The sequence below is a fragment of the Pseudophryne corroboree genome, chromosome 9, assembly GCF_028390025.1.
Source record: "Pseudophryne corroboree isolate aPseCor3 chromosome 9, aPseCor3.hap2, whole genome shotgun sequence".
Classification (NCBI taxonomy): Eukaryota; Metazoa; Chordata; class Amphibia; order Anura; family Myobatrachidae; genus Pseudophryne; species Pseudophryne corroboree.
In genome coordinates this window covers 352,474,042-352,618,220 of record NC_086452.1, presented here as the reverse complement: position 1 = coordinate 352,618,220, position 144,179 = coordinate 352,474,042, and the positions used below count along the sequence as shown (strand labels likewise).

General features: G+C 47.7%; 1 protein-coding gene across 2 annotated transcripts; it reads left to right on the top strand.

Annotated features, from left to right (window-relative positions):
• Window positions 1–23,060: 23,060 nt before the first annotated feature.
• STIMATE (STIM activating enhancer) lies at window positions 23,061–138,373 on the top strand. Of its 2 annotated transcripts, XR_010186916.1 has the most exons (9): window positions 23,061–23,391; window positions 46,372–46,420; window positions 60,220–60,315; window positions 62,638–62,759; window positions 84,047–84,159; window positions 102,230–102,313; window positions 115,222–115,371; window positions 129,382–130,309; window positions 137,231–138,373. XR_010186916.1 is itself a non-coding variant. In XM_063940677.1 (8 exons), the coding sequence occupies exons 1-8, from the start codon at window positions 23,244–23,246 to the stop codon at window positions 129,496–129,498; spliced, it is 879 nt and encodes a 292-aa protein (XP_063796747.1). In that variant the 5' UTR covers window positions 23,061–23,243; the 3' UTR covers window positions 129,499–131,405. The 2 variants fall into 2 exon arrangements, 1 of the variants encoding a protein (XP_063796747.1); XM_063940677.1 differs by lacking the exon at window positions 137,231–138,373 and having other exon boundaries at window positions 129,382–131,405.
• The last annotated feature ends 5,806 nt before the right edge of the window (window positions 138,374–144,179 follow it).

Genomic DNA, 144,179 nt, shown 5'->3' with positions numbered 1-144,179 from the left:
CACACAGCGGCATGTAATGAGTCAGTTTGACTCATTGCATGCTTTGGGCCGCTGGACAGTGGCGGACCCCAGTGCAAGGCACTGTCTGCACTGGCGGTAGTTCCGCCACTGGATGGAGCTGTGTTTCATGTGTTCTGGCAGCCCTGCAATGTGACATAACGTGAACTAGGGCACTACTATGGTTCATAAAATATACTAGGGAACTGCCATGGGCCCTCATTCCGAGTTGTTCGCTCGCTAGCCGCTTTTCGCAGCAATGCACACGCTAAGCCGCCGCCCTCTGGGAGTGAATCTTAGCTTAGCAGAATTGCGAACGAAAGATTCGCAATCACACTCCGATCACCAGAACGAAGAAAAAACCTTGTAATGCCGTGAGGAAAATACTAAACTTCTTAGCAAATTTACTTGGCGCAGCCGCAGTGCAAACATTGCGCATGCGCAGTTAGCGGAAAATCGCACCGATGCGAAGGAAAATAACGAGCGAACAACTCGGAATGAGGGCCATGGTTCAGAAAATTAACTAGGGCACTACCATGGAGCTTAACATTAACCAAGGCACTATTATGGGACATAACACTAACTAAGGAACTATGGGCCTAATTCAGTAAGGATTGTTAAACATCCTAGTGATATTTGGTGGACCCCCTTCCTTCAAAGTAAAGCATTCATTACCTTCAACCCAGAAATAAAGACACGGAGACTTGGATTTTGGCAGAAAAATTGCTAGCTATTTATTTGACCCTAACCAATAGCAAACCTGTAATAGAAAATTTTATTAAGATGCCGATCCAGCCGGCATATGGTGGCAGCAAAAAGAACGGCTCTATTAACCTAAATTAACCGTAAAATACTAAAAATTCGAAACCATCCTAATTTTACTACAACTATCAAAAACTGGTAATAGGTGACAACTCAACCCCCACAGTGGCTACCCACCCTGATGGGTGCCCTGCCGCTGCCTTCCCGGACGGGTGGTCAAGCGGCCAATCAGTCGATGGAGGTGAGTGCACCTAAACCACACCAAACTGTAAAACACTACAGCTTACCATACAAATACAAACTGCCGTTCTTTTCCGCCAATAAATAGCCAACGATAAAACCAGCCAACAATTAAACGCCAAGGCACCACGTGCCAGAATTTCTGACCACAGGGGCGGGAGGGTGGGAAGGCAAATCACCACAAGAGAGAGCTAAAATGGCCTCACCTTCCCTATATATAATAAACCCTCCCCTTCCAAAAAAGGGCTGTACTTTCCTCACAGCTAGGTCCACCCCTCACCAGATGTTTAACTCTTTCCTTTCCTATGCAGTCAATTCTCTCTCCTAAACATCCTAGTGATATTTGGTGGACCCCCTTCCTTCAAAGTAAAGCATTCATTACCTTCAACCCAGAAATAAAGACACGGAGACTTGGATTTTGGCAGAAAAATTGCTAGCTATTTATTTGACCCTAACCAATAGCAAACCTGTAATAGAAAATTTTATTAAGATGCCGATCCAGCCGGCATATGGTGGCAGCAAAAAGAACGGCTCTATTAACCTAAATTAACCGTAAAATACTAAAAATTCGAAACCATCCTAATTTTACTACAACTATCAAAAACCGGTAATAGGTGACAACTCAACCCCCACAGTGACTACCCACCCTGATGGGTGCCCTGCCGCTGCCTTCCCGGACGGGTGGTCAAGCGGCCACTAAGTCGATGGAGGTGAGTGCACCTAAACCACACCAAACTGTAAAACACTACAGCTTACCATACAAATACAAACTGCCGTTCTTTTCCGCCAACAGCGAAAGACTCATCCCCAAAGTCTTCGCACCGCCACCATAACCTACCCTAACTCCTGCAAAACGAAACCCAGATCCTCCAGGAAAAACATCATCCCCTCATTGGATAGATGTACCCCATCAGGCCGAAAAAGGTGACTGTCTCTAAACCGAATCCTAGGGTGGCGAACTACCTTGCCTCCGTGGGACAGTACCCACTTCGCCACCGCCCCATTCACCTTTTTCCGGGCCTCATCAATCTGGCGACCATCCGCCACACCCCTCCAACTCAACCTTGGCACCATCAAGGAGAAAACCAATACGCAATTGGTCCATGCTGCGGCCACACTTGCCAGATCCTGTATCATGGCCCACCGCAGATCCAAGGATGTCCTCTTCCCCAGGTCGTTGCCACCTAGATGGACAACCAAGACCCTAGGGACTCCATGCTTGCTGGCCTGACTAACTAGCCTACTCTTCAGCTCGCTCCACCTCATCCCTCGCCAGCCAAGCCATCTAACACCCTGCGCTCCAGGCACCGTCTGAGCCCCCTCCGAGGCCACAAACTTGGCTGCCCAGTATACATAAGAGTGGCAGACCACCCAAATAGCCAAATTGTCTTCAAACCAACCTGAAGAGGGGGGGAAAAAAAAGGGGGGTAAAATTGATTACTAAAAGCTTCATTAATTGCTTTCACCTGAAGGATCTGCCAAAAAGAAAAACTTTATTTCTCGCTATTGCAGCAGTCACGGCCTAGCCGATCTGCACCATGCTTCTTGCCAATTTGAAGCAAACAGAGACACACAATGGGGAAGTTCAAAATAAAGTCAAACGAAATTAAAACAGGGGTGGGGGGGGGGTGGGGGGGTATAAAATGGGAAACACATGTAATAACTCAGCTGGAGGTGAAAGCGTAAAGACCTGCTGAGGGACTCTGATTAGAACAGATTAGCCGAATTGTAGATTAGAATTCAGTCCGTCAAGTCAGGCAAAAAATCGCAAAATAACTCCAGACCCCCGCTGCCGGATCATGCCAGCAACGGCGAGTAGCTAATCCCTGAGTAGGATAAAAAAGGGGGAAACCAACAAACGCACAATACCATAACGCACAGAACTGTAACAACATGATATAAAATGCAAATAACAAAACACCACGCGCAATCCGACCTCTCATGCAACGGGGCGAATATATCGTCTGTAACTTGACGACTTCCATCGCCCCACCGCCTGGATTTCAGTTCTGGACAAATCCGCCGCCGCAGCCGACGTCGCAGCGCCTATTCGAAAGGAATGGGTACCGAACGCAGCGGGTGGGAGGCCCAAGCTCGCCAAACAACGACTCAGCATCCAACGAAATTGGTATTTCGTTACCGGCAGCCCGTCATAATGCAATAGCCATGACCCCCTCCCAACGGGTCGCACCGCCACATATTGCACTGCCAGACCTACTGGGCAAACGCTCTCCTCATGCGCCGGAACCAAAGTGACCCAACGACCTCTCCCCACTTGGTCCGTCTTAGAGCGCCGCAATCTGCATAGCAAGGACCTCTCACCCACCACCACGTCTCCGACCAGCATGCGCGAATCTGTTCTCTTGGAAGGCGCTACCAACTCCGAAACCCTAAAGGCCCCGTGGTAAGCCATTGAGAACGCCAAACTGAACAAAAGCGTCTCAAACCTGGACGACGCGACTCGCCCAACCGCCGCAATGACGGCCGGCAACAAAGCCGCATCGATGGGCCGCCTCCTATCAGGTGGCGTCGGCGCGACTCGCGCCCATCCTTTCATCGCCTTCCGCAGAACATCGCTTTTTGTCACATCGGGGACGCCCCGCAGTTTGCTGAAAAACGAGACCCCAGCCAAGTACCGGGATACCACCGCTCGGGACCTACCCGAAACATACAGCTGCCAAATAAAAGAAAGCATCAGCCGATGCCTGCTCTTACCTTGTTGCTGACGTCCTTGGACAAACTCCTCCCACTCGCTCCAAGCTTGTCCGTAAGCCTTGAGCGTGGCTGGCGCGACTGACCGCAACGCTAGACCATCCAGTCCGACCCGATCACCTGCCAAACATAACCGGGACAATGAAAACCTTGCTCGTCGGCCTCGGGTGCCAACAACCAAAACCTGTGCCACTGTCGCCGCGACAAAGCGTCGGCAATTCCATTCTCCAAACCGGGCACATGCTGCGCGCGGAACCACAGGTTCCTACGCAAGCATGTCAAAAGCAATTGTCCCAGCACCCGCAGAACCACCAACGACTTTGCCCTCTGGTTATTAATCGCATGCACCACGCCCAAATTATCGCATCTAAACAAAATGCTGCGATTAGCCAGCCGATCGCCCCAGACCTCCAACGCCACCATAATGGGAAAAAGCTCCAGAAGCACCAGGTCCTTTGTTAGACCCTCGCCATGCCATTTCGCCGGCCAGGATGCCGCGCACCAAGATCCCTCCAGAAAGCAACCGAATCCAGAGGCACCCGCTGCGTCGGTGAACAGCTGCAACCGCTCGCTGTCCACCGCTGGCGCCTGCCATATACACACCCCGTTGAAATCCTCCAGGAACGAGGCCCATATGGTCAAATCCCTTTTTATTTCGGAGGACAAACGCACAAAATGGTGTGGTCTGGCACACCCCGCCGTCGCCCTTACTAGCTTCCGGCAGAAAACCCTGCCCATCGGTATTACCCGACAAGCAAAGTTCAACATGCCCAGCAAGGACTGCGCCTGCCGCAGCGTAACTTTACGCGACCCTTCGAACCGGCAAATGGCGTCGCGGAGCTTCGAAACCTTGTCCCGGGGCAGTCAACACTCTCCCGCCACCGTGTCAATTTCAATCCCCAAAAATGACAGGCAGGAGGCCGGACCCTCTGTTTTGTCCACGGCCACGGGAACACCGAAGTGGTAAAACAGAGCTCGGATGCTAAAAAGCAAGTCGCCGCAGCGTGGAGAATTAGCCGGACCCGCACACAGAAAGTCATCGAGGTAATGGGCAACCCCGTGACCCCCTGACGAAGACTCCACGCACCAATGAAGAAACGTGCTAAAACGCTCGAAAAATGAGCATGAAACGGAACATCCCATCGGCAAACATTTGTCGATGAAATACTCCGCCCCAATCCTGAAACCCATAAATCGGAATGAGTCCGGATGCAACGGCAATAACCTAAACGCTGACTCAACATCAATCTTAGCCATGAGGGCCCCAGTCCCGTAGCTGCGGACCATCTCTAACGCCTCGTCGAATGACTGATACACCACCGAGCAATGAGCCGGCGGTATTGCGTCATTGACCGACGCCCCCGATGGGTAAGAAAGATGCTGAATGAGCCGGAAAGTGCCTGGAGTCTTCTTAGGGACCACCCCGACCGGAGAGAAGACCAAGTCATCCACCGGGGGTGACATAAACGGTCCCTCCATCCTGCCCAACCTGACCTCTTTATCCACTTTCTCCCGTAGCACTACCGGCAAGGCTCGGGCAGATTGGAGGTTCCTCCGTGCCCGCACGGACACCTCGCTCGCAACAGGCAAGCGAAAACTAAACTTAAAACCGGAAAACAAAAAATTCGCATCCTCCCTATTCGGATACAAGTCCAACCACCGGCCCATAGTCTCCAATTTAATTGGTGTTGGAGCTCTGCAGAGCGGTCCCGCTCGCGGCCTGTCTGGGGTAAGCTTGCTTACCCCGCGCCCCCTGCCGACCGCCTTTGAAGCAGGAGGAGGCTGGGTGGGATCCGCCACACTGCAGGCAGGAGTGTCGAAAACGACACTGCTTGCCGAAGGAACATGTCCCGCTGTTAAACGCGAAACACTTTCCTCTTGTGGCGGCTCGCCCTCCTGCACGGACGGCCGATCCACCTGCCTTGGCCAATCCGCCGTCCACGCCGGACCCCTGGGCTGACGACCCTGCGCGGCGCCCGTCCGCCCCCGGTTTCCGGGGTTCCTCCGCCTGCTGCGAGGCCCGGGTTACTTTGAGCCAGACCTCCACATCCTTGAACCCGAAGTCCATGACCCTCAAACCATCCTGCTTTTCCTGAAATTCCTGATCATACCGACGCCACTCAGAGCCCGAGAATGTGCGCTGCATGTCGTGTACGAGATGCAGATACCGGATTACATTCATGTGCTCCTCCGGCCTGTCCTCCAAGTAGCACGCCGCAAATACCCAGAAACCGGCCAGCCAATTATCGAAGGACCGGAATGCCTCAGCCCCGATGCCCTTCTTCGCGGCCGCCGCCTTATAATCCTTCTTCATGGCCTTTGTCAATACAAACACATCCACGAAGTCACCCCTACGAATCTTCTTGCGGCAGCTATCCAGCAGCCCTCGCATTATGGCGGTGTAGTCGCAGCGAACGACCCCGGGCAAATCGCGGCGCTTCTTGGCCCTACGAGCTTCCTCGCTAAGCCGCTTGCGCCGCTTCCGCCTCTTCTGCTGACTTGCTGCCCGCTTGGCAAATTTCGCCGCCCTCTTCTTCGCCCTAGTAGTACTACTTACTTCGGACGCCTGCGACGACAGAGAAGATGAAGAGGAGGAAGAAGAAGAGCTGCGAGAACTCGAGCTCGTGGGGGAACCCGATACCGACTGCACCACCTCACCTGATGCCGTCGACCGCTCCGACCTGGAATCCTCTGGTGCGTCCACCTCGACGTCCTGCTCCCTGGAGCCTGCCATCTCAACTTCCTCGTGGTCTCCTATAAAAGATAAAGAAGAGGGGGACCTGGCCCGCACACGCGGCGCATGCCGCACCCTACGTGGGGGGGGGGGCGCTGCGGCCGCACGTCCTAGCCCATCCTGTCCCGGACCTAACTCCAATTCCGCGGCGGCCGCTCCAAGCTCCCGGCAGGCGCGAGCCACCCGTTGCGCCGCTGAGGCCCTCCGCCTGCCGGATCCGCCTGCCTCCGCAGACACGCCGGAATTTGCCGCCGCCCTCGGGGAGGCTACCGCAGCTAGCTGCCCCAACGCCTCCACCACCGTGGCCAGGGCCGACGCCAGCGCCCCGGAAGTGTCCCGACCGCCGTGTAACCCGGCAATGGACCCCGAAGGACCTCTGGCCTGGGCGCGATCCCGCGCCCGTCGCCCGCCGGTCGCGACCCGGGCACCCGACGCCCCAGCGGGAAAGCGGGGGCACCCCAGTCGGAGCCCCCACTCTCCCCTTCTGCATCCTATTCCTCCCCTTGTGGATAAGAACTATTCCCCGATCCCGGGGAGGACTCGCAGCCATGCTGCGCAGCACGTGCCGCGGCCCTGCGGCCACTAACCCATTCCCTTTCCCCCCTCCCCCCCCCCCGAAAGCCGCTGCGTCCCGGCTCCGGAGGAGTGTTTAGGGGAGACAGGGAAGACCGCGGTGCAGCTGCGCCCGGTCGCGCGCGCACTGCACCGCCCGCGTTGGGCACGCGCGCATCCCGTGCGTGCGCCCCGTCACTGCTCCCCGCCGTGTCCTCCATCTCCTGCCGTGCACTGCCCTGCCTCTGGCCTCCTCGAGCCCTACTAGGCTGCTCCCCCCTGCTCCTCACCCCCCCTGGCTCCTGCCGTACTCCGGCAGCCGGGGAGTTATATCAGGGGACAGAGACCCTGGCGGCGCCGCTGCGCGCACTCGTGCGCGGCTCGCGCCGCCTGTGGCGAGCGTGGGCACGTGCCCACCTCGTGCGCGCGACCCACCGCTTCCCGCCACGGAGCTCCCGGCCGCCGCATCCGACACCGCGGCCGCGCGAGGCTCAGAGACAGGCCCCGCGCGGCGACTATCCGAACCCCTTCCAGCCCTCCTCCCCTGCCCAGCACTTCCACTCGTCCGAGGCAATGAGGAGGAGGTAAAGGCCGGGCCCGACTGCACCGCCCGGCGCCCTCCGCGGCGCGCATGCGCGCGCCCGCGGGCGCCCAACGCTGCCTCTGCATCTGCTGCTCCAGGAGGCGAGGGCCGCTGCCCGACGACCTCTGGGCGGCCTACACGTACCTCCGCCCCCCCCCCCCCGCCGCCCGCGCCCGGCCGGCAACGCCGGCCCGGCCCACAGCGGCGAGGCCGACCTGGTCCGCCGCGCATTGCTCCTGCCCGCGCTCGTGGAGGCCCCGGGGGACGGAGCCCCGTCCCCCAGGCCACCCACCCCTTCCCCTGGCCCAGCTCCACCGCCAGAAAAGCGGTACCGAGCTGGAGGCCCAGCGGAACGCTGAGGGCGGGCAGACATAATCCTATGCAGAGAGATGTAACAGGCAAAGGGGGACACAGTGGCTGTGTAATAACTTGCACAATTTATGTGGGCAAAACAATTTCTGCACTGCAGCACTCACCCACAAGGCAAATCACCAACAGAGAGAGCTAAAATGGCCTCACCTTCCCTATATATATTAAACCCTCCCCTTCAAAAAGGGCTGTACTTTCCTCACAGCTAGGTCCACCCCTCACCAGATGTTTAACTCTTTCCTTTCCTATGCAGTCAATTCTCTCTCCTAAATTGCAAAATCGCAAATAGGGCAATTATCGGCAGACTACGCATGCGCTGTGAACACATTGCACGTGACCAAAGTGTGATCACTTTGCAATCGCAGGCAAAGATGAAATTCGACAGCAAAGTGATTGACAGGAAGTGACCATTTGTGGGAGGCAACATAGTGTATGTGGGGAGTGGTTTGGAAAACGTAGGCGTGTCATGGCCATTTTTGGGGCATCTGGCGTCAACTTTAATCGCTACAATGAAAAACATGGCGCCCTGTGCGACCGCAGTTGCATTATTCTGAGTAGGTATGGGCCAACTGCAACTGACAATGGTGCTGAATTTCTGTGTAAGTGTGTATGCATTGCAGTTATGCGACTGCATATGCAAATTTGGGAATGCAGTGGTGGGTGTCCTTTTCCTTTCTGGACGGCTATTCACATGCATTTTCTAGCAGAAGCAGGATTCAGAAAATCACAATTTCTGTCTAAATAGCGATCCAAGCTGAATGAGGTCCTATGATCATAAGAGGTGATCTGGTCTTTTGAGAGCACAGCCACACTATCCAAGAAAACACTTTTTCATACAGTATATTTAATTGGCTACATGTATTGCACACGGTTTTCGTGTGTTCCAAATGCCTCCCTATCCGTGCCCCATGATAGCCTCCCAACAGCCACTATTTAGTTGGCACAGTCCTAACTACCAAGATGAGGACTAAAGTTTTCCCTGATTCAGGACCATTTGAGGCGTATGTCCAGCGTCATTCAGCTGCATGGTGACCGTTGATTGCCAAGCCAGGTATTGAAAGGAAGGGGTGTAACTGTATATATGGGGAAAGGATGGGGTGTATATTTGGGGACAGGATGGGGTGCATATTTGGGGAAAGTATGGGGTATATATATGGGGAAAAATAAGAATTTACTCACCGGTAATTCTATTTCTCGTAGTCCGTAGTGGATGCTGGGGACTCCGTAAGGACCATGGGGAATAGACGGGCTCCGCAGGAGACTGGGCACTCTATAAGAAAGATTTGGTACTATCTGGTGTGCACTGGCTCCTCCCTCTATGCCCCTCCTCCAGACCTCAGTTAGGATACTGTGCCCGGAAGAGCTGACACAATAAGGAAGGATTTTGAATCCCGGGTAAGACTCATACCAGCCACACCAATCACACCGTATAACTCGTGATATTATACCCAGTTAACAGTATGAAATATAACTGAGCCTCTCAACAGATGGCTCAACAATAACCCTTTAGTTAGGCAATAACTATATACAAGTATTGCAGACAATCCGCACTTGGGATGGGCGCTCAGCATCCACTACGGACTACGAGAAATAGAATTACCGGTGAGTAAATTCTTATTTTCTCTGACGTCCTAGTGGATGCTGGGGACTCCGTAAGGACCATGGGGATTATACCAAAGCTCCCAAACGGGCGGGAGAGTGCGGATGACTCTGCAGCACCGAATGAGAGAACTCAAGGTCCTCCTCAGCCAGGGTATCAAATTTGTAGAATTTAGCAAACGTGTTTGCCCCTGACCAAGTTGCAGCTCGGCAAAGTTGTAAAGCCGAGACCCCTCGGGCAGCCGCCCAAGATGAGCCCACCTTCCTCGTGGAATGGGCTTTCACTGATTTAGGATGCGGCAATCCAGCCGCAGAATGCGCCAGCTGAATTGTGCTACAAATCCAGCAAGCAATAGTCTGCTTAGAAGCAGGAGCACCTATTTTGTTGGGTGCATACAGGATAAAAAGCGAGTCAGTTTTCCTGACTCCAGCCGTCCTGGAAACATAAATTTTCAAGGCCCTGACTACGTCCAGTAACTTGGAATCCTCCAAGTCCCTAGTAGCCGCAGGCACCACAATAGGTTGGTTCAAGTGAAAAGCTGATACCACCTTAGGGAGAAACTGGGGACGAGTCCTCAATTCTGCCCTATCCATATGGAAAATCAGATAAGGGCTTTTACATGACAAAGCCGCCAATTCTGACACACGCCTGGCCGAAGCCAAGGCCAATAACATGACCACTTTCCACGTGAGATATTTCAGATCCACAGTTTTAAGTGGTTCACACCAATGTGATTTTAGGAAACTCAACACCACATTGAGATCCCAAGGTGCCACAGGAGGCACAAAAGGGGGCTGAATATGAAGCACTCCCTTTACAAAAGTCTGAACTTCAGGCAGAAGAAAATCGACAGAGCCGAAATCTGGACCTTAATGGAACCCAATTTTAGGCCCATAGTCACTCCCGACTGTAGGAAGTGCAGAAAACGACCCAGCTGAAATTCCTCTGTAGGGGCCTTCCTGGCCTCACACCACGCAACATATTTTCGCCAAATGCGGTGATAATGGTTTGCGGTTACTTCTTTCCTGGCTTTTATCAGCGTAGGAATGACTTCCTCCGGAATGCCCTTTTCCTTTAGGATCCGGAATTCAACCGCCATGCCGTCAAACGCAGCCGCGGTAAGTCTTGGAACAGACAGGGCCCCTGCTGTAGCAGATCCTGTCTGAGCGGTAGAGGCCATGGGTCCTCTGATAACATTTCTTGAAGTTCTGGGTACCAAGCTCTTCTTGGCCAATCCGGAACCACGAGTATCGTTCTTACTCCTCGCCTTCTTATTATTCTCAGTACCTTTGGTATGAGAGGCAGAGGAGGGAACACATAAACCGACTGGTACACCCACGGTGTCACTAGAGCGTCCACAGCTATCGCCTGAGGGTCCCTTGACCTGGCGCAATATCTCTTTAGCTGTTTGTTGAGGCGGGACGCCATCATGTCCACCTGTGGCCTTTCCCAACGGTTTATCAACAGCAGGAAGACTTCTGGATGAAGTCCCCACTATCCCGGGTGTAGGTCGTGTCTGCTGAGGAAGTCTGCTTCCCAGTTGTCCACTCCCGGAATGAACACTGCTGACAGTGCTAGTACGTGATTTTCCGCCCATCGGAGAATCCTTGTGACTTCTGCCATCGCCATCCTGCTTCTTGTGCCGCCCTGTCGGTTTACATGGGCGACTGCCGTGATGTTGTCTGATTGGATCAGAACCGGCTGGTTTTGAAGCAGGGGCCTTGCCTGACTTAGGGCAATGTAAATGGCCCTCAGTTCCAGAATATTTATGTGTAGGGACGACTCCTGACTTGACCAAAGTCCCTGGAAATTTCTTCCCTGTGCGACTGCGCCCCAGCCTCGAAGGCTGGCATCCGTGGTCACCAGGACCCAGTCCTGTATGCCGAATCTGCGGCCCTCTAGAAGATGAGCACTCTGCAGCCACCACAGTAGAGACACCCTGGACCTTGGAGACAGGGTTATCAGTTGATGCATCTGAAGATGCGATCCCGACCACTTGTCCAAGAGGTCCCACTGGAAGGTCCTTGCATGGAACCTGCAGAATGGAATTGCTTCGTATGAAGCCACCATTTTTCCCAGGACTCGTGTGCAGTGATGCACCGATACCCGTTTTGGTTTTAGGAGGTCTCTGACTAGAGATGACAGCTCCTTGGCTTTCTCCTGCGGGAGAAACACTTTTTTTCTGTTCTGTGTCCAGAATCATCCCAAGGAACAGTAAGCGTGTGGAAGGAACCAGTTGTGACTTTGGAATGTTTAGAATCCAGCCATGCTGTTGTAGCACTTCCCGAGATAGTGCTACTCCGACCAGTAACTGCTCCCTGGACCTCGCCTTTATTAGGAGATCGTCCAAGTACGGGATAATTAAAACTCCCTTTTTTCGAAGGAGTATCATCATTTCTGCCATTACCTTGGTAAACACCCTCGGTGCCGTGGACAGTCCAAACGGTAGTGTCTGGAATTGGTAATGGCAATCCTGTACCACAAATCTGAGGTACTCCTGGTGAGGAAGGTAAATTGGGACATGCAGGTAAGCATCCTTGATGTCCAGGGATACCATGTAATCCCCCTCGTCCAGGCTTGCAATAACCGCCCTGAGCGATTCCATCTTGAACTTGAATCTTTTTATGTATGTGTTCAAGGATTTCAAATTTAAAATGGGTCTTACCGAACCGTCCGGTTTCGGTACCACAAACAGTGTGGAATAGTAACCCCGTCCTTGTTGAAGTAGGGGTACCTTGACTATCACCTGCTGGGAATACAGCTTGTGAATTGCCTCTAGTACAGCCTCCCTGCCCGAGGGAGTTGTCGGTAAGGCCGATTTGAGGAAACGGCGGGGGGGAGGCGCCTCGAATTCCAGCTTGTACCCCTGAGATACTACTTGAAGGATCCAGGGATCCACCCGTGAGCGAACCCACTGATCGCTGAAATTTTTAAGGCGGCCCCCCACCGTACCTGGCTCCGCCTGTGGAGCCCCACCGTCATGCGGCGGATTTGGAAGAAGCGGGGGAGGACTTTTGCTCCTGGGAACCTGCTGTGTGTTGCAGCTTTTTTCCCCTTCCTCTGCCTCTAGACAGAAAGGACCCGCCTTTTCCCCGCCTGTTTTTCTGGGGTCGAAAGGACTGTACCTGATAATACGGCGCTTTCTTAGGCTGTGAGGGGACATGGGGCAAAAATGCTGACTTCCCAGCTGTTGCTGTGGAAACAAGGTCTGAGAGACCATCCCCGAATAACTCCTCACCCTTATAAGGCAAAACTTCCATGTGCCTTTTAGAATCTGCATCCCCTGTCCACTGCCGAGTCCATAAGCCTCTCCTAGCAGAAATGGACAATGCACTTATTCTAGATGTCAGCCGGCAGATCTCCCTCTGTGCATCTCTCATGTACAAGACTGAGTCTTTTATATGCTCTACGGTTAGCAATATAGTGTCCCTGTCTAGGGTGTCAATATTTTCCGACAGGGAATCTGACCAAGCAGCAGCAGCACTGCACATCCACGCTGAAGCAATAGCTGGTCTCAGTATAACACCAGTGTGTGTATATATAGACTTTAGGATAGCCTCCTGCTTTCTATCAGCAGGTTCCTTTAGGGCGGCCGTATCCGGAGACGGTAGTGCCACCTTTTTAGACAAACGTGTGAGCGCTTTATCCACCCTAGGGGGAGTTTCCCAACGTGACCTATCCTCTGGCGAGAAAGGGAACGCCATTAGTAATTTTTTTGAAATCACCAATTTTTTATCGGGGAAAGCCCACGCTTCTTCACACACTTCATTTAATTCTTCAGATGGGGGAAAAACTATTGGTAGTTTTTTCTCCCCAAACATAATACCCTTTTTTGAGGTACCTGGGTTTATATCAGAAATGTGTAATACCTCTTTCATTGCCTCAATCATGCAACGAATGGCCCTAGTGGACATTAAATTTGACTCATCGTCGTCGACACTGGTATCAGTATCCGTGTCGACATCTGTGTCTGCCATCTGAGGTAGTGGGCGTTTCAGAGCCCCTGATGGCCTTTGAATTGTCTGGGCAGGCACGAGCTGAGAAGCCGGCTGTCCCGCATTTGGCATGTCGTCAAATTTTTTATGTAAGGAGTCGACACTTGCACGTAATTCCTTCCATAAGTCCATCCACTCAGGTGTCTGCCCCGCAGGGAGTGACATCACATTTATAGGCATCTGCTCTGCCTCCACATAAGCCTCCTCATCAAACATGTCGACACAGCCGTACCGACACACCGCACACACACAGGGAATGCTCTTAAAGGAGACAGGACCCCACAAAAGCCCTTTGGGGAGACAGAGAGAGAGTATGCCAGCACACACCAGAGCGCTATATAATGCAGGGACTAACTGTATTATGTCCCCTTATAGCTGCTATAAGTTATACTGCGCCTAAATTTAGTGGCCCCCCTCTCTTTTTTACCCTTTCTGTAGTGTAGACTGCAGGGGAGAGTCAGGGAGCTTCCTTCCAGCGGAACTGTGAGGGAGAAATGGCGCCAGTGTGCTGAGGGAGATGGCTCCGCCCCTTTTTCGGCCGACTTTTCTCCCGCTTTTTTCTGTATTCTGGCAGGGGTAATTACCACATATATAGCCTCTGGGGCTATATATTGTGGTTATTTTGCCAGCCAAGGTGTTTTTATTGCTGCTCAGGGCGCCCCCCCCCCAGCGCCCTGCACCCTCAGTGACCGGAGTGTGAAGTGTGTATGAGGAGCAATGGCGCACAGCTGCAGTGCTGTGCGCTACCTTGGTGAAGACTGAAGTCTTCTGCCGCCGATTTTCCGGACCATCTTCTTGCTTCTGGCTCTGTAAGGGGGACGGCGGCGCGGCTCCGGGAACGAACACCAAGGACGGGTCCTGCGGTCGATCCCTCTGGAGCTAATGGTGTCCAGTAGCCTAAGAAGCCCAAGCTAGCTGCAAGCAGGTAGGTTCGCTTCTTCTCCCCTTAGTCCCTCGTTGCAGTGAGCCTGTTGCCAGCAGGTCTCACTGTAAAATAAAAAACCTAACATATACTTTCTTTCTAGGAGCTCAGGAGAGCCCCTAGTGTGCATCCAGCTCGGCCGGGCACAGAAATCTAACTGAGGTCTGGAGGAGGGGCATAGAGGGAGGAGCCAGTGCACACCAGATAGTACCTAATCTTTCTTATAGAGTGCCCAGTCTCCTGCGGAGCCCGTCTATTCCCCATGGTCCTTACGGAGTCCCCAGCATTCACTAGGACGTCAGAGAAAATGGGGTGCATATTTGGGGAAAGGATGGGGTGTATATTTGGGGAAAGGATGGGGTGTATATTTGGGGAAAGGATGGGATGTATGTTTGGGGAAAGGATGGGGTGCATACTTGGGGAAAGGATGGGGTGTACATTTGGGGAAAGGATTAGATGCACATTTGGGGAAAGGAAGGGGTGCATATTTGGGGAAAGGATGGGGTGTATATTTGGGGAAAGGATGGGGTGCATATTTGGGGAAAGGAAGGGGTGTATATTTGGGGAATGGAAGGGGTGTATATTTGGGGAATGGAAGGGGTGTATATTTGGGGAAAGGATGGGGTGCATATTTGGGGAAAGCATGGGGTGCATATTTGGGGAAAGCATGGGGTTATATATGGGGAAAGGATGGGGTGCATATTTGGGGAAAGGAAAGAGTGCATATATGGGGAAAGGATGGGGTGCATATTTGGGGAAAGGATGGGGTGTATATTTGGGGAATGGAAGGGGTGTATATTTGGGGACATGATGGGGTGCATATTTGGGGAAATCATGGGGTGCATATTTGGTGAAAGCATGGGGTATATATATGGGGAAAGGATGGGGTGCATATTTGGGGAAAGGAAAGAGTGCATATATGGGGAAAGGATGGGGTGCATATTTGGGGAAAGGATGGGGTGTATATTTGGGGAACGGAAGGGGTGTATATTTTGGGGAAAGGAAGTGGTGTATATTTGGGGAAAGGATGGGGTGTATATTTGGGGAACGGAAGGGGTGTATATTTGGGTAAAGGAAGTGGTGTATATTTGGGGAAAGGATGGGGTGTATATTTGGGGAAAGGATGGGGTGTATATTTGGGGAACGGAAGGGGTGTATATTTGGGTAAAGGAAGTGGTGTATATTTGGGGAAAGGATGGGGTGTATATTTGGGTAAAGGAAGTGGTGTATATTTGGGGAAAGGAAGTGGTGTATATTTGGGGAAAGGATGGGGTGTATATTTGGTAGAGATGAGCGGGTTCGGTTTCTCTGAATCCGAACCCGCCAGAACTTCATGTTTTTTTTCACGGGTCCGAGCGACTCGGATCTTCCCGCCTTGCTCGGTTAACCCGAGCGCGCCCGAACGTCATCATGACGCTGTCGGATTCTCGCGAGGCTCGGATTCTATCGCGAGACTCGGATTCTATATAAGGAGCCGCGCGTCGCCGCCATTTTCACACGTGCATTGAGATTGATAGGGAGAGGACGTGGCTGGCGTCCTCTCCGTTTAGACACTTGATTTACTAATTTTGGGGAGCATTAGGAGTACTCAGTAGTGTACAGTGCAGAGTTTTGCTGATAGTGACCAGTGACCACCACTTTTATTTATAATCCGTTCTCTGCCTGAAAAAAGCGATACACAGCACACAGTGACTCAGTCACATACCATATCTGTGTGCACTGCTCAGGCTCAGGCCAGTGTGCTGCATCATCTATTATCTATATATAATATTATATATCTGTCTGACTGCTCAGCTCACACAGCTTATAATTGTGGGGGAGACTGGGGAGCACTACTGCAGTGCCAGTTATAGGTTATAGCAGGAGCCAGGAGTACATAATATATTATATAGTGAGTGACCACCAGACACACAGTGCAGTTTATTTAATATATCCGTTCTCTGCCTGAAAAAAGCGATACACACAGTGACTCAGTCAGTCACATACCATATCTGTGTGCACTGCTCAGGCTCAGGCCAGTGTGCTGCATCATCTATATATATTATATATCTGTCTGACTGCTCAGCTCACACAGCTTATAATTGTGGGGGAGACTGGGGAGCACTACTGCAGTGCCAGTTATAGGTTATAGCAGGAGCCAGGAGTACATAATATTATATTAAAATTAAACAGTGCACACTTTTGCTGCAGGAGTGCCACTGCCAGTGTGACTAGTGACCAGTGACCTGACCACCAGTATATAATATTAGTAGTATACTATCTCTTTATCAACCAGTCTATATTAGCAGCAGACACAGTACAGTGCGGTAGTTCACGGCTGTGGCTACCTCTGTGTCGGCACTCGGCAGCCCGTCCATAATTGTATATACCACCTAACCGTGGTTTTTTTTTCTTTCTTTATACATACATACTAGTTACGAGTATACTATCTCTTTATCAACCAGTCTATATATTAGCAGCAGACACAGTACAGTGCGGTAGTTCACGGCTGTGGCTACCTCTGTGTCGGCACTCGGCAGCCCGTCCATAATTGTATATACCACCTAACCGTGGTTTTTTTTTCTTTCTTTATACATACATACTAGTTACGAGTATACTATCTCTTTATCAACCAGTCTATATATTAGCAGCAGACACAGTACAGTGCGGTAGTTCACGGCTGTGGCTACCTCTGTGTCGGCACTCGGCAGCCCGTCCATAATTGTATATACCACCTAACCGTGGTTTTTTTTTCTTTCTTTATACATACATACTAGTTACGAGTATACTATCTCTTTATCAACCAGTCTATATATTAGCAGCAGACACAGTACAGTGCGGTAGTTCACGGCTGTGGCTACCTCTGTGTCGGCACTCGGCAGCCCGTCCATAATTGTATATACCACCTAACCGTGGTTTTTTTTTCTTTCTTTATACATACATACTAGTTACGAGTATACTATCTCTTTATCAACCAGTCTATATATTAGCAGCAGACACAGTACAGTGCGGTAGTTCACGGCTGTGGCTACCTCTGTGTCGGCACTCGGCAGCCCGTCCATAATTGTATATACCACCTAACCGTGGTTTTTTTTTCTTTCTTTATACATACATACTAGTTACGAGTATACTATCTCTTTATCAACCAGTCTATATATTAGCAGCAGACACAGTACAGTGCGGTAGTTCACGGCTGTGGCTACCTCTGTGTCGGCACTCGGCAGCCCATCCATAATTGTATATACCACCTAACCGTGTTTTTTTTTTCTTTCTTTATACATACATACTAGTTACGAGTATACTATCTCTTTATCAACCAGTCTATATATTAGCAGCAGACACAGTACAGTGCGGTAGTTCACGGCTGTGGCTACCTCTGTGTCGGCACTCGGCAGCCCGTCCATAATTGTATATACCACCTAACCGTGGTTTTTTTTTCTTTCTTTATACATACATACTAGTTACGAGTATACTATCTCTTTATCAACCAGTCTATATATTAGCAGCAGACACAGTACAGTGCGGTAGTTCACGGCTGTGGCTACCTCTGTGTCGGCACTCGGCAGCCCGTCCATAATTGTATACTAGTATCCAATCCATCCATCTCCATTGTTTACCTGAGGTGCCTTTTAGTTGTGCCTATTAAAATATGGAGAACAAAAATGTTGAGGTTCCAAAATTAGGGAAAGATCAAGATCCACTTCCACCTCGTGCTGAAGCTGCTGCCACTAGTCATGGCCGAGACGATGAAATGCCAGCAACGTCGTCTGCCAAGGCCGATGCCCAATGGCATAGTACAGAGCATGTCAAAACCAAAACACCAAATATCAGTAAAAAAAGGACTCCAAAACCTAAAATAAAATTGTCGGAGGAGAAGCGTAAACTTGCCAATATGCCATTTACCACACGGAGTGGCAAGGAACGGCTGAGGCCCTGGCCTATGTTCATGGCTAGTGGTTCAGCTTCACATGAGGATGGAAGCACTCAGTCTCTCGCTAGAAAACTGAAAAGACTCAAGCTGGCAAAAGCACCGCAAAGAACTGTGCGTTCTTTGAAATCCCAAATCCACAAGGAGAGTCCAATTGTGTCGGTTGCGATGCCTGACCTTCCCAACACTGGACGTGAAGAGCATGCGCCTTCCACCATTTGCACGCCCCCTGCAAGTGCTGGAAGGAGCACCCGCAGTCCAGTTCCTGATAGTCAGATTGAAGATGTCAGTGTTGAAGTACACCAGGATGAGGAGGATATGGGTGTTGCTGGCGCTGGGGAGGAAATTGACCAGGAGGATTCTGATGGTGAGGTGGTTTGTTTAAGTCAGGCATCCGGGGAGACACCTGTTGTCCGTGGGAGGAATATGGCCGTTGACATGCCAGGTGAAAATACCAAAAAAATCAGCTCTTCGGTGTGGAGGTATTTCACCAGAAATGCGGACAACAGGTGTCAAGCCGTGTGTTCCCTTTGTCAAGCTGTAATAAGTAGGGGTAAGGACGTTAACCACCTCGGAACATCCTCCCTTATACGTCACCTGCAGCGCATTCATAATAAGTCAGTGACAAGTTCAAAAACTTTGGGTGACAGCGGAAGCAGTCCACTGACCAGTAAATCCCTTCCTCTTGTAACCAAGCTCACGCAAACCACCCCACCAACTCCCTCAGTGTCAATTTCCTCCTTCCCCAGGAATGCCAATAGTCCTGCAGGCCATGTCACTGGCAAGTCTGACGAGTCCTCTCCTGCCTGGGATTCCTCCGATGCATCCTTGCGTGTAACGCCTACTGCTGCTGGCGCTGCTGTTGTTGCCGCTGGGAGTCGATGGTCATCCCAGAGGGGAAGTCGTAAGCCCACTTGTACTACTTCCAGTAAGCAATTGACTGTTCAACAGTCCTTTGCGAGGAAGATGAAATATCACAGCAGTCATCCTACTGCAAAGCGGATAACTGAGTCCTTGACAACTATGTTGGTGTTAGACGTGCGTCCGGTATCCGCCGTTAGTTCACAGGGAACTAGACAATTTAATGAGGCAGTGTGCCCCCGTTACCAAATACCATCTAGGTTCCACTTCTCTAGGCAGGCGATACCGAGAATGTACACGGACGTCAGAAAAAGACTCACCAGTCTCCTAAAAAATGCAGTTGTACCCAATGTCCACTTAACCACGGACATGTGGACAAGTGGAGCAGGGCAGGGTCAGGACTATATGACTGTGACAGCCCACTGGGTAGATGTATGGACTCCCGCCGCAAGAACAGCAGCGGCGGCACCAGTAGCAGCATCTCGCAAACGCCAACTCTTTCCTAGGCAGGCTACGCTTTGTATCACCGCTTTCCAGAATACGCACACAGCTGAAAACCTCTTACGGCAACTGAGGAAGATCATCGCGGAATGGCTTACCCCAATTGGACTCTCCTGTGGATTTGTGGCATCGGACAACGCCAGCAATATTGTGTGTGCATTAAATATGGGCAAATTCCAGCACGTCCCATGTTTTGCACATACCTTGAATTTGGTGGTGCAGAATTTTTTAAAAAACGACAGGGGCGTGCAAGAGATGCTGTCGGTGGCCAGAAAAATTGCGGGACACTTTCGGCGTACAGGCACCACGTACAGAAGACTGGAGCACCACCAAAAACTACTGAACCTGCCCTGCCATCATCTGAAGCAAGAAGTGGTAACGAGGTGGAATTCAACCCTCTATATGCTTCAGAGGTTGGAGGAGCAGCAAAAGGCCATTCAAGCCTATACAATTGAGCACGATATAGGAGATGGAATGCACCTGTCTCAAGTGCAGTGGAGAATGATTTCAACGTTGTGCAAGGTTCTGATGCCCTTTGAACTTGCCACACGTGAAGTCAGTTCAGACACTGCCAGCCTGAGTCAGGTCATTCCCCTCATCAGGCTTTTGCAGAAGAAGCTGGAGGCATTGAAGAAGGAGCTAAAAGGGAGCGATTCCGCTAGGCATGTGGGACTTGTGGATGCAGCCCTTAATTCGCTTAACAAGGATTCACGGGTGGTCAATCTGTTGAAATAAGAGCACTACATTTTGGCCACCGTGCTCGATCCTAGATTTAAAGCCTACCTTGGATCTCTCTTTCCGGCAGACACAGGTCTGCTGGGGTTGAAAGACCTGCTGGTGACAAAATTGTCAAGTCAAGCGGAACGCGACCTGTCAACATCTCCTCCTTCACATTCTCCCGCAACTGGGGGTGCGAGGAAAAGGCTCAGAATTCCGAGCCCACCCGCTGGCGGTGATGCAGGGCAGTCTGGAGCGACTGCTGATGCTGACATCTGGTCCGGACTGAAGGACCTGACAACGATTACGGACATGTCGTCTACTGTCACTGCATATGATTCTCTCAACATTGATAGAATGGTGGAGGATTATATGAGTGACCGCATCCAAGTAGGCACGTCACACAGTCCGTACTTATACTGGCAGGAAAAAGAGGCAATTTGGAGGCCCTTGCACAAACTGGCTTTATTCTACCTAAGTTGCCCTCCCACAAGTGTGTACTCCGAAAGAGTGTTTAGTGCCGCCGCTCACCTTGTCAGCAATCGGCGTACGAGGTTACATCCAGAAAATGTGGAGAAGATGATGTTCATTAAAATGAATTATAATCAATTCCTCCGCGGAGACACTGACCAGCAGCAATTGCCTCCACAAAGTACACAGGGAGCTGAGATGGTGGATTCCAGTGGGGACGAATTGATAATCTGTGAGGAGGGGGATGTACACGGTGATATATCGGAGGGTGAAGATGAGGTGGACATCTTGCCTCTGTAGAGCCAGTTTGTGCAAGGAGAGATTAATTGCTTCTTTTTTGGGGGGGGTCCAAACCAACCCGTCATATCAGTCACAGTCGTGTGGCAGACCCTGTCACTGAAATGATGGGTTGGTTAAAGTGTGCATGTCCTGTTTTGTTTATACAACATAAGGGTGGGTGGGAGGGCCCAAGGACAATTCCATCTTGCACCTCTTTTTTCTTTTCTTTTTCTTTGCATCATGTGCTGATTGGGGAGGGTTTTTTTGGAAGGGACATCCTGCGTGACACTGCAGTGCCACTCCTAGATGGGCCCGGTGTTTGTGTCGGCCACTAGGGTCGCTAATCTTACTCACACAGTCAGCTACCTCATTGCGCCTCTTTTTTTCTTTGCGTCATGTGCTGTTTGGGGAGGGTTTTTTGGAAGGGACATCCTGCGTGACACTGCAGTGCCACTCCTAGATGGGCCCGGTGTTTGTGTCGGCCACTAGGGTCGCTAATCTTACTCACACAGCTACCTCATTGCGCCTCTTTTTTTCTTTGCGTCATGTGCTGTTTGGGGAGGGTTTTTTGGAAGGGACATCCTGCGTGACACTGCAGTGCCACTCCTAGATGGGCCCGGTGTTTGTGTCGGCCACTAGGGTCGCTAATCTTACTCACACAGCTACCTCATTGCGCCTCTTTTTTTCTTTGCGTCATGTGCTGTTTGGGGAGGGTTTTTTGGAAGGGCCATCCTGCGTGACACTGCAGTGCCACTCCTAGATGGGCCCGGTGTTTGTGTCGGCCACTAGGGTCGCTAATCTTACTCACACAGCTACCTCATTGCGCCTCTTTTTTTCTTTGCGTCATGTGCTGTTTGGGGAGGGTTTTTTGGAAGGGCCATCCTGCGTGACACTGCAGTGCCACTCCTAGATGGGCCCGGTGTTTGTGTCGGCCACTAGGGTCGCTAATCTTACTCACACAGCTACCTCATTGCGCCTCTTTTTTTCTTTGCGTCATGTGCTGTTTGGGGAGGGTTTTTTGGAAGGGACATCCTGCGTGACACTGCAGTGCCACTCCTAGATGGGCCCGGTGTTTGTGTCGGCCACTAGGGTCGCTTATCTTACTCACACAGCGACCTCGGTGCAAATTTTAGGACTAAAAATAATATTGTGAGGTGTGAGGTATTCAGAATAGACTGAAAATGAGTGTAAATTATGGTTTTTGAGGTTAATAATACTTTGGGATCAAAATGACCCCCAAATTCTATGATTTAAGCTGTTTTTTAGTGTTTTTTGAAAAAAACACCCGAATCCAAAACACACCCGAATCCGACAAAAAAAATTCGGTGAGGTTTTGCCAAAACGCGTTCGAACCCAAAACACGGCCGCGGAACCGAACCCAAAACCAAAACACAAAACCCGAAAAATTTCAGGCGCTCATCTCTAAATTATTTGGGGAACGGAAGGGGTGTATATTTGGGTAAAGGAAGTGGTGTATATTTGGGGCAAGGATGGGGTGTATATTTGGGGAAAGGAAGGAGTGTATTTATGGGGTGCATATTTGGGGAAAGGAAGGGGTGTATATTTGGGGAAAGGAAGGGGTGTATATATGGGGAAATGATAGGGTGCATAGCTGGGGAAAGGAATTAGTGTATCTTCGGGGAAAGGAAAGGGGTGTATCTTTGGGGAACGGAAGGGGTGTATATACGGTGAAAGGAAGGAGGTTTTTAGAAGACGTATTAGACAAATATGGTAATTAGACTGTGAATCAATGGGCTCGCAGGGGTTAATACAACGGAGCATTCAGTGACTGCAGAAACAAACACTGTCACTGCCTGAGCCGCAGCTCCTCCCTCTGCACAGTCTGGGCGTGACATTGCAGAGAGACTCCGCCCCCTTACGTGCCGCTCTGACAGAAGCACCGCCCCCGGACACTCTGACCCCTTCCCCACCGCCCGACGCCTTCCTCTGAGACGCAGATATGACACGTTCCCTCTCGGCTACCGTCCTGTGGTTGCCGCGGTGACCAGCTGGGGCTGGCGCCGGGCCCGGTAACGGAGCCATGTCCCCTCTTACCGGGAATAAGAGCCTGACCTCAGGCACCGACCCCACCAGCTCAGGCCCAGGCTGTCGCAATGGGGCCCTTATGGGCAGTTTTGGCATCTTCTTGCAGGGACTGCTGGCGGTGATGGCCTTCAGCATCCTTATGTGTGAGTATACCAGGACCTTCCTTATGGTATAGCCCTTTCTGTGCACTGTATGTGCGGTGTACGGAGACGTACCGTTGGACAGTAATTAGGGATATATGTACGTGAAGCAGGGAGTGTGTATACACATGATCACTGCTCCCCTCTGCTGTGGTGTGTGTATTGTGTAGATGGCTGTGAGTGTGTATACACATGATCACTGCTCCCATCTCCTGTGGTGTGTGTATTGTGTAGATGGCTGTGAGTGTGTATACACATGATCACTGCTCCCATCTCCTGTGGTGTGTGTATTGTGTAGATGGCTGTGAGTGTGTATACACATGATCACTGCTCCCCTCTGCTGTGTATTGTGTAGATGGCTGTGAGTGTGTATACACATGATCACTGCTCCCCTCTGCTGTGTATTGTGTAGATGGCTGTGAGTGTGTATACACATGATCACTGCTCCCCTCTCCTGTGGTGTGTGTATTGTGTAGACGGCTGTGCAGGTCGCTGCCCTCAGGCACTGTTGCAGGCATGGCTTTTCTTACATTTATTAACATTTATATAACGCCGCCATATTCCGTAGCACTCTACAACAGGGAGTGAAATAAGACTTGGTAATAACAAAGGGAAAGGAGGCTCCTGCTAACAGTCTATCGGGCCTATTTATCACCATCCACATCCAGGATGCGGATGACAGGTGATAAAGTCCCCCAAACTCACACTGCGATAATTGATTATCAATTTTCTCTATCGTCCTAAGTGGATGCTGGGGTTCCTGAAAGGACCATGGGGAATAGCGGCTCCGCAGGAGACAGGGCACAAAAGTAAAGCTTTTACAGGTCAGGTGGTGTGTACTGGCTCCTCCCCCTATGACCCTCCTCCAGACTCCAGTTAGATTTTTGTGCCCGGCCGAGAAGGGTGCAATTCTAGGTGGCTCTCATAAAGAGCTGCTTAGAGAGTTTAGCTTAGGTTTTTTATTTTACAGTGATTCCTGCTGGCAACAGGATCACTGCAACGAGGGACAGAGGGGAGAAGAAGTGAACTCACCTGCGTGCAGGATGGATTGGCTTCTTGGCTACTGGACATGAAGCTCCAGAGGGACGATCACAGGTACAGCCTGGATGGTCACCGGAGCCACGCCGCCGGCCCCCTCACAGATGCTGAAGCAAGAAGAGGTCCAGAATCGGCGGCTGAAGACTCCTGCAGTCTTCTTAAGGTAGCGCACAGCACTGCAGCTGTGCGCCATTTTCCTCTCAGCACACTTCACACGCTGTCACTGAGGGTGCAGGGCGCTGGGAGGGGGGCGCCCTGGGAGGCAAATGAAAACCTTTAAAAAGGCTAAAAATACCTCACATATAGCCCCAGAGGCTATATGGAGATATTTACCCCTGCCTAAATGTACTAAATAGCGGAAGACGAGCCCGCCGAAAAAGGGGCGGGGCCTATCTCCTCAGCACACGGCGCCATTTTCTGTCACAGCTCCGCTGGTCAGGAAGGCTCCCAGGTCTCTCCCCTGCACTGCACTACAGAAACAGGGTATAACAGAGAGGGGGGGCAAAATAAATGGCAATATATTAATATAAAAGCAGCTATAAGGGAGCACTTAATCATAAGGCTATCCCTGTCATATATAGCGTTTTTTGGTGTGTGCTGGCAGACTCTCCCTCTGTCTCCCCAAAGGGCTAGTGGGTCCTGTCTTCGTATAGAGCATTCCCTGTGTGTCTGCTGTGTGTCGGTACGTGTGTGTCGACATGTATGAGGACGTTATTGGTGTGGAGGCGGAGCAATTGCCAAATATGAGGATGTCACCTCCTAGGGGGTCGACACCAGAATGGATGCCTTTATTTGTGGAATTACGGGATAGCGTCAACTCGCTTAAGCAGTCGTTTGCCGACATGAGGCGGCCGGACACTCAATTAGTGCCTGTCCAGGCGCCTCAAACACCGTCAGGGGCTGTAAAACGCCCCTTGCCTCAGTCGGTCGACACAGACCCAGACACAGGCACTGATTCCGGTGGTGAAGGTGACGAATCAACCGTATTTTCCAGTAGGACCACACGTTATATGATTTTGGCAATAAAGGAGATGTTACATTTAGCTGATACTACAGGTACCACTAAACAGGGTATTATGTGGGGTGTGAAAAAACTACCAGTAGTTTTTACCGAATCAGAAGAATTAAATGACGTGTGTGATGAAGCGTGGGGTGCCCCGATAAAAAACTACTAATTTCAAAGAAGTTATTGGCTTTATACCCTTTCCCGCCAGAGGTTAGGGAGCGCTGGGAAACACCTCCTAGGGTGGACAAAGCGCTAACACGCTTATCAAAACAAGTGGCGTTACCCTCTCCTGAGACGGCCGCACTTAAAGATCCATCAGATAGGAGGATGGAAAATATCCAAAAAGGTATATACACACATGCAGGTGTTATACTACGACCAGCTATTGCGACTGCCTGGATGTGCAGTGCTGGGGTAGTTTGGTCAGAGTCCCTGATCGAAAATATTGATACCCTGGACAGGGACAATATTTTACTGTCGTTAGAACAAATAAAGGATGCATTTCTTTATATGCGTGATGCACAGAGAGATATCTGCACACTGGCATCACGGGTAAGTGCTATGTCCATTTCGGCCAGAAGAGCTTTATGGACACGACAGTGGACAGGCGATGCGTAGAGGAGTTATTTGGGGTCGGTCTATCGGATTTGGTGGCCACGGCTACGGCCGGGAAATCCACCTTTCTACCTCAAGTCACTCCCCAACAGAAAAAGGCACCGACCTTTCAACCGCAGCCCTTTCGTTCCTTTAAAAATAAGAGAGCAAAGGGCTATTCATATCTGCCACGAGGCAGAGGACGAGGGAAGAGACAGCAACAGGCAGCTCCTTCCCAGGAACAGAAGCCCTCCCCGGCTTCTACAAAAGCCTCAGCATGACGCTGGGGCCTCGCAAGCGGACTCGGGGGCGGTAGGCGGTCGTCTCAAGAATTAACAGCGCGCAGTGGGCTCACTCGCAGGTAAATCCCTGGATCCTGCAGATAATATCTCAGGGGTACAGGTTGAAATTAGAGACAGAGCCACCTCGCCGTTTCCTGAAGTCTGCTTTACCAACGTCCTCCTCAGAAAGGGAGACGGTTTTGGAAGCCATTCACAAGCTGTATTCTCAGCAGGTGATAGTCAAGGTACCTCTTCTACAACAAGGGAAGGGGTATTATTCCACTCTTTTTGTGGTACCGAAGCCGGATGGCTCGGTAAGGCCTATTCTAAATCTGAAGTCCTTGAACCTGTACATAAAGAAGTTCAAGTTCAAGATGGAGTCACTCAGAGCAGTGATAGCGAACCTGGAAGAAGGGGACTTTATGGTATCCTTGGACATCAAGGATGCGTATCTCCACGTTCCAATTACCCCTCACACCAGGGGTACCTCAGGTTCGTTGTACAAAACTGTCACTATCAGTTTCAGACGCTGCCGTTTGGTTTGTCCACGGCACCTCGGGTCTTTACAAAGGTAATGGCCGAGATAATATTTCTTCTTCGAAGAAAAGGCGTATTAATTATCCCATACTTGGACGATCTCCTAATAAGGGCAAGGTCCAGAGAACAGCTAGAGATGGGTTTAGCACTATCTCAAGAGGTGCTAAAGCAGCACGGATGGATTCTGAATATTCCAAAATCCCAATTAATGCCGACAACTCGTCTGCTGTTCCTGGGGATGATTCTGGACACAGTTCAGAAAAAGGTTTTTCTTCCCGAAGAAAAAGCCAAGGAGTTATCTGACCTGGTCAGGAACCTCCTAAAACCAAGAAAGGTGTCTGTACATCAATGCACAAGAGTCCTGGGAAAAAATGGTAGCTTCTTACGAAGCAATCCCTTTCGGCAGATTCCATGCAAAGGGATCTGTTGGACAAATGGTCAGGGTCGCATCTTCAGATGCACCTGCGGATAACCCTGTCGCCGAGGACAAGGGTATCCCTTCTGTGGTGGTTGCAGGAGGCTCATCTATTGGAGGGCCGCAGATTCGGCATGCAGGATTGGATCCTGGTGACCACGGATGCCAGCCTGAGAGGCTGGGGAGCAGTCACACAGGGAAGAAATTTCCAGGGAGTGTGGTCGAGCCTGAAAAAGTCTCTTCACATAAGCATTCTGGAACTAAGAGCAATCTACAATGCTCTAAGCCAGGCGGAACCTCTGCTTCAAGGAAGACCGGTGTTGATCCAGTCGGACAACATCACGGCAGTCGCCCATGTAAACAGACAGGGCGGCACAAGAAGCAGGAGGGCAATGGCAGAAGCTGCCAGGATCCTTCGCTGGGCGGAGAATCACGTGATAGCACTGTCAGCAGTATTCATCCCGGGCGTGGACAACTGGGAAGCAGACTTCCTCAGCAGACACGACCTTCACCCGGGAGAGTGGGGACTTCATCCAGAAGTTTTCCACATGCTATTAAACCGTTGGGTAAAACCAATGGTGGACATGATGGCGTCTCGCCTCAACAAAACACTGGACAGGTATTGCGCCAGGTCAAGAGATCCGCAGGCAATAGCTGTGGACGCGCTGGTAACACCTTGGGTGTACCAGTCGGTATATGTGTTTCCTCCTCTGCCTCTCATACCAAAGGTATTGAGGATTATACGGCAAAGAGGAGTAAGACTAGTGGCTCCGGATTGGCCAAGAAGGACTTGGTACCCGGAACTTCAAGAGATGGTCACGGACGATCCGTGGCCTCTACTTCTGAGAAGGGACCTGCTTCAGCAGGGTCCTTGTCTTTTTCAAGACTTACCGCGGCTGCGTTTGACGGCATGGCGTTTGAATGCCAGATCCTAAAAGGAAAAGGCATTCCAGAAGAAGTCATTCCTACCTTGATAAAGGCAAGGAAGGAAGTCACCGCGAAGCATTATCGCCGGATTTGGCGAAAATATGTTGCGTGGTGCGAGTAGCGGAGTGCTCCGATGGAGGAATTTCAACTGGGTCGTTTTCCTACATTTCCTGCAAGCAGGATTGTCTATGGGTCTCAAATTGGGATCTATTAAGGTTCAAATTTCGGCCCTATCAATATTCTTCCAAAAAGAATTGGCCTCAGTCCCTGAGGTCCAGATTTTTATCAAAGGAGTACTGCATATACAGCCTCCTGTGGTGCCTAAGGTGGCACCGTGGGATCTAAATGTAGTTTTAGATTTCCTCAAATCCAATTGGTTTGAACCACTAAAGAATGTGGATTTGAAATATCTCACATGGAAAGTGACTATGTTACTGGCCCTGGCTTCGGCCGGGAGAGTATCTGAACTGGCGGCTTTTGTTTTATAAAAGCCCTTATTTAAATTTTCCATTCGACATAGGGCAGAGCTGCGGACGCGTCCGCATTTTCTCCCTAAGGTGGTATCAGCGTTTCACCTGAACCAGCCTATTGTAGTGCCTGCGGCTACAGACGACTTGAAGGACTCCAAGTTGTTGGACGTTGTCAGAGCCTTAAAAATATACATTTAAAGGACGGCTGGAGTCAGAAAATCTGACTCGCTGTTTATACTGTATGCACCCAACAAGTTGGGTGCACCTGCTTCTAAGCAGTCGATTGCTCGTTGGATTTGTAACAAAATTCAACTTGTACATTCTGTGGCAGGCCTGCCACAGCCTAAATCTGTTAAGGCCCATTCCGCAAGGAAGGTGGGCTCATCTTGGGCGGCTGCCCGAGGGGTCTCGGCATTACAACTCTGCCGAGCAGCTACGTGGTCAGGGGAGAACACGTTTGTAAATTTTTACAAATTTGATACCCTGGAAAAGGAGGACCTGGAGTTCTCTCATTCGGTGCTGCAGAGTCATCCGCACTCTCCCGCCCGTTTGGGAGCTTTGGTATAATCCCCATGGTCCTTTCAGGAACCCCAGCATCCACTTAGGACGATAGAGAAAATAAGAATTTACTTACCGATAATTCTATTTCTCGGAGTCCGTAGTGGATGCTGGGCGCCCATCCCAAGTGCGGATTATCTGCAATACTTGTACATAGTTATTGTTAACTAATTCGGGTTATTGTTTAGGAAGCCATCTTTCAGAGGCTCCTCTGTTATCATACTGTTAACTGGGTTTAGATCACAAGTTGTACGGTGTGATTGGTGTGGCTGGTATGAGTCTTACCCGGGATTCAAAATCCTCCCTTATTGTGTACGCTCGTCCGGGCACAGTACCTAACTGGAGTCTGGAGGAGGGTCATAGGGGGAGGAGCCAGTACACACCACCTGACCTGTAAAAGCTTTACTTTTGTGCCCTGTCTCCTGCGGAGCCGCTATTCCCCATGGTCCTTTCAGGAACCCCAGCATCCACTACGGACTCCGAGAAATAGAATTATCGGTAAGTAAATTCTTATTATCGCTTATGTATCAATTATCGCTTACAGGGACAGAGCTTGCGGTCAAGCTCTGTCCCTGCGATGACACTTCGCAGCATAATCGGGGTATTTTTCGTAAAAAATACCACAATGTCCTGCTGCGCATGTGCCGCCGACATCGCTGCTGCTGCCACCCGTCGACGAACCCCCTCCACCCCGGTCGCGACTACCCCTGCGCGATGTGGACCCCCCTCCCCCAGCAGATCAATATACTTACAAGTCCATGGAGTTGATCAGCGCTGGATCCTGTGTGCTGCTGTGAAGTGCGCAGCCGCTTTGCAGCGTCACTTTACTGCGCCAGGGTCACATTGCAGCACATGGGGGACGGGGGGCCCGGCAGCGCTCACCGGCCCAGCGGACACCGACTCCCTGGACAGGTGAGTATGGTTTTTGTTTTAACTTTTTTCCTTTTTACACTTTGATCAGCTTGTGTGTCCATCAGACACACATAGCTGATCACTGGAGCCCAGTCCCGCTCAGCTTTCTCTGCCTCCCTATCGCAGTGCTGCCCTGTGATCTCGCCAGCCTGAGCTGGCGAGATTATCACAGGGCACACTGTGGTATTTTTTTCATTTTTTTTTTTTTTTTTTTCTATTTTTATTTTTTTATTTTTTTTTAGTAAATTTGTCCACATCACATTTCCCATTATAAGTGGGGAATTCGATGTGGATTAAAGGGTTTGGAGCAGTTTTTCATGCCCTTTTATACATTCAGGTGATACTAAAATAATGTTAATAAATAGACCTCTATAACCTTTGTTTAGCCTGCTTCTGTAGTTGAAATCTTGTTTTCATTGTAGCGGAACCGATTACTATTGATATAATATATTGACCCTTTTAAATAGTTCTATTCTGCTGTGACATTTTGTGGTGTTCACATTATGTAACTTATACGTGCCAGTGGGGAATGCAGGGGATGCTTAAAACAAAGCAATTACCAGGCAGACACTGTAGTGTAGCAGTTTGGAGGTCCCTGATCTTGAGCGCTTACAATCTAGTGATTACTCTTCTGTGTATATGTGCCCAAGCTTGGAATTGAATATATCGAGATGTTAAAGCACAATGAGATATAAGGTAACAGTGTTTATGTGTGGGTCAGATTCAATTAGACTTGATACTTACCTCACAAGGAAAAGTGCTATAGCCTCTGACTCTTACGCCTGAACCTATTAAATTACACACCATTTAAATCTGTGGCTAACCCGTGTTAACCCATAGATTTCGGGATACATGGCCAGACCTGTGGGTTAATGTGTTTGCAGCAGCTGCAATAAGGTCAGAAAGCCCGGATGGCGGTCATTAGGTCGACCATATTTGGTCGACATGCATTATGTTTACATGATCACTAGGCCGACATGGTCATTAGGTCGACATGGAAAAAGGTGGACTACAATTGGGAATGGTAACTGTGCCCGAAGCATGCGAAGGGTTACAGCGCACTAATTGGGGTTCCCCGTCACTTTTAGAAGAAAACAACACCAGAAAAAGTAAAAAAATAAATAAAATAAATCACGTCGCCCCAATGTATGTCGACCTAACTCATGTCGACCTAATGAACCACACCCAGAAAGCCCTACTTACTGTGGTATTCTGTTCAAGCCTTCTGAGGCACAGAAATCCGCTTTGAGTGCTGGCTTCGTAGCAGAATTCTCTTTAACAAGATTGCCAAAAGATTGATTCCTGCTTAAGGTGCCTGTTTTAGTATGATAGGTGTTATTGCTTTAGCTTTACAGTTATGACTGCTTTGTGCTAGCAGTAAGGGTGTAGTCCTGCAAACTGAGCTACGTTGCAACTTTCTCCCGTAAATTCAGTTCTTGTAAAAACAGCTGCTACTTGCTTGTTAGAAAGGGATCTGTGCAGAGCTGTTGTTACAGCTGAATGGAAACTGAAGTTTCCATGAGATCTCATTATTTTGTGTCATTTCATTCATTTAGATTTTTGTTCCCATTGTGACCTGTCCTGTGTTTTGCAGTTAACCACTATGGGGTTGATTCAATTCTTTGACAGTTGAATTGCGCCGGGAATTAGCTCCCGGTGCTAGTCAACACAGCGCCAAGTGACACTTAATTCTTCTCTCACCCCTGGGGGTTGCGAGAGGAAAGCTGATGAAAGTGCTGCCGTGTGGCCGGCATGAGGCTGATTCTGTCGGTTGTCAGCGACGCGGCGGGGAGTTAAGTCGGAGACTGCCCGTTCTCCTGACAAATCAACCTGTTAAATCCGAGAGGACGGGCATTCACCGACTTAACTTGAGCTGAATTGAATAGCGACGGGAGCTAATTCCCAGCGCTGTTCAACTGTCGTAGAATTGAATCGACCCCTAAGGGGCATACAGACTGTGTGATATCGCACAATGACATCATGCCGCGGCCGGCCGGAGCGTGCGGCTTTGGACGATGAATCTAAGTGGTCTATTCAATTGATGTCAGATCCGACAGTTAAGTATTAAATTTGAGGCCAAATTCGACAGTTTTCGGCCGTTTCTGACAATGTCAATCCGACTTTTTTTTAAAGTCGGATTGACATTGCGAAAACGGACCAAAAACCTGTCTGATTTGGCTGCAAAGCCGACAAAACGTGTGGATCCACGACTAATCCGCCGATCCACCTGTTTTCCGACAAGTCTGAAAAACGGCAGCCCCATTGAATAGGTCGAATCATGATTCGACCTAAAAAAAAAGTCAAACTGCCATCTTTCCAACTAGACGGCAGTTCCGACCAGAATTGAATAGACCCCTGAATTGTCGTTAACAACCCGCAGGGCCGCTTGCACACTAGTTGATATTGTAAACTAGTGTTCACTCTAGAATCCGGGCAGGGTGCTGGACCTAGAGGGGCGTGCCGTAAAGGGGGCGTGGCCATGCAAAATAGGGGCGGGGTCATTGCGGGTAAGAAAAGTGAGCGGTTCAGCCCGCAGGCGTAAAAAAGGGGGCTTGGGCGGCCGGTGGCGTCACTTTTGGGGTCTCTCTCAGCTTGAATGGAAGCCACGCGCATGCGCGTGGCATCTTTACACGCTGTGAGGGCAGGAAGCGGGCGGAAGTTTTAGCAGGGCGCCGCAGAAAGGGCAGGGTGTGTTTTGTCCTTAAATAATTGGGCAGGGCGCGGTGCCCTGCTAAAACTGCCTAGGCTGAACACTAGTAAACGATGTCGCTAAGGAAGGGTCAAAATGAGCGATGTTTATTTGCTATGTTGACTAGTGTGTACGGGCCTTTAAGGTCCATACACACTTGCCGATAACATGAGCCTCATTTTCCCCCTCCCTGAGCGACGTCGCTCAGTTTATCGGCAAGTGTGTATGCCGCCAGCAACGACCGATGTGTGGCCCTGTGGGTCGGCAACGATCGTCGCGGTCGGTAGGGCATGCATGCAGGATCTGGACTGTCGTCCACGACCTGCATGCAGGGCTGGCGGAGGCATGACTTCACTGAGCGATATGAGCGGTCATATCGCTCAGTGTGTACAGTCGGCCGCCGACCAGCCGGCCCGGGAGGGGGAAATTTTAGACGACGTCGTCTAATGTGTATGGGCCTTTACAGTTGGAGACAATATAGGGCAAGTACAGGGTAAATAAACAGAGAGCTACATCAGCAGATGACACTGACATAAGTATCAGGGTGGCAGAAAACCGCGGGATTTGGTGCAGTCGAAGATAGTTAAAGTAAGAAGAGGATAAGCACATGAGGGAAGAGGACCCTGCTCATGAGAGCTTACATCAGGCATTCCCAACCACGGTCCTCAAGGCACGCCAACAGTGCAGGTTTTAGTGATATCCAGGCTGCAGCACAGATGGTTAAACCAAAATAACTGAGCTACTAATTGTCACCTGTGCTGAAGCCTGGATATCACTAAAACCTGCACTGTTGGTGTGCCTTGAGGACCGTGGTTGGGAATGCCTGGCTTACATTCTAAAGTAGTGTTCTTGAGGTCTCTGAATTATTGAAAACGTTGGAAGTTAGCTCTTTTACCTGGTTCTTTACTAGGTAATATTATCTTTATAACCCAGCTATCTGGCTCACTGCTCCATTTTCGGACTGTCGCTTGGTATGGCTAAACATATTAGTTGGCCATAATCATTTTAAATATGAATCTTGCGCATATATTTTCACTTTAAAGAAATCTGTGTGATTATGTAAGCTTATAATGAAAGATTCTCTTATGAGATGTTTTCTTGCTTCCTTATGATATTTTGGACTTTTCCCGATATTTTATAATCCTGTATACAGTATGCACTGTATAGGCAAATTTATAAGTCTTCTGTATTAGCGATCTTTACAAATCCAATTTTCTCTGGCTAGGTCCACAGGATTATCCACAGGATAACATTGGGATATGGTTGAGCGACAGCGGAAATGGCACCAACACAGTCACGAGCTTTCTGGCATCCCAGGATGCATCAGGGCTTCACCATATAATCCCGCTCACTGACTCGGTCAAATCAGTTTTTTGCTTGGTGCGGCAGGAAGCCGGACCATGGTCACAGGGCTGCTGAGAATAAAGCAGCCTGAAGCTTTTATTATGTTATTTTTATAGACTTGCTATGTTTTTTTTGAGCGACTTTTCTTAACAGCGTCTTAAACGCATACTGGAAAGAGTCGCTCCAACAACTCCTCACCGGGTCGCAACAACGCTTACCTTCGTGGTACAGTGCTGTCTCGACAGGCGTCTGTGTCGGATGTTCTAGCAGGTCCAGCAGCCATAACCAGGCTGTGGCCGGAGCATGGGGGGAAGGTAAGTCTATGGATTTCCTCTTACTAGGGGGGTCCGGACACAGCTACACTGTATTGGTGGAGACTACAAACAGTGTGTTGATGCGCCGAACATCTCGAGTGCGACAGCGCTACGCTCTAGGGATCATAGGCGCCAGGACTAGGTAGAGGCCGCGATCCTTAGAGTTTAAGTCAACAGGGGGATTCAGACGATTTCCTGGCCACCCCTCCTCCGAGTTCATGACCAGTTTCCGCGCGTCTCCCGTCCATGAACTGAATGACCTCACTTCCGTCTCAGACGCTACCACGAGGGTACTCGGTCGCAGCTTAGACGCTGCGGTTGTGTACACTAGAGATCCCACCTAGACCGAGTCGCAGGCCTTAGCGTCTGCATACACGTGGAAGTCGCTGAGTGACTGTGTCCGTCAGTGAGTGACTGTGTCCTTCATCAGTTATCAGGAGCGGTAGTGTACATCAGTAGCGTCTGAATCCACTCAGCGTCTTACGAGCGCATTTGCTTGGATATGGAAGTGTGGTCAGTCTCCCTGTATCCCGCTCTACGGAGGAAGGGTATACAGTACTAAAAATTCTCTCTACTTGTTAGTATGAATTGTTAATTTTTAGTACATATTGCATATGAGATCTGTTTATTACTGTGTTTCTGCATGTTATATTTGAAAAAGAACCAGTTAAAACAGAAGTACAATTTTCCTACTTACTTGTAAGTTGTATTCTTGTATGACAATGTCTAATGCCTTAACATGTGACTGACTGCTAGTGTGTGTGCTGACTTTTCTGTGTCGTCAGTCCTGTTCTGACCTTCAAATCAGGTGCACGGTTGTGGTCAGATTGATCTCACTTCTATATATCCATATATAGGTGATTTTCAGTCACAAATTGTGTCGTCATTAACAGATTATTACCATGTCGGTGAGCGGCAAAAGTGACGAGGAAAATTTATCAGGCACTCCTACATCCCTAACATTCTTATCCTGTAAGACAGGGATATTTGGTATGGACCAGTTGGTCACGTATGAGGGGTTGTGTGCGAACTGTTTTGCTTTTCAGCAAAGAAAAAAACAGGATTTGGTTCAACAACCAACAGAGCCACCATGGAATATGTTCGCAAAGACTTTGTCTTCAATAGCGGACAGGTTAACTCCGGTAGCACTACCTCAAGGGTTAGGTTACACTATTAACCCATACATGCAGCTCCCTTCCTACGGCTTGGTTCCAGTAGCCTCTACAAGCAACCAAGGGATAGGTAAGACTAAGACAGATGCGTCTATGTGGCAGACTACACAAGATGATACAACAGATGATGATACAGTATATTCAAATACTCCGTATGATGATCAGTCGCAGAGTTTTAGTTCAGAGGATGTAGCTGAACTTATTGATGCTGTGAATGCTGTTCTCTCTTTGGAAGAGCCAGCCAAGACAGTGTCATAGTCTAAAGCACCTGTATTTAAACGAACAAAGACAGTTAAAACTGAATTCCCAGCGTCAGATGAGCTGATGGAAATGATGGAAGAGTCTTGGGCAACGCCCAGTAAAAGGTATAAGATTCCGAAAAGATGGAATTCTTATTATCCATTTCCAGCTGTGGATTGTTCGAAAAGAGAAGTTCCTCCAAAAGTAGATGCACATGTACTGCGACTTGTGCATAAATCTGCTTTACCACTGTCATCTACCTCACTAAATGATGTCACAGACAGAAGGGTAGATAGTTTCTTGAAAAATTTATTTTCTCGAGTAAGAGCAGTGGTAAGACCTGCTATGGCTTCGGCATGGGTAGCAAAGGAAATGGGCGAATGGATAGAGGAACTAGAGAATGGCCTCTCTTCTCCTAATAGGGAGCAAGAGGATCTTTTAAGCCGTTTAAGACAATCTGCCCAATACTTCGAAGAAGCAGCAATTGATATGGGTACAGTTGCTTCTAAAGCTTCAGCCTTGACAATAGCCGCTCGTAGAGCAGTTTGGCTACGTACCTGGAAAGCAGATGCGGAGTCCAAGAAAGAATTGGAAGCATTGCCTTTCATTGGTAATATATTGTTTGGGAAACCATTATCTGATATCCTAGAATCAGAGGCTAAATCAAAAAAGGTCCGATTTCCGTCTACTTATAACCCTAAGACTAGGGCTCAAAGTTTCGCTCATTTCGGTGGCAAAGCAAAGCGAAAGCTAAAGAGAAGTCTAAGCAGCCCCAGTCCAATAGAGCGGCCAGGGGTAGGAAGCAATGGGCTAGCAGAAAGCCAGCTTACAAGCCTGAACAGAAACCATCAGCCTGAAGAGACGGGCCTCCGCCTGGAGGATTCCAGGGTCGGGGGCCGACTCCTTCATTTTGCACACATATGGCAACAGTCAACAACAGATGCTTGGGTGCAGAAGGTGGTATCTCAGGGGTATGGGTTCCCATTCAGGAGGCAGCCTCCTCAAAGATTTTTTTGCACCAGCCCGTCTCGTATAGAGTCGAAGGCCAATGCCCTGCAAGAAGCAGTCCAAAAATTACTGCAGTCAGGTGTGATTGTCCCAGTACCTCCATCACAAAGGGGACAGGGGTTTTACTCCAATCTATTTCTGATCCAGAAGCCAAATGGGTCATTTCGACCAATTCTCAATCTGAAAATTTTAAACAAATACATTTGGATCCCAAAGTTCCACATGGAGACATTACGCTCCATAATGTTAGCTATGGAACCGGGAGATTACATGGTATCTCTGGATGTACAGGATGCTTACCTACATGTGCCTATAGCACTGTCTCCAGGAAAATTTTCAGTTCCAAGCCTTGCCCTTCGGGCTAGCAACAGCTCCCAGGGTGTTTACCAAGAATATGGTGGTTATGGCATCTTATCTCCGCAAGCAGGGGATAAGAATATTCCCGTACCTCGACGAGCTGTTAATCCTAGCACATTCGCAGGAGTTACTTTTGAGCCATCTTCAACAGACAATAATACAGAGACACGGGTGGCTCATAAATTGGGAAAAGTCGTCTCTGAATCCGTCACAGCGGATGGTCCATTTGGGGGCCGTATTGGATTCAGATCTACAGAGAGTTTTTCTACCACAGAAAAAGATGGTCAAGGTGCAGGTCATGACTCGGGAAGCGTTGCACGCCCAGACAATGACAGTCCATGCAGCAATGCGACTGTTGGGTCTGATGGTATCAACCTTCGACATGGTGGAATATGCGCAATTCCACTCCAGACCATTACAGCACCTTATTCTGACCAAATGGAACGGAAATCATCAGACAATAAAAAAACATGATAAAGTTTCCAGTAAACGTAAAAAGGTCTCTAGCGTGGTGGCTACAGACAGACCATTTAAACAAGGGGAGACCCTTTTGGATAAAAGAATGGCAAGTCCTGACAACAGATGCCAGTCTGCAAGGCTGGGGTGCGGTACTCGGAAGCCTTTGGTTCCAGGGAAAATGGACTGCAAGGGAAAGTCGCCTGCCAATAAATCTGTTGGAAATAAGGGCCATTTATATGGCTCTAGCTCAGTCAAAGGACAGTCTGCAAGGAAGACCGGTCCAGATTCGCTCAGACAATGCGACAGCAGTAGCGTACCTTAATCCTCAAGGAGGAACTCACAGCAAAAGATTGATGGAAGAAGTAACTCCCATTCTAACATGGGCGGAACTCCATCTCCCAGCATTGTCAGCGGTGTTTGTCCCAGGTGTACTGAACTGGGAAGTGGATTTTCTCAGTCGACACACCATTCTGGAAACCGAATGGGCATTACACCCAGAAGTGTTTCAGACAATAGTGAACAAATGGGGTCTACCAGAGATAGACCTCATGGCGTCTCGTCTAAACAACGAAGTTCCGAAGTACGGATTGAGAACAAAGGATCCCAGGGCGGTCCTTGTAGACGCACTGTCAGTGGAATGGAAATTTTGTCTGGCATATCTGTTCCCTCCAATATCTCTGTTACCCAGAGTAGTGAGAAAAATAAAGCAAGCAAAGGGAGCAATAATTCTAATAGCTCCAGCTTGGCCAAGAAGGCATTGGTACACAGATCTACTGAGAATGTCCGTGGAAGCACCAATATTGCTCCCTCAACGTTCAGATCTGCTAATGCAGGGTCCTTGTTGTCACAGTCATCTGGATCGTCGGTCTTTGACGGCGTAGCTGTTGAAACCACTATCTTACACCCCTCTCACATCGCACTGAAAACCGGGTACCGACACGGCATATTGCCGTGTCGAAACGGGTCCGTGTGCGATGTGAAAGGTCCAATTGTGAATTAGCGGGTCGCCTGACCCGGTAATTCAACCCGGTAAAAAAGAAGGGTTCTTACCGGGTTGATTACCGGGTCAGGCGCAGTGTGAATGGGAGCCGGTCCGATGCGAATCTGCTCCCATTCACAGCATAGGCAGAGGCGGCGCAGGAGATGAGCTCATCTCCCGGTGCCGCCTCCACCCCCGCCCCTGCTGCTGCTGCTCCCTCCGCTGCTATGGCAACCGACCCGGTATATTGCCTGGTCGGAAAGCCAGCAGAGGAGCGCAAATGCCGGATCCCACCCGGTAAGTACACGTTTGTCTTACCGGGTAGGATCCGGCATTTGCGATGTGAATGCGGTATTAGAAGCTAGAGGATTTTCGAAACAAGTAATCCCAACTATACTTAGAGCAAGAAAGCCTTCTTCAGCTCGTGTGTATCCTAGAATATGGCAAGCCTATATTCATTGGTGTACTGGAAAAAGTTTGAATCCAAGATCTTTTAAAGTATCCAGGATTTTGGATTTCCTTCAAGCAGGATTGGATAAAGGTTTGAAAGTTGCTTCCTTGAGAGTTCAAGTATCAGCGTTAACTGTATGGTTTCAGCATAAGATTGCTGATTTACAGTATGTACGTACTTTCTTTCAGGGAGTTGTACATATTCAACCTCCATTTGTTCCTCCTGCAGCTCTCTGGGATTTGAATTTAGTTCTTAAATTCCTCCAGGGTCCTCCGTTTGAACCGCTTAACAGAGCAGATCTTAAATGGTTAACGGCTAAAGTGTTTTTTTTGTTTTTTTTTTACTGGCAATGGCGTCAGCCAGAAGAGTGTCAGATTTAGGAGCGTTATCGTGTAAGTCTCCTTTCCTAAGTTTTTTTTTCCAGACAGAGCAGTTCTCAGAACTAGATCTGGTTATCTTCCAAAGGTGGTTTCAAAGTTTCACCTTAATGAAGAGATTGTAGGCCCAGCTTTTCAGGTATCGGGACTGCGGGAGAAGCGTCGCTGGACGTAGTCCGAGCATTAAGAATCTACGTAGATCGTACTAGTGCCATCAGGAAAACAGATTCTCTCTTCATCCTCTATGGATTTCATAGAACAGGATGGCCTGCTAGTAAACAGACGCTGGCGAGATGGCTCCGAATGGTAATATCAGAAGCTTATTCTCATGCAGATCTCCCTACTCCGGCTAATGTCTCTGCTCACTCTACACGTAAGGTAGGTCCTTCATGGGCAGCACAACAGGGTGCTTCAGCAGAACAGATATGGAAGGCAGCCACATGGTCTTCCATAAACGCATTCATTAGACATTATGCCTTGGATACTTTTGCCTCTCATGACGCAGACTTCGGGCGAAAGGTCCACCTGTGTAATCGGGAGCATCCACACCACTAAAATTGGCTGTGGGAATCCCAATATAATCCTGTGGACCCAGCCAGAGAAATAGACGTTATGGTAAGAACTTACCGTTGATAACGTGATTTCTCTTATGTGTACAGGTATCCACAGGGGTCCCACCCTGACGCACCTGATTTGAGGATCTTGACAATCACTAAACCTCTTCCTTCTTGTATGGAAGGGTGTGCATGTGTGTTCTTATCGCCTAAATAGGTTTCTACCTGATGCTCCTGCCTAAATCACTGTGGAAAGAACTGATTTGACTGAGTCAGTGGGCGGGATTATATGGTGAAGCCCCGATGCATCCTGGGAGGCCAGAAAGCTCGTGACCGTGTTGGTGCCATTTCCGCTGTCGCTCAACCATATCCCAATGTTATCCTGTGGATACCTGTGGACATAAGAGAAATCACGTTATCAACGGTAAGTTCTTACCATAACGTCTATATGTTGCTTATGTTGCCCATTTTGTGTTTTCTTGATAATTTTTTGAAATTGTGGAGATGTTATTGCTCTTGTTCTAAATTATATTGGTGGAATGGGTTCACGATATGCAGTTCCATTCTGAATGAGGAGCCATAATAAGTCCCTTTATTGTAACATATGTCTGGTGTCTCATAGTTACTATTTCCTTATGATGCAATTGTGTTTTAAACAATGAAACTCATTGTGATTTTTAACTGCTATCACTCTACCTCCAAACCACTAGTCCCACACATCCATTCTAATGGGGGATTATTTTTGCTCTATATTACTGTGTCAAGCATGAGCACTTTCAGTAGTTTATCAAGGAGTTTTTCTTTACCAGCATTATTTATCAGTCACCTTCAGAGCTTACGACCATCTCTTCACATCCACTGAAGAGAAGCAGACTAGGGGTCTGGTTCAGAGATATACTCGGTTCACATAACTGCTGCGTCTTTGGTCCCCTGTCTGCTTCTCTGATCTGCTGTTGTCCTAAGACGCAGCATCTGTTCCCTCTGAGAAAACATTGCCCATCTGAGTGAGCCTGAGGCTACTCAGATTGGTCGTCACAGCTCTGTAGCTGAGGTCAAGAAATCCCTCCGTTTTCGGGAACGCTGGCTATCCCCAACCCCAAATGTCCAAAACCTGTCAACCAGGCTGCGGCTTCGGGGGAACTGTGAGAGATCTTGCAGTAGAAGGCTGGCGCATGCGCAGTACAGATTCTGCGCATGTGCCAATCCATCAGGTTTGCGAGCTACTCTCAATGAGGCATACGGTTATCACTTGTGATAACTGGAGCCTAAACACTGCCATTGAGCTGAACCATTGTAACATTGACCTTGTGCAGCTAAGCTTTTCATCCTCTCCATTCATATGGGTGACTGCTAATAGGCCCCACACAGTTTACTCCACTTTGTGCAGAAAGCTTGAGTTACCACGGCACTGGTCAGGCTAAATACACATTCATCAACTTTTGTAGATTCTTTAGGAACCCTTTTTATTGCTATATGTGTGCATCCTGTCCACGTTGATTTTTATGTTACATGGTGGTTTCTCTACACCGTGGGCCTGATTCAGATATAGATGCATAGTCCGTGTTCTACATAGTGGAGCAATTTTTTATTTGTTGCCACCGCGCATGAGTCGCACAACACATGTGCCAAGTGGTCGTGTGACAACGATTACAGGGAGGGTTTATTCGCAGAGTGCTTGACAGGGACCATTTATGGGTGGATATGAGGAAGGGGTTGCTACTAAAGCGCAGGCGTGTTGCAAATGTTCGTCAGAGCCAGCATTTGCTATCCTGTAAGCAGTAAACATTGCTCCGGTGTCTTACTTCCTACAGCCATGCTGTATGACCATAGTTACTTAGAAGGTCGGTGATCGGGCAATGTGTGTCCCATGGTTGCGTCTTCCTGGACAAGCGTCAGATAAAACATGCGCAGAGAGAGTTAGATTTGGGTGGGATGTGTTAAAACTGAAATCTAAATTACAGTGTATAAATAAAGCAGCCAGTATTTACCCTGCATGGAAACAATATAACCCACCCAAATCTAACTCTCTCTGCACATGTTATATCTGCCCCCCCCCCCCCCCTGCAGTGTACATGGCTTTGCCCATCTGCTAACAAATTTACTGCTACGATCAGGTCTGAATTAGGCCTTATGTCATTAAGCCAGTGATTCCCAAACTGTGTGCCTAGTAGGCACCCTGGGGTGCCTCAGGACACTAGCAGGGGTGCCTTGGATTAGTGGGCCAGGACCAATTCAAACTATTTTTGGTCAAAGTAATAGACAAAACCAGTGCTTGTGGCTGCCAATTATAAAATATGAGGACAAACAAAAGCATATATTGTCCCGCAACACACTAAAGAAACTAAGGATGACACATAAACATAATGTACTTATTGTTTTCTAAAATTCTCAAAGAAACATTTGGCCTAGGGGTGCCGTGAAAAAATTCTGACACTCAAGGGTGCTGTGATTAAAAAAAGTTTGGGAACCACTGCAATAGTGAAAACAATCCAAATTTACCCAGTAGATTTTACGTGATGCCTGAACTAACAGACAAACAAAAAGGGGGTGGAGCTTTAAAATAAGTGATAGCTTTTAGAAAAGAAGGCACTCAAAATGGTATTTGAAATATTGTTTTATGAAATTGTGATTTATATTTATCTAGAGCACTGCTGGTTTTTGTTACCTTAAAACACTACTATACATTTTTAAAAAAAATTTTTTTTGTGTGTTCTACACTTGGAAACTGCATGAAGCTGGGCAAGTTTTGTATTATCAGGGTGTAGCAGATTACCGTATATACTCGAGTATAAGCCGACTTTTTCAGCACCTTTTTTTTTGTGCTGAAAAAGCCACTTCGGCTTATACTCGAGTGGGTATTTAGGAGGGACACGGAGGGCACAGCGCGCTGCTCTCCTGTGTCCCTCCTGCGTCTCCGGCGGCAGCGGAGTGTGTGTTAAAGGAAGTGCACGAACCGGCACTTCCTTTAACACACACACGCCGCTGCCGCCAGAGACGCAGGAGGTACACAGGAGAGCCGCGCGTTGTGCCCTCCGTGTCCCTCCTTCAGAAGACAGCGCGGGAGCGACGGGACAGCGCAGGAGCGACGGAGGGTAAGTAACAAACTGGCACTGTGGGGCATATCTGGCAGCATGAGGGTATATCTGGCACTGTGGGGCATATCTGGCAGCATGAGGGCATATCTGGCACATCTGGCACTGTGGGGCATAGCTGGAAGCATGAGGGCATATCTGGCACTGTGGGGCATATCTGGCAGCATGAGGGCATATCTGGCACTGTTGGGGCATATCTGGCACTATGAGGGCTGTGTACGGCTAGAGCTGCATTTCCCACCCTAGGCTTATACTCGAGTCAATAAGTTTTCCCAGGTTTTTGTGGTAAAATGAGGTGCCTCGGCTTATATTCGGGTTGACTTATACTCGAGTATATACGGTACATAAAAATCACAACCCTTCATATGTGTGCATAGTGCACAGGCTGTATTTAGTATATGGTATATTACATGTGTATTTTGCAATAAAGCATGCATTTTACCCTCCAATAAGATTTTGTAGCAATAGAATTATTGTAGCTCTGTCCAGAAAATGAAACAATTGCATTTAAATAAATAATAATAATAATTACTCTATTAAATATACTTTTTATTTTATTTTTTTTATACTAACTTTCAGCCTACCACCAACAATCAATCCTTTTCCTACTGGATTACCAACTTAATTTGTCCGTACCATGAGAAACACCATTGCGGCATTATCCAGGGAATAGTCTGTTGTTGCGTGTCTTTTTGTTGTTGTTGAAAAAATGCATCTTAGTTGAAGTGCTATGCAACTAGGGTGCACAAGGAGACTCTACTGATTAATTTTCTATATGTATATCTGTGTGCGACGGAGTCTCTGAATCTGTATACGAATTGCTACAATGTAGCAGCTGCAGCTTTTTTCCAATACAAGTTCTGTTCTGTTCTGCTCTGTAAACAGACTGTCAAACGCAATATTCAAGTGTCATATATCAAATTAATCAGCAGTCCGTTTTGCTGCAAAAAGCTGTGATGCATATTTTCATTTAGCAAGAGGTCTTCATAAACAGACCTGTATTACTTAAAAGCTTGCTTAGGGACATCTTACTGTACAAACAGTGTTCTACAGTATATCCCTGAGGTTTGTGTACACTGTAAACCCAGCAGGCATTTACAAAGCAGACCCATCCAGTTGTTTTATCAGTGACCTTTTCACTGATTACAAATGGTAAATAACAGGAAACAGACAAAGAGCAAACAAAAGTTGCTTACAATAAAATAAAAGTATACAAATGATAAGTAAGTGAACTTGTGTACAAAATATATTTTTCACTATTGTATTTTGTGTTTGTGCTTAATGCCAAATGTTTGATTACGCCTAGCCAGGTTAAGTGTGAGGCATGATGTGTGTGTCTAGGTCTAAATTCCCTCCACCCTGGCACTATGGTGCTTTGTGTGTAAAATTGTGTCTAATATTATCAATAAGAATAATGTAATACTGGCAGTCCAGTGGCAATCCAGGAATCTCTGTGAAGCGCTGCGGAATATGTGTGCGCTATATAAATGATGCTTTCCTCAGTGTGGAAAAGGTTTGTCATGACTCCTGCAGGATTGATGGCTGTGTTCAGGCTGACACACTCAGATTTTCCCCACATGAGGACTGGAGAGCTGCAACACTGCAAACCCTTTTAATAACACCTTCCTGCGTTGTAATTTATACAGAAGGCATGCTAGTTCCATTATGACACAGCAGCAATAGGACTTCAATTCTAAAATTTGGTGTGAATTCCACGTATAAAGGTATCTTTTACATGAAACTCCCCCATTTCTGATTTGTGGAGGTATTTGATTTCTTCCAAAAATTTATAAAATCCGAAATACATTAAAATTTTCACAGTAAGGCAGATAACAGTGCTTAAATCCTCAACGGCTACTGAAGTCCTTTTAAGTCAGGTGTAAACGAATTTAACACTGGTGAATATCCAGAGTAACACTAGTAAAAGTCCTCCAGCATACCTTTGTAGAAAAACAGTGATGGTGCTTACTGCTACTATTAAAAGTCCACTCTCTATATGCACCAACGTTGTTTCGACCCACCTGGGTCTTTATCAAGGTGTCTCTACACCTTGATAAAAGATACCTTTACGTGTATTTCCTTATACCTTGTTATGTGAGTCCTTGGTATGCTTCCTTATATATTTGGAACAGTGGCGAGAATCTGTACTTTCCTCTTTCAAGGAGAACATCACATCAGGGCTCTTTTTCTGGACACTATAGGGGTAATACCTCATTCTAAAGCAGTATTACACATTGTAATTTCCTGATGAACCCGGTGGCTACTGGGTGTCCCACCGGCTGTTATTTAAGTTTGTTGTTTTTTTTTTCTTTTGTTTTTTGACACTCAAGGTGGAGGACAATTGGGGCTCATCGTCCTGTATCTTTGGAGGACAATCCCCAGTCATCTCTGAAGCAATGGGGTCAATCTAAAAAACAAAAACAAAAAAACCTGTTCAAATAAAAAGCTAGTAAAAATTGTATATGTATGCCAATATGTTTAGTTCTGCACCAGTAGTACATGCACCAAGTACATTTACACCCAACCAGGACCGGGATGTAGTTACATTGCCGGCAGTCAGGATCCTGGAGGTCAGAATACCGACGCCAGAATCCCAGCTAACAGTGGCTATTCGAACTTGTGGGTGTCCACGACACGCATAGAGTGGGAATAGAACCTGTGATGAGCGCAGTGAGCCACCGAGCATGTAAGGGGCTTCGTTGCGCTCGCCCCCTGCCAGCATTCTAGCGGCTGGGATTCCGGCGTTGGTATGCTAACCGGCGGGATCCCATACCCAACGCCCAGAGCCAAGTGTCCGAACTTCTGTTGGACATTAATGTATGCATATGCTTTTTATTTAAAGACCTCCATTGTGCAGATTTGTGCTTTTTTTGCTAAGCCAAAGACAACTCTGAATGGGAAACTTCTCAAATTGGGGAACTTGCTCTCCCTGGTGTTCTCCCTGCGATGATCAGTGGTTTTCTGTAAAGGCGCAGGTTTTGCCATCCAGGTGATAATTAGGGAAAGCAGTGTCCTAGGGATCTCTCTAACCCCATGCATCACAGTAGGACCCTGATGGCAAAATGATAAATTCTGTCCTGATAAAATGGCAGGACATCCAATTTTACTGTACCATAATGCTGCTTAGTGCTGCTTTGATGCCGACATTATGCTGAAAGTTGTGTACTGTGACTTGCCAATCTACTAATTGTATGCATTTTGTTTTTTAGTGAAACGTTTAAGAGAACCAAAGCATGAGCGACGTCCTTGGAGGATATGGTAGGTTTTGGGATATTTATATGCTGCATTATAGGCTATATGCTGACTGCAACCAGGTGGGATATTTTGTTTTGCACAGGGCACACAGTAACATTGGTGTGAGTGGTGGGTGAGGGTGATGCTGCCACCAGTCTGTATAGCACTGCTGGCCACGTGAGCCACTTCTAGGCCAGGGCTCCTATGCAAAGCAATACAACTATTCCACCTCAAACTAAAAAAAACATGTTGGGAGAAGAGATTTCACTGTCTGGTGAAGCTGTGGCAACAGCTTGTGTTTGTGTGTAATAAATATATATATAACACACACAGTAATAAAATCACTTGGGTCTGGGGAAGTGTATATGTCTCAAGTAAGGTTGGGTGCAAGACAAATTGATAATTAACGGCCCTTCATCCTAGATAGAATGCATGAATACAGTGGTTTATTTGCAATAGCACCATAAATTTAGTGAAAAATTACATTCGTAATGTCATCAAGGTGGTAGATGTATACTTAGCAATTAGTGATGCAAAAAAGATAACATAAAAACAAACCTTCAAAGGCTCAGGCAGTATACAGTAACATTCCAGACCAGCACAGGTAGTAAATCTGTGATCTAGAAGCAAATACATGATCTTCCAGCAATGGCACCACAGCTTTGGGTTCTGCCGTACTGCTGCTTATGAGTCTTATGACTGCTGGTGCTGGAATGTTTCTAAACCTTGTCCCTGTTATGTGAGTCACGTTTTTTTTCTTTTCTTGTTTTGTTCATACTGTTTATACAGGATGTAGTCAGGTGACCGGCAGTCGGGATCCCGGCTGTCAGCATACCGACGCCAGGATCCCGGCCACCAGGATGCCGGCAGGGGGCCCAGGCCTGTTCCCACTCGCCTGTGTCCACAACACCCATAGAGTGGGAATAGAACCCGTGGCGAGCCACTGAGCCTGCAGTATGGTGAGGGCAGCGAGCCCGCAAGGGGCTTTGTTGCGCTTGTCCCTTTGCCGGCATCTTGGCAGCCAGGATCCCGGCGTCTGTATGCTGACCGCCAGGATTGCCACCACTGGTCACCTGACCCCAAGGAGCTGCGCATAAAGCGAGAGGAGGATAATAATCTTTCTGTTTCATGTCCTTATTTGTCTCATGATCCCATCAATGTTTCTTTGCCCTTGCCTTGCTGCTAGTGTCCTTGTAATATTGCCCAAACATGCAATAACTTTGATTAGAAGGATTGGCTTTATATACCATTAAATACATTTTTAATTATATCATACACAATATTATTTTTTAAGGTCATACCAATTAAGATCAACTGCTCTCTTACACTTATAACCTCTTTAGCTATTTCTTGCATGATTAATAATGATATGCTTCTAGCAGCTTGAAATCCTGCACTTCTCCCTATGGCCAGTGTGATTGCATTACATGTACAGTTGCTTAGTGCTGATATGATCTAAGTTACAGAGGGGCGGGCATATGGAAAGAGTGCAGATTTTCTGGACTAAAAGCATTTTTAATGGTCTCACATGAGGGGGGAGCCCAGGGGAACCGATATACAGTGCACTTCTAGACCGAACGTGTATTTTGCAGACTCCTTGTCCACTTGCTTTCCAGTCATACAATCTGCAAGTGGTGAGCCCATCCTAGTTACTTCTATTTCTCTGACGTCCTAGTGGATGCTGGGAACTCCGTAAGGACCATGGGGAATAGCGGGCTCCGAAGGAGGCTGGGCACTCTAGAAAGATCTTAGACTACCTGGTGTGCACTGGCTCCTCCCACTATGACCCTCCTCCAAGCCTCAGTTAGATTTCGTGCCCGGCCGAGGTTGGATGCACACTAGGGGCTCTCCTGAGCTCTTAGAAAGTTATAGTCTTAGAATTTGTTATTTTCAGTGAGACCTGCTGGCAACAGGCTCACTGCAGCGAGGGACTAAGGGGAGAAGAAGCGAACTCGCCTGCTTGCAGCCGGATTGGGCTTCTTAGGCTACTGGACACCATTAGCTCCAGAGGGATCGACCGCAGGCCCAGCCTTGATGTTCGGTCCCGGAGCCGCGCCGCCGTCCCCCTTACAGAGCCAGAAGCAAGAAGATGGTCCGGAAAATCGGCGGCATGAAGACTCTGTCTTCACCAAGGTAGCGCACAGCACTGCAGCTGTGCGCCATTGCTCCTCTCACACACTTCACACTCCGGTCACTGAGGGTGCAGGGCGCTGGGGGGGGCGCCCTGAGGCAGCAATAAAAACACCTTGGCTGGCTAAAATACCTCAATATATGGCCCCAGGGGCTATATATGAGGTAAATACCCCTGCCAGAATTCCATAAAAAACGGGAGAATAGGCCGCGAAAAAGAGGCGGAGCCTATCTCCTCAGCACACTGGCGCCATTTTTCCCTCACAGCTCGGCTGGAGGGAAGCTCCCTGGCTCTTCCCTGCAATTCTACAGTACAGTAAGAGGGAAAAGAGAGGGGGGGCATTAAAATTGGCACTGTATACAGTATATTATATAAAAGCTATTAGGGACATAACTCAGTTAGTCCCTGTATATATATAGCGCTCTGGTGTGTGCTGGCATACTCTTACTCTGTCCCCCCAAAGGGCTTTTGTGGGTCCTGTCCTCGTTTAGAGCATTCCCTGTGTGTCTGCGGTGTGTCGGTACGGCTGTGTCGACATGTTGAATGAGGAGGCTTATATGGTGACAGAACAGAGGCCGATATATGTGATGTCGCCCCCTGTGGGGCCGACACCAGAGTGGATGGATAGGTGAAAGGTATTAACCGACAGTGTCAACTCCTTACATAAAAGGGTGGATGACGTAACAGCTGTGGGACAGCCGGCTTCGCAGCCCGCGCCTGCCCAGGCGTCTCAAAGGCCATCAGGGGCTCAAAAACGCCCGCTCTCTCAGATGGCAGACACAGATGTCTACACGGAGTCTGACTCCAGTGTCGACAAGGTGGAGACATATACACAATCCACTAGGAACATCCGTGACGTGATCCCGGCAATAAAAAAATGTGTTATACATTTCTGACTTTAACCCAAGCACCTCTAAAAATGGGTTTTAGGTTTGGGGAGAAAAAACAGGCAGTGTTTTGTTCCCCCATCAGATGAATAAATGAAGTGTGTGAAAGCGTGGGTTCCCCCGTTAAGAAACTGGTAATTTATAAAAAGTTACTGATGGCGTACCCTTTCCCGCCAGGTGGATAAGTTACGCTGGGAGATATCCCCTAGGGTGGATAAGGCGCTCACACGTTTGTCAAAAAAGGTGGCACTGCCGTCTTAGGATACGGCCACTTTAATAGGTACCTGTTGATAAAAAACAGGAGGCTATCCTGAAGTCTGTATTTACACACTCAGGTACTAGACTGAGACCTGCAGATAGTGCTGCTGCAGCGGGGTCGGTGACCCTGTCAAACAGGGATACTAGTTGGCAAACATAAAAACATATTAAAGACGTCGTCTTATATATGGGGGATGCACAGAGGGATATTTTGCCGGCTGGCATCCAAAATAAATGTAATGTCCATTCTGTCAGGAGGGTATTAGAGACCTGTCACTGGACAGGTGATGCTGACTTAAAAAGCGCATAGAGAGCCTTATAAGGGTGAGGAATTATTTGGGGATGGTCTCTGGGACCTCGTATCCACAGCAACTGCTGGGAATAAATAATTTTACCTCAGGTTTCCTCACAGACAAAGGTACAGTCCTTTCGGCTTCAGAAAAGCAAGCGGGTCAAATGGCGCTTCCTTTCTGTACAGAGACAAGGGTAGAGGGAAAAAAGCTGCACCAGTCAGCCTGTTCCCAGAATCAAGATTCTTTCCCCGCCTCCTGTGAGGCCACACCATGACGCGGGTGCTCCACAGGTGTAGCCAGGTACGGTGGGGGGCCGTCTCAAAAATTTCAGCAATTAGTGGGCTCGCTCACAGGTGGATCCCTGTTTCTTTCAAGTAGTATTTCAGGGGTACAAGCGGGAATTCGAGATGTCTCCCCCCAGCCGTTTCCTAAAATATGCCTTGCTGACAACTCCCTCAGGCAGGGAGGCTGTGCTAGAGGCAATTAATAAGCGGTATTCCCAGCAGGTAATACTCAAGGTGCCCCTACTTCAACAAGGACGGGGTTACTATTCCACACGGGTTGGGGTACCGAAACCGCATGGTTCGGTGTGACCCATTTTATATTTAAAATCCTTGAACACAAAAATTCAAGTTCAAGATGGAATCGCTCAGGGCGGTTATTCCAAGCCTGGACGAGGGGGATTACATGGTATCCTGGGACATCAAGGATGCTTACCTGCATGTCCCCATTTACCATCCTCGCCAGGAGTACCTCAGATTTGTGGTACAGGATTACCATTACCAAGTCCAGACACTGCCGTTTGGACTGTACATGGCACCGAGGGTGTTTTATCAAGGTAATGGCCGAAATGTTGATACTCCTTCAAAAAAAGGGAGTTGTAATTATCCCGTACTTGGACAATCTCGTTATAAGGGCGAAGTCCAAGGAGCAGTTGGTAGTCGGGGTAGCACTATTTTGGAAAGTGCTACAACAGCATGGTTGGATTCTAAACAGTCCAAAGTCACAGCTGGTTCCTATGACACGTCTACTGTTCCTGGGGATGGTTCTGGACATAAACCAGAAATAGTGTTTCTCCCGGAGGAGAAAGCCAAGGAGTTGTCATCTCTAGTCAGAGACCTCCTGAAGCCAAAATAGGTAGCGGTGCATCATTGCACGCGAGTCCTGGGAAAAATGGTAGCTTCCTACGAAGCAATCCCATTAGGCAGGTTCCATACAAGAACTTTTCAGAGGGACCTGTTGGACAAGTGGTCCGGATCGCATCTTCCGATGCATAGGCTGATAACCCTGTCTCCAAGGACCAGGGTATCTCTACTGTGGTGGCTGCAGAGTGCCCATCTTCAAGAGGGCCGCAGGTTCGGCATACAGGACTAGGTCCTAGTGACCATGGATTCCAGCCTTTGAGGCTGGGAGGCAGTCACACAGGGAAGAAATTTCCAGGGACTTTGGTCAAGTCAGGTTATTTCCCTACACATAAATATTCTGGACCTGAGGGCCATTTACAATGCCCTGAGGCCGGCAAGGCCTCTGCTTCAAAACCAGCCGGTACTGATCCAATCAGACAACATCACGGCAGTCGCCCATGTAAACCAACAGGGCGGCACAAGAAGCAGGATGGCGATGGCAGAAGCCACAAGGATTCTCCGATAGGCGGAAAATCATGTGTTAGCACTGTCAGCAGTGTTCATTCCCGGAGTGGACAACTGGGAAGCAGATCTTCTCAACAGACACGACCTCCACCCGGGAGAATGGGGACTTCCTCCAGAAGTCTTCCAATAGGATTGTACACCATTGGGAAAGGCCACAGGTGGACATGATGGCGTCCCGCCTCAACAAAAAGCTATAAAAGATGTTGCACCGGGTCAAGGGACCCTCAGGCGATAGCTATGGACGCTCTGGTAACACCGTGGGTGTACCAGTCGGTTTATGTGTTCTCCCCTCTGCCTCTCATACCAAAGGTACTGAGAATAATAAGAAGGCGAGGAGTAAGAACGATACTCGTGGATGGCCAAGAAGAGCTTGGTACCCAGAACTTCAAGAATTTATATCAGAGGACCCATGGCCTCTGCCACTCAGACAGGACCTGCGGCAGCAGGGGCCCTGTCTGTTCCAAGACTTACCGCAGCTGCGTTTGTCGGCATGGCGGTTGAACGCCGGATCCTGAAGGAAAAGGGCATTCCGGAGGAAGTCATTCCTACGCTTACTAAAGCCAGGAAAGAGGTTACAGCAACTCATTATCACCGCATATGGCGAAAATATGTTGCATGGTGTGAGGCCGAAAGGGCCCCAACAGAGGAATTTCAACTAGGTCGATTTCTGCATTTCCTGCAAGCAGGAGTGACTATGGGCCTTAAATTGGGTTCCATTAAGGTACAGATCTCGGCTCTGTCGATTTTCTTTCAAAAAGAACTAGCTTCAGTACCTGAAGTTCAGACATTTATAAAAGGAGTGCTGCAGAGTCAGCCCCCGTTTGTGCCTCCTGTGGCACCTTGGGATCTCAACGTGGTGTTGAGTTTCTTAAAATCACATTGGTTTGAACCACTAAAAACCGTGGATCTGAAATATCTCACGTGGAAGGTGGTTATGTTATTGGCCTTGGCTTCTGCCAGGCGAGTATCAAAGTTGGCGGCTTTGTCTTGTAAAAGCCCTTATTTGATTTTCCATATGGATAGGGCAGAATTGAGGACTCGTCCCCAGTTTCTCCCAAAGGTGGTGTCAGCGTTTCACCTGAACCAGCCTATTGTGGTGCCTAGGCTACTAGGGACTTGGAGGACTCCAAGTTGCTAGACGTTGTCAGGGCACTGAAAATATATGTTTCCAGAACGGCTAGAGTCAGAAAATCTGACTCGCTGTTTATCCTATATGCACCTAACAAGCTGGGTGCTCCTGCTTCTAAGCAGACTATTGCTCGTTGGATTTGTAGTACAATTCAGCTTGCACATACTGTGGCAGGCCTGCCACAGCCAAAATCTGTCAATGCCCATTCCACAAGGAAGGTGGGCTCATCTTGGGCGGCTGCCCGAGAGGTCTCGGCTTTACAACTTTGCCGAGCAGCTACTTGGTCAGGGGCAAACACGTTTGCAAAAATTCTACAAATTTGATACCCTGGCTGAGGAGGACCTGGAGTTCTCTCATTCAGTGCTGCAGAGTCATCCGCACTCTCCCGCCCGTTTGGGAGCTTTGGTATAATCCCCATGGTCCTTACGGAGTTCCCAGCATCCACTAGGACGTCAGAGAAAATAAGAATTTACTCACCGGTAATTCTATTTCTCGTAGTCCGTAGTGGATGCTGGGCGCCCATCCCAAGTGCGGTTTATCTGCAATACTTGTACATAGTTATGGTTAACTAAATCGGGTTATTGTTGAGCCATCTGTTGAGAGGCTCTATTGTTTCATACTGTTAACTGTGTTTCATATCACGAGTTGTACGGTGTGATTGGTGTGGCTGGTATGAGTCTTACCCGGGATTCAAAATCCTTCCTTATTGTGTACGCTCGTCCGGGCACAGTACCTAACTGAGGCTTGGAGGAGGGTCATAGTGGGAGGAGCCAGTGCACACCAGGTAGTCTAAGATCTTTCTAGAGTGCCCAGCCTCCTTCGGAGCCCGCTATTCCCCATGGTCCTTACGGAGTTCCCAGCATCCACTACGGACTACGAGAAATAGAATTACCGGTGAGTAAATTCTTATTATTCACGGTGGTGTCTATTTCTTTTACAGCAGCAAAACAGAGCTCTGCTAGGTCACCAGTAGGAAATGCTGAGCTCATTTATCAAGGGCATTGCTTGTGCTTTTATGACCGAGCAGGATGTCTCGTGAGACTTTCATATATATAGTGGGCAAGACCCTGTATTATATATCCAATATTACCAGTGGATTCAGAATCTTCTGGGGATTTTATTATACAGCTGTATAATTTTAATACACCGTTTAAGAATAGCTATTTAGATACTACTAGGCAAAGGACATTATCAGGAACAAAAACAGACACAGTGGGTGGAATCCTATCTCCGCAGAGGCTGCGAGTTGCACCCAAACTTGTAGCCCTAGTGCCCTATTCACACACACATTTGTGTACAGCTCTATGGAGCTGCACACAAGAATCCGCGAGTCGGTGGTACCGTAAGTGCGGCATACAGTTGTATTTACTCACACCCGCAAATACATCACAGATAATTGATTCCCCCCAATGTGTCAAAGCCTGGTACTGTTTCAGTATGTGTGGAAAGGAAGCAAATGTAGAATAATAATTATTAGTATTATTATTATTGGTGTGGTGGTAGTAGTAGTATTTATTTTTCTCCTTCGTCCTAGTGGATGCTGGGGACTCCGTAAGGACCACGGGGAATAGACGGGCTCCGCAGGAGACATGGGCACTTTAAGAAATAATTTAGATTCTGGTGTGCTCTGGCTCCTCCCTCTATGTCCCTCCTCCAGACCTCAGTTTGAATCTGTGCCCGGACGAGCTGGGTGCTGTTCAGTGAGCTCTCCTGAGCTTGCTGTAAGAAAGTATTTTGTTTAGGTTTTTTATTTTCAGGGAGCTCTGCTGGCAACAGACTCCCTGCATCGTGGGACAGAGGGGAGAGAAGCAGTCCTACTCTCTGAAACTAGGTCCTGCTTCTTAGGCTACTGGACACCATTAGCTCCAGAGGGATCGTACACAGGATCTCACCCTCGTCGTCCGATCCCAGAGCCGCGCCGCCGTCCCCCTCGCAGAGCCGGAAGACAGAAGCCGGGTGAGTATGAGAAGCAAGAAGACTTCGAAATCGGTGGCAGAAGACTCCGTTCTTCACATGAGGTAACGCACAGCACTGCAGCTGTGCGCCATTGCTCCAAACACACCTCACATACTCCGGTCACTGTAAGGGCGCAGGGGGGGGGCGCCCTGGGCAGCATATGGACCTCTGTTGGCAAAAGTACACATATATACAGTGCCCAACTGTATATATGAATGAGCCCCCGCCAAAAAGATATGTATTTTAGCGGGACAGAAGCCCGCCGTCGAGGGGGCGGGGCTTCTCCCTCAGCACTCACCAGCGCCATTTTTTCTCCACAGCTCCGCTGAGAAGAAGCTCCCCAGGCTCTCCCCTGCAGATCACGGTAGAAAAGGGTAAAAGGAGAGGGGGGGGCACATAATTAGGCGCTAAAAAACACAATATACAGCAGCTACTGGGTTAACATTAAGTTACTGTGTTATTCCTGGGTTATATAGCGCTGGGGTGTGTGCTGGCATACTCTCTCTCTGTCTCACCAAAGGGCCTTGTGGGGGAACGGTCTTCAAAAAGGGCATTCCCTGTGTGTGTGGTGTGTCGGTACGCTTGTGTCGACATGTCTGATGAGGAAGGCTATGTGGAAGCAGAGCGGGAGCAAATGAATGTGGTGTCTCTGCCGACGGCACCGACACCTGATTGGATGGATATGTGTAAGGTTTTAAATGATAATGTTAATTCCTTACATAAAAGGTTGGAAAAAGCTGAAGCCTCAGGACAGTCAGGGTCCCAACCCATGCCTGATCCTATGTCGCAGAGGACGACAGGGTCTCAGAAGCGCCCACTATCCCAAAATTATTGACACTGATACCGACATGGATTCGGACTCCAGTGTCGATTACGATGATGCAAAGTTACAGCCTAAATTGACTAAATCCATCCGTTATATGATTATAGCTATTAAGGATGTGTTGCACATCACAGAGGAAACCCCAGTCCCTGACAGGAGGGTTCATATGTATGGGGAAAAGAAGCCGCAGGTAACTTTTCCCCCCTCACACGCGCTCAATGAGTTATGTGAAAAGGCTTGGGAATCTCCAGATAAAAAACTGCAGATTTCCAAAAGGATTCTTATGGCGTATCCTTTCCCGCCAACGGACAGGTTACGCTGGGAATCCTCCCCTAGGGTGGACAAAGCTTTGACACGCTTATCCAAGAAGGTAGCCCTGACGTCATAGGATACGGCTACCCTCAAAGATGCTGCGGATCGCAAACAGGAGGTTACCCTGAAGTCCATTTTATACACATTCAGGTACCTTACTGAGGCCGGCAATCGCGTCGGCTTGGGTGTGTAGTGCTGTAGCAGCATGGACGGATACCTTATCTGAGGAACTTGATACCTAAGACAAGGATACTATATTAATGACCCTGGGGCATATTAAAGACGCTGTCCTTTATATGAGAGATGCTCAGAGAAACATTAGCCTACTAGGTTCTAGAATAAATGCTAGGTCGATTTTCTGCCAGAAGGGTCCTGTGGACTCGGCAATGGACAGGTGATTCCGACTCAAAAAGGCACATGGAGGTTTTACCTTACAAGGGTGAGGAATTGTTTGGGAGGGTCTCTCGGACCTGGTCTCCACAGCTACGGCTGGAAAGTCAAATTTTTTGCCATATGTTTCCTCACAGCCTAAGAAAGCACCGTATTACCAAATGCAGTCCTTTCGATCACAGAAAATCAAGAAAGTCCGAGGTGCGTCCTTTCTTGCCAGGGGCAGGGGCAGAGGAAAGAAGCTGCACAACACAGCTAGTTCCCAGGACCAGAAGTCCTCCCCGGCTTCCACTAAATCCACCGCATGATGCTGGGGCTCCACAGGCGGAGCTAGGCCCGGTGGGGGCGCGTCTCCGAAATATCAGCCACAAGTGGGTTCACTCCCAGTTGGATCCCTGGGCAATAGATATTGTGTCTCAGGGATACAAGCTGGAATTCGAAGAGATGCCCCCTCACCGATACCTCAAATCGGCCCTGCCAGCTTCCCCCTTAGAGAGGGAAATAGTGTTAACTGCAATTCACAAATTGTATCTTCAACAGGTGGTGGTCAAGGTTCCCCTCCTTCAACAAGGAAAGGGTTATTATTCGACCATGTTTGTGGTACCGAAACCGGCCGGTTCGGTCAGACCCATATTGAATTTAAAATCCCTGAACATGTACCTAAAAAGGTTCCGGTTCAAGATGGAATCGCTGAGAGCGGTCATTGCAAGCCTGGAAGGGGGATATTTTATGGTGTCTCTGGATATAAAGGATGCATACCTTCATGTCCCCATTTATCCACCTCATAAGGTGTACCTCAGATTTGTGGTACAGGATTGTCATTACCAATTTCAGACGTTGCCGTTTGGTCTCTCCACGGCTCCGAGAATATTTACCAAGGTAATGGCGGAAATGATGGTACTCCTGCGGAAGCAAGGGGTCACAATTATCCCATACTTGGAGACCAGAAAAGGGTTTATCTCCCGATAGAGAAGGTTCAGGAAATCATGACACTGGTCAGGGACCTATTTAAAACAAAACAGGTGTCAGTGCATCACTGCACTTGAGTCCTGGGAAAGATGGTGGCATCATACGAGGCCATTCCCTTCGGCAGGTTCAATGCGAGGACCTATCAATGGGACTTACTGTACAAATGGTCCGGATCACATCTTCAGATGCATCGGTTAATCACCCTATCCCCCAGGGCCAGGGTCTCTCTCCTGTGGTGGCTGCAGAGTGCTCACCTTCTCGAGGGCCGCAGATTCGGCATTCAGGACTGGGTCCTGGTGACCACGGATGCAAGCCTCCGAGGGTGGGGAGCAGTCACACAGGGAAGAAATTTCCAAGGTCTGTGGTCAAGTCAAGAGACTTGCCTTCACATCAACATCCTGGAACTAAGGGCCATTTACAACGCCCTACGTCAAGCAGAGACCCTGCTTCGCGGTCAACCAGTTCTGATTCAGTCAGACAACATCACCGCTGTGGCTCATGTAAACTGACAAGGCGGCACAAGGAGCAGGGTGGCGATGGCGGAAGCCACCAGAATTCTTTTCTGGGCGGAGAATCATGTAAGCGCACTGTCGGCAGTGTTCATCCCGGGGGTAGACAACTGGGAAGCAGACTTCCTCAGCAGGCACGACCTCCACCCAGGGGAATGGGGACTTCATCAAGAAGTCTTCGTACAGGTTGCAAGTCGGTGGGAACTGCCACAGGTGGACATGATGGCATCCCGCCTCAACAAGAAACTACAGAGGTATTGCTCCAGGTCAAGAGACCCTCGGGCGATAGCTGTAGATGCCCTGGTGACACCGTGGGTGTTCCAATCGGTCTATGTATTTCCTCCTCTTCCTCTCATACCCAAGGTGTTGAGAATCATAAGGAAAAGAGGAGTGAGAACAATACTTATTGTTCCGGATTGGCCAAGAAGGACTTGGTATCCAGATCTGCAAGAAATGCTCACAGAGGACCCGTGGCCTCTTCCTCTAAGACAGGACTTGTTGCAACAAGGGCCCTGTCTGTTCCAAGACTTACCGCGGCTGCGTTTGACGGCATGGCGGTTGAACGCCGGATCCTAGCGGAAAAAAGCATTCCGGATGAGGTCATTCCTACGCTGATAAAGGCTAGGAGGGACGTGACAGCTCAACATTATCACCGTATATGGCGAAAATATGTTGCTTGGTGTGAGGCCAGGAATGCCCCTACGGAGGAATTCCAACTGGGCCGTTTCCTTCACTTCCTACAGTCAGGAGTGACTTTGGGCCTAAAATTGGGTTCCATTAAGGTCCAGATTTCGGCCCTATCCATTTTCTTTCAAAAAGAGCTGGCTTCTCTACCTGAAGTTCAGACGTTTGTGAAGGGAGTGCTGCATATTCAGCCCCCTTTTGTGCCCCCGGTGACACCTTGGGATCTTAACGTGGTGTTGAGTTTCCTAAAATCCCACTGGTTTGAACCACTCAAAACGGTGGAATAGAAATATCTCACGTGGAAGGTGGTCATGCTACTAGCATTGGCTTCGACTAGGCGTGTGTCAGAATTAGTGGCTTTGTCACATAAAAGCCCCTATCTGGTTTTCCATGCGGATAGAGCAGAGTTGTGGACCCGTCCACAATTCCTGCCAAAAGTGGTTTCATCTTTTCATATAAACCAACCTATTGTGGTGCCTGTGGCTACTACTGACTTGGAGGATTCCGAGTTGCTTGATGTGGTCAGGGCTTTGAAAGGTTTATGTAGCCAGAACGGCTAGAGTCAGGAAAACAGACTCTTTGTTTATCCTGTATGCTTCCAACAAGCTTGGTGCGCCTGCTTCAAAGCAAACTATTGCTCGCTGGATCTGTAACACGATTCAGCAGGCTCATTCTGCGGCTGGATTGCCGCTGCCAAAATCAGTTAAGGCCCATTCCACTAGGAAGGTGGGCTCTTCTTGGGCGGCTGCCCGAGGGGTCTCGGCATTACAGCTGTGCCGAGCGGCTACTTGGTCAGGTTCAAACACTTTTTTGCAAAGTTCTACAAGTTTGATACCCTGGCTGAGGAGGACCTTGTGTTTGCTCATTCGGTGCTGCAGAGTCATCCGCACTCTCCCGCCCGTTTGGGAGCTTTGGTATAATCCCCATGGTCCTTACGGAGTCCCCAGCATCCACTAGGACGTTAGAGAAAATAAGATTTTACTTACCGGTAAATCTATTTCTCGTAGTCCGTAGTGGATGCTGGGCGCCCGTCCCAAGTGCGGACTTCCTCTGCAATACTTGTATATAGTTATTGCTGCAATAAGGGCTATGTTATTGTTGCATCAGGGTTGAACTGATGCTCTGTTGTTGTTCATACTGTTGACTGGGTAAGTTTATCACAAGTTATACGGTGTGATTGGTGTGGCTGGTATGAATCTTGCCCTGGATTTCCAAAATCCTTTCCTTGTACTGTCAGCTCGTTCCGGGCACAGTTTCTCTAACTGAGGTCTGGAGGAGGGACATAGAGGGAGGAGCCAGAGCACACCAGAATCTAAATTCTTTCTTAAAGTGCCCATGTCTCCTGCGGAGCCCGTCTATTCCCCATGGTCCTTACGGAGTCCCCAGCATCCACTACGGACTACGAGAAATAGATTTACCGGTAAGTAAAATCTTATTATTTATTTTTTATTTATTTATTTGCAATCAAAGTGCCCAGGAATACAGAGTAATCCACAATGACAACAGTACTTGACACACACTTGAAGAAATAGTTAAGAGTGGTAGACTGATGGCGGATAAGAGAGGAGGGGGATTATTAATATCATTTTGTGGCTTTATAAAAAAAAATAAAAAAATATATATCTTATTATTGATTCTTGCAGTATACCTCCAGAATTGGTTCCTCTTAATCACATGAACTTCATCTGTTCAGAAAACTATCTTAGTCTATATAGCAAGAACAGTTGTCAAAAATAACTGTATTTTTGATTGGAATTCCTCAAGGTGATAATGATCTGTAATATTCCCTGAGAGGAAATGGTTGCATTCCTTACACTTTCTCTCCTTGTGCAGGTTCCTGGATACGTCCAAACAAGCTATAGGAATGCTGTTCATTCACTTTGCAAATGTCTACTTATCAGATCTTACACAGGAGGACCCATGTTCACTGTAAGACTTCTGCAATATCTTAACTCCGTTTTGTATGTGTTTCTGTCCAGCCATCCATTAGGAAAAAAGATGCTGCTGTTTCCTTGCATATCTCTATTGGCAGATCGTGGGAGCTATAATATTGAGGTGCAGTATGTTCACATATAAGTTCAGGCTCTCCGTTTAAGATCCACCCGCTCTTCCAGTGTGTACATTAACAACCAGGTGCTGATAGTTTGCCTACGTATTTGTTTAGTATGTGGGATGTTGATGTGTAACACGGGGTAGTCATGCTACTGATTTGGCACACTTGGCGTTCTTGTTAGAATTGTCCATATCTCTTCAACGGAGCAGAATAGAATGTGGTGTAGGTCATAAAGTTGAGAGAGACCAAATGGACAACACCTTTTACAGCGCAGGTGGGTTTATGTTCGGTATTCATCTTACTAATATGCTTTAGAGGGAATCCAATTAGCCGTGGTAATTTATCGCAGGCTAAATGATACCCTGTGGGCTATTCAGTTATCCCATGCCAGTTTATTTTACGCCTCAGAAGAGAGGCGTATAAATTCCTGATAACCAATAAGTTAACGGGTGCTGCGACCCTGTTAACACAGAAATCCATGAACTTTTCCCAGATTCTGAGTGTTAACACATTTATTAACAGGCATTAAACAGGGTCTAACTTAACATGGGCAATTGAATTCCACTCTTAGACTGGTGTTTTGACCTAAAGAATGCCAGCGCATTTTTTCTTGTGGAAAGGTTAAAATTAGCATATGTTATTATGTAAGTAATAGAGATGTGCAGGTTCGGATTTACTCAGTTCTTAACGCCAGAATTAACACAAGTTCGGATATATCCGGATTTTTCTTATTGGCTATCCAAGACACGTGACATCCGAGAGCCAATAAGATGCTATTTTGAGATCCGAATAAATCTGAACCTGCACATCTGTAGTAAGTGTAAGATGTCTATAGGAACGTAAAGTTCTTGAAATGCTAATTGCTTTCATCACTGATCACTGATCGCTGACCTCTATGACAGTGATCATCTGCGAATCGCTGCCAAGCTGCAATCAGCATTTAATGGTGGATGGCCATGAACTACCCTATTAAATGTTTTATGTTGTGTTTAGGTCCTTTCTTATAATATAGAAGTACTGTAACTACACCTATGGTTTGCCGTATTGAGACCCTATTCTCGTAACTAAACATTACGCGTACCCTTAATATTTAAAAATCTGTGCACAATCTGTTGTTGTTTAGACTCACTATAAATTGTAGAACTACAGAATATAAACTGTGAGCTTTATTAACTGCTGGTAAATTGTACGTAATGAACATTATGGTCCCATGTGAATTTTCATTTAGTACAGTGTTCGATCTGGTGATCCTTTCAATAAAATTACGTAAAGAATTGTATTGTGTAAAGTGCTGGCGAGAAGATTAGGTACAGGTGGGAAGCCACAGTGGTAGAAGTAATGCTAGAATGGGACTATATTCATTGTCCCAGTGTATCCGTAGCAGATGAGTTTGTTTGTTGATGCACAAGTTGTATGGTTTTGTTTCCTTATACCAGTGGTTCTCAAACTGTGTGCCGTGGCACCCTGGGGTGCCTCGGGACACTTGCAGGGGGTGGTCTTCAGTATGCCGACTGTTGGGATCCCGGCGCACAGTATACTGGCACCAGAATCCTGACAGCCGGCATACCGACACTTTTTCTCCCTCGTGGGGGTCCACGACCCCCCCTGGAGGGAAAATAAAATAGCGCAGCGAGCCCGCAAGGGGCTAATTTGCGCTCGCCATGCTGTCGGTATGCCGGCGGTCGGGCTCCTGGCGCCGGTATGCTGGTCGCCGGGAGCCTGGCCACCGGCATACCATACTACACCCCTTGTAGGGGTGCCTTGGATTGGTGGTCCAGGACCAATTCAAATTATTTATGGTCAGTGTAATAGGCAAAACCAGTGCTGGTGGCTGCTGATCATAATATATGTTGACAAACAGAAGCAAGTCCTGTCCCTCACAACATAACTGAACCTAAGGATGACATATAAACACAATTTACTTACTTTAATATTTCTTTCTACATTTCTCAATAAGAAACTTTTAGCCTAGGGGTGCCGTGAAAAAAATTCTGATACTCTAGGGTGCCATGATTCCAAAAAGTTTGAGAACCACGGTCTTCTACAAAAATGATTCTTGCTTAGAACAATACAGCATTGTAATATCCGTATAGCCACTTGTTGGCTGGTGCGTGCATACGGTACAATTTTTGAATGTGTTGTTTGTTTTACAGATATCTACATGTTAACTGTTTGTATTCCATCTTTTTGCTTGACAGGTACCTAATTAACTTCCTCCTAGATGCTACACTTGGCATGTTACTTATCTATGCAGGGGTCCGAGTGGTCAGCTGTGTTGTGGAGTGGCAACAGTGGGATTCTTTGCGGTTTGGAGAATATGGTACATAAATACTTTCTTTTTATTTTTAAAACTATGGACTAGAAGTGTCTGTCCAAAAACATACTTTTTGCTGCAGAAGCAGTTGCTTGTTTTAGTAGAATATGTTGGGCCTCGTTTTCAGTTAGGCACAAAGCAACATTGCTACTGGACAAACCATGTTGTAATACAATAGGTGCTTGTATTTCTTTTTTCTTAGTATTTTCCCTGCATGCAAATACAATCTGATTTTGCATATAGCAACCAGATATTGGTCAATTTTATTCTACCATTGTATTTTTGGTTTTCAAATCACACTGAAGCTCATCTTGTGTGAACAGTACATTCATTTATAGTGGGCATGATTTTGGCAGTGATGCCAGCAGTCGGAGGCTGCTGCATCACTGCTGGGAGCCAGAGCAGCAATTGGATTTATTCAGATGTGCAGCTGAAGGACAGATGTAGATGTCACAGTTGCATGGAATCTGACTGTATCAGTGAAAGGCCAGCATACACTTTCCACCTCACCTCAACTCCTATGGCTTTTCCAGGGCTGGAAGCAGAAACCTTGGGGTCAGGTACAGTGATATCTCTGGGGCCATATATATATACTGCCTGCCTGCACAGTCACTGTGTGGGAGAGGCTCCTGTCACTCTGAGGTTACGCCCACACCGCCTACAGCTCGCTGCCCTATTCGGACAAGATGGCGCATATTCCTGCCAAGCACTATGTGACATATCCTTGGGGCCCCTCTGATCCCCTCTGATCCTTGGTGCCCGGTACAGGTGTCCCCTTTGAACCCCCCCTGTCACCGGCCCTGGGTTTTTCACACTGCCCCCACCCTGCCTCCAGCACTTAAGATCAGTTTAAACTTGCCTCTAGTCATGTTTCTTTGTATAATTTCTGACCTTCAATAAAACTATGATTTAAGGTGAGGTTTGTTTTCAGCAGTTTGTAAATCAGCCTTAAAGGCACTTGTAAATCTTAGGAGAGGATAGTATCCTTGATAGTATTTATGTAACCTTGGCCTACCCTGTAGTTAAACAGCTCACTATAAAACCTTTTTCCCATTGTGTTGTCCAGGTAAATGAAGCAGGTGGAACAGCAAATAACCACGTTTCTTAGTGTATTTAACAAAGTACACACATGATCCCAGCCACAGATAGTGTCCTACTATATGCAAGACATGGTAGCCTTGTCTCTCAATCTGTTAGCATCAGATGGGTCCTGCATACAGATGTCCATTGTGCTGTATAAGCTTGGTTTAGCTATACATTTAATTATTGACCGAAACATGAAAATACTTTCTCTAACGTCCTTGAGGATGCTGGGACTCCGTAAGGACCATGGGGAATAGACGGGCTCCGCAGGAGATAGGGCACTTTAAGAAAGCTTTGGACTCTGGGTGTGCACTGGCTCCTCCCTCTATGCCCCTCCTCCAGACCTCAGTTTTACACTGTGCCCAGGACAGGATGGGTGCACTGCAGAGAGCTCTCCTGAGTTCTCTGCCTAAAAGCATTTTTGTTTGGATTTTTTCTCTACTTTTTCACAGGGAGCACTGCTGGCAACAGGCTCCCTGCATCGAGGGACTGAGGAGAGAGGAGCAGACCTTCTTGTCTAAGATAGGCTCTGCTTCCTCGGCTACTGGACACCATTAGCTCCAGAGGGGGTGAACGCAGGTTCTTACTGGGCGTCCACCCCCGGAGCCGCGCCGCCGTTCTCCTCACAGAGCTAGAAGAACAGAAGATAGAAGTCGTCAGGCGGCAGAAGCCTTCAGCTTCACGGAGGTAACGCACAGCACTGCAGCTGTGCGTCATTGCTCCCATACACCTCACACACTCCGGTCACTGTAAGGGCGCAGGGGGGGGGGGCACTCTGGGCAGCAATATAAACACCTCTTATAGCAAAAGACAATATACATGTACAGGTGGGCACTGTACATGTATATAAAAGAGCCCCCGCCATATTTTTGTACGTTTGAGCGGGACAGAAGCCTGCCGCCGAGGGGGCGGGGCTTCTCCCTCAGCACTCACCAGCGCCATTTTCTCTCCACAGCACAGCTGAGAGGAAGCTCCCCAGACTCTCCCCTGCTTACACACGGAGGGGTGTTTAAAAGAGGGGGGGGGGGCACATAATTGGCGGATAACATATTATACAGCGCTGCTGGGGAAAAACATTTTGTGTTGGTCTCCAGGATCATTGCGCTGGGGTGTGTGCTGGCATACTCTCTCTCTGTCTCTTCAAAGGGCCTTGACAGGGATACTGTCTTCAGGAAAGGGGTTCCCTGTGTGTGTGAAGTGTCGGTACGCGTGTGTCGACATGTTTGCCGAGGAAGGCTCGCTTAATGTGGAGGGGGAGTGCTTGAATGTCATGTCGCCGTCGGCAACGCCGACACCGGAATGGGTGGATATGCTGAATGTCTTGAATGCAAATGTTAATCTATTGCATAAAAGGTTAGACAAGGCAGAAGCTAGGGATCAGTCAGGTAGCCAGTCCATGCCTGTCCCTGTGGCGCCAGGCCCTTCGGGGTCTCAGAAGCGCACCATATCCCAGATCGATGACACAGATACTGACTCTAGTGTCGACTATGAAGATGCAAAATTACAGCCGAAGGTGGCAAAAGGTATTCAGTACATGATTATTGCCATTAAAGAGGTTTTGCATATTACTGAAGAACCCGCGGTCCCTGACACGAGGGTACACATGTATAAAGGGAAAAAGCCTGAAGTCCCCTTTCCATCCTCATTTGAACTAAGTGAATTGTGCGAAAAAGGCTTGGGAATCTCCGGATAGGATACCACAAGTTCCCAAAAGGATTCTTATGGCGTATCCTTTTCCACAAACTGATAGGATACGCTGGGAATCTTTGCCTAAAGTAGACAAGGCGCTGACACGCTTGTCCAAAAAGGTGGCACTGCCTTCTCAGGATTCGGCTTCCCTCAAGGAACCTGCTGACCGCAGGCAGGAAATTACCTTGAAGCACATTTACACTCATTCAGGTACTATTGCTAGACCGGCTGTGGCGTCGGCCTGGGTTTGTAGTGCGGTTGTGGCATGGGCAGATTCCTTATCTACGGAGATTGACACCTTAGATAGGGATGCTATTCAAATGACCATAGAGCATATCGGAGATGCTGCCTTGTAAATGAGAGATGCTCAGAGAGACATTTTGTTTATTAAGCTCCAGAATAAATGCTATGTCTATTTCTGCTAGGCGGCTCTTGTGGACCCGACAGTGGACGGGAGATGCCGATTCAAAACGGCATATGGAGTCCTTGCCTTACAAAGGGGAGGAGTTGTTTGGAGACGGCCTCTCGGACCTTGTCGCTACGGCTGGTAAGTCGAATTTCTTACCTTATGTCCCCCCGCAGCATACAAAAAAGGCACCTCATTATCAAATGCAGTCCTTTCGTTCCAATAAAAACAAAAAGGTACTTTGTTGCCAGAGGGAAAGGTAGGGGAAAGAAGCTGCACACAGCTAGTTCCCAAGAGCAAAAGTCCTCCCCTGCCTCTGCAAAGTCCACCGCATGACGCTGGGGCTTCCCGGGGGGAGGCAGATCTAGTGGGGGCTCGTCTTCGGTTTTTCAGCCATGTCTGGGTTCACTCACAGGTGGATCCCTGGGCATTAGAGATTGTTTCTCAGGGATACAGGCTGGAATTCGAAGACTTGCCTCCTCGCCGGTTTTTCAAATCGGCTCTGCCGGCTTCCCCGTCAGAGAGGGAGCTAGTGTTGGCGGCAATCCAAAAATTGTATATTCAACAGGTGATTATCACAGTTCCTCTTCTCCAGCAAGGAGAGGGATATTACTCGACCCTGTTTGTGGTTCCGAAACCGGACGGTTCCGTCAGACCCATTTTAAACCTAAATTCTCTGAACCTGTACTTGAAGAGGTTCAAGTTTAAGATGGAATCACTCAGGGCGGTCATCGCCAGCCTGGAGGGGGGGGATTGGATGGTGTCCCTGGACATAAAGGATGCATACCTTCATGTTCCGATATTCCCCCCTCATCAGGCGTTCCTGAGATTTGCAGTGCAGGACTGTCGCTACCAATTTCAGACGTTGCCGTTTGGGCTTTCCACGGCTCCGAGGATTTTCAGTGTAGGAAAAAACTGTGTTCCCTAATGCACACCGAGTGAAAAATATTACTACATAATAGTCAGATAATACGGAGATCTTAGTTGCGTATATCTGCAGATATAGGGTTAAGCCCCCAGGCCGATCGACAAGGCTTCTCCGTCACTGGGGGTCCCTAATACTAGGTATGGGTCCGGGGTGCAGGACCCCACGATGTCGGCACAGGTCGGCCACCCCAGGTCAGCACACAGGTGAAAATTAATAGGGGTTAATAAGAAGCACAGAAGTGCTATGTAAGTGGTGTGATTAAAATAATATCTACAAAGTGATAGGGAAAATCATAAGTGTTAATAAAGTGTTAGGGTGTGCCGACCCGAAGCAGCCCAGCCATACCGACACAGGATTTTCACCAAGGTAATGGCGGAAATGATGGTGCTCCTGCGCAGGCAGGGGGTCACAATTATCCCATACTTGGACGATCTCCTCATAAAGGCGAGATCTCGGGAGAAGTTGCTGGACAGTGTGTCTCTGTCCATGAAGACGTTGCAGATACACGGCTGGATTCTCAATATACCGAAGTCCCAGCTAGTCCCTACAACGCGTCTGACCTTTTTGGGCCTTATTCTAGACACAGACCAGAAAAAGGTTTTTCTTCCGATCGAAAAGGTTCAGGAGCTCATAGCCATGGTCAGGAACCTCTTAAAACCAAAAAAGGTTTCAGTGCATCATTGCACGCGGGTCCTGGGGAAGATGGTGGCTTCATACGAGGCCATCCCTTTCGGCAGGTTCCATGCGAGGACCTTTCAATGGGACCTCTTGGACAAGTGGTTCGGGTCCAATTTACGAATGCATCAAAGGATCACCCTGTCTCCCAGGACCAGGGTATCTCTCCTGTGGTGGCTGAACAGTGCTCACCTGCTAGAGGGTCGCAGGTTCGGCATTTAGGACTGGGTCCTGGTGACCACGGACGCAAGCCTCCGAGGCTGGGGAGCAGTAACACTGGGAAGAAATTTCCAAGGTCTCTGGTCAAACCTAGAGACTTGTCTCCACATCAACGTCCTGGAGTTGAGGGCCATATACAACGCCCTGTGTCAAGCGGAGGAATTGCTTCGGAGAAAACCGGTTCTGATTCAGTCGGACAACGTCACGGCAGTGGCTCATATAAAACGGCAAGGCGGAACAAGGAGCAGAGTGGCCATGGCAGAAGCTACCAGGATTCTACGCTGGGCGGAAGGCCATGTAAGCAGAGTTCATCCCGGGGGTGGACAACTGGGAGGCGGACTTCCTCAGCAGGCACGACCTGCATCCGGGAGAGTGGGGACTTCATCAAGCAGTCTTCGCACAGATCACGGATCGATGGGGACTGCCTCAAATCGACATGATGGTATCCCGTCTCAACAAAAAGCTAAAGCCTAAAGCGGTATTGCGCCAGGTCAAGGGACCCTCAGGCGGTAGCGGTAGACGCTCTGGTGACACCTTGGGTGTTCAGATCGGTCTATGTGTTTCCTCCTCTTCCTCTCATACCCAAAGTGTTGAGAATAATAAGAATGAGCAGGGTCAGAACAATCCTCATTGTTCCAGATTGGCCACGGAGGACTTGGTATCCGGAGCGGCAAGAGTTGCTCACAGAAGATCCGTGGCCTCTTCCTCTAAGGCAGGACCTGCTGCGGCAGGGGCCCTGTCTGTTCCAAGACTTGCTGCGGTTGACGGCATGGCGGTTAAACGCCGGATCCTAGCGGAAAAAGGAATTCCGGAGGAAGTCATTCCTACCCTGATCAAGGCTAGGAAAGACGTGACGTTAAAACATTATCACCGTATATGGCGGAAATATGTTTCTTGGTGTGAGGCCAGAGCTGCTCCTACGGAGAAGTTCCATTTGGGCCGTCTGCTTCACTTCCTTCAAACAGGAGTGACTTTGGGCCTAAAATTAGGGTCCATAAAGGTCCAAATTTCGGCCTTATCCATTTTCTTTCAAAGAGAATTAGCCTCTCTTCCTGAAGTACAGACTTTTGTGAAGGGGGTGCTGCATATTCAGCCTCCCTTTGTGCCTCCGGTGGCGCCTTGGGATCTTAACGTGGTGTTACGTTTCCTCAAGTCACCTTGGTTTGAACCACTCGAAACTGTGGAGTTGAAATACTTCACGTGGAAAGTGGTCATGTTGTTGGCATTAGCTTCGGCTAGACGTGTTTCAGAATTGGCGGCTTTATCACATAAAAGCCCATACTTGGTTTTTCACGTGGATAGGGCAGAGTTGAGGACTCGTCCTCAATTTCTGCTAAAGGTGGTCTCATCTTTTCATATGAACCAACCTATTGTCGTGCCTGTGGCTACACGGGACTTGGAGGATTCCGAGTCCCTGGATGTGGTCAGGGCTTTGAAGATTTATGTGACCAGAACGGCTAGAATCAGGAAGACTGAAGCTCTGTTTGTTCTGTATGCGGCCAACAAGGTTGGCGCTCCTGCTTCAAAGCAGACTATTGCTCGCTGGATCTGTAACGCGATTCAGCAGGCGCATTCTACGGCAGGATTGCCGTTACCAAAATCGGTTAAGGCCCATTCCACTAGAAAAGTGGGCTCTTCTTGGGCGGCTGCCCGAGGGGTCTCGGTATGACAGTTGTGCCGAGCAGCTACTTGGTCGGGGTCTAACACCTTTGCAAAGTTCTATAAGTTTGATACCCTGGCTGAGGAGGACCTCCTGTTTGCTCAATCGGTGCTGCAGAGTCATCCGCACTCTGCCACCCGTTTGGGAGCTTTGGTATAATCCCCATGGTCCTTACGGAGTCCCAGCATCCTCAAGGACGTTAGAGAAAATAAGATTTTACTTACCGGTAAATCTATTTCTCGTAGTCCGTAGAGGATGCTGGGCGCCCGTCCCAAGTGCGGACTTCTTCTGCAAGACTTGTATATAGTTATTGCTTACATAAGGGTTATGTTATAGTTTATCGGTTGAACCGTGGCTATGTTGTTGTTCATACTGTTAACTGGGTAGTTTATCACAAGTTATACGGTGTGATTGGTGTGGCTGGTATGGATCTCGCCCTTAGATTTACAAAAATCTTCCTCGTACTGTCCATCTCCTCTGGGCACAGTTTCCCTAACTGAGGTCTGGAGGAGGGACATAGAGGGAGGAGCCAGTGCACACCCAGAGTCCAAAGCTTTCTTAAAGTTCCCTATGTCCTGCGGAGCCCGTCTATATCCCCATGGTCCTTACAGAGTCCCAGCATCCTCTACGGACTACGAGAAATAGATTTACCGGTAAGTAAAATCTTATTTTATCCTGGCAGGATAAATGTTATTTTAGTAACTTGCCTTCTCTACATGCATTGGGGATCTGCAATACATTTGCTGACTGTATAATACTATGTATTGTGTTTGTGTAGGGTACTATAGAGGGATATTTAGAAGGTGATGACTGCCTTCCTTTTTGACCCAGCACCTCTCTCCTCGATCTCTGGATGTGTTTAATCGGGGCACCATGGTTAGTACCAATTTCTGCAGCAGGGTACATTGGTTTCCACAGGGAAACATTGGGGTGTAGAATGGGTCTTGATCCAGAGAGGCACCAACAGGCTAAAGCTTTAGGCTGTCCCAGGATGCATTGTGGGGCCTCCTGTGTATAACCCCGCCTCCAGGCACTGTGAGCTTAGTTTTGAGTTGGTGCCTGTAAAAGCAGTCATTTAATATGAGGGCTGCACTGGGCAGCCCTGAAAAAGCTTTTTCTGACAGAAAATTTCTTAAAAACTGGGCTGTCAGCGCTGTATGTCAGGGTGACACTTCAGCGCTGCAGCTCCATCACCTCCCAAGCGGCGTCGCATACTCCCGCGGCCTGTTCCCGGGTACTTGCGCCGGAGTAACTCCGGCTCTAGGCACACTGTCGCAGACGCTCTCCTGGTTCGCGTGGCTGCTACGGGGAGGAGGTATGAGGGTCCCCAAGGCAGGACCCGCCACTAAATTGCGTTCCTGTCGCAGTCTAGGGAGATGGACTGCGACGCTGGCGTGGACACTAACCGAGCAGGGACCCCACTGTATCCAACAGGACATAGGAGTACAGGTCGGATATACTAATATCCATTTTAATAAGACTCCATAGTACCAGGTGGTGAAGTCCAGCATAGGGGACCCGGCACTTGACCTGTAGCCTCTCCCCCGGCCCAAGGTGCCATCTACTGCTGGTGTTCCCACCCTGGAGCTGCCTCACACTCTCCCTCACTCCCTGACTGAGACGTTGGGCGCCAATTTCTAAAATAGATGCGACTGGTCTCTGGGACTGCAGGACAAGGTCTCCTTTGTAAACCCGCCTGTACGTCGGCGCCGTGGTTTTACAAGCACTTAAGTATTCTACATGTCGATATTAAGATAGCGTTGGTTAAGAACAAGTGTACCTGTGCCAGAATATATTGTACGAGTATTCTGATATATACATCCGGTCTCAGATCGTGCATTGTTATATATAATATACATATACTAGTCCAGTGCAGTTTTATTGTACTACTAAAATAATTATCTACTGTACATTGTCACTGTGACTGTATGTGCCTGTATCTGCTGTGTGGATTTCACTTTCTTTTTCATCCACTAGGGGTCACTGGAGTACTCTTGGGATATGGACGGCTTCCATAGGAACAAGGCACTGAATAGTTACATTTAGAACTCTCCTCCTCTCCATATCACAGAGTACCTCAGTGTTTTTTCTGTGCTCATAGTAGCAACAAGGCTTGTGTGGAATATCCACACTACTTTTTGAATATTTTTATTTTTGATTTTTTTCTTTTGCCGTCGGTACACACTTTTCTGCAAGGAGTCCTCAGAGTACAGCCTCCATTCATTCCACCTACAGCGCCATGGGACTTGAATCTGGTTTTAGATTTCTTACAGTCTTCATATTTTGAACCCTTACAACAAGTGGATATAAAGTTTCTCACTTGGAAAACAATTTTTCTACTAGCCTTAGCTTCGGCAAGGCGTGTTTCAGATTTGGGGGCCTTGTCATGCAAGCCACCGTATTTAGTGTTTCATGATGACAGAGCGGAACTTCGGACGAATTCCACTTTCTTACCAAAGGTAGTGTCATCATTTCACATCAATCAACCAATAGTAGTTCCTGTGTTGACAGGAAATTCTGGAACCTTGGATGTGGTATGCGCATTACGCGTTTATGTATCCCGAACGTCTACAGTTCGGAAGACGGATACGTTGGTTGTTCTCGATGATGCTGCCAAGATGGGTTGGCCAGCTTCTAAGCAGACTTCATCCAGATGGATTAAACTGATCATTCGTCAGGCTTACCTTCATGCTAGGTTACAGCCGCCTACATCAGTAACAGCTCATTCCACACGTTCTGTGGGAACTTCGTGGGCAGCTGGTCGTGGGGCTTCTACGATTCAGCTTTGTCGTGCGGCAACATGGTCATCAGTGCACACGTTTGTGCGCTTTTATAAGTTTGATACGTTTGCGGCATCAGCATCTAGCTTTGGCCGCCTAGTGTTACAGGTGGCAAACAGCTCTCCCGCCCACGGGGGAAACTTTGGTACGTCCCAAGAGTACTCAAGTGACCCCTAGTGGATGAAAAAGAAAATAGAATTTCTCTGACGTCCTAAGTGGATGCTGGGGACTCCGTCAGGACCATGGGGAATAGCGGCTCCGCAGGAGACAGGGCACAAAATTAAAAGTTTGACCACTAGGTGGTGTGCACTGGCCCCTCCCCCTATGACCCTCCTCCAAGCCTCAGTTAGGTTTTTGTGCCCGGCCGAGAAGGGTGCAATCTAGGTGGCTCTCCTAAAGAGCTGCTTAGAATAAAAGTTTGTTAGGTTTTTTTATTTTCAGTGAGTCCTGCTGGCAACAGGCTCACTGCAACGCGGGACTAAGGGGAGAAGAAGCGAACTCACCTGCGTGCAGGATGGATTGGCTTCTTAGGCTACTGGACACTAGCTCCAGAGGGACGATCACAGGTACAGCCTGGATGGGTCACCGGAGCCGCGCCGCCGGCCCCCTTACAGATGCTGAAGAGAGAAGAGGTCCAGAAATCGGCGGCTGAAGACGTCCCAGTCTTCTTAAGGTAGCGCACAGCACTGCAGCTGTGCGCCATTGCTCTCAGCACACTTCACACCGCGGTCACTGAGGGTGCAGGGCGCTGGGGGGGGGGCGCCCTGGGCAGCAATGTAATTACCTTTACTGGCTAAAAATACATCACATATAGCCCCTGGGCTATATGGATGTATTTAACCCCCGCCAGGATTACAGAAAAAACCGGGAGAAGAGCCCGCCGTGAAGGGGGCGGGGCCTATCTCCTCAGCACACAGCGCCATTTTTCCCACACAGATCCGCTGGTGGGAAGGCTCCCAGGCTCTCCCCTGCACTGCACTACAGAAACAGGGTTAAAACAGAGAGGGGGGGCATATTTTGGCGATATTAATATATATTAAGCTGCTATAAGGGAAAACACACTATAAGGTTGTCCCTGTATAATTATAGCGCCTTGGTGTGTGCTGGCAAACTCTCCCTCTGTCTCCCCAAAGGGCTAGTGGGGTCCTGTCCTTTATCAGAGCATTCCCTGTGTGTGTGCTGTGCGTCGGTACGTGTGTGTCGACAGGTATGAGGACGATGTTAGTGGAGGCGGAGCAATTGCCTGTAATGGGATGTCACCCCCTAGGGAGTCGACACCGGAATGGATGGCTTTATTTATGGAATTACGTGATAGTGTCAACACGCTACAAGGTCGGTTGACGATATGAGACGGCCGGCAAACCAATTAGTACCTGTCCAGGCGTCTCAAACACCGTCAGGGGCTTTAAAACGCCCATTACCTCAGTCGGTCGACATAGACACAGACACAGACACTGACTCCAGTGTCGACGGTGAAGAAACAAACGTATTTTCCAGTAGGGCCACACGTTACATAATCACGGCAATGAAGGAGGCGTTACATATTTCTGATACTACAAGTACCACAAAAATGGGTATTATGTGGGGTGTGAAAAAAACTACCTGTAGTTTTTCCTGAATCAGATAAATTGATTGAAGTGTGTGATGAAGCGTGGGTTACCCCCGATAGGAAGTTGCTAATTTCAAAGAAGTTATTGGCATTATACCCTTTCCCGCCAGAGGTTAGGGCGCGCTGGGAAACACCCCCTAGGGTAGATAAGGCGCTCACACGCTTATCAAAACAAGTGGCGTTACCGTCTCCTGATACGGCCGCCCTCAAAGATCCAGCTGATAGGAGGCTGGAAAATACTCTAAAAAGTATATACACACATACTGATGTTATACTGCGACCAGCAATCGCCCCAGCATGGATGTGCAGTGCTGGGGGGGTTTGGTCGGAATCTCTGACTGGAAATATTGATACCCTGAATAGCGACAATATTTTATTGACTATAGAGCATTTAAAGGATGCATTTTCTTTATATGCGAGATGCACAGAGGGATATTGGCACTCTGGCATCAAGGGTAAGTGCGCTGTCCATTTCTGCCAGAAGAAGTTTATGGACGCGACAGTGGTCAGGTGATGCGGATTCCAAGCGGCATATGGAAGTTTGCCGTATAAAGGGGAGGAATTATTTGGGGTCGGTCTATCGGACTTGGTGGCCACGGCAACAGCCGGAAAATCCACCTTTTTTACCTCAGGTCACCTCCCAACAGAAATAGACACCGTCTTTTCAGCCTCAGTCCTTTCGTTCTCATAAGAACAAGCGGGCAAAAGGCCATTCATATCTGCCCGAGGCAAAGGAAAGGGTAAGAGACTGCAGCAAGCAGCTCCTTCCCAGGAGCAGAAGCCTTCCCCCGCTTCTGAAAACTCCTCAGCATGTCGCTGGGGCCCTACAAGCGGACTCAGGTCCGGTGGGGGGGGTCGTCTCAAGAATTTCAGCGCGCAGTGGGCTCACTCGCAAGTCGACCCCTGGATCCTGCAGGTAGTATCACAGGGGTACAGATTGGAATTCGAGACGTCTCTTCCTCGCAGATTCCTGAAGTCTGCTTTACCAACATCTCCCTCCGACAGGGAGACGGTGTTGGAAGCTATTCACAAGCTGTATTCCCAGCAAGTAATAGTCAAGGTACCCCTACTACAACAAGGAAAGGGGTATTATTCCACGCTGTTTGTGGTACCGAAGCCGGACGGCTCGGTGAGACCTATTCTAAGTCTGAAATCTTTTGAACACTTACATACAAAGGTTCAAGTTCAAGATGAAATCACTCAGAGCAGTGATAGCGAATCTGGAAGAAGGGGACTTTATGGTGTCCTGGGACATCAAGGATGCTTACCTCCATGTCCCAATTTGCCCTTCACACCAAGGGTACCTCAGGTTCGTGGTACAAAACTGTCACTATCAGTTTCAGACGTTGCCGTTTGGATTGTCCACGGCACCCCGGGTCTTTACCAAGGTAAAGGCTGAAATGATGATTCTACTTCAAAGAAAAGGCGTATTAATTATCCCTTACTTGAACGTTCTCCTGATAAGGGCAAGATCCAGAGAACAGTTAGAGGTCGCAGTAGCACTATACCAAGTAGTGCTACAACAGCACGGGTGGATTCTAAATATTCCAAAATCCCAGCTGATCCCGACAACATGTCTGCTGTTCCTAGGGATGATTCTGGACACAGTTCAGAAAAAGGTTTTTCTCCCGGAGGAGAAAGCCAGGGAGTTATCCGAGCTAGTCAGGAACCTCCTAAAACCAAGAAAAGTGTCAGTGCATCAATGCACAAGAGTCCTGGGTAAATGATGGCTTCTTACGAAGCGATTCCATTCGGCAGATTCCACGCAAGAACCTTTCAGTGGGATCTGCTGGACAAATCGTCCGGATCGCATCTTCAGATGCATTAGCTGATAGCCCCGTCTCCAAGGACAAGGGGGTCTCTTCTGTGGTGGTTGCAGAGTGCTCACCTTTTTGGAGGGCCGCAGATTCGGCATTCAGGACTGGGTCCTGGTGACCACGAATGCCAGCCTGAGAGGCTGGGGAGCAGTCACACAGGGAAGAAATTTCCAGGGAGTGTGGTCAAGCCTGGAGACTTCACTTCACATAAATATACTGGAGCTAAGGGCAATTTACAATGCTCTAAGCCTGGCAAGACCTCTGCTTCAGGGTCAGCCGGTGTTGATCCAGTAGGACAACACCACGGCAGTCGCCCACGTAAACAGACAGGGCGACACAAGAAGCAGGAGGGCAATGGCAGAAGCTGCAAGGATTTTTCGCTGGGCAGAAAATCATGTGATAGCACTGTCAGCAGTGTTCATTCCGGGAGTGGACAACTGGGAAGCAGACTTCCTCAGCAGACACGATCACCACCCGGGAGAGTGGGGACTTCACCCAGAAGTCTTCCACATGATTGTGAACCGTTGGGAAAAACCAAAGGTGGACATGATGGCGTCCCGCCTCAACAAAAAACTGGACAGGTATTGCGCCGGGTCAAGAGACCCTCAGGCAATAGCTGGGGACGCATTGGTAACACCATGGGTGTACCAGTCAATGTATGTGTTCCCCCCTCTGCCTCTCATACCCAAGGTACTGAGAATTATAAGGCGAAGGGGAGTAAGAACGATACTCGTGGCTCCGGATTGGCCAAGAAGGACTTGGTACCCGGAACTTCAAGAGATGCGCACGGAGGATCCGTGCACTCTACCTCTAGACTTACCGCGGCTGCGTTTGACGGCATGGCGGTTGAACGCCGGATCCTGAAGGAGAGGGCTCCGACGGAGGAATTTCAACTGGGTCGATTCCTACATTTCCTGCAAACAGGATTGTCTATGGGCCTCAAATTGGGGTCCATTAAGGTTCAAATTTCGGCCCTGTCGATTTTCTTCCAGAAAGAATTGGCTTCAGTTCCTGAAGTCCAAGCTTTTGTCAAAGGAGTACTACATATACAGCCCGGTTGTGCCTCCAGTGGCACCGTGGGATCTCAATGTAGCTTTGGGATTTCTGAAAATCCCATTGGTTTGAGCCACTCAAATCGGTGGATTTGAAATATCTTACATGGAAAGTGACCATGCTACTGGCCCTGGCTTCGGCCAGGAGAGTGTAAGAATTGGCGGCTTTATCGTACAAAAGCCCATATCTGATTTTCCATTGGGACAGGGCAGAACTGCGGACGCGTCCTCAGTTTCTCCCTAAGGTGGTATCAGCGTTTCACCTGAACCAACCTATTGTGGTGCCTGCGGCTTCTAGCGACTTGGAGGACTCCAAGTTGTTCGACGTTGTCAGAGCCTTAAAAATATATATATATATATATATATATATATATATTTAAAGGACGGCTGGAGTCAGAAAGGCTGACTCGCTGTTTATACTGTATGCACCCAACAAGCTGGGTGTTCCTGCGTCTAAGCAGACGATTGCTCGTTGGATTTGTAGCACAATTCAACTTGCGCATTCTGTGGCAGGCCTGCCACAGCCAAAATCTGTAAATGCCCACTCCACAAGGAAGGTGGGCTCACCTTGGGCGGCTGCCCGAGGGGTCTCGGCATTACAACGCTGCCGAGCAGCTAAGTGGTCAGGGGAGAACACGTTTGTAAAATTCTACAAATTTGATACCCTGGCTAAGGAGGACCTGGAGTTCTCTCATTCGGTGCTGCAGAGTCATCCGCACTCTCCCGCCCGTTTGGGAGCTTTGGTATAATCCCCATGGTCCTGACGGAGTCCCCAGCATCCACTTAGGACGTCAGAGAAAATAAGAATTTACTTACCGATAATTCTATTTCTCGTAGTCCGTAGTGGATGCTGGGCGCCCATCCCAAGTGTGGATTGTCTGCAATACTTGTACATAGTTATTGTTACAAAAATCGGGTTATTATTGTTGGAAGCCATCTTTTCAGAGGCTCCTCTGTTATCATGCTGTTAACTGGGTTCAGATCTCAAGTTGTACAGTGTGATTGGTGTGGCTGGTATGAGTCTTACCCGGGATTCAAAATCCTTCCTTATTGTGTACGCTCGTCCGGGCACAGTATCCTAACTGAGGCTTGGAGGAGGGTCATAGGGGGAGGAGCCAGTGCACACCACCTAGTGGTCAAACTTTTAATTTTGTGCCCTGTCTCCTGCGGAGCCGCTATTCCCCATGGTCCTGACGGAGTCCCCAGCATCCACTACGGACTACGAGAAATAGAATTATCGGTAAGTAAATTCTTATTTTTGGTACTTACCAGGTAAATCCTTTTCTTTGAATCCATAGGGGGCACTGGACGCCCATCCAGAGCAGTTTTACCTGGTTTGTGGTAAGTTCAGAGGATCTTATGGTAACACACTCTCACCGACTGGTTCAAAGTTTCAAGTTCTAGCGGTTATAGTGCCAACTGTTTAGTTGTCCGTCACGTTATGTGTCAACTTTATTGTTGTCTGTTATGTTATATGTAATTCTCCATTGTCAACCTCTCTATAGCTCCTGTTCGGCTCAGTAAAAAACACTGAGGTACTCTGGGATATGGAGGGGAGGAGAGTTCTAAATTTAACTATTCAGTGCCTTGTTCCTATGGAAGCCGTCCATATCCCAAGAGTACTCCAGTGCCCCCTATGGATTCAAAGAAAAGGATTTACCTGGTAAGTACCAAAATCCTATTTTCAGTGTTTCCCAGCTATATCTATCACTGTATTCCCTACCCTAAGGGACTAGGTGCATCAGGGTCCATATATAGTGGTTCACTGTATTTACCGATTAAAATGTACTCTACTGTGTACTCAGTCACCTAATATCAGATTTATTCGCTGGAGTTGTGTACTGCGGGCTCAGTCGCATAATACCGGATTTATTCGCCGGTGTTTGTATACTGTGTACGCGGTCACATACTAGGGAATTTATTTGCAGGTATTGTACTCTGTCTGACTGTATCATACTAATACGCTCTGCAGTTGCATTCACTAATGTCTAACACAAAGGGTGGGAAATCCGAGGACGCCCCTACATTCTGCAGCGCATACGCCAAGGATTTTCCTGAGGGGGAAGTTTTGTATGACGGTCTGTGTACTATGTGCCATAAGTCTCCCAGTTAGTCCGCGGCTCCTGTAACCAATCAGGAGCCACCTTGGGCGGCGTTCCTAACTATGCTTAATATGCTTGTGACCTGCCTTACGCCCCTTACGGGACCTCCTGTGCAATTACAGCCACATATTGTCCCTATGGTAAATCCATCTCTGGCAGATTATTTGTCTACCCAGTTGCAGCAATGGAGTCACTCCTTGGTTAGACATAAAACTGCCCCAAGTCACTCTCGCGTTACGGGGTCATCTAAGCGGGCTACTTCCTCCTCACAATCCACTAATCTCTCAGAAGATTCTTCTGATGAGGATAGGGAGTATACTATACCGTCAGACACTGACACAGCTGCGTCTGACGAGGAATCCACTACTCAGATTGATGTGCCTAACTTAGTGGTTGCTATTAAGCAGATCCTACAAATCACGGATGATGACGAGGATTCCACTATGGTGTCTATAAAACCTGATTGGTTTGAACGTCAGAAAGTAGCTAAAACTTTATTACTTCTGACCATCTAGTGGACATATGACAAGAACCCTGGTCTTTTCCAGGAATTAAATTCTCCCTGTCTAAAAGGATGGTAGCTCACTATCCTCTCCCTACAGAGTTGTGTAACAAGTGGGAAAATTCACCGCCAGTGGATTCCCATGTCACCCGTCTAGTGGTGTCGTCTACTCTGCCAGTCATCACTGTCACCTCACTGAAGAAAACCGACAGATAAGCATGTGGAAGGATGCCTGAAGTCTATTTACTCCCTTACAGGTGCTGTACATAGACCCACTATAGCAGCCTCTTGGGCTGCAAAAAGGAATTGAAGCATGGGTTCAGGCATTAGAGGAAGAGCTGCCTCAGGATATATCTGACAGTACCTATCTCACATGACCACCGCCGCCTATTACATTCAGGAGGCGTCCTCTGAAGCAGGTGTGTTGGCAGCCAAGGCATCGACTACGTCCATCCGGCTTGCCGTATTCTGTGGTTGATGTCATGGAAGGTGGACCTGGACTCCAAAAATACCTTGGCGGTACTCCCTTTTAAGGGAGACATCCTGTTTGGGGAAGACCTCAATAAAATTGTGGCTGACTTGGCGGCTGCTAAGACTGCCTTTTTCCCAAACACTACTACTTCTGCACAGAAGGCAAAAGGTACCACTTTTCACTCCTTTCGGCCTCAAGGGAAAGCAAAAGGTAAGAGATACCCGAGACAGTCTGGTGTTTCCAAAACCACAAAGCCCAAGGCTAAACAATCCTGGGCATCCCGTCAGCCTGCTTCTAAACACCACAAGCTTGCTGCATGATGGGCCAAGTCTCCCCCTGGGAGAACCCAGGGTGGGAGTCCGACTTCTGCGATTCACCCAGGTCTGGTTAAAGACTACTTCAGACGCATGGGTGCTAGAAGTGGTCTCTCACTGGTACGCAGTCTCTTTCAGGAGGCATCCCCCTCGCCAGTTCTGCACAACGGTTTTCCCTTCAGATCCGTTACTGCAAGCTCTACAAACGGTTGTGAGTTCTCTCCTGGATACAGGAGTGGGGGTGCCGGTACCTCTATCCCAGAGAGGCAGAGCATACTACTCGACTGTTTCTAGTACTGAAACCCAATGGGTTTTTCCGGCCTGTACTCCACCTCAAATCACTGAACAAGTTTGTGAGTGTCTCCAAGTTCCATATGGAAACACTGCGCTCAATTGTATCTGGCCATGGAACCCAGAGATTATATGGTATCCCTGGATATACAAGATGCTTACCTGCATATACTTATTGCCATATCGCATCAGCAATTACTGCGGTTTGCTATTGACAACCATCACTATCATTTCCAGGCTCTGCCGTTTGGACTGGCCATGGCCCCTTGTATCTTCATTAAAATAGAGCAAGAGAAGTATATCTGCACACTTAGAAAATAATGGATGACTTTTATTGTGTACAACAACTTTTTGGAAGACCCCAATATTAATATATCTTTTATAGATCTTACTGTGTGGGGGTGCAGCTCTATTACAACTGAAATTTGAGACAAAAACAAGGATAACTGAAAAGTGGTTGCTTAGTTGGGCGCACAAGAATAATTGGGTTAGATTGATTCCTATCCTAAAACTTAGCTTTTATTGCTTATTCATTCTAAAAGAGCCCCATTTTTCGGGGAATATACTGCAAAAAATAGAGGTTAAAATGTTACACATACAAACATATAAGTGAAAGACTGAAATGTGTGAGTTCAGATAGGATTAAAAAGCGGTACCCCCACAATAACTCCTGCAAAGGTGTGTAATTTAGAATAATATATTGAAGCCACTGAGAATTCTGTAGTGTGTTAAATCTCCTAGTCTTCTATACACAATATAGTCTTAGTATAGAGGTATCAAGTTGTGTATGGTCACAGTCTAATCGTGGTTATAATCGTTACTGTTCTCATTTGTAACCATTACAAGAATATAGCCGCTTATTCATGTGGTATTGAAACTTAGAAGCAACAATTGTTGCAAATCTGTCCTCAGACTGGTTAAACAAATTATGATATAATTCCAATGCAAAAAATCTCTCTCCTGCAGTTGTCTCCTATTTAATATTAATTAACTATATTCATAATTGTTACTGGGCTAAATCCATATAATTTCCACCCAGAACACTTCATAAATTAAAGAATAGGAGAAATCATATATATAAAATGTCATTTAGACACTGGGAGAGTAGATATCCGATTGAGATTATCAGATTGGAATTAAGTACTGTATGTAATAATTAGAGAATCAAAAGGACAATATCTCTACCTAACACAATTCTTTATATTGTCATATCCACACTGTGACAAACGTGGGTAAATCCACTTGTTCATGTGGGGAATGGTGTGTGCGATTGCTGTTAGCTGGCTAGCTGCAATGATAGTATGGTGTGCTGTAACAGTATTAAAATCCCAAACAAACTATAATTCTAATAATCCGTGCCTTGTTGTAAAAGTCCCATCTGTCTACACCAATACTGATACGATCTCAGGCTTGTAGTGGCCGCAGGATGCGGTTATTCGGGACAGTGCTACACATTATAACTGTTCACATTAACCATTAATAGAATTCCACCTTGAGATAACACACTTATTTCCCCTAATACTCTCAGGGCTAATTAATAGAGACCGCTACTAACTCTTATTCTTTGCTTTGTGTAACATCAAGATTAACAGGTGTTAGTTCAGGTCTAAAAAACTTTCATTATTGTCTAAGGCAATGTTGTACAAATAAACAATAGAGGAGCGTGGTAGGCCGCTGAAATGCCGACGTGCACGTTTCGCTGTATGACAGCTTTAATGAGGCTGAAGTGTTCTGGGTGGAAATTATATGGATTTAGCCCAGTAACAATTATGTATATAATTACTTGATATCAAATAGGAGACAACTGCAGGAGAGACATTTTTTTTTGCATTGGAATTATATCATAATTTGTTTAACCAGTCTGAGGACATAATTGCAACAATAGTTGCTTCTAAGTTTCAATACCACATGAATAAGCTGCTATATTCTTTTAATGGTTACAAATGAGAACAGTAATGATTATAACTACGATTAGACTGTGACCATACACAAGTTGATACCTCTATACTAAGACTATATTGTGTATAGAAGACTAGGAGATTTAACACACTACAGAATTCTCAGTGGCTTCAATATATTATTCTAATTACACACCTTTGCAGGAGTTATTGTGGGGGTACCGCTTTTTAATCCTATCTGAACTCGCACATTTCAGTCTTTTCACTTGTATGTTTGTATGTGTAACATTTTAACCTCTATTTTTTTGCTGTATGTTCCCCGAAAAATGGGTCTCTTTTAGAATGAATAAGCAATAAAAGCCAAGTTTTATTATACGAATCAATTTAATCCAATGTATTCTTGTGCGCCTAACTAAGCAACCACTTTTCAGTTCTCCTTGTTTTTGTCCCTTGTATCTTCACCAAGGTTATGGCCGTGATGGCGGCTCATCTTCGTCGCCAGGGAGTAAGGATTCTGCCGTATCTGGACGACTTGCTGATCCTGGCAAACTCCCACGATGTCCTCAGTCATATGCAACTGATGGTAAACTTCCTACAAGCCCACAAATGGCTTATCAGCTGGAAGAAGTCCTCGCTGGTCCCTGCTCGGAGCATGGTTCACCTGGGGGCACTGCTGGACACACATAGTCAACAGCTGTTTCTGTCTCCAGAGAAGGTCCTGAAGCTTCAGGACAGGATAACATACTTCCTCTCTCGCCCAAGAGTGTCGATACACTCGGCGATGCAAGTACTAGGCCTGATGGTGTTTGCTTTCGACATGGTAGAGTACGCTCAATTTCATTCCCGCCCTCTGCAGAGGTTAATCCTTTCCAAGTGGGGCGTCCTACCTCATCGACATGATCTCCTTGACTCCGGAGGTTCATCTATCGCTGACCTGGCTACAGGACCAGCAGTTCAATAGGGACCGTCCCTTCTGGATCCCCAACTGGGTCTTACTGACGACAAATGACAGTCTGAGGGACAGGGGCGCGTTGTTGGAGCAACACTGTCCAGGGTTGCTGGACTAGGAGGAATCACTCCTCCCGATAAACATTCTGGAATTGTGGGCAGTGTTCAATGCTTTGCCTCTCGCCCTGCCTCTGTTAAAGAACAGGCCTGTTCAAGTACGATCAGACAAAGCCACCATGGTGGCATACATAAACTATCAAGTAGGCACTCGAAGCCGCATGGCAATGATGTACGTGTCAAAAATCCTTCGTTGGGCGGAACGCCATCTGCCAGCAATATCGGCAGTGTTCATTCTGGGAGTCCTCAACTGGGAAACGGATTTCCTCAGTCGTCAGGACGTGCATGCCAGAGAGTGGAGTCTTCATCAGGAAGTCTTTCAACTCCTAGTGGACAAATGGGGCCTACCAGATGTAGACCTGATGGCGTCTTGACACAATCACAAAGTTCCGGTCTTCAGATCAAGAACCAGGGATCCTCAAGCAGCGTTCGTGGACGCACTGTCAATTCCATGGAACTTTCAGCTGCCCTATTTGTTCCCTCCAGTGTCACTCGTGCCCAGTGTACTACGGAAGTTCAGGTTTACTAAAGTGGATATGTTGCCCATAGCAACCACTCAAATTCTAGCTAATATCTTCTAGAAGGTGCTATATAACTAAGTAGAATCTGATGGGTAGCTGTGGGCAACAGCTACACTTCAGTAAACCTGCACTCTAGTAAATATACCCTTTCAAAATTTTATTTTTCATAAGTTTTGCCGTCTGAATTGATCACGGTGTCCTTTCTTTCAGGGGATCCTATCCAGTGTAATGCCTGGGCTGGACAGTGCGCCCTCTACATCCTTATTATGATGTTTGAGAAGACTGCAATGGTCCTTGTCCTGCTTATACCCAATCTCAAAGAGGTAATTTGGCTGTGTTTTGCATGTATGCCTATCTGACTGTGCCCATCCTTTGAATACTTTCATGATACTTGGAAATAGTGACATTACGGTTGGTGTATTATATCTTTCTCTGACGTCCTAGTGGATGCTGGGAACTCCGTAAGGACCATGGGGAATAGCGGCTCCGCAGGAGACTGGGCACAAAAAGTAAAAGCTTTAGACTAGCTGGTGTGCACTGGCTCCTCCCCCTATGACCCTCCTCCAAGCCTCAGTTAGATTTTTGTGCCCGAACGAGAAGGGTGCAAGCTAGGTGGCTCTCCTGAGCTGCTTAGAAGTAAAAGTTTAAATAGGTTTTTTATTTTCAGTGAGTCCTGCTGGCAACAGGCTCACTGCATCGTGGGACTAAGGGGAGAAGAAGCGAACTCACCTGACTGCAGAGTGGATTGGGCTTCTTGGCTACTGGACATTAGCTCCAGAGGGACGATCACAGGTTCAGCCTGGATGGGTCCCGGAGCCGCGCCGCCGGCCCCCTTACAGAGCCAGAAGAGCGAAGAGGTCCGGAGAAAGCGGCGGCAGAAGACGTTCCTGTCTTCAAATAAGGTAGCGCACAGCACTGCAGCTGTGCGCCATTGCTCTCAGCACACTTCACACTCCGGTCACTGAGGGTGCAGGGCGCTGGGGGGGAGCGCCCTGAGACGCAATAAAAACGATATAAAAACCTTATATGGCTAAAAAAAAAAAATGCATCACATATAGCTCCTGGGCTATATGGATGCATTTATCCCCTGCCAGTTTCCTGAAAAAAGCGGGAGAAAAGGCCGCCGTGAAGGGGGCGGAGCCTTTCTCCTCAGCACACAAGCGCCATTTTCTTTCACCGCTCCGCTGGAAGGACGGCTCCCTGACTCTCCCCTGCAGTCCTGCACTACAGAAACAGGGTAAAACAGAGAGGGGGGCACTATTGGCAGCTAATATATAAATACAGCAGCTATAACAGGGAGTAACACTTATATAAGGTTATCCCTGTATATATATAGCGCTCTGGTGTGTGCTGGCAAACTCTCCCTCTGTCTCCCCAAAGGGCTAGTGGGGTCCTGTCCTCTATCAGAGCATTCCCTGTGTGTGTGCTGGGTGTCGGTATGATTGTGTCGACATGTATGAGGAGGAAAATGATGTGGAAGCAGAGCAATTGTCTGTGTTAGTGATGTCACCCCCTAGGGAGTCGACACCTGACTGGATGGTAGTAATTAAAGAATTACGTGACAATGTCAGCACTTTGCAAAAAACTGTTGACGACATGAGACAGCCGACAAATCAATTAGTGCCTGTTCAGGCGTCTCAGACACCGTCAGGGGCGCTAAAACGCCCGTTACCTCAGATGGTCGACACAGACCCTGACACGGATACTGAATCCAGTGTCGACGGTGACGAGACAAACGTATTGTCCAGTAGGGCCACACGTTACATGATCACGGCAATGAAGGAGGCATTGAACATTTCTGACACTACAAGTACCACAAAAAAGGGTATTATGTGGGGTGTGAAAAAACTACCAGTGGTTTTTCCTGAGTCAGATGAATTAAATTGAGGTGTGTGATAAAGCGTGGGTTTCCCCCGATAAAAAACTGCTGATTTCTAATAAATTATTGGCACTATACCCTTTCCCGCCAGAGGTTAGGGCACGTTGGGAAACACCCCCTAGGGTAGATAAGGCGCTCACACGCTTATCAAAACAAGTGGCGTTACCGTCTCCTGATACGGCCGCTCTCAAGGAACCAGCTGATAGAAGGCTGGAAAATATCTTAAAAGGTATATACACACATACCGGTGTTATACTGCGACCAGCGATCGCCTCAGCCTGGATGTGCAGCGCTGGAGTGGCTTGGTCGGATTCCCTGACTGAAAATATTGATACCCTGGATAGGGACAGTATATTATTAACTATAGAGCATTTAAAGGATGCATTACTATATATGCGAGATGCACAGAGGGATATTTGCACCCTGGCATCTAGAGTAAGTGCGATGTCCATTTCTGCCAGAAGAACGTTATGGACGCGACAGTGGTCAGGTGATGCGGATTCCAAACGACATATGGAAGTATTGCCGTATAAAGGGGAGGAGTTATTTGGGGTCGGTCTATCGGACCTGGTGGCCACAGCAACGGCTGGAAAATACACCTTTTTACCCCAGGTCACCTCTCAGCAGAAAAAGACACCGTCTTTTCAAACCCAGTCCTTTCGTCCCTATAAGGGCAAGAGGGAAAAAGGCCGCTCGTTCCTGCCCCGGGGCAGAGGAAGGGGAAAAAGACGGCACCATGCAGCCTCTTCCCAGGAGCAGAAGCCCTCCCCCGCTTCTGCCAAGTCCTCAGCATGACGCTGGGGCTCTGCAAGCAGACTCGGGCACGGTGGGGGGCCGTCTCAAGAATTTCAGCGCGCAGTGGGCTCACTCGCAAGTGGACCCCTGGATCCTGCAGGTAGTATCTGTCAAAGTCAGAAAAATGTCTCAATGCACGTTGCCATATTTGCACCGCACACTGGTCCGTGCTGCGCATGCGTATGCTCTCCCGTGGAAGCGCATACCCGCAATAGCGTGCACTCGCACGCGCAGTATGCGCATTTACGGTAGAGTTTATGTGATCGTAGCGTGCGACTCATTAGTTACAAATGTTCGCAATTAATGTAGTTTATAGATCATGATCCCTTTGATAGTTTCTGTAAGTTTGGTTAAAGTACAATGTCCCAGAGCTGAGGAATCCCTCTTTGCATCGTACGAAGGGTCTAACAGGAATCATATTGCAGTGTTTGGTACCCATCGGAAGAGTATTTAATTAGCAATATTCCGGTGTTGGTTTGGAGCGTATTAATCGCTCGTGCGAATAGTAATGGACATAAGAAGTTTATGTCCATTTCTATGATTTACACATACTCAGGTATGCGGCGGGAAACCCAGTTTCCCACCCACCTGAGCTGTTGGAAATCGTCACAGCCCACCTGTATGAATCACCCTATGACCTTTTGTTATGATACAGGGCCGAATTCCTTCGGCCAATGGACAATGGGATTGTAGGACCAGGAGATTGCATTGTGTGTGGGGCATAAATAGGCAGGCCGACCACATCCAGCTCTCACTCTCTCATCAACGGTTATCTGCTGATAATCGGGAGCTGGATATCGAGGCGCTGGCGATCATACCCTTTGTGCGTAAGTTCTCTCCATAATCATTGTCTTTCTGCGAGCCAATTTCTCTCTCTCTCTCTCTCTCTATCTCTCTCTCTCCTCTTTTCTCTTAAATACCTTATAGTATTATAGTATGGTATTGTATTTCATTTAGGTCAGCGTAGTATTGTCTTTTTGTATTTATTGTTTAGTTCTGTGGTTAGGAAGTCTCTGTTATATTGTAGTGTATCATATGTACTGTTATCCCCTTTTACAAGTATATTAGATATAATACAGTTAATAGGCTTTGGAAACCTAAACCAGTATCAGTGTATTTACTATAGTGTTAAGTGTTCACTTGAGCGTCGGTGACGCTCAATCAGCTTTGTAGTTAGTCAGGTTACACAAGGTTGCATTTACACCCTGTACTCACATTAAGGTATTCTGTGTGTTTCATCGGTATAAGGTTTAACATAAAGGTATAGTGTGGTGAGCGTCTGCATCGCTGGTGACCTCCTCGTGGTCTCTAGCGTACGCTACGTTACAGCGAATCTTTCCCCTAGACATAACCAATAACGTGTCCTGTGATCCCTGGGCCGTGAGCGAACGTGACGCCCGAGCGTCTCGCCTACGGCTGAGCGATCGTTACGCAACTAGCGTACCATTACGGTACTTCTTAAGTAAACAGCGTACAGTGTTCTTAGCTTCATAAAGGGTTGTTATAAGGCAAAGGAATTTAGCATTGTCAATTATAGGGGCCCTGTATCGAGTACGCCAGCACCACGTCGGTGTGATCAGGTCGTATTGGTCGAGGTGGGCGAGTGAGTGGGGTACTCGGTAAACCGCCACCGCCGGCCTACTGTGGAGTAATTTGGTTGTCTGAAAAGGCTTGCTGAAAACCTTGATACAGAGATCCAAGGAGGACTAAGCAACACCTGCAGACTATGGGGGCCAGTTGCTCAGGTAGGGGGCGATCAACCCTGGTTCAGGTTGATTCTGTGAACCGACCAGTTGGGTCGGCACGATATGTAATGTGTGAAAAATATGGAATTCACACCGAATCTTTATGTGATGAATGGGAGAGAATGACTGTACAAGACAGGGACAAATTCCCAAGAATAGGTAGCTTCAGTCCAGAAGTGTTACAAAATTTAAGGAGGAGGATATGTCTCGTAAAATCAGCAAAGAGACGAATTCAGCATCATGATTATTTACAGCTATGGCACCAGGAAGGTGAGATACAGAGAGGTTTGGCTCTGGCGGCAGGATCTGGGGCAGTCAGGAAGTTGATTGCCACAGCTCCTCCCCCACCATACATTGCAGGAGAAAAATTGATCACGACAGAAACATCACTAGGCATAGGGAATCGCAAAGTGATAAGTTGATGTCCGTAAGTATACAGGCGCTGACCACAAGGCAGCCTGCGTATGTACCACCGAATCCTGTGGGTAAGGCAAGTGTAATAACATGTTTTTCTTGTAACAGACCGGGACACTTTGCACGAGAATGTAGAACAAAGAATGTACAAAGGTCTTTTCAACCCCCTAGACAACAACACAACACACGACATTGGGAGCAGGGTCCACAGAGGCGGAGTTTTGAGCCACATACAGGGGAAACAAAAAGATATCCCCCAAACAGAGACTGGCATGCCTCTGGTAGTTCCCAGCTAACTCCCTCACAAGTAGTTGCTGCCAGCGGGATTCAGGGAGGTCAGCATACCCAATAGGGGTGTGGCCATACCTGTAATCTGCAGCCAGTTAAGTTGATTGCTAGTCTTGGAAACGAACCAGAAATTGCAATCAATGTAGCTGGTAAAACTTTAAACTTTCTTGTAGACACAGGGGCGGCCAAGTCAGTGATAAATTCGACAGTGGGCATGAGAACCACTGGTAGGACAATTCCAGCCATGGGAGTAACAGGAGTAGTCCAGCACTACCCTGTTAGCAAACCAGCCGAGATTACAATAGGGCCTTTGCATACCAAGCATTCCTTTTTGTTGGCTGCATCTGCACCAACTAATCTCCTGGGAAGAGACTTACTATGTAAAATGGGTTGCGTCATTTATTGTACTCCTGAAGGTGTATTCTTGGACATCCCTGAGAATCACGCTCAGGAAGTACGAGACATGTTAGACTCCCCATCAAAATTAATGTCACACACCATTATGACAAATAGGAACCCATCCCAGGTAGAAGAGATGACATCTCAGATACCAGAGTCACTTTGGACAAAAGATGGACAGGACACTGGATTAATGGCAAACGTAGCTCCAGTAGTAGTACAAGTAAAAGAAGGTAGGATAGCTCCAAAAATCCCACAGTATCCTCTGAAGCCAGAGGTGGAGTTAGGAGTTTTTCCCGTAATAGAGCGCTTGCTACAACAAGGCATTCTAGTAAGAACGTCCAGCACAGCAAATAGTCCCATCTTCCCTGTTAAAAAGAGTGGGGGGAGGGGTTACAGGCTAGTGCAGGATCTAAGGGGGATTAACAAAATAGTTGAGAGTCAGTTCCCCGTAGTGCCTAATCCAGCTGTCATCCTAATGCAAATTCCTCCCACTGCCAAATTTTTCACTGTTATTGACCTCTGCTCCGCTTTCTTTTCGGTACCTCTGCACCCTGACAGCCAATATTTGTTTGCATTCACATACAGAGGAGTCCAATACACGTGGACTCGGTTACCCCAAGGTTTCATAGATAGTCCAAGTATATTTTCTCAGGCTTTGCATGATTGTTTACAGTCTTTCCAACCAGACAGTGGATCAGTATTGATACAGTATGTGGACGATTTATTACTGTGTTCAGATTCACTGGAGGCATCCCTGAAGGATACGAAACAGCTCCTGTTTCATCTTTCAGACACAGGTCACAAGGTTTCCAAAGACAAGTTGCAATTATGCCAGACTAAGGTAAAATATTTGGGACACTGTCTAACACAAGGACTGAGACACTTGACCGCTGATAGAATCCAAGCCATTAGAGACATGACACTGCCACAAACCCAGCAACAGATCAGGACGTTTTTAGGAATGTGTGGGTATTGCCGTAATTGGATCCCAGGGTTTTCCATATTGGCACTACCTTTGCAGGAAATGGTCTCCTCAAACAAACCTGATCAGATTTCGCATACAGATGAATCTGAAACAGCATTTGAGAGACTCAAACAGTGTCTAACGCAGGCACCTGCACTAGGTATGCCAGACTATGGGAAACCCTTTGAACTATACGGAACAGAAAGTGCTGGGTGCGCAGCAGGTGTACTAACACAAAAACACGGTGATGCCAGCAGGCCAGTTGCATACTACAGCGCTCAGCTAGATACGGTAGCGCGGTCCCTCCCCACATGCTTGCGTAGCGTTGCAGCGATAGCATTGCTAGTGACAAAAAGCGAAGATGTCGTGCTAGGCCACAACCTCACAATCCATACACCGCATGCGGTATCTGCCTTATTGAATTCTGCCCAAACCAGACACGTCTCATCAGCAAGGTTTACGAGATGGGAATTGGCATTAATGGCCCCCGTAAACATCACCATAAGGAGATGCAGTGCATTAAACCCTGCAACATTTCTCCCAGGTGTGCCTGGACAGGCACAAAGGGTGGGAGGTGAGAGTGATGGGGAAGGAGGATTTAATGCAAAGGAAGATACACATGATTGTATGGAATATTTGACCCAAAATTTTACCGCAAGGCCTGACATCAGTGACAATCCACTAGAAGATGCAGAACTCACGTTCTACACGGACGGTAGTTGTCACAGACAGTCAGACTCGGGAGACTTGTGTACTGGATACGCAGTCGTAGATGACCAAGACACCATAGAAGCGGAACCACTAGGCCCACCTCACTCAGCCCAGGTTGCTGAACTGGTCGCCCTAACCAGAGCATGTGAATTGGCTAAGGGAAAGTCAGCCAATATCTACACCGATTCCAGATACGCGTTCGGGGTAGTCCATGATTTCGGAGCCCTATGGCGGCTCAGAAATTTCATGACGGCAGCTGGTACACCGATAGCGCATGCAGCTCATATAAAAAGGCTTCTAACAGCGATACAGGAACCCGACAGAGTGGCTGTTATCAAATGTAAAGCACATACATATAGCCAAGACCCAGTATCCCTTGGTAACAGCCGAGCAGACGAAGCTGCAAAGCTTGCAGCTGCTACCCCCATACGGACAGACACCACACAACTGATGGTATTTAATACCATCAACACACGAAAGTTGTGTGAAATGCAGAATTTGTGTTCCACTCAGGAGAGAGCAGTCTGGAGGGCAAAGGGATATGGCCAGGAGTCCTCAGGGCTCTGGACGGATGGACATGGTAAACCAGTGGCCCCCAGGGCATACCTTCCGTGTCTGGCTGAAGCAGCTCACGGGCTGACTCATCTAGGCAAGGAGGGGATGTGCAAATTGGTAAGAGCATACTGGTGCGCCCCAGGATTCTCCTCTCATGCTAGTAAAAGAGCAATGTCATGCCTTACCTGTCTGAGAAAGAATATTGGAAAGGCAATACCTACAGAACCATCCCATATCCCACCTGCCGGCGGCCCTTTCCAAGTAATACAAATTGACTTCATTCAATTGCCCCCATGTAGAAATTTAAAGTATGTACTTGTCTGTATAGATGTTTTCTCAAATTGGGTCGAAGCTTTTCCAGCAGCTACAAATACCGCTATGTTTACAGCTAAGAAAATTGTGCAGGAATTTGTATGTAGATATGGTATCCCTAGAATCATTGAAAGTGATAGGGGTACCCATTTTACAGGTGATGTCTTTCAAGGAATGTGTAAATTGATGGGTATTGATAGCAAGCTGCACACTCCGTACCGTCCACAGGCGAGTGCGAAGGTCGAAAGAGTGAACAGCACTATTAAAAATAAATTGAGTAAAGTAATGGCAGAGACAGGATTGACGTGGCCAGAAGCTTTACCCATTGTTTTGTATAGCATCAGAACCACTCCCAGGCCCCCTCTTAATCTGTCCCCTTTTGAAATCTTGTTTGGTCGACAACCGCATGTCATGATTAACCCTCAGGATGATTTGAAATGTAACAATGAAGTAACTGTAAAGTACTTGATTAATATGAGTAAGCAGTTGAGGAATCAAAATGATAATCTGAAGTTGGTGATTCCTGATTTACCAGATAGTAATTGTCATGACATTGAACCTGGGGATTATGTAATGATAAGAAATTTTCTACGCTCAGGTTGTCTTATTGATAGATGGGAAGGACCATACCAGGTCTTATTGACTAGCACCACAGCATTGAAGGTTGCTGAGAGAGAGACTTGGGTCCATTCATCCCACTGCAAGAAGGTTGCTGATCCAGAGAAGTCCCGTGATAAGGAACAGACGGTAGAGGTTGTATCACTGGAGTGTCTGTTCCAGGAGGACTGAGGCGGCACCTGAGCCTTGAAGACCGGAAGCAGTTGTCGACTCCCCTCTCCCTTTTATTGTTTTTCTCCACTTCCCATCCCCTCTCCCTTAAAATTTCTGTTTCCCCCTTCTCAATCTTCTCCATTTCCTCCTCAAAGATGGACTTGCCCAAAGAGACTGTGATCCGGATTTTGATGTTGACCATGATGTTGACCAGAGCAGTCTATTCCGGCGAGAGTACCATAGAGGTCGAGAGAGGTTCTGGAATGGGTTCCGATTATGATGATGGAGGCGTAGTTTTCCAAGATCAACCAATCCAACAAGCAAAGGCGAGTATCAGAAAACGATCCGATAGAAGAAATTGTGATGGATTGTTAGCTGAGGAAAATTGTATCTGTAGGCTCTGTGATAATCTGGTTGAAGATGGATGCATAAAGAAATGCCAATCTAGTTTTAATATCCATATAGACCGGCATCCATTGAGTGACTATCACTCCTTAGTGGGTAACGTGTTAAACCAAACAGATTGTTGGGTATGCTCTCAAGTACCTCAGGGTCACAGTAAATCAGGGCTAGTACCATTTCCTTTAACGTTAGGGGAGGTACTTGAGCTAAGTGGTGGGAGACCGGTGGACCGGAGGTTTAACATCTCCAGCCCTCCTAGTTTGAAGCTCCACCAATACCATGTGGATAGGTCCCTCATATGTTTTAACATCTCCAATCCCAGAAAACCGGGAAATTGGGAAGTGTCATGGAGCAACCTTACCATGACCTTTTCACACAGAGCAGATAGAATGCCTACAGATACAGAGCTCGTACGCCACATAGCCAGTAGAGGAAAATCTTTCCGGTATCGATATACCTTAGGAAATAGGATTACTAAAGTTGGAGAGGTATCACCAGGATACTGTGCACATATCGTACAGACCGATACGTGCATTAGGCAGATGGAAGAATTAGGGTCAGGAGATTTCACCTGGAAGGTTTGTAACATGGTCATGTCCTTCTCCGTCCCATATGTTCTCCCCGATGATGCATATTTCATATGCGGGAGAAAGGCGTACAAGTGGCTTGCCCCAAACTCTGAAGGATTGTGTTATGTTGGAAAAGTATTGCCTGAAGTGATGACTGTAACACATGACAAAATGAAGGACATACACCGTGGTGCCCAAGCTCCTTATACTCACACTCATTACGAACACCGAGTTAAAAGACAACTGTCAGAAAGGTTAGAGCATCCGGCCTCTGATCTTATCCATGAATCCACCGGGATTCAGGTTCTGGTAGCGTTAGATTTCACTCGTACCGCTCGAGGAGTGATGAATTATAGATACATTTCCGCACTCGCCAATTTGTTAGATAATATCACCGAAATGTATGATGACACGTTTAGATACACTGGAAGAGAACTTCAAGCTTACAAAACAGAACTAGTTCAGCATAGGATGGTTCTTAATTATCTTACAGCAGTAACAGGCGGATATTGTGTTACATTGGCAACACAGTACGGCATAAAGTGTTGCACGTATATCACAAATAGCACCGAGGATCCGGTAGAGGTCATAGACCAAAAGATGGACGATATTCTCCAATTGAAGTGGGAATTTCGTCAAAAACACAATCTCACCCTTGCTGCTGTAGGTAATGAGCTGACTGGTTGGGTGTCATGGTTGAACCCGCGAAATTGGTTCTCCGGTTTAGGAGACTGGGCTCAAGGAGTCATAATGGATGTTGGAAAGTTTCTACTATGTATCTTGGGTGTCGTTATATCGATTGGATTGATATTTAGATGCGGGCAGGCTTTAATGAGGTGCAAACAAAGTACGAAAGTGATGAGCTTGAGGAGTGAGGAAACTGTAATTAACCTGGATTTGATTTATGACCCAATGCTAGAAACCATGACGTAATGATGTAATGAGTATACGGTCCGTCTTTCACCCATTTCTATGTTTTCCTCCGAGGTACAAAGACCCACGTAGACGAAGGATTTGATGAGCCAAGGGGCCGACAACGGAAAGATGGAAAGAAGAAGAGCAGACGACCTGATATACAAGATTTTGATGGACAATGCCATGGGTACCCCAGTTTCCCTAGGAACTTTAAAATCACGCTAGCCCAACATTTTTTGTAAATCCATGGACGTTGTTTGCTTTACTCACGATTTATGAGCAAAAGCACAAAGAAGAAGACTCCAATCAACCGACACCAATCAAGACCTCAATCGACGAATGTACATTTCCCTGACATAGAATACCATTGCATTTTCCATAAGTGTTCTCTATCTTCATCTCTACAACCCTCAGGTAATGACACACATAGACGATAGGGAATTCAGGCACAGATATCAGCAACCACATACCTCCCCCATTCATGTATCATCAACTAAAATGTGCATCCCCATTTTGTTACAACTACAGCCGAAATGAGCTCGGTAAAGTTTGACAGCCCATCCACAGACCTGTACCACAGGATAAGAAGGAATTCAAATGTATACTTCGCAATACCTCGAAGCTTGATTTACCACACGTACGGCACGATGATACATGACCCTCCAAACATGGACTCATACACACATGCTTCTGCTTTCTCACTAGGTCATACCCTCTTCACACCTTCTCCTCTCTCCTCCCCTACCCAACCATGGAAATCAATTAACCCCTGACTTACATTTTTCTCCTTAAATGTTTTGTGGCAGTTATTATTGACTGCCAAAGGGTGGACTGTCAAAGTCAGAAAAATGTCTCAATGCACGTTGCCATATTTGCACCGCACACTGGTCCGTGCTGCGCATGCGTATGCTCTCCCGTGGAAGCGCATACCCGCAATAGCGTGCACTCGCACGCGCAGTATGCGCATTTACGGTAGAGTTTATGTGATCGTAGCGTGCGACTCATTAGTTACAAATGTTCGCAATTAATGTAGTTTATAGATCATGATCCCTTTGATAGTTTCTGTAAGTTTGGTTAAAGTACAATGTCCCAGAGCTGAGGAATCCCTCTTTGCATCGTACGAAGGGTCTAACAGGAATCATATTGCAGTGTTTGGTACCCATCGGAAGAGTATTTAATTAGCAATATTCCGGTGTTGGTTTGGAGCGTATTAATCGCTCGTGCGAATAGTAATGGACATAAGAAGTTTATGTCCATTTCTATGATTTACACATACTCAGGTATGCGGCGGGAAACCCAGTTTCCCACCCACCTGAGCTGTTGGAAATCGTCACAGCCCACCTGTATGAATCACCCTATGACCTTTTGTTATGATACAGGGCCGAATTCCTTCGGCCAATGGACAATGGGATTGTAGGACCAGGAGATTGCATTGTGTGTGGGGCATAAATAGGCAGGCCGACCACATCCAGCTCTCACTCTCTCATCAACGGTTATCTGCTGATAATCGGGAGCTGGATATCGAGGCGCTGGCGATCATACCCTTTGTGCGTAAGTTCTCTCCATAATCATTGTCTTTCTGCGAGCCAATTTCTCTCTCTCTCTCTCTCTATCTCTCTCTCTCCTCTTTTCTCTTAAATACCTTATAGTATTATAGTATGGTATTGTATTTCATTTAGGTCAGCGTAGTATTGTCTTTTTGTATTTATTGTTTAGTTCTGTGGTTAGGAAGTCTCTGTTATATTGTAGTGTATCATATGTACTGTTATCCCCTTTTACAAGTATATTAGATATAATACAGTTAATAGGCTTTGGAAACCTAAACCAGTATCAGTGTATTTACTATAGTGTTAAGTGTTCACTTGAGCGTCGGTGACGCTCAATCAGCTTTGTAGTTAGTCAGGTTACACAAGGTTGCATTTACACCCTGTACTCACATTAAGGTATTCTGTGTGTTTCATCGGTATAAGGTTTAACATAAAGGTATAGTGTGGTGAGCGTCTGCATCGCTGGTGACCTCCTCGTGGTCTCTAGCGTACGCTACGTTACAGCGAATCTTTCCCCTAGACATAACCAATAACGTGTCCTGTGATCCCTGGGCCGTGAGCGAACGTGACGCCCGAGCGTCTCGCCTACGGCTGAGCGATCGTTACGCAACTAGCGTACCATTACGGTACTTCTTAAGTAAACAGCGTACAGTGTTCTTAGCTTCATAAAGGGTTGTTATAAGGCAAAGGAATTTAGCATTGTCATATCACAGGGGTACAAATTGGAATTCGAGACGTCTCCCCCTCGCCGGTTCCTGAAGTCTGCTCTACCAACGTCTCCCTCCGACAGGGAGGCAGTATTGGAAGCTATTCACAAGCTGTATTCCCAGCAGGTGATAATCAAGGTACCCCTCCTACAACAGGGAAAAGGGGTATTATTCCACGCTGTTTGTGGTACCGAAGCCGGACGGCTCGGTGAGACCAATTTGAAATCTAAAATCTTTGAACACTTACATAAAAAGGTTCAAATTCAAGATGGAGTCACTCAGAGCAGTGATAGCGAACCTGGAAGAAGGGGACTATATGGTATCTCTAGACATCAAGGATGCTTATCTCCATGTCCCAATCTACCCTTCTCACCAAGGGTACCTCAGGTTTGTGATACAAAACTGTCATTATCAGTTTCAGACGCTGCCGTTTGGATTGTCCACGGCACCACGGGTCTTTACCAAGGTAATGGCCGAAATGATGATTCTTCTTCGAAGAAAAGGCGTATTAATTATCCCTTACTTGGACGATCTCCTGATAAGGGCAAGGTCCAGGGAACAGTTAGAGGTCGGAGTAGCACTATCTCAGGTAGTGCTACGTCAGCACGGGTGGATTCTAAATATCCCAAAATCACAGCTGATTCCAACAACACGTCTACTGTTCCTAGGGATGATTCTGGACACAGTCCAGAAAAAGGTGTTTCTCCCGGAGGAGAAGGCCAGGGAGTTATCCGAGCTAGTCAGGAACCTCCTAAAACCAGGACAAGTGTCAGTGCATCAGTGCACGAGAGTCCTGGGAAAAATGGTGGCTTCTTACGAAGCGATTCCATTCGGAAGATTCCATGCAAGAACTTTTCAGTGGGATCTGCTGGACAAATGGTCCGGATCGCATCTTCAGATGCATCAGCGGATAACCCTATCTCCAAGGACAAGGGTATCTCTCCTGTGGTGGTTACAGAAGGCTCATCTTCTAGAGGGCCGCAGATTCGGCATTCAGGATTGGATGCTGGTAACCACGGATGCCAGCCTGAGAGGCTGGGGAGCAGTCACACAGGGAAGAAATTTCCAGGGCTTGTGGTCAAGCATGGTAACGTCTCTTCACATAAATATCCTAGAGCTAAGGGCCATTTACAATGCCCTAAGTCAAGCAAGGCCTCTGCTTCAGGGTCAACCGGTATTGATCCAGTCGGAGGAGTGGGGACTTCATCCAGAAGTCTTCCAAGTGATTGTAAACCGTTGGGAAAAACCAATGGTGGACATAATGGCGTCCCGTCTCAACAAGAAACTGGACAGATATTGCGCCAGGTCAAGGGACCCTCAGGCAATAGCGGTGGACGCTCTGGTAACTCCGTGGGTGTTCCAGTCGGTATATGTGTTCCCTCCTCTTCCTCTCATACCAAAAGTACTGAGAATCATAAGAAGGAGAGGAGTAAGAACGATACTCGTGGCTCCGGATTGGCCAAGAAGAACTTGGTACCCGGAGCTGCAAGAGATGCTCACGGAGGACTCGTGGCCTCTACCTCTAAGGAAGGACCTGCTCCAGCAGGGACCTTGTCTGTTCCAAGACTTACCGCGGCTGCGTTTGACGGCATGGCGGTTGAACGCCGGATCCTGAAGGAAAAAGGCATTCCAGATGAAGTCATCCCTACCCTGATCAAGGCCAGGAAGGATGTAACTGCAAAACATTATCATCGCATTTGGCGAAAATATGTTGCGTGGTGGGAGGCCAAGAAGGCCCCTACGGAGGAATTTCAACTGGGTCGTTTCCTACATTTCCTGCAAGCAGGATTGTCTATGGGCCTAAAATTAGGATCCATTAAGGTTCAAATTTCGGCCCTGTCGATCTTCTTCCAGAAAGAACTGGCTTCAGTGCCTGAAGTTCAGACGTTTGTCAAAGGGGTACTGCATATACAGCCTCCTTTTGTGCCTCCAGTGGCACCTTGGGATCTCAATGTAGTTTTAGGGTTCCTAAAATCACATTGGTTTGAACCACTTGCCACAGTGGATTTGAAATATCTCACATGGAAAGTGGTAATGCTGTTGGCCCTGGCTTCAGCCAGGCGCGTATCAGAATTGGCGGCTTTATCCTATAAAAGCTCTTACCTGATATTTCATTCGGATAGGGCGGAATTGAGGACTCGTCCTCAATTTCTCCCTAAGGTGGTTTCAGCGTTTCACATGAATCAACCTATTGTGGTACCTGTGGCTACTAGGGACTTGGAGGACTCCAAGTTGCTGGACGTAGTCAGGGCCCTGAAAATATATGTTTCCAGGACGGCTGGAGTCAGAAAATCTGACTCGCTGTTTATACTGTATGCACCCAACAAGCTGGGTGCTCCTGCTTCTAAGCAGACGATTGCTCGTTGGATTTGTAGTACAATTCAACTTGCACATTCTGTGGCAGGCCTGCCACTGCCAAAATCTGTAAAAGCCCATTCCACAAGGAAGGTGGGCTCATCTTGGGCGGCTGCCCGAGGGGTCTCGGCTTTACAACTTTGCCGAGCAGCTACTTGGTCAGGGGCAAACACGTTTGCTAAATTCTACAAATTTGATACCCTGGCTGAGGAGGACCTGGAGTTCTCTCATTCGGTGCTGCAGAGTCATCCGCACTCTCCCGCCCGTTTGGGAGCTTTGGTATAATCCCCATGGTCCTTACGGAGTTCCCAGCATCCACTAGGACGTCAGAGAAAATAAGAATTTACTTACCGATAATTCTATTTCTCATAGTCCGTAGTGGATGCTGGGCGCCCATCCCAAGTGCGGATTGTCTGCAATACTTGTATATAGTTATTGTTACAAACAAATCGGGTTGTTTATTGTTGGAAGCCATCTTTTCAGAGGCTCCTACGGTTATCATACTGTTAACTGGGTTCAGATCACGAGTTGTACGGTGTGATTGGTGTGGCTGGTATGAGTCTTACCCGGGATTCAAGATCCTTCCTTATTATGTACGCTCGTCCGGGCACAGTATCTTAACTGAGACTTGGAGGAGGGTCATAGGGGGAGGAGCCAGTGCACACCAGCTAGTCTAAAGCTTTTACTTTTTGTGCCCAGTCTCCTGCGGAGCCGCTATTCCCCATGGTCCTTACGGAGTTCCCAGCATCCACTACGGACTATGAAAAATAGAATTATCGGTAAGTAAATTCTTTTTTTTTTTTTTTAAATGTGTGCCATTTAGTACTAGAAAAACATGCAAACATTTCAATCATAACTTATAATAGCATGTTACACTATACAAGGCGAGTCAAAAGTCGCAGTACACCCTTTTGTTTAAAAAACTGTGCAGGAAATGGGAAAACTGAATATTCCAGTAAGGTATGGGTGAGGTGGGCTATCTTAGGGTATGTACCGAACACGGGCTCCATCTTGAAGTCGGCCATCTTGACTCTGTCATTTATTTTCAAATGGAAGGGGGTCATGTAACATGTCAAACAGCTTCAGAATTTGCTGAAAAGTTTATTCCTGCAAACAGATTTGAAATAGCAGTTATGGTTTAAAAGTTAGAAAAGGGATCTGTATGTAATACCAGTGGGCGGGATCCCGACTGTCAGTATATCGACAGCGGGATCCTGGCCACCATTATGCCGGCAGCAGGGCGAGCGCTAACAAGCCCCTTGCGAGCTCCCTGCGCTCGCCTCAGGATTTATTCTCCCTCTATAGGTGTCGTGGACACCCATAGAGGGAGAAAAGACTGTGGCGCCTGGATTCCGACGTATGTACACTGCTCAAAAAAATAAAGGGAACACTTAAACAACACAATGTAACTCCAAGTCAATCACACTTCTGTGAAATCAAACTGTCCACTTAGGAAGCAACACTGATTGACAATCAATTTCACATGCTGTTGTGCAAATGGAATAGACAACAGGTGGGAATTATAGGCAATCAGCAAGACAACCCCAATAAAGGAGGAGTTCTGCAGGTGGTGACCACAGACCACTTCTCAGCTCCTGTGCTTTCTGGCTGATGTTATGGTCACTTTTGAAAGCTGGCGGTGCTCTCACTCTAGTGGTAGCCTGAGACGGAGTCTACAACCCACACAAGTGGCTCAGGTAGTGCAGCTCATCCAGGATGGCACATCAATGCGAGCTGTGGCAAGAAGGTTTGCAGTGTCTGTCAGCGTAGTGTCCAGAGCATGGAGGCGCTACCAGGAGACAGGCCAGTACATCAGGAGACGTGGAGGAGGCCATAGGAGGACAACAACCCAGCAGCAGGACCGCTACCTCCACCTTTGTGCAAGGAGGAACAGGAGGAGCACTGCCAGAGCCCTGCAAAATGACCTCCAGCAAGCCACAAATGTGCATGTGTTTACTCAAACGATCAGAAACAGACTCCATGAGGGTGGTATGAGGGCCCGACGTCCACAGGTGGGGGTTGTGCTTACAGCCCAACACCATGCAGGACGTTTGGCATTTGCCAGAGAACACCAAGATTGGCAAATTCGCCACTGGCGCCCTGTGCTCTTCACAGATGAAAGCAGGTTCTCACTGAGCACATGTGACAGAGTCTGGAGACGCCAAGGAGAACGTTCTGCTGCCTGCAACATCCTCCAGCATGACCGGTTTGGCAGTGGGTCAGTAATGGTGTGGGGTGGCATTTCCTTGGGGGGCCGCACAGCCCTCCATGTGCTCGCCAGAGGTAGCCGGACTGCCATTAGGTACCGAGATGAGATCCTCAGACCCCTTGTGAGACCATATGCTGGTGCGGTTGGCCCTGGGTTCCTCCTAATGCAAGACCTCATGTGGCTGGAGTGTGTCAGCAGTTCCTGCAAGACGAAGGCATTGATGCTATGGACTGGCCCGCCCGTTCCCCAGACCTGAATCCAATTGAGCACATCTGTGACATCATGTCTCGCTCCATCCACCAACGCCACGTTGCACCACAGACTGCCCAGGAGTTGGCGGATGCTTTAGTCCAGGTCTGGGAGGAGATCCCTCAGGAGACCATCCGCCACATCATCAGGGGCATGCCCAGGCGTTGTAGGGAGGTCATACAGGTACGTGGAGGCCACACACACACTACTGAGCCTCATTTTGACTTGTTTTAAGGACATTGCATCAAAGTTGGATCAGCCTGTAGTGTGTTTTTCCACTTTAATTTTGAGTGTGACTCCAAATCCAGACCTCCATGGGTTAATAAATTTGATTTCCATTGATAATTTTTGTGTGATTTTGTTGTCGGCACATTCAGCTATGTAAAGAACAAAGTATTTAATAAGAATAATTCATTCATTCAGATCTAGGATGTGTTATTTTAGTGTTCCCTTTATTTTTTTGAGCAGTGTATTTTCCCGCTAGTCGGTATTCCAGCGTCAGCATTGCGACGTCCGGGATCCCGACTAGCAGTATGGTAACTGCTTTCCATTTAGAAAATGCACCACATCTTTCTAATATTTGTTTTTATTTTTCCATGTGCAGGTTGCAAAGTTAAATCCATTAGCGTCTAATAACCCAGAGCTGGAGTTGGCGATTGTGATGCTCATTGTACCGTTCTTTGTTAATGTGAGTCACTTCCCTGTTCTATTGTGGTGGTTCTTAACGATGTAAATTTTTATTACATATTTGAGTGCTAGGGAAAGGATGGCCCAATAATGTTTTTTCTATCCTTTCCATAATTATCTTACAAATAATGCAGAACAATGATTAGGTTTACACGTTTAATTGTTTTGATGAAAATATTAAAAAATGCCTCACTTTTGTTTTGGTAGAATTGTACAGGTTTGTATACATATAGGATATTTAAGTTACCATGGAGCTGGTACTCTGGACAAAAATTATTTGTGATATATAGGGGTCTATCTATTAAGCCTTGGATGGAGATGAAGTCGCTGGAGATAAGGTACCAGCCAATCGGCTCCTAACTGTCATTTCTCTTTCATCCACTAGGGGACACTGGAGTCCTATACAGTAGGGGTGTGAAGCATGCAACCGGAGGTGTGGCACAATCTAAAATTAGCATTGTCTGCACAGCCGGCTCCTCCCCCTTCACATCCCTCCTCCCTCAGTTTGAAAAATTGTGCTGGAGGTACAGCATGTGGAGCACTGAGCTCCTGACTAAATTCAGAAAAAAAAGAGTGTGCTGCGTCCACCTAATAAAAGGGAGACAAGGCATACTTATATTGGAGAGACAAAGATCCCTTTTGAAGGGACCTGCATCTCTCCACAGGAGATCCTCTACTCAGTAACTCACAGTGAGTACTGGTCTCTACAATAGGGCCATGCTAGGTTTTTTTATTTTTTTTATTTTTTATTCTTTATCCCCTGTCAGCCAGGAAAGCGGTCACCAGGGTGTACAGCGCGCCGGGGGGGAAAGGGCGCCAGCCAGCCAGCCAGCATACTGCTGTGGTTTCCACACGGCTGAGGAGATCCTTCAGCCGCGTTCGGGGAGACATTCATAGCGCCGCTGCGGGACATAAGGAGACGTAGTCCCGGAGCGCGCGCGCCAGCCAGCCACACTCCTGTTGTTTCTGCGTGGCTGACGGGATCCTTCAGCCGCGTGCGAGTAAGATCAGCGCACTCATGGTGTTTTTGATTCATAGTGAGGGCAGCTTGAATAGCACAAACGCTGGCTGTTATATAGAGGGAGTCTGTACTGGATAAGCGTGGAACACATAGTAAAAATGTGTCCATGTCGGCCATTTTATTAATCCCTAACTGGCGCCATCTAAAGGGAAGGGATAAACCCTCCCCCTTGTATAAAACAGAGAGGGATGTTTAAGGGAAATAGCTCCCTCTGCTGTAGTTAGAAATGTGAGGATCTCCTGAACACAATAATTCTGTCTTATGTTTATATTTTCAAGGGACTTCTATTCTAAAGATCCTACTGAAAATACAAGGAAGCAAGCGGACCCCAACTCTACCATCTTAGCTGAGTCATAGTTGTGGTGTGAGGGTTGCTTGTCGGCTGGTGTTTCTCCTACGTCCTAGAGGATGCTGGGTACTCCGTAAGGACCATGGGGGTATAGACGGGCTCCACAGGAGATAGGGCACCTAAAAGAACTTTGACTGTGGGTGTGCACTGGCTCCTCCCTCTATGCCCCTCCTCCAGACCTCAGTTAGATTCTGTGCTCAGGGGAGAAAGGGTACAAAGCAGTGAGCTCTCAAGAGTTTGCTGTTTTAAAGAATTTTGTTAGGTTTTTTATTTTCAGGGAGTCCTGTTGGCAACAGGCTCCCTGCATCGTGGGACTGAGGAGAGAGAAGCAGAGCTGGCTTGTAAGTTTGGGCACTGCTTCTAGGCTACTGGACACCATTAGCTCCAGAGGGAGTCGGAACACAGGTCTCACCTGGGGTTCGTCCCGGAGCCGCGCCGCCGTCCTCCTCACAGATGCCGAAGATAGAAGCAGGGTGAGTATTGAGGAAAAGACTTCAGGCGGCAGAAGACATCAGATCTTCATGAGGTAAGCCCATTGCTCCCAGTCACACACACACAAGAAGCACTGTAGGGTGCAGGGCGCAGGGGGGGGGCGCCCTGGGCAGCAATAAACCTCAATTTGGGCATAAATATGTTGGATTAGGCTGTGGGACAGTAAATCCACGGACCCCCGCCATTTTCTTACAATATCCTGAGGGGACCGAAGCCCGCCGTCGGGTGGGCAGGGCTTGATCCTCGGCACTAACCAGCGCCATTTTCTCCACAGAGGCTGCATGAGAAAACGCTGGCTCCCTGTTCTCTCCCCTGCTGAGCTTCACAGGCTGGAAAAAAGAGATGGAGGGCACATTGGCGACGCAGTGAGTGGAGATTAACATTATAAATATATAAAAGCGCTATCTGGTCATATATTCGGGTTCACTACGGCTGGCCGGCGGTCGGGCTCCCGGCGACCAGCATCCCGGCGCCGGGAGCCCGACCGCCGGCTTACCGACAGCTTGGCGAGCGCAAATGAGCCCCTTGCGGGCTCGCTGCGCTCGCCACGCTACGGGCACGGTGGCGCGCTACGCGCGCCACACTATTTTATTCTCCCTCTATGGGGGTCGTGGACCCCCACGAGGGAAAATAATTGTCGGTATTCCGGCTGTCGGGCTCCCGGCGCCGGTATACTGAGCGCCGGGAGCCCGACCGCCGGCAAACAGAAGACCACCCATATATTCGAGTGTTTGGGCGCTGTGTGTGTGTTGGCATTCTCTCTCTCTGTCTCCCCTAAGGGCCTGGTTGGGGTTTTGTCCCCTTATAGGTAACTCCCTGTGTGTGTGTGTGGGGTGTCGGTAAGTGTGTGTCGACATGTCTGAAGCGGAAGGCTTCTCCAAGGAGGAGGTGGAGCAAATGAGTGGTGTGTCCCCGTCGCTGGTGCCGACTCAGGATTGGATGAGCATGTGGCATAGGTTAAATGCAAGTGTGACATCTTTACATGAGAGGTTTGATAAGGCTGAATTAAGGGGAACATCAGGGGGTCAATCCTCGGATTGGACCGATTCACAGGGCCCGTCGGGGTCTCAAAAACGTCCCGTAGCACAAGACACTACTACCGACACGGACTCAGATTCCAGTGTCGATTATGACGAAGTAAAATTGCACCCTAGGGTGACTAAAACCATTCAGTGTATGATTGTGGCAATTAGGGATGTCTTGCATATTGTGGATGAACCCTCGGTCCCCGACACAAGGGTACACATGTTTAAGGAAAAGAAACAGATTATAAATTTTCCCACATCTCATGAATTAAATGAATTCTTTATAAAAGCTTGGGAGACTCCGGAGAAGAGGCCGCAGATCCCCAAAAGAATTTATATGGCATACCCCTTCCCTAAACAGGACAGGGAGAGTTGGGAATCGCCTCCCACTGTGGACAAGGCCCTGACGCGCTTGTCCAAGAAGGTGGCGCTACAGTCTCCTGACACAGCTGCCCTTAAGGACCCTGCAGATCGCAGGCAAGAAACTACCTTAAAGGGTATTTATTCTCATACGGGTGCTGTACTACGACCGACGATTGCGTCTGCATGGGTGTGTAGCGCAGTTGCAGCTTGGGCAGATGAGCTGACAGATAATTTTGATAGTATGGATAAGGATACTATATTCTTAACTATAGCCCATATAAAAGACGCAGTCTTATTTATGAGGGATGCTCAAAGAGACATTGGATTGCTGGCTTCTAGGGCCAATGCCATGTCGATCTCAGCGAGACGATCCTTATGGACTCGCCAATGGACGGGTGATGCGGATTCCAAAAAGCATATGGAAGTACTACCCTATAAGGGTGATGTATTGTTTGGGGATGGGCTGACGGACCTTGTTTCCACAGCTACAGCAGGTAAATCAAATTTTTTACCATATATTCCCCAACAGCAAAAGATAATGCCACCCTACCAGATGCAGTCCTTTCGGTCGCACAAGTTCAGAAGAGGTCGGGGATCCTCCTTCCTTGCCAGAGGTAAGGGCAGAGGCAAAAGAGCACTTGCATTTAATTCGGCAGGCGCCCAGGAACAAAAGTCCTCCCCGGCTACTCCAAAACCCACAGCATGACGCCGGGACTCCCCTGATGGAGTCCGCACCGGTGGGCGCACGTCTTCGACTTTTCAGCCAGGTCTGGGTCAGCTCAGACCTGAATCCCTGGGTGTTAGAAATAGTTTCCCAGGGTTACAAACTGGAATTCGAAGAGGTGCCCCCGCGCCGCTTTTTCAAGTCGGCCCTACCAGTTTCCACGTCGGAACGGGATGTAGTGTTAGCTGCAATTCAAACGTGTATACAGCAAGTGATAATCAGGGTTCCCATGAACCAGCAGGGAAGAGGTTATTACTCAACCCTCTTTGTGGTCCCGAAACCGGACGGTTCGGTCAGACCTATCTTGAATCTGAAATCCCTAAACCTGTACATAAAAAGATTCAAATTCAAAATGGAATCGCTCAGGGCGATAATAGCCAATATGGAGGAGGGGGAGTTTATGGTGTCTCTGGACATAAAGGATGCGTACCTTCATGTCCCCATATATCCCCCCCATCAAGAATTCCTGAGATTCGCTGTACAGGATTGCATTACCAATTTCAGACGTTGCCGTTTGGACTTTCCGCGGCCCCGAGGATTTTCACCAAGATAATGGCGGAAATTATGGTGGTCCTGCGCAAGCATGGAGTCACAATTATCCCATACTTGGACGATCTCCTGATAAAAGCGAGATCAAGGGAGAAATTGCTGAGCAGTGTGGCGCTCTCTCTGAGAGTGCTCCAGCAACACGGTTGGATTCTAAATCTACCGAAGTCACAGTTGATTCCGACAACCTCGATTACCGTTCCTAGGTATGATACTGGATACGGAACAAATGAAGGTCTTCCTTCCAATGGAGAAAGCCCAGGACATCCAGAACATGGTCAGACACCTGCTGAAACCGAAAAGGGTGTCTGTTCACCAGTGCACTCGAGTTCTGGGAAAGATGGTGGCGGCCTACGAGGCCATTCCATTCGGAAGGTTCCATGCAAGGACTTTTCAATGGGACCTTCTGGACAAGTGGTCCGGGTCCCATCTACACTTTCATCGAAAAATAACTCTGTCCCCAGGGGCCAGGGTGTCTCTCCTGTGGTGGTTGCAAAGTGCTCACCTACTGGAGGGTCGCAAATTCGGAATTCAGGATTGGATCCTGGTTACCACGGACGCGAGCCTCCGAGGATGGGGAGCAGTCACACAAGGAAGAAATGTTCAGGGACTTTGGTCAGACCAGGAGTCATGTCTACACATCAATGTGTTGGAACTCAGGGCCATATACAACGGCCTTCGACAAGCGGAGAGTCTTCTTTGAAACCTACCGGTTCTGATTCAGTCAGACAATGTCACAGCAGTGGCTCATGTGAACCGCCAAGGCGGAACAAGAAGCAGAGTCGCGATGGCGGAAGCCACCAGGATTCTTCGCTGGGCGGAAAGTCACGTGAGCGCTCTGTCGGCTGTCTTCATTCCGGGAGTGGACAACTGGGAAGCAGACTTCCTCAGCAGACACGATCTCCATCCAGTAGAGTGGGGACTTCATCAAGAAGTCTTTGTAGACATAATACGTCTTTGGGGAACTCCTCAAATAGACATGATGGCGTCACGCCTCAACAAAAAACTTCGGAGGTATTGTGCCAGGTCTCGGGACCCTCAGGCAGTAGCAGTAGACGCTCTGATAACACCGTGGGTGTTCAAGTTGGTCTACGTGTTTCCTCCTCTTCCTCTCATCACAAAAGTGTTGAGGATCATAAGACGAAGAAGAGTACAGACGATACTCGTTGTCCCAGACTGGCCTCGAAGGGCCTGGTACTCAGATCTACAAGAGATGCTCACGGGAGATCCCTGGCCTCTTCCGCTGAGGGAAGACCTGTTGCAACAGGGGCCCTGTGTATTTCAAGACTTACCGCGGTTACGTTTGACGGCATGGCGGTTGAACGCCGAATCCTAGCAAAAAAGGGGGATTCCGGAAGAGGTCATCCCTACTTTAATAAAGGCTAGGAAGGAGGTGACGGTTAAGCATTATCACCGTATCTGGCGAAAGTATGTGTCTTGGTGTGAGACCAAGAATGCACCTACGGAAGATTTTCATCTGGGTCGTTTTCTCCACTTCCTACAGACAGGGGTGGATATGGGCCCGAAATTAGGCTCTGTTAAGGTTCAGATTTCGGCCCTCATAAGACGAAGAGGAGTACAGACGATACTCGTTGTCCCAGACTGGCCTCGAAGGGCCTGGTACTCAGATCTACAAGAGATGCTCACGGGAGATCCCTGGCCTCTTCCGCTGAGGGAAGACCTGTTGCAACAGGGGCCCTGTGTATTTCAAGACTTACCGCGGTTACGTTTGACGGCATGGCGGTTGAACGCCGAATCCTAGCAAAAAAGGGGGATTCCGGAAGAGGTCATCCCTACTTTAATAAAGGCTAGGAAGGAGGTGACGGTTAAGCATTATCACCGTATCTGGCGAAAGTATGTGTCTTGGTGTGAGACCAAGAATGCACATACGGAAGATTTTCATCTGGGTCGTTTTCTCCACTTCCTACAGACAGGGGTGGATATGGGCCTGAAATTAGGCTCTGTTAAGGTTCAGATTTCGGCCCTCTCGATTTTTCTTTCAGAAGGAATTGGCTTCTCTTCCAGAAGTCCAGACGTTTGTAAAGGGAGTGCTTGACGTCCAGCCCCCTTTTGTGCCTCCAGTGGCACCATGGGACCTCAACGTGGTGTTGCAGTTCCTAAAATCACACTGGTTTGAACCGCTTAACAAGGTTGAGTTGAAATTTCTTACTTGGAAGGTGGTCATGTTGTTGGCCTTGGCATCGGCAAGGCGAGTATCAGAATTGGCGGCTTTGTCACACAAAAGCCCCTACTTGATTTTTCATGTGGATCGAGCTGAATTGAGGACACGTCCGCAATTTTTGCCTAAGGTGGTTTCTTCATTCCATGTGAATCAACCTATTGTGGTGCCTGTGGCTACAAGTGACCTGGAGGATTCCAGATCCCTGGTCGTAGTCAGGGCCTTAAAGATTTATGTAGCCAGGACGGCTAGAATTAGGAAAACAGAGGCCCTGTTTGTCCTGTATGCGGCCAATAAGATTGGCGCACCTGCTTCGAAGCAGACTCTTGCTCGCTGGATCTGTAATACGATTCAGCAGGCTCACTCTACGGCTGGATTGCCGGTGCCAAATTCGGTTAAGGCCCATTCCACTAGGAAGGTGGGCTCTTCTTGGGCGGCTGCCCGAGGCGTCTCGGCATTACAACTTTGCCGAGCGGCGACTTGGTCGGGGTCAAACACTTTTGCTAAATTCTACAAGTTTGATACCCTGGCTGATGAGGACCTAGCGTTTGCTCAGTCAGTGCTGCAGAGTCATACGCACTCTCCCGCCCGATTGGATGCTTTAGTATAAACCCCATGGTCCTTACGGAGTCCCCAGCATCCTCTAGGACGTAAGAGAAAATAAGATTTTAAACCTACCGGTAAATCTATTTCTCCTAGTCCGTAGAGGATGCTGGGCGCCCGTCCCAGTGCGGAAACTCTGCAAGACTTGTATATAGTTGTTGATTACATAAGGGTTATGTTACAGTTGGAATCGGTCTTGGACCGTTGCTGTTTTTTGTTCATATGGTTAACTGGTTATGTATGATCCAGGTTACATGGTATGATTGGTGTGGGCTGGTATGAATCTTGCCCTTGGATTTCTAAATCCTGCCTTGTAGTGTCCATCTCCTCAGGGCACATTTCTCTAACTGAGGTCTGGAGGAGGGGCATAGAGGGAGGAGCCTGTGCACACCCATTGTCAAAGTTCTTTTAGGTGCCCTATCTCCTGTGGAGCCCGTCTATACCCCCATGGTCCTTACGGAGTCCCCAGCATCCTCTACGGACTAGGCGAAATAGATTTACCGGTAGGTTAAAATCTTATTTTTATTTTATTAAAATTTTTCTTTAAATTTATTTTATATATTTTTATCCTGTTCCTTTTTCTATATAAGGAGGGGAACAGTAATTCCAGCCGAATCCGATACCTTTGCTTCTGTCATCTCTCACAGCCTTTCTCTTCCTAGTTTAAAGGGTGAAAGCGCCACAAGATACCCTGATAGGGGGTTTATACAGCATGTCTAAAGCAGCCAAGACCTCCAAGACCTGTTATGTTTGTACGAAGTGTAACGAGAAGAGCACGCGGGTCGGCAGCTCCGGGGTGTGCGAATTCTGCTTAGACAAGGACGCTCCACCTGGGAGCAGTGCTCTGGCTAGGTCATGGGAAGACAACCTTGCTAATAGAATCTCCAAGGAGATGGCAGAATCGCGGAAGCAGCAATCGGAATGGGCTGCCGGATTCTCAAAGGCGATGGAGGAATTTCTCATCAAGTTAACGCCGCCCGCACACGCAGAAACGAGTGTGCGCAAGACTGTTAAAAGACCTCTCCCTATTCTACCGGAATCGGAGGAGGAAGAAGGTCGTCTTCTTGATACAGAGGAAGGTGAGTTAATTGAATCTAACCTAGATGCCGATTTTTCCAGAGGAGGACACTGCAATCTCGGGTCTGGATTCTTTTTAATTGACGCGGTAAAGGAGATCCTAAACTTTAAGGTAGAGGAAATTCGGGAGCCGTAAGATTTCGATTTGTTCGAATCCCAAAAGCCGCGTTCAGCAGTGTTTCCCATTCCTAATTCCCTCCAATCTCAGATGGTGGAGGCTTGGAAACAACCTGACAAACGCTTTCAATTTCCGAAAAGGTTTCAGGTAACTTATCCCCTGCCTAAGGGTGTAATGGATAAGTGGGAGACCCCACCGGTAGTGGATGCTTCCCTAGGAAGGTTGTCAAAGAAGACAATCTTACCAATTCCTAACGTAACTACTTTAAAGGATGCGTCAGACCGTAAGGTTGACACAGCGTTAAAGTCGATTTTTGTAGCAGCTGGTGCAGCGCAGAGACCTGCGATCGTATGTGCTTGGGTCAACAAGGCCATGGGAGCATGGTCTGGGCGTATTGTACAAGCTATTGAGGATGAAAATTGCTTAGAAGAGATTACCCAACTGGCGTAACACATTCGAGAATCTGCCTCATACTTGTGTCAAGCCTCTAAGGATATTAGCAGGATAGCATCTCGCATCTCCGCATCGGCCATATCGGCTAGAAGGATTTTATGGCTCAGAGAATGGCAAGGAGAGACTGACACCAAGAAGGCGGTAGAATCCATCCCCTTTGGGAGTGAAATGCTTTTCGGACTTGAGTTAGGCAAGTGGATTTCGCAGGCTACAGCTGGGAAGTCCACTTTTCTGCCTACTCCTTATACTAGAGCCGCTCCACAGGCTAGGAGAGGTTATTCGGGACCAGCATTTACTTTGTTTAGATCACAGTCCTTTCGAGCCCGAGGAAGGGGTTTCGGTACACAAGCACGTGGGGGCAGAGGTAGAGGGCACTCACAGGCAGCAACCAGAAAGCAGGATAAACCTGTTGACAAGACCGTGGCATGACGGCCTCCCAGCTCACCTGGGGTCCCCCTTGGTGGGCGCACGTCTGGAAGGTTTTCAGGACATCTGGGCCAAAACCTCACCAGAACTTTGGGTGAACAACTTAATCTCTCAGGGATACAAACTGGAATTTCAACAGAGGCCTCAGTCAGTTTTTTACAACAGGATTGCCTCAGTGCCCTCAGAAAGCAAGGGCACTACGGGCAGCAATTCAAAAATTGCTACAGTCAGAAGTCATTATTCCAGTTCCCGCCTCAGAGAGGAACGGGGTTCTATTCCAATCTTTTTGTCGTGCCAAAGCCAGACGGGACGGTCAGACCAATACTCAATTTAAAAGTTTTAAACCAGTTTCTAAGGGTCTACAAATTCAAGATGGAATCCATCCAATCGGTCATTGCAGGCTTAGTACAGGGCGAGTTCATGGTATCCATGGACATAAAGGATGCATATCTGCATATTCCAATCTGGAGTCCTCACCAGGCTTACTTAAGGTTCGCACTGGTGGTGGATCACTACCAATTCAGGGCCTTGCCGTTCGGTCTGTCATCAGCCCCAAGAATCTTCACGAAGATCATGGCAATCATGGTTGCAGGACTGAGACTATTGGGGGTCATGATTATACCTTATCTAGACGATTTACTGATCAAGGCACCGTCTCAGAATCAACTGATCAAGAATGTTCAGACATCCCATCACTTTCTTATTCAACATGGGTGGATTGTCAGTTTCCAAAAATCCAACCTCATGCCGACTCAACGGATTCAATTCCTCGGTCTCATCTTGGACACGGTACTATTACGTGTGTTCCTACCAGAGAACAAGGTCCAGGACCTACAGAGATTAGTGGCTCAGGTACTGAGGACACAAACTGTTTCTCTGCACCTCTGTGTGCAACTCCTCGGGAAGATGGTGGCGTCGTTCGAAGCTCTCCAATACGGCAGACTTCACTCCCGACCATTCCAGATTAACCTCATTGCTCAGGGAGCAGGTTCGCACTGGCTTCTACATCGAAGAATCCGACTTCCACCGTGCGTACAAACCTCCTTAATTTGGTGGTCATTGCACAGGAATCTTGTAGCAGGAAAAAGATTCGGCATTTGGGATTGGAGGATCCTGACAACGGACGCCAGTCTCAGAGGTTGGGGTGCCGTCTTAGAGGGACATCAGTTTCAGGGCAGATGGACGTTATTGGAGAGCAGACTACCCATAAATATCCTCGAACGAATAGCAGTTTACAATGCGCTCCTCTTAGCAGAAGACCTAGTCATGGATCAACACGTAAGGATACAGTCGGACAATGTCATGACGACGGCTTACATAAACCGTCAAGGAGGAACAAAGAGCAGGATGGCGTTAAAGGAAGCCACAAAGATCTTGTTGTGGGCAGAAAGGCGAAACATCATCCTCTCGGCAGTATTCATTCCAGGTGTGGAGAACTGGGAAGCAGATTATCTCAGTCGCCAGGACATGCATCCGGGAGAGTGGTGCCTACATCCACGGATTTTCGACATGGTGGTGAGGAGATGGGTTCTGCCTCAGATGGACCTAATGGCGTCTCGACAAAACCATCAGCTGCCCAAATATGTGTCCAGGACACGAGATCCAGCAGCAGAAGGAGTGGACGCATTAACACTTCCTTGGTGTTACAGGAGGGTTTACATTTTTCCACCATTCCCACTCATACCCAGAGTTCTGAAAAGGGTGAAACAAGAACGAGTGTGGACTATTCTAATTGCACCGGATTGGCCCCACAGGAGTTGGTACTCAGACCTGCGGGGGTTACTAGCGGAAGATCCTTGGCGGTTACCTCAAAGAGAGGACCTGCTGTCTCAGGGACCGTTCCTACACCCAGACCTGAACAGGCTACGTTTGACGGCGTGGCTGTTGAAACCCGGATCTTAAGGAATCGAGGGATACCAAGAACGGCCATTCCTACGATGATTGCCGCGAGAAAGCCGGTCACAGCCAGGCACTACTACAGGATTTGTCGGAGGTACATGAACTGGTGTCAAGAACGGGGGTGGAATTCGACAAACTTCCACTTATCCAGACTTTTGCTCTTCCTTCAGACCGGGCTAGATGTAGGTCTGCGGCTGGGCTCTCTGAAGGTTCAGATTTCGGCTCTCTCCATCCTATTTCAACGGCGGATGGCATCCTTGCCAGAGGTTCAAACCTTTTTACAGGGAGTTCTACGGATTCAACCCCCTTTCCGTCCTCCCACTGCACCATGGGACTTAAATTTGGTGTTAGAATATTTGAAACCACCAACTTTTGAACCGTTAGCAAGAACAGACCTGAAATATCTATCTTGGAACGTCACGTTATTACTTGCCTTGGCTTCGGCTAGGCGGATTTCTGAGTTGGGAGCCTTATCCTGTAAGAGTCCCTTCTTGGTTTTTCATGAGGATAGGGCGGAACGCCGTACAAGAGCAGACTTCCTTCCGAAGGTGGTTTCGGGGTTTCACGTAAACCAGCCAATAGTGGTCCCATCTTTCCAGGGTCTCGCAGATGAGGACGTGTCATTGGATGTTGTCCGAGCTTTACGGGTATACGTACAGGTTACGTCGCCCTTCAGAAAGTCGGACCATTTGTTTGTCCTTTATGATGGGCCAAAGAAGGGATGGCCAGCATCTAAACAATCTTTGTCTAGATGGATTAGACTTGCCATTCGGCAAGCTTATATTTCCTGTGGCAAACAGGTTCCGGTTCAGACGGGTGCTCATACTACCCGATCAGTGGGTGCCTCGTGGGCGGCTTCCACTACTCAACTTTGCAGAGCGGCGACGTGGTCTTCAGCCCACACGTTCAAAATTTTACAAGTTTGATATTTTTGCGTCCGGAGACTCTTTGCAGGCCACCGACAGCACTCCCTCCCTTGGGGATAACTTTGGGACGTCCCCTACTGTATAGGACTCCAGTGTCCCCTAGTGGATGAAAGAGAAAAGAGGATTTTGGTACTTACCGATAAATCCATTTCTCTGAATCCTCTAGGGGACACTGGACGCCCGCCTCGGTGCTGTCGACCTGCTGTGTTCAAAGTTCTTGTTAAAACAGTTCGTGCAAACAGCGTTAGTTATTCGTTTAAGAGTTCTTGGATGCTGTTTGATATGTTGTACGGTTCGGTTCCTCGCCATGTGCTATAGTATCATGTCCTATTCTCTCAGTCAAATTTTTCAAACTGAGGGAGGAGGGATGTGAAGGGGGAGGAGCCGGCTGTGCAGACAATGCTAATTTTAGTTTGTTCCAGACTTCCGGTTGCAAGCTTCACACCCCTACTATATAGGACTCCAGTGTCCCCTAGAGCATTCAGAGAAATGGATTTATCGGTAAGTACCAAAATCCTCTCTTTTCATACCCAGCCTGTGGCATGGCAGATAGGAGCCGATTGGCTGGTACCTTATCTCCAGCAACTTTATCTCCATCCAAGGCTTAGTAAATAGACCCCATAGTGAGAACCCCAATGTATATCCCCTATTGCCCTTGTGAAAGCCATAACTACATCAGTCAGAGCTTATTTCTGCTTCTGCCAACAGGCATTAATGTTCTGGGTGGTGGACAACTTTCTAATGAAGAAGGCCAAAACAAAGGCCAAGATGGAAGAGAAAGAGGGCAATCCAGAATCCCGAAACGGGAACAAAGTGCGGTATCGACGGGCGGCCTCATACGATGACTCGGAGTCTGAAGTGAGTTGAGAGATGTTTTATATTTTAAGCAATAATACTGTACATGAAAAATTCAGTTGGTCAGTTTATATGGAATGTGGCACCCCTGAAGTACTGCTGATCCAAAAGTACATTCAAAGAGGTTGATGATGATCTAAGCCATATATGAAAATATGTATTCCAAGGCAATATTTGTTTTTTAATCCATTAAAATTGCCGCACAGTTGTTGAAAGGTAGACCCGGGCAATGCCTAAAAGTAGCTGATTGGCAGGCTCATGAGTGCTTGGAAATGATGTCCTCTCCAAGAATCCAGTGTAAACTGCGGCTACACAGGACCATCCAGCAGTGTGAAAGAGGGTAAGTACATCTAAAACCCGACTTCGGCTCGTGTTCAGTATACCGGCTCATACATGGGGTTTGAAGAAGAGTTTCAGTGTGAAAGTGATAGAAGTCTGCACACAGAACAGTATACTTTCTCTTACATCCATAGGGGATACTGGAGTGCAGTGTACTGTGGGGTATAGATCGGTCCGCGAGCCGATTCACAATAAATTCTTTAGTCTGTGTGTGTGTGTGCTGCCCCCCCACCCCATCAGTCCAGTTTAGAAATTGCAGGCATTGTGCTGTATCCTATTAGCTGCTTTAAAACATTGGGCGCAAAAAAACTGACATTTTAAGATAGTGATGCAGGTATTGGTGTTGCTTTCCCTGCCTATATATCATGCAAGTCCTTTTTTATGCAACCTGAAGTGGTTGGTTTTGTCCGGCACTTGCGATGGAGCCGCTTAGGGAACTTTAAACATCAATTAGTAGCCAGAATTTTCAAAACCTGACATAATTTGGGTTCTAATTCCAACACTACGGGCTGGATGTAATAGCTCCCGAGTTTGGCGGTTGTGCGGACGCTATTACATCCGGCCCCCTATGTGAATTTTTCTTATTGGTTTCCTTGCAAAGATGACTATAGTGGAAGGGGAACTTTATAATTCACTCAGCTGTATACATTTTTCAACCAAATATTTCTTTATTCAAATAATTTCATAGTATTGAACCTGCAGTTATAAAACGTTTTCATGTTCACAGGATGAGTACTGTGAACTTGTCAATAACTATTTGCTGCGTGTGAGAAGCACCTTCTTTATAACATGGACTCCCTTGGAGGAGGGCGAGAGCATGGTGGTCTTATTTACTTTGGTATAGAGGTCTACCACCATGTGTAGTAGCCCGGTGTTATACATCCTTTGACATACTCAGTGGCCACTATATCGGGTACACCTGTACACCTGCTCCTTAATGCTAAGATCTTATCAGCCAGCCATGCGGCACAACTCAATGCATAAAAACATACAAACATTGTGAAGAGGTTCAATTGTTGTGGGGACCGTATAGCGAAATGGGGAAGAAATGTGCTACAATTGTCTTTGTCCATGGAGTGATTGTGCATGAGTATCTCAGTCTTCTGATCTTCTGGGATTTTCATGCACAACGGTTTATACACTTTATTGAGACAGTTGCCCAAAACAAAGAACACCCAGTAAGTGTCAGTCCAGTGTGTAAAAGCACTTGATTATCGAGAGTGGTCAGAAGAGAATGGCCAGACTGGTATAAGATGACTCTAATACCCATGCATTTCTTATCGCATAGCACATCAGAGTTTAAAGTAGATGAACTAAAGCAGCAGCGGCGTACACCAGGCTGCGCTCCTGTTGGGGGCACAACAGGATCCTGAGGCTTCAGTGGGCACAAGCTCAGCAAAAAGTGGAGAATTGAAGATCGTTATACCGTCTCATCTGGAAATCTCCATTTCTGACCTGCGGGCAATATGGTCAGCAATTGGTGTAAACAACATGACACTATCCCGCCAAGTGCCATTGGTTCAGGCTGGTGGTGATGATGGTGTAATAGTTGTGTGGAGTTTGTTTTCTTACTTTCCCATTAAAGCCAACTATGCTGCACAGTTCTTGAAGATCTGCAATCCCCACTGCCTACTAAGCCAGTAGCCAGTGTGAATTGCAGATCTTCAAGAACTGTGCAGCATAGTGGATGTTAACGAGCTCGTCTCTTACACAATTTACTGCTGCTTGTACAGTTAGTTCTGTGCTGTCCAGTGGTAAAAAATGTGTAGCTTATGAAGTGACCATGAGTATATATTGATGTCAATCACAGACTTTACTTGGCACTAAATATAAATTAATTCAAATGGGATCCATCTAAGCAGTATATGGGGTACCATTTGGGGCTAATTAGCTGATGGTAGTGGGGAAATGTATTTTCTAATTAACCTAGATACAATCATTGTATCATATACTAGGTGCTGTGCATGCGGGTCCAGGGGGGCCCACACTGCACACCCTGCCCACATTATTTGTAATACCCTCTGGAAATCTGCGGTGAGGCAGCAGTGCTGCAAAAATCACTGGGAAATGGTGCAGCACCATATTACAAATGTTTTGTGCATGCGCAGTAGGAAAATCACTGAGAAAATGTTCGCCACGCCATATTCCTGGAGATCTGCGCATGCGCTCTAGACTCTGGAACAGCGCTAGGGTCCCTAGTGCCCTGAGTCGCAGATCTGCCGCTGGCTAGAGAGGAAGGGGCCCTGACGGGGGCCCGCACACAGACCGCCTCCTCTCTAGAAAAGCCCCTGGAATGCTTCCACACTTTTTGGAGACTTCAGCTTGCGGACTTCCCTTTTCCTAGACACCAAAATTAAGTGATTTTCACAAGGACAAGACATGTAATTAAATTTTTAATTGGAATCTATATAAAGATTTATGGAATCGCTTTTATACTGTACCACTGAGCCGCTAATTGTCTCGCTGTAAAAGAAAACATACCTGACCTGAGAAGTATAAGCTTGCAAGATTTACAGCCACATGATACATGAGTTAATCTCATTGTTTACTGTATTAGAAATATTATGTACATTATGTGGAACGTTCCCCCCCCCCCCCCCCTTCCCCCTCAGTATAAATTCTTGTGGTTATTAGAAGATATATCTAGCAACAATTCACCTGCTGCATATTTCTATCGTAATGTTGCTTGCAACTTAAATACTTGCATGTGTGACCAAATATTATATTACTATATTTTACAAATTGAATCTGTTTAGAAAATGGCTAAATCACCATGTTCCGTATGTGTTGGAAGTTATTAGGCAGTGCTTAGCCTTATTTTATACGTTCACTACTTTCTTACGTTTACTTTATTTCATTGGTTTTAAATCTTTATCATCCCAGAAGATATTCTAGTGCACTCCAATAAAGAGCCCAGTTATTTCACCCTCTGGTGTTATTAATGTAAATATTGGGGGGGATTCAATTGTTATCACCGCAGATCTCCCATCTACAGTGACGGGAGATCGCAGAGGCCTATGTTCAATTGATGCCCGTTATCGCACTGATAGCGCCCGTTAGTGTCTGGTTTATCCTTGTAAAGCAGCTAAAACAGACTGTACTAATGCCATTTGGCCGCCCAAACGGGTCACTTTTCTCACATCTCAGCTCGCCAGCGTGAGCGGCTACGTGCTGAAATGTCTTCCTCGCCGCTCAGCGCGCTCAAACGGAACAACAATTGATTTCTCAGTTGGGCGCCATCTAGTGGCGGCAGTGGGGAGAAATAATTGAATTACCCCCATTGTCTTTAGTCTTGAAATAACACCTCATCAGGGTACAACAATAGTGCCTTTTATTTAAAAAGGGAACTAAAAATAATCCTGTTAACTATAGACCAGTTAACTTAACCTCTATAGTGGGTAAAATATTGAAAGGTATCTTGAGGGATAGCATAGAGGATTATCTGCAGGTTAATAAGATTATTAGCAAAAGTCAGCATAGGTTTGTAAGGGACAGATCATGTCAAACTAACTTAATTAGCTTCTACGAGGAAGTGAGCGAGAATCTTGATCAGGGAAAAGCAGTGGATGTGGTGTATTTAGATTTTGCAAAAGCCTTCGATACAGTGCCTCACAGGAGACTGATCATCAAATTAAGGTAACTTGGTATAGGATATACTATTTGTACATGGATAGGTAATTGACTGGATAACAGAGCACAACGAGTAGTGGTCAACGGGATGTTCTCCAGCTGGGCACCAGTAGTCAGCGGAATGCCACAAGGGTCTGTACTTGGCCCGCTACTGTTCAATATATTTATCAACGATCTAGGAATAGGCCTGGAAAGCACAGTGTCAATCTTTGCGGATGATACTAAGCTGTGTAAGGTAATTAATTCAGATAGTGATGTGGAGTCTCTACAAAATGACTTATTTAAAGTTGAAGCCTGGGTGTCTAAATAGGGGATGAGGTTCAATATAGAAAAATGCAAAATTATGCATTTTGGGACAAAAAACCACACAAACATCGTACACTCTAAATGGGGAAATTATAGGGGTAACTGTGGTGGAAAAAGTTTTGGCGATACTCATAGATACTAGGCTTAATAACAGTACACAATGTCAAAATGCTGCAAAAAAGGCAAGTAAAGTGCTCGCATGCATAAAACGGGGCATTGAGACATGGGACGAGGATGTAATCCTGCCACTGTAAAAATCATTGGTATGTCCGCACCTGGAATATTGAGTTCAATTTTGGGCACAATATTATAAAAAAAGATATCTGGGAACTAGAAAGGGTTCAAAGGTGGGCTACTAGATTGATTAAAGAGCTAGAGACACTGGAATACAAGGAAAGGCTTGCTAAGTTAAATGTGTATACACTAGAAAAGTGGCGACTAAGAGGTGACATTATTAATATCTTCAAATATTTAAAGGGTCATTACAAGGAGTTAGCAGGGAATTTGTTTATTAAAAGAACTCTGTATAGGACACGTGGGCACTCGCTGAGGCTAGAGGAGAGAATTCCGTACACAAAGTAGGAAAGGGTTCTTCACGGTAAGGGCAATACAAATTTGTAACTCCCTGACGGAGGAGGTAGTAATGGCAGACTCTGTAAATGCATTTAAAAACCAATTGGATACATTTCTAACTGAAAAAGGTATCCAGGGTTATAGAATTTAACATAGTGACGTTAATCTGGGAGTGGTAAGAATCATTGTTGTCAATTGGTACTAAGCCATTACTTCAGCATGTACATTATAATATGAACAGCTGATCACAAAATACAGGTTGAACCCGATGGGCATTTTGCCTCTTTTCAACCTCACTAACTAACTAACTATGTAACAATAGAAAAATTCACCTGGTGTGATTCCTAATTGATGTGATAAGATCCATGGGAAACAGGCTCTTCAGTACAGAGGTATGGGTCATAGCGTACTCCCCACACTATCCAGCAAGGGACTGTGGCATTAAATAGGCCCAAACTCTGCCCTATATGAGGAATGGGTTGGAGCGGTTTCCTGAAACCCAAGAAGTTAACCCCTTTCTTACATGTTGCAGTCTCTCACCCTGCCGTGTAGGCATAAATAGCACTTTTCTCTCCTAAGCGAACGGTGTTCTGGTACAACCCTCCTTGTTTTATTTTTTATATTTATTTGCATTTGGTTATATTGTTCTTTTGCGGTGTGTGTTTATTTTTATTTTATTTTTATTTTTTTACAAAGCATTATGTATTAAAGCAAAAGTATTGCAGAATTGGGTGATAAGGCTTTAATTCTGCCTTAGAGGGCAACATAAAGTAATGCTACTTCCAAATGTGTGCTCTTGGTTTGAGTACAAGACAGTTTTTCAAAGAGGCAGTTCACCCCTGTTATTTACTTAGCAAGCCTACTTCTCTGGCCAGGCACATGTAAACAATGCCATCAGTGTTCGTGACGCCTGTGGCATAACTGTATTTAGCACAGGCTCATACCACTCTCCACTGTGGCCTGTATTATTTATTTAATTAAGGAAAGATGTTTTAAAGCAATACCTTCCCTTTTAAAGGCTTTATGTATTACTATCATGTCAATAGGAACATTGCTGACTGTTCTATTGTGCTTCTGTCCTGGTGGAACCCCCTACCACCACCTCCTCCTATCTCTAAAGACAAAGCCTGTTTGTCTGTCTTTACTACAGACATTTCCCAGAAAACAATCTTCATTAGCTGTCTGCATTTGGAAGTGGCTAAGCAGATCTCACCAATTACATACTTGCAGTGTCAGACTGGGGAATGAAGTACCCACTAGAAGAAGTACAGTGGTAGGAGCCCATGCTTGAGGCCTGTGGCCAGCCACCACAGAGGCATGGCTAACCATGCAGATATGTCCTCATACATCTAATCTCAATACACCATTCAGTGATAAATTCCTGATGCAAGTGAGCCGCCAGGTACTGTGCTCTGGGAAATGTTTTTGCTGACAATGGGGCAGATGTATTAAGCCTGGAGAAGTGATAAAGTGGTAATAAAGCAGTGATAAGTGTAAGGTGATAACGCACCAGCCAGTCTGCTTCAATATGTAAATAGACAGGAGCTGACTGGCTGGTGCATTATCACCTTGGATTTATTACTGCTTTATCACTTCTCTGGGCTTAATACACCTGCCCCAGTGTGTCGTAAGGGGGGTACGAATGGAGGGATCCGTGCTTAAATTCTAAGCAATCTGACTAGATTGCTTAGAAATTAAGCACTTATCTCTCCATGTGTATGCCCATAGCGATGCGTGGCCCCGTGCGTTGCTATTGCTGACTCTAGATTTGGCATGCATGCATGCCAAATCTAGTAGATCTCTCACTGCACTGCTCTGATTCAAACTCAGTCGCAATATAAAAACAATGAGACTGCGCTTCTGACTTTGATGAAAATGTTATCAATAATTAAAACGTAGAACAATACATAGATACCGGCCAGTATCTTAAAATTACAAGTACAAAATATGATCACAATATTGATACAAATGAGCCCCTGAGCCGTTGGTAATATAATAGCCCAAAATTTCTGCCAAACCATTCCTATTTGATCATATGCCTCTAAACAATGTGTTTTAATAAGTCTCAGTCCCAATGAGGCCTCCATTTAAGATTATTCAAACTTTGGATCCATGCTTGAAATTGGGTTAGTATAGCACAGTTAGTAAGGCATGCTAATATTAAAACTTCCAAAGTGGTTAGTAATTCAATCATAAGCATTCATGCGATTCAGCACATGGATTAAGATAAAATCCAGCACCAAGAAGATTATATCCAATCCAGTAGACAATTGGGGTACACCATGCAATGCACCCAATTTGATACCTCTCCCTGTGGCTGTAACAGCAAACAGCTTTCCTTCCGGGATGACACGCTGGTGGATGGTCTGCTGCTTCACTAAGACGAACACTGAGGAAGCAGCTGACACCAGCCCGGAGGCAGAGAAACGCGTTTGTAGGAGAGGACACGATTCTAACTGTTGCAGCATTCACCTGCTCGTTCTAAACATCCTTGAGCTGGCCGGCTAATTGTTTCACTGCCAGACCCCAGTGCCAAGTGGAGAGAAGCAGCAGTCCATCCAACAGCGTGTCATCCCAGGAGGAAAGACAGATTTCGGTCGGAAGGGGTTCCGACCTATTCAAAAAATATCTTCTTTTTTTTTTTTCCGACAAGACGGGAATTACAGACTTGTCGGAAAATACGTGGAACGGCGGAATAGCTGCCAATCCGCGTGCTTCTGTCGGAAATGGGGCTAAATCCGACAGGTTTTGGCCCCCTTTCCGACAAACTCAATCTGACTTGAAAACAAGTCGGATTGAGGTGAGGAAACTGGGAGCGCTGCGGCAGGCTGCGGGGATGAGAGGTACCTTGTCTGGCCGTCCCCCGGCCAGGCACCTCTCTCCCTGCAGCGCCTCCCCCCCCCCGCCGCAGTCATCACTAGTCTCCACTGCCGCAGATGATGGCAGCTTCCCCTGTCGCCCATCTTCCCCCGCCATCACCGCCCGCCGCCGCTGACAGCAGCGGCAGAACAGCACCCTGCGTGCGGCCAAATCCAACAGTCTGATTTGGCCGCCCATTGAATAGGGGTAGTCGGATCCATTCCGACAAATGCATGTCGGAATGGATCCGATTCTTATTGATTATATACCCCATAGACGTCTCTGCTCTATTTGCATCTCGTTCGTTCTTTCTATTACGTCCTAGAGGATGCTGGGGACTCCGTAAGGACCATGGGGTATAGACGGGCTCCGCAGGAGATAGGGCACCTAAAAAGAACTTTTACTATGGGTGTGCACTGGCTCCTCCCTCTATGCCCCTCCTCCAGACCTCCGTTAAATCTTGTGCCCAGAGGAGAATGGGTGCACTGCAGAGAGCTCTCCAGAGTTTTCTGTTGAAAAATAATTTTGTTAGGTTTTTTTTTTTAATTTATTTTTTATTTTTTATTTCGTTCGTGGGACTGAGGGGAGAGAAGCAGGGCTGGCTTAACGGTTGGGCTCTGTTTCTAAGGCTACTGGACACCATTAGCTCCAGAGGGAGTCGGAACACAGGTCTCACCTGGGGTTCGTCCCGGAGCCGCGCCGCCGTCCTCCTCACAGATGCCGAAGATAGAAGCCGGGTGAGTATGAGAAGGCAGAAGACATCAGATCTTCATGAGGTAAGGCGCGCAGCGGTAAGCTGCGCGCCATTGCTCCCATTCACACACACAGAGCAGCACTGAAGGGTGCAGGGGGGGGCGCCCTGGGCAGCAATAAACCTCACATTTGGGCACTGACGAGGTAGATTAGGCTGCTGGGCAGTAATTCTACGATCCCCCGCCATTTTCTATAAAAAAAAATCAGCTGGACCGAAGCCCGCCGTCGGGTGGGCAGAGCTTGATCCCCAGCACTAACCAGCGCCATTTTCTCCACAGAAGCTGCATGAGGAAAACGCTGGCTCCCTGGTCTCTCCCCTGCTGAACATTCAGGCTGGAAAAAAGAGGAGGGGGGCATTTTGAGCGCAGTGAGTGGGAATCTGGTCATTTTATATGTAAAAGCGCTATCTGGTCAAATTTTTCCAGTGTTATTAAGCGCTGGGTGGGTGCTGGCATACTCTCTCTCTGTCTCTCCTAAGGGCCTGGGGTTTTGTCCCCTTATAGGTTAATCCCTGTGTGTGGGGGGTGTCGGTACGTGGTGTCGACATGTCTGAAGCGGAAGGCTTTTCCAAGGAGGAGGTGGAGCAAATGAGTGGTGTGTCCCCGTCGGTTGTGCCGACTCAGGAATGGATGGACATGTGGCATCCTTACATAAGAGGCTTGATAAGGCTGAATTAGGGGAGACATCAGGGGGTCAATCCTCGGATTGGACCGACTCACAGGGCCCGTCAGGGTCTCAAAAGCGTCCCTTAACACAAGACACTACTACCGACACGGACTCTGATTCCAGTGTCGACTATGACGAAGTGAAATTGCACCCTAGGGTGACAAAAACCATTCAGTGTATGATTGTGGCAATAAGGGATGTGTTGCATATTGCGGAGGAACCCTCGGTCCCCGACACAAGGGTGCACATGTTTATGGGAAAGAAACAGATTATTAATTTTCCCACATCTCATGAACTAAATGATTTCTTTGAAAAAGCTTGAGAGACTCCGGAAAAGAGACCGCAGATACCCAAAAGAATTTATATGGCATACCCCTTCCCTAAACAGGACAAAGAGCGTTGGGAATCACCTCCCACTGTGGACAAGGCCCTAACGCGCTTGTCCAAGAAAGTGGCACTACCGTCTCCTGACACAGCTGCCCTTAGGGACCCTGCAGATCGCAGGCAAGAGACTACCTTAAAGTGTATTTATTCTCATACTGGAGCAGTCCTTAGACCGACAATTGCGTCGGCATGGGTGGGTAGCGCGATTTCAGCTTGGACAGATGAGCTGACAGCTGATTTTGATAAGATGGATAAGGATACTATATTCTTAACTCTAGCCCATATTAAAGACGCAGTCTTATTTATGAGGGATGCTCAAAGGGACATTGGTTTGCTGGCTTCTAGGGCCAATGCCATGTCTATCTCTGCAAGAAGATGGACTCGCCAATGGACGGGTGATGTAGATTCCAAAAAACATATGGAAGTTCTACCCTATAAGGGAGATGTATTGTTTGGGGATGGGCTGACGGACCTGGTTTCCACAGCTACAGCAGGTAAATCAAATTTTTTACCATTTATTCCCCAACAGCAAAAGAAAGTACCACCCTATCAGATGCAGTCCTTTCGGTCGCACAAGCCCAGAAGAGGTCGGGGATCCTCCTTCCTCGCCAGAGGTAAGGGCAGAGGCAAAAGAGCACCTGCTTCGGCAGGTGCCCAGGAACAAAAGTCCTCCCCGGCTACTCCAAAGCCCACAGCATGACGCTGGGGCTCCCCTGAGGGAGTCCGCACCGGTGGGGGCACGTCTTCGACTTTTCAGCCAGGCCTGGGTCAGCTCAGGCCTGAATCCTTAGGTGTTGGAAATAGTTTCCCAGGGTTACCAGCTGGAATTCGAGGAGGTGCCCCCGCGCCGATTTTTCAAATCGGCCCTACCAGCTTCCACATCGGAACAGGATGTAGTCTTAGCTGCAATTCAAACGCTGTGTCTACAGCAAGTAATAATCAGGGTTCTCCTGAACCAGCAGGGAAGAGGTTACTACTCAACCCTATTTGTGGTCCCGAAACCGGACGGTTCGGTCAGACCTATTTTGAATCTGAAATCCCTAAACCTGTACATAAAAAGATTCAAATTCAAAATGGAATCATTCAGAGCGATAATAGCCAATATGGAGGAGGGGGAGTTTATGGTGTCTCTGGACATAAAGGTTGCGTACTTCATGTCCCCATATATTCCCCCCATCAGGAATACCTGAGATTCGCTGTACAGGATTGTCATTACCAATTTCAGACGTTGCCGTTTGGGCTTTCCACGGCCCGAGGATTTTCACCAAGATAATGGCGGAAATGATGGTGGTCCTGCGCAAGCATGGAGTCACAATTATCCCATACTTGGACGATCTCCCAATAAAAGCGAGATCCAGAGAGAAATTGCTGAGCAGTGTGGCGCTCTCTCTGAGAGTGCTCCAGCAACACGGTTAGATTCTAAATCTACCGAAATCACAGTTTATTCCGACAACTCGAGAAAGCCCAGGACATCCAGAACATGGTCAGAGACCTGCTAAAAACGAAAAGGGTGTCAGTTCACCAATACACTCGAGTTCTGGGAAAAATGGTGGCGGCCTACGAGGCCATTTCCCTTTGGAAGGTTCCATGCAAGGACTTTTCAATGGGACCTTCTGGACAAGTGGTCCGGGTCCCATCTGCACTTACATCGGAAAATAACTCTGTCGCCAGGGTGTCTCTCCTGTGGTGGTTGCAAAGTACTCACCTGCTGGAGGGTCGCAGGTTCGGAATTCAGGATTGGATCCTGGTTACCACGGACGCGAGCCTCCGAGGATGGGGAGCAGTCACACAAGGAAGACATTTTCAGGGACTGTGGTCAGACCAGGAGTCCTGTCTACACATCAATGTGTTGGAACTCAGGGCCATTTACAACGGCCTTCGACAAGCGGAGAGTCTTCTTCGAAACCTACCGGTTCTGATTCAATCAGACAATGTCACAGCAGTGGCTCATGTGAACCGCCAAGGCGGGACAAGAAGCAGAGTCGCGATGGCGGAAGCCACCAGGATTCTTCACTGGGCGGAAAATCACGTGAGCGCTCTGTCGGCTGTCTTCATTCCGGGAGTGGACAACTGGGAAGCAGACTTGCTCAGCAGACACTATCTCCATCCAGGAGAGTGGGGACTTCATCAAGAAGTCTTTGCAGACGTAACGCGTCTTTGGGGAACTCCTCAAATAGACATGATGGCGTCACGCCTCAACAAGAAGCTTCGGAGGTATTGTGCCAGGTCTCGGGACCCTCAGGCAGTAGCAGTAGACGCTCTGGTAACACCGTTGGTGTTCAAATCGGTCTACGTGTTTCCTCCTCTTCCTCTCATCACAAAAGTGTTGAGGATCATAAGACGAAGAAGAGTACAGACGATACTCGTTGTCCCAGACTGGCCTCGAAGGGCCTGGTACTTGGATCTACAAGAGATGCTCACAGGAGATCCCTGGCCTCTTCCTCTGAGGGAAGACCTGTTGCAACAGGGGCCCTGTGTATTTCAAGACTTACTGCGGTTACGTTTGACGGCATGGCGGTTGAACGCAGAATCCTAGCGAAAAAGGGGATTCTGGAAGAGGTCATCCCTACTTTAATAAAGGCTAGGAAGGAGGTGACGGTAAAGCACTATCACCGTATCTGGCGAAAGTATGTGTCTTGGTGTGAGACCAAGAATGCACCTACGGAAGATTTTCATCTGGGTCGTTTTCTCCACTTCCTACAGACAGGAGTGGATATGGGCCTGAAATTAGGCTCTGTTAAGGTACAGATTTCGTCCCTCTCGATTTTCTTTCAGAAGGAATTGGCTTCTCTTCCAGAAGTCCAGACGTTTGTAAAGGGAGTGCTGCACATCCAGCCCCCTTTTGTGCCTCCAGTGGCACCATGGGACCTGAACGTGGTGTTGCAGTTCCTAAAATCACACTGGTTTGAACAGCTTAACAAGGTTGAGTTGAAATTTCTTACCTGGAAGGTGTTCATGTTGTTGGCCTTAGCATCAGCAAGGCGAGTGTCAGAATTGGCGGCTTTGTCAGACAAGAGCCCCTACTTGATTTTTCATGTGGATCGAGCTGAATTGAGGACACGTCCGCAATTTTTGCCTAAAGTGGTTTCTTCATTCCATATGAATCAACCTACTGTGGTGCCTGTGGCTACAAGTGACCTGGAGGATTCCAGATCCCTGGACGTAGTCAGGGCCTTAAAGATTTATGTAGCCAGGACGGCTAGAATTAGGAAAACAGAGGCTCTGTTTGTCCTGTATGCGGCCAATAAGATTGGCGCACCTGCTTCGAAGCAGACTCTTGCTCGCTGGATCTGTAATACGCTTCAGCAGGCTCATTCTACGGCTGGATTGCCGGTACCAAATTCGGTTAAGGCCCATTCCACTAGGAAGGTGGGTTCTTCTTGGGTGGCTGCCCGAGGCGTCTCGGCATTACAGCTTTGCCGAGCGGCGATTTGGTCGGGGTCAAACACTTGCTAAATTCTACAAGTTTGATACCCTGGCTGATGAGGACCTAGCGTTTGCTCAGTCGGTGTTGCAGAGTCGTACGCACTCTCCCGCCCGATTGGATGCTTTGGTATAAACCCCATGGTCCTTAAGGAGTCCCCAGCATCCTCTAGGACGTAAGAGAAAATAAGATTTTAAACCTACCGGTAAATCTATTTCTCCTAGTCCGTAGAGGATGCTGGGCGCCCGTCCCAATGCGGAAACTCTGCAAGACTTGTATATAGTTGTTGCTTACATAAGGGTTATGTTACAGTTGAAATCGGTCTTGGACCGTTACTGTTATTGTTCATATGGTTAACTGGTTATGTATGATCCAGGTTACATGGTATGATTGGTGTGGGCTGGTGTGAATCTTGCCCTTGGATTTCTAAATCCTGCCTTGTATTGTCCATCTCCTCTGGGCACAGTTCTCTAACGGAGGTCTGGAGGAGGGGCATAGAGGGAGGAGCCAGTGCACACCCATAGTAAAAGTTCTTTTTAGGTGCCCTATCTCCTGTGGAGCCCGTCTATACCCCATGGTCCTTACGGAGTCCCCAGCATCCTCTACGGACTGGGAGAAATAGATTTACCGGTAGGTTTAAAATATTATTTTTAGTACTGTATTCTTTTGATCACGATTACAAATTATTGTAATCTTCGTCTCCTTCACAGTTGTGCATGTATAAGCTTAGTTACCCTATTTAAAGACTTGTGCAAATTTAACCTATGAAATTTGGGACGGTTATTGAGAATTTGACAAATTATGATTTATGACATTGGTCACTGGATATGGACACTGAGGAAGAAAGCTTTACCGTTAATAATATTCAAAGCAGTGAACATTAAATAAGAAAATGCTTTGAGAACTTATACCCTTATGTTACTATAATCGTTACAGTAACACATCAGCTTTATTTACAGTACATTGCAATATAACATGCAGAATGGTATTTTCTGAATTTTATTGCTTTTGGTTAACTGTGTAAAGGGTTCTGCAATGTTGTCTGATGGTTTTTTTTTTGTAAATTGCGTTTTATCTAGATACTCATATCGGCAGATGATGAAATGGAGGAGACCGATGGTGAGGAAGACTTGCGCAAATTAACTAATTCCAAGGCTCTTAAGAAAAAAAAGCACCGGTTTGGCCTGCCTGTATGATGCTTCTCTTCAGATTTTGCACAATGCCTCCCTTGAACTGAGGTTTGCAGGAGGAGACTGGGTCTGGATTCTTAGCACAGGAACTCTTCAAGCCACTACCTCTACTGTCCTGTTGGCTTCAGAGATGGGGGTGCAAAAACCTGTGTGTTCAGGAGGCCCTCTCCAAGATAGGGAGTGCCAAGGATTGGGCACTAGACTTTCATTGCTCTACATGCTGCTGCCCCCTTACACAAGGTCATACAAGGGAAAAGGAGCAACAGCCTGCTATTCTCTAAAGAGCAACTGTTACATTATGTTCCCTTTCAGTTTGAGTAGATCTTTTTTCATTACACCCAACTTTTTATTTTTCTCTTCCCAGTTAACTTGTGTTTGCCCATTTTAATGTCTGAATCTAGACACACCTCCTGAACCTGCTGTGTATATAACAGTCTGAGGGCTTGCTTTTTATTTATATCCCTTTTCAAGAAACTCTGCATCAAGCTTCTCATCAACTGTCAAAGAATGTGATGTACATACCCAGATACACCTATCCCGAAGTCGGGGACCTACAAGAAAGCTGGACATCTATTTCTCCAAGCATTCCAATGTAGTCCTTTTGTGCGCATTACTATGTTTTAAAGTGGTGTAAAGAATGTTTTTCCAGTTGCGATGATGAAAACACTCTTCCCATACTGTTACAGGAGAAAAAGAGCAACATTTGATTTAACTGCTTTTATTTTATGAAACTCCCAAGGTACTTTCTTCCAAGGCCCTTGCAGCACAAATGCAACTAATGACTATGACTATGAACTGAGGAATTCCAAGAGGCTAGGTGTGCATCTTTACTTTGGTAACAGAATGTTTAACCACCGTAACTTACTGATGTATTTAACAAACTGCAATTGCTTTATTCAAAGTTAGTTGCTACATAATTTGTATCTTGGCCTTTTTGTTTGGGCTTAGAGCATAAACTTTAGTTGTAGAGGTCCCTAAGATTATGTTCTAGGATTCCTTGAACAAAGCATCTTCAAGAAGATTCTAGTGCCACATTTGTGTCATCCGATGGCTTAAGAGAGCTTGTGGGTATAATTGGCAGATCAAAATGCAATTTATTGCGAACAATAGTTTAACCACCTGTTTTAAGCCATCAACAAACAATGTGAAGCATAGAATCACCAAACATCCCCATTCCCAGTCCTGTATGAACTATACTGCCTTAACTCTGTCATACTGTTAATCACCTAAGCATCAGACCATTCCTTAACACCTTTGTTCACAGGGTTGGTAGCAAGATATTGCTGTGCAATGCATTGCTCTACCGTCTGGACGCACAGGATTTCAGATTCAGTTGACGTTCTGTAATCTGTTTGTGCTTTTTTAATTTATATTTTCGTACCATTTAAAAAAAATAAAAAAAAATCTGCAGGGGGTGACCATTTTTTTGATCAGTCTTATATATATATTTTTTTCTCTGACTTTTATTTTGTTGTCTTTTTTTCCCCAAAAGAAAGTGTTGCAAGAAATACGCTGGAGGTACAACCAAATTCTTTTGTGCTTTTATTTTTATTTTTTCCCTTTCATCTTTCTGTGCAAGAGTATTTGTCTGGATTTGGTACATAATTAGCATGGAAAGGAAAACGTTTTGCTATAGAACATGTGTGCAGCCATTCATCTATGTTTTCAGGGATTCTCAGCCCCAGCCCTACCAAAAGAAGCTTGAGATTTAAAGCTGCCTGTTGCAGGCTGTGTGCTGAGCATGTGGTTAAATGTGATGGAATATGTTACATTGCTTTAAGTGCTTTTGCCTTACAGGATAAATTTATCAGTTGAATGCACTTTTACTAAAAGCAAATGAAGTGGGATGCGCAAGGGTTACTGTCTGTCTTCTCTGTTCACCATAAATACAAGTTTCCAAATGGTGGTCATAATTAGTTTGTTTTTATTCGCTTTTAAAACAATTTCGTAGAGCAATTACTGGTTATAGTACAGAAGACCTTTACCTTACAATAAGCGACATAACAGCAAGGGTACATAGGTTTCTCTTACATCCTAGAGGATACTGGGGTCCATTTAGTACCATGGGGTATAGACGAGTCCACTAGGAGCCATGGGCACTTTAAGAATTTGACAGTGTGGGCTGGCTCCTCCCTCTATGCCCCTCCTACCAGACGCTGTTTAGAAAATGTGCCCGGAGGAGCCGGTCACGCTGAAAGAAGCTCCTGAAGAGTTTTCTGCATTTATTTTCTATGTTTGTTGTTTTCAGGCAGGTTGGGTTGGCACCAGCCTGCCTGCTTCGTGGGACTTAAGGGGAGAGAACGGCCCTACCTCTTGAAGGGTTAATGGTCCCGTTCCTCTCTGACAGGACACTGAGCTCCTGAGGGAACTATTTGCAAGCCCCACCACGGCGAGCGTACATTCCCGCAGCATGCTGCCACCCCTAACAGAGCCTGAAGAGTGGTGAGTACTGAGCCCGCCATTATGGCGGCACAAGGGTACGGGAGACGCACTGCTTCTAAACGGGGCGGAATTTGTCTCCAGACACACCACTGCGTCTCAGTACACTGTACCCAGACTGGCAACACAGCCTTAAAACGGTTTCTCTCCATTTTAAGCACCAGATTCCTCAGCCAATATAAAAAAAGCAGGAAGACCGCGTGCCATTGAAGGGGCGGGGCTTCACTATGAGAGGATCCAGCAGCTCACCAGTGCCATTTTCCCTCTGCAGTGGACACAGACGCTGACAGGACATGGACGAGCAGCTCCTTCGGTGCGAGTCCAGATTACCTCAGCGGTACCAGGGGGTCATAGCAGGGGAGGGAGCAACTATTAGTGTACTAACTCCCCTATCAGGGTACTTAGTCTGTGACTCGGCTAAGCTTGGCTTTAGCGATAAGGGCGCGGTGTGGGCTGGCTCCAAACAACTGGCTCCCCCTGAAGGGCTCTTTGTGGGTTAATTGTGCTTAACCTTTTCCTGTGTGTGTGCGGTCACATTTACATTATGTCAGGCAAAGAGTGTGGTTTCTTGTACAGCGGAGTGTTCCTCTTCACCAGGGTGCTCACTACTGGGTTCTGTGTTCACAAGCTAGCGGGGCTGAACCGGAGTGGGTTAATTCTCTCAAAAGAATGATTTCCACTCTTTCTACAAAATTGTCCCGCAATGAGAAGGAGACGCAATACTTAAAACAAACTGTGGATGAGTTTATGAACAGAGACTCAGTCCCTAAAACAGCATCTCAGTCCCCTCCCATTTGTCCGCAAAAGCGATCTCTGGCCTATATCCTGCAATCTGATGCTGATGGGTCAGACTTGGTAGGAGGGTGAGGTAGATTTGGAGGGGTGGGGGGGGGGAAATGTGGCTCTGGCACAGGGAATAGAGGCTCTTATAGAGGCTATTAGAGATGTTCTGCATATTCCTGATAAGGTGTCAGAGGAGAGTGAGGAATCTTATTTTAATGTAAAGAAGTCGTCCTCCGTTACTTTTCCTGTGTCATAGGAATTGAATACCCTGTTTGAAGAACCATGGGTTAATCCTGATAAGAAGTTTCAGATCCCTAAAAGGTTGCTCTCATCTTTTCCTTACTTCTGGAGGATAGGAAAAAATGGGAAAATCCACCGATAGTGGACGCATCAGTCTCTAGGCTGTCACGTAAAATTGTATTGCCTGTTCCTGCTGCAGCCTCCCTAAAAGACACGGCTGATCATAAAATTGAGACTACACTCAAATCATTGTACACAGCTGCTGGGGTGGCCCAAAGACCCACTATTGCATGTGCGTGGATCACTAAAGCCATTGCGAAATGGTCAGGTAACCTAATTGAGGGGTTAGATTCCATATCTAGGCGGGATGTTTTCTTACTCCTGCAGCATAAACAGGACTCTGCAAACTTTATGGAGGCCATAAAGGAAATAGGCGTGCTTAATGTACGCACCACCGCTATGGCAGTGTCTGCACGCAGGGGCTTGTGGCTACGCCAGTGGACTGCTGACCCGGACTCCAGGAAAGGCGTGGGAGGCCTACCATTCACGGGAGAGGCCTTGTTTGGAGATGAACTAGACAAATGGATCCCCACGCTACTGTGGGTAAGTCTATGTATCTTCCTTCCGCAGCCCCCCCGACCAAGAAGACTTCTTCAACTTCTAAGTTACAGTCCTTTCGGACGGCCAAGTTCAAGGGCAAATCCATAGGTGCTTCTATGTCCTCCAGCGGTGCAAGAGGTAAACCATGCAAACCAGCAACTACAGGTGCTCAGGAACAGAGCTCAGGCTCTGCTTCCTCAAAGACTTCAGCATGACAGTGGACCGCAATGCCTGGAAGGCTGTCAGGTGGGAGCCCGTCTACAGATCTGGTCAAATTCGTGCCAGGATCCCTGGGTCATAGATCTGATTTCCAAGGGCTAGAGACTGGAGTTCCAAGAGCTCCCACCTCACAGATTCTTCAAATCAGGCTTGCCAGTTTAAGAAGAGAAAAGTATAACTATACAGCATGCCATCCAAAAACTGATACAGACTCGAGGTCGAACTGGAACAATGACCTATCTACTAAACAAGGGGTACTATTCCAACTTGTTCGTAGTACCGAAGCCGGACGGTTCGGTAAGACCAATTCTGCACCTCAAGTCTTTGAACCCGTATTTACGAGTGTTCAAATTCAAGATGGAGTCTCTGAGAGCGGTGATCTCGGGTCTGGAGGAGGGGGAATTCATAGTGTCTCTAGATATCAAGGATGGGTACCTTCATATTCCGATCTGGCCGTTTCATCAGGCTTATCTACGGTTTGCACTGCAGGACTGTCACTACAAGTTCCAGGCCCTGCCATTTGGTCTCTCCACGGCACCGAGGGTGTTCACCAAGGTGATGGCAGAGATTATGTTTCTACTCCGCAAACAGGGAGTGAACATAATTCCGTACCTGGATGATCTCCTGATAAAAGTGCCGTCCAGGGAGAGGTTGCAGGACTTCATTGGTCTCTCAACCAAACTCCTCCAGGATCACGAGTGGATTCTGAACCTTCCAAAATCTCACCTGGAGCCAACACGCACGCTGCCATTCCTGGGAATGATACTGGACACGGAGTCACAAAAGGTGTTCCTTCCGTTGGAAAAGGCATTGGTAATCCAGTCGATGGTTCAGGATGTCCTGAAGCCAACCCGGATGTCGGTGCATCTGTGCATTCGCCTTCTGGGGAAATTGGTGGCGAGGGACTTCAATACGGAAGGTTTCACGTGAGACCGTTCCAGCTCGATCTGTTGGACAAATGGTCCAGATCGCATCTTCACATGCACCAGAGGATGTCTGTCACCAAAGGCCAGGATCTCCCTTCTGTGGTGGCTACAGTCTTCTCACCTCGTCGCAGGACGGAGGTTCAGAATTCTGAGCTGGATTCTGTTAACCACAGACGCAAGCATCAGAGGTTGGGGAGCAGTCACTCAGGGGGTGCAGTTTCAGGGAAGATGGTCAAGTCAGGAAGTCATCCTTCCAATCAACATTCTGGAACTCAGGGCCATATACAAAGCCCTTCTGCGGGCCTCACATCTTCAAGATCGGGCAATTCAGGTCCAGTTGGACAATGTGACGGCAGTAATGTACATAAACCGATGGGGCTGAATGAAAAGCAGAGCAGCAATGTCAGAGGTGTCAAGAATTCTCCTCTGGGCAGAAAGAAACGCTGTGGTGTTGTCAGCGGTCTTCACTACAGGAGTAGACAACAGGGAAGCAGACTTCCTCAGCAGACACGACCTGCTTCCGGGGAAGTAGGGCCTTCACCCGGAAGTGTTCAGGTGCTTGACAAGTCGAGGGGGATATTCACAGATCAACATGATGGCCTCTCGTCTCAACAAGAAGCTCAGGCGGTATTGTTCCAGGTCAAGAGATGCACAGGCGGTGGCGATAGATGCCCTGATGACTATATGGGTCTATCAGATGGTGTACGTATTTCCTCCACTTCCTCTGATCCCAAGAAATCTAAAGCGAATAAAAAGGGAAAAGGTTCAAGCAATACTCATTGCTCCGGACTGGGCGAGAAGGGCCTTGTACTCAGACCATCTGGAGATGCTCCTCGAAAATCCGTGGCCTCTACCTCTTCACAAGGATCTTCTGTAACAGGGCCCGTTCGTCTATCAGGACTTACCGTGGCTAAGTTTGACGGCATGGAAGTTGAACGGCTGATTCTAGCCAGGAGAGGGATCCCTTAAAAGGTTATCCCGACTATGATCCAAGCCAGGAAGGGGGTAACGTCTAAGCATTACCATCGTATTTGGAAGAAATACGTCTCTTGGTGTGAGAGCAGAAATTATTCTGCAGTGGAATTTCATCTGGGCCGTTTCCTGCAGGCAGGCGTGGATGTGGGCCTACGCCTAGGCTCCATAAAAGTCCAGATATCGGCCTTGTCCATTTTCTTTCAGAAGCAATTGGCTTCTCTCCCTGAGGTCCATATGTTCTTGAAAGGTGTTCTCCACATCCAACCTCCCTTTGTGCCTCCCACAGCACCTTGGGATCTCAATGTGGTGCTGCAGTTCTTCCAATCGGACTGGTTTGAACAGTTATAGGAGGTGGATGTAAAATATTTTACGTGGAAGACCGTCACACTGTTGCCCTTGGCTTCAGCAAGACGTGTGTCGTAGCTGGGGCCTTTGTCTCACAAAAGTCCCTATTTAATTTTCCATGAGGATGGAGCTGAACTCTGAACTCGTCAGCAATTTCTTCTTAACGTGGTGGTCGCATTTCACATCAACCAACCTATTGTGGTTCTGGTTGTCACTGACACCTCTGCTACTTCAAAGTCTTTGGATGTTGGGAGGGCTTTGAAGGTGTAGGTGAAAAGAACAGCTCGTCACAGAAAAATGGACTCTTTGTTTGTTCTTTATGATCCTAATTAGATTGGGTGTCCTGCTTCAAACCAGACAATTGCACGCTGGATCAGACTTACTATCCAGCATGCTTATTCTACGGCAGATTTGCCATGTCCAAAATCTGTACATGCCCACTCTACTAGGTCTGTGGGTTCTTTCTGGGCGGCTGCCCTGGGTGTCTCGGCTTTACAGCTCTGCCAAGCAGCTACTTGGTCAGGTTTGAACACGTTTGCAAAGTTCTATACATACTTTGACCAAACTGAAGATCCTCAGAGGCCAATCAGTTCTGCAGGAACCACAGCACTCTCCCACCCGGTGTGGGAGCTTTGGTACATCCCCATGGTACTAAATGGACCCCAGTATCCTCTAGGACGTAAGATAAAATAAGATTTGAATTACCTACCGGTAAATCCTTTTCTTGTAGTCCGTAGAGGATACTTGGCACCCGCCCAGTGGTTCATTCTTCCTGCACTGTTACTTGGTTAAGTAATGTTGGTTCAGCCGTTGCTGTTTCAAGTTTGGTTAGCATGGCTTTCCTCTTGTTGTGTGTGCTGGTTCGGAATCTCACCACTATCCTCATCTATCTCTCAAAGTATGTCTGTCTTCTCGGACACAGTTTCCAAGACTGAGTCTGGTAGGAGGGGCATAGAGGGAGGAGCTAGCCCACACTATCAAATTCTTAAAGTGCCCATGGCTGCTAGTGCATCCTCTATACCCCATGGTACTAAATTGACCCCATTATCCTCTACGGACTACAAGAAAAGGATTTACTGGTAGGTAATTAAAATCCTATTTTTGCCTTGCTGTGGTTTATTTTTAGATGTGTTGCTATGTGGTGTTTCATAGTAAGCAGATTTGGATTTCATATTGAGTAGCCATTTAAGACTGCTTGATTTTTTTTTCAGCCTTTGGAGCTGTTGGATGCAGCGGTGTCTGGGTGTGGATTAAAAGATCAAAAGTCAGAAGGTTGACACCATATGGACGGCAGGGTAAAAAGGTCACCATGCACATAGCCGACACACAGCAGGTCAACACAGTCTTTTTGGTGGCATTTTGTATGTTTAACCATATATGATCTAAATTATTGAATGTGTAGAAACGTGTACTATCATGGACTCGCCGCGCTTCAGGCAAGGTGGCTTGCTAGAAAGATAAGAAAGGTAATAGATGGTGACATGGATAGTTAGATTTAGCGAAAGATGAAAAATCATGAAACACTTTTCATAGTCCAGATGCGTCATTGAATTTTGTGACTCTATGAGCCCTTGGCTCTAGTTACCATTCCATATTCCATACTTCTGTACAGATATGGCACACCAAGGAGGCGTATTGCACTGCTGAAGACTGTTCCAATGTTTGATTGAGTTCACAACATATGGAACCCCTATAAATGCTGATAAACCCAGTAGACTTACCAGGCACTCAACCTGAGGGGATTTTCTTAATTCAGTAAATTGACCATAAATTACAATGAAAACAATTTTAAGACTCCATCATCTGTATTCTACAGGACTATGATTTATTTCTTTTTATTTAAAAGGTGCTCTTACATGTAAAAGTTTTCACTCAGTTCATTATTATTTATTACCAGTTATTTATATAGCACACACATATTCCGCAGCACTTTACAGAGAATATTTGGCCATTCACATTGGTCCTTGCCCCAGTGGAGCTTACAATCTATATTCCTTACCACATGTACATACATTCATGCTAGGGTTAATTTTTGGTTGGGATCCAATTGACCTACCAGTATATTTTTGGATTGTGGGAGGAAACCCAGGCAAGTATGGGGAGAATATACAAACTCCACACTGTTAGGGCCATGATGGGAATCGAACCCATGACCTCAGTGCTGTGAGTCAGTAATGCTAACCATTACACCATCTGTATATAAGTAGTACACTGTGAATTATATATAAAAACATTAAATACAATACTTTCTTGTCATACATAAGTCTTTCAGCTGAAGTCTATGAAATGTATATCTCTGAAGAAAAGAATTGTAGCCAGAGAGAATATGAAGAGAATAAACAAGCAAGCTCCTCGCTGACGTGTCCTCCTTGGTTCTGTAGCACTTTCTACAACAGAAATTATAAACTGCTGAGCTGCTGAAGCCTGCACTGCCTCACTGGCTCCATCCTCACTCCAGTTGCAGCCAGGCTTGTGCCATCACTTTTTGTGACCACATTACCTACATAATATATATCGAGAACCCAGCACCCACCATGATATGCACACTCACATTAATACATCAATACATAAATAAATAATGGGGTTTTAGTTCATGAATTGTACAATGTATTGAAACTTGCAGCCTAATATCAAGTGACCTCATCTCACTGCAAGTCCTACTCTATCACCCAGATTTTTTTAAATCTGCCTACTGCCATCACATCAGAGTCCAACTGAAAGTACTGTATGCTTCCAGGTTTAAAGCTCACCTGCCAACTAACTTATGGCTTTTAAAGGTGAGACAGTCAACAACACAACTCCTAAATTACCACCAAGGAAGCAGCAGGCGCAGGTTTAAAGTAAATGAGCTTAGATGGGGTGCATGAGAAAGCTATTATCACAGACAGGTTAATTAAAAATTAACCAAATATAGACCTACAGAAAACTACCGCACTCGCCATTCCCAGGAATGGGGTGCAAATGTATTGATATATTAAGGTGAGTGAGCATACCTTGGTGAGTGCTAGGTTCTTTCTCTCTCTCTCTCTCTCTCTCTCTGTATATATATATATATATAATTTCTGCTGCGGGGTACACTGGGCTCCACAAGGAATTACATCGGGGTGTAGAGTAGAATCTTGATTCGAGGCACCAACAGGCTCAAAGCTTTTGACTGTTCCCAAGATGCACAGCGCCGCCTCCTCTATAACCCCGCCTCCATGCCAGTGAGCTCAGTTTGTAAGTTGGTGCCTTGCAGAATGCTGGCACTTAACAGGAGGCTGCCCTAAGCAGCCTTTTCAGAGCTTTGTTTTACAGACTGAAAACAGAAAATGAAAAGAAGACTTCCAGGGCTGCTGCAGGCACAGTCTGATAGACTTTCCTGCATGCATCTCCATCACCCCCAGCGGCGCTGTATACTCCCGCGCCGCGGTTGCCGGGTCACTACAGCGGAGGCGCCGGCTTCTTCCATCCTAACGTGAGTCATACACGCCGCCGTCTCCCAGATCGCGGAGCCGCAGACAAAGGGGGAGGTAAGGGGCTTCTGTGCCACACTTTACGGCGATCCAGCGCGGCCGTAGGAGGCGGGCCGTCGTGGACACGGATTACTGAGCTGATGTTCCACTAGCCACCAGGGTTTATATTATGGGCACAGGTCAAGGGGGAAGTTGTACCAAATTCCCCCCGCTTTATCTTTACTGCCTGCACACCCGGTGGGGATGCCAGCAGGGGGATCAGGTCAGACCTGAGGCCCCTCCCCCCAGCCCCAGGGCACCATTTCAGCAATGTTCCCGCCCTGGAGCTGCTTCCCTCTCTCTCATTCCCGATCAGCAGCCATTACAGATAGAGCCTTGCTGTTTCCTGGGATTGCTGGGGCAAATCCTCCTCTGTGGAACCGCCTGACTGCCAGTGCTGTGCTTCCTACAGGACACTTGAGTATTCTGTCACTGAGACTGTGTTAGTTAAGAAAGAGTGCATACATTCAGGGTTGTGTGGTACAAACGCCCTGTGATATACATCCAGTGCTTACTGTGTTTGTTATATCTATAGTTATCACATATAGCCATACTGAGTATTATTTTGTATTGCTAGTACAGTGCAGTTTATGGTACATAATTTCTGCATGGTACGCTTGTGACTATATATGTGTGTGTGCATGTAGCTGATGCGTGGTTGCCTTATTTCAGGGTATTTCGCTCAGCGTGCTATTCCTATGTTGCTATACCTGAGGGGGCCAAGTGTTTCAGGTTTTTCTCTGCAAATAATATAGGATTGTTTCACAAGATATACTAATGGGGTATTTTTACTTGTGATTTATAGTCACCATATATTCTATATCTATTGAACTCCTGGTCTGTGCCTTCTTCGGCTCATTCTCTGAGAGTTTTCGTTAGGTATAGTGCTGCTAGATTTTGTACCGGGTTGCCCATTACTGTGCACATAGTTATGTCTGCTACACGTGGCAACGACGTTGGGGTCTCTCCCACACTGCATGGTTGTGAGGCCGCGGACGTACTGGAGGATAATTTAGCAGCTGAGAGTTCAGGTTCAGGGGGTTCCTTACCCCCAAGTGGGTCGGTAGCGCTTGGGGCATCACAAGACCCACCTTGGGCTACATTCTCCACATTGTTAAACACGCTTGTGACTAAATTGACACCCCCTGTGGGACCACCTGTGCCACTACCACAGTTTATGGTCCCCGCTGTGAACCCGCCATGGGCGGATCAGCTTTCCACTCAGTTGCAGCATTTGAACTGATCCATGTCTAAATCTAAGGGTCACTCTCGCCCACATAAGACTAAGTCGTCTTCTAGAAGGGCGATTACCTCCTCCCAAACCACGGTTTTGACCGACACGTTTTCTGAGGAGGACGGTGCATATGCTGACACTGACGCTGATGTTTCAGATGGGGAAGGGAAGTCATCCGTGGATGTCTGGGATTTGATTGAGGCGATACGGCGCATTCTTCAAGTGTCTGACGATTCTGAGCCTGGAACTGTCTCTAAGAAACCGGATAGGTTTAAGAGTAAGAAGGTGGTTAAACAAGTTTTACCCTATTCTAAACACCTGATTGACATACATCAGGAATCATGGGAAAATCCAGGAACTAAATTTACACAGAATAAGAGACTGTTGGCTCGCTATCCTCTCTCTGCGGAGGTGTGTAAAAATTGGGAAACTCCTCCGCCTGTAGATTCTCATGTGGCGCGTATGGTTGTTTCCTCTGCTCTGCCAGTAACTACCGTCACCTCTCTGAAGGAACCGACAGATCGTCGTGTGGAGGGCTGTTTAAAAGCAATTTATATCCTTTCGGGGGCTGTGCATAGGCCATCTATTGCAGCGACTTGGGCTGCTGAAGCTGTTGAGGCTTGGTCTCAGGAGCTCGAGGCGGAACTGCCCTTTGATGCATCTGAGCATGCTCAACAATGTCTCTCATATATTGCCACGGCTTCTCTGTACCTTAAGGAGGCGGCCTCCGATGCCAGGCTGCTACTGCATCCGTTTTGGCCAGACGTATCCTTTGGTTGAGATCCTGGTCGGTGGATTTGGATTCCAAGAAAACCCTGGAGGTGCTTCCTTTCGAGGGAGATATTCTCTTTGGAGAAGATCTCAATAAGATTGTGGCTGATCTGGCTACGGCTAAAACAGCTTGCCTACCTAGTACGGCTCCTTCAACACAGAAGGCTAAAAGTACTTTCCCTCGGCCCTTTCGTACTCCAGGTAAAGCAAAAGGTCAGGCGTACCCAAAGCAAACTCGTGCTTCCAGACCTGCCAAGCCCAGACCGAAGCGTGCCTGGGCCGCCCATCAGCCAGCTTCCAAAACTGACAAGCCTGCCGTATGAGGGGGGCGGGCCTCCCTCTGGGGGATCCCAGAGTGGGGGGCCGACTTCTAAGTTTTACCCAAGAATGGTTAAAGACCACTTCGGATACCTGGGTGAGGGAAGTCGTCGCTCGAGGTTACGCCATATCCTTCAATAATCGTCCCCCACATCGATTTTGCCCGACAGATGTGCCCCTGGATCCGGCAAAAGCAAACACGTTGCACTCAGTGGTACATTCCCTCCTGTCCACAGGAGTGGTGGTACACGTGCCTCTGACTCAGAGGGGCACGGGGTTCTATTCAGCGCTGTTTCTAGTCCCGAAACCGAACGGGTCCGAACGGCCCATTCTCAATCTGAAGTCCTTGAACAAGCATGTGTGGATCTACAAGTTCCGTATGGAAACGCTGCGCTCTATAGTTCTGGCCATGGAGCCTGGGGACTATATGGTCTCCCTGGACATACAGGATGCCTACCTACATATTCATATTGCGGTATCTCATCAGCAGTACCTGCGGTTTGTGGTGTGCAACCTTCATTACCAATTTTGGGTGTTACCCTTTGGTTTGACAACGACTCAGCGAGTTTTCACCAAAGTAATGGCAGTCATGACGGCTACACTCCGTCGTCATGGGGTCAGGACACTACCATACCTAGACGATTTGTTGATCCTGGCGAGTTCCCCAGAAATTCTCCTGTGTCATCTCGATCTGACGGTTCAGTGCATGGCAGCCCACGGGTGGCTGATCGACTGGAAGAAATCCTCCCTGGTTCCGGCTCGGAGCATGGTACACCTGGGAGCGTTGTTGGACACTCACAACTAGCGGTTGTTCTTGTCTCAGGAGAAAGTCCTGAAACTTCAGGACAAGATCCAATGCTTCCTGTCCCGTCCGCAAGTGTCGATCCATTTGGGGATGCAAGTGTTAGGTCTCATGGTGTCGGCTTTCGACATGGTGGAGTATACTCAATTCCATTCTCGCCCTCTACAGAAGTTGATTCTGTAAGTGGGACGGCCTGCCTCACCGGATCAGATCTCACATGATCTCCCTATCTCCGAAGGTCCGCCTGTCACTGAGCTGGTAGCTGCAGGACCAACAATTGAGCAGGGGTCGTCCCTTCTGGATATCCAACTGGGTCCTGCTGACGACGGATGCCAGTCTTAGAGGTTGGGGGCACGGTGTTGGAGCAACACTCTCTTCAGGGTCGGTGGACCAAGGAGGAGTCACTACTCCCGATAAACATTCTGGAACTGCGGGCAGTGTTCAAAGCGTTGACAATGGCCCAGCATCTCATACAGAACAGACTTGTTCAAGTACAATCGGACAACGCCACCACGGTGGCATATATCAAGCATCAGGGCGGCACCCGAAGCCACATGGCAATGAAGGAAGTATCAAGGATTCTTCAGTGGGCAGAATTCCATCTGCCAGCCATATCAGCAGTGTTCATTCCGGGAATTCTGAACTGGGAGGCGGACTATCTCCGTCGTCAGGACGTGCACGCCGGAGAATGGAGCCTACATCCAGAGGTGTTTCAACTTCTCGTGGACATGTGGGGCCTCCCAGAAGTGGACCTTATGGCGTCTCGACACAATCACAAGGTTCCGGTCTTCGGAGCAAGGACAAGGGTTCCTCAAGCAGCGTTCGTGGATGCTCTGTCAATCCCGTGGAACTTTCGGCTTCCATATGTGTTCCCTCCTGTGTCACTCCTGCCCAGAGTAATACGGAAGTTCAAGCAAGAAGGAGGAAACCTTCTTCTAGTCGCTCCAGCGTGGCCCAGACGGCACTGGTTCTCCGAACTACAGGGCCTCTCGATGGACCGTGCCCTTCTACTTCCACAACGACTAGACCTCCTCGTTCAGGGTCCGTGTGTTAACCAGGATTTGGCCCGGCCAAGGGTTTTTCTGAGTCAGTCGTTCAAACTATGTTGAAGGCCCGTAAGCCGGCTTCTGCTCAGATATACCATAGGGTCTGGAATGCTTACTTTACTTGGTGTGCATATCACAATCATGACGTTTTCAAGTTTAGTACAGCCAAACTTTTGGCCTTTCTACAACAAGGCCTGGACTTAGGCCTGCGTCTGGCCTCCCTCAAGGTTCACATCTCTGCCTTGTCGGTTTGGTTTCAGAGAAAGATTGCTACCCTACCTGATGTCCATACATTCACTCAGGATTCAGCCTCCTTATGTGCCACTTGTGGCCCCTTGGGATCTGTTGGTGGTTTTGGAGGCCTTACAAGAGTCTCTGTTTGAGCCTCTTACCTCTGCTGACCTTAAGTGGCTTTCCCTTAAGGTGCTGTTCTTGCTGGCTATTGCTTCGGCTAGAAGGGTCTCGGACTTGGGTGCCTTATCCTATAAGTCTCCC

What these genes read in the sequence shown, in the direction of transcription:
- STIMATE (XM_063940677.1), top strand. Translation starts at nt 23,244, where the DNA reads ATGTCCCCTCTTACCGGGAATAAGAGCCTGACCTCAGGCACCGACCCC. An exon ending in CGACGTCCTTGGAGGATATG is followed by an intron (nt 46,421 to 60,219) that starts GTAGGTTTTGGG and finishes CTCCTTGTGCAG; the next exon opens with GTTCCTGGATACGTCCAAAC. An exon ending in TTTGCGGTTTGGAGAATATG is followed by an intron (nt 62,760 to 84,046) that starts GTACATAAATAC and finishes CCTTTCTTTCAG; the next exon opens with GGGATCCTATCCAGTGTAAT.